The following is a 144,179-nucleotide window of genomic DNA, read 5'->3' as shown; positions in this document are numbered from 1 at the left end:
GAGGCAGATGCCCAGGTCAGAGAGATGTAGGTAATAATACAGAGAGAGAGAGAGAGAGAGAGAGAGAGAGAGAGAGAGAGAGAGAGAGAGAGAGAGAGAGAGAGAGAGAGAGAGAGAGAGAGAGGGCGAGAGAGAGCAAGAGAGAGCAAGAGAGAGAGAGAGGAAACAAGAGGGAGGAAAAAGAGATGAGAGAGAGGTTTGAGAAGGAGGTGCAGGAATGTCTGAAGAATAAAGATGGAGTAATCCATACATTTATGGGAGATATCAGAGCTGGATAGACGAGAGGGATGAGGAGAAGAAAAGAGAGTTGGAGATTGAGCTTAAGAGGTGGTTTGATAGGACGGGGGAGATGGAGAGAAAGCTAAAGAGATTTAGAGAGGAGAAAGGGAATGAGAGGAAGGAGATAAAGGAGAGACACAGGCAAGAGATTGAGGAGATCATGGAGTACTATGAGGAAGAGGCCAGAGTTGAAACAGAACGAAACCTGATTAAGATATTGTAATTAAATGTAGAGGAGGGCCACTATTAAACAAGGAGAACTACACCGTATTTATCCCACAACATTTAAACTTTTTTTTTCAAGTGCACAGACATACTGTATCTCTACAGTTAAGGGTTGATGAGTAATGTGTTTGTAAATTGTTCAGTGCCTATAGGTTGAACATTACTTCAAGTTACATTGTAAAAATGTATATAAATTCATTCATGTTTTGAAAAGTTTAAAAAATGTCTATTACTTTTTGGACCCATCTCTCATCTACTGTACCAATCTGAAAATACAGGATAGGTGGAATTGATGTGGTGCTAGGAGTCTGCTTTCACCCGTCCAGTTGTGTTGTAACTGTAATATACTGACTGGCTGCGTTGAAAAAGGGTAGCTATTCATTTTTGGCAGATTTCTCCCAATGGTTTAGCGTTCACTGTTTATCCCCCCACTGTGTATTGTTGTGTTTTTAGCCACAAGGTGGTGCTATTTAACAAGAAATCGGCATATGACATGACAAGGAATTTCAATTGACAAGGTATGACATAGGCCAACCTAGTCCTCAGGAACCCCCAGCCATTGCACATATTTGTTCTATTCCAATATCCATATTCACAGCAAATAATCAGTAATGGAACTCAAAATGTTCTCAGCAAGGCCAGAGGAAACAATAGCGTGTTTGGAAAGGTAATATGACCTGAAATGTCTACGCTATATGAACTGAAATGTCCATATGAACAGAAATGTCTATATGAACTGAAATGTCTATGAACTCAAATGTCCAAATGAGCAGAAATGTCTATATGAACTCAAATGTCTATATGAACAGAAATGTATATATGAACTGAAATGTCTATGAACTCAAATGTCCATATGAACAGAAATGTCTATATGAACTGAAATGTCTATGAACTCAAATGTCCATATGAGCAGAAATGTCTATATGAACTGAAATGTCTATGAACTCAAATGTCCATATGAACTGAAATGTCTAAATGAACTCAAATGTCTATGAACTCAAATGTCCATATGAACTGAAATGTCTAAATGAACTCAAGTGGCAGATCACAGTCAGAATCCCAACAACTCAGACACACTCACAAAGTCACTTTGCAGTTTATTACGATAAATCTAATTTTGTACATCCATACAGAATATTTCAGCTTTTGTAAACAATTTTGGACAGAAGCATCGATTAAATCCAAAATATAAACAGACATTAGAACAACACTGGCTACATTGAAAGATGTATAATTATAGGATGCATGTAAACTGTTCTTCATCTGTCATCTCAATCTTTCACCTTGTTTGGCAGAGAGCAGGGCTAGAGCCAATACCACAGAAAATAGGGGCTACTTAACACTGTAGTGTATGGGGCTCTACATACATAGGGAAACATCACATTCATAACAGTTCATTACACTGTCATAAGCACTACATAAGCATTTATACATGCAAATGTCAGCTAAGATTAACAACCGTAAGTTGACATAAGACATGCAGTGACACTTACATTTTAGTCATTTAGCAGACGCTCTTATCCAGAGCGACTTACAATAGTGAATGCATACATTTCATACATTTTTTTTTTTTCCATACTGGTCCCCCGTGGGAATCAAACCCACAACCCTGGCGTTGCAAACACCATGCTCTACCAACTGAGCCACAGGGGACCGCAACATCTACCGACCTGCAGTTGTGAGCATAAACGTGAACGTTTATGTAGGGCATATGAAGGTATAATATATAGCTTATAAATGTGTTAGTCTTTTAGTGTAAAGCCCCTACATTAAAGTATTACCAGTATACAATTTACTAAAGTATACTTGGATTGAATAATGAAAGGTCCACTAATACCAAAGAGTAGAAATGTAGAAATGAAGATATCCAATGCGTTGCATATAACTAGGTAGTTGTGTCAACATGAGTTTATAAATGAAGCAACAACATCCAAGCCTGTTTTACAATCACCCAAACACAGAAAAGCTATTTTCCTTCGGCAGCACAACAGTTTGGCAATGTTCATTTCTATTCATAATTCCATTTATTTTGTTTTCATTTAAACCTAGAATTTGACTGAAAATGTCAACTAAAACCACTTGTAATATAAACGGAACGAAATAAGGGATTTATGTATATATAATCTTTTATAAACTGATGACTTTCTAGAAAAATATTTCATTTAATGCAGCGTTGTACTTTGAATCTAAAATAAATCAAATTACACATGTGTAGTATATATATATATATATATACTACACATGTGTAATTTGATTTATTTTAGATACTGTATATATAGATATATATGTGAAATGTTTCCTTTCAGAGTTATTTTATATTGTCAGTTAAAATAATTATTCAAACGGTTTCAACATGACCAATTTGCAAAAGCTTTAATCATATTCATTATATCTATAGATCTGGAAGGTCAAATAACCTCCATAAGAATTACTCAACCAATTGGTTCTTGGTCATTTATTGTCCCCATTTCTTGTTCTTTCTTTTTCTATTATAAAAGAAAATCCCAAAGAAGTGAACTTTACTACACATTTTTTCTCAAGAGAACAGCATAAAGACTGCCGTTCCCAACTCTGAGTTTTCACTTTGAAAAACAGTAAGGGGACTGCATTTTTTAGGCATAATAAAGTATGGTCGGAATCCTAAATTGAAATTGTGAATATACCTCAAAATTACATTCCCCAAATCAGGATTTGGGGCTGAGATACAGTAGCACAGTGAGTACGTCTACTCTTGCAAAAAACAAATATATGCCAAAATAAATATGTCAAAATATAAATATTAAATAGAGATTTCAGATTTGGAGTTTAGAGAGGTGGTTAGTTTAGAGGTCAAGTATATTTATACTGAACAAAAACATAAACGCAACATATAGTGTTGGTCCCATGTTTCATGAGCTGAAATAAAAGATCCCAGACATTTTCCATACGCACAAAAAGCTTATTTCTCTCTTTTTTTTTACATCCCTGTTAGTGAGCATTTCTCCTTTTCCAAGATAATCCATCCCCCTGACAGGTGAGGCATATCAAGAAGCTGATTAAACAGCATGATCACTACACAGGTGCACCTTGTGCTGGGGACAATAAAAGTCCCCTCTAAAATGTGCAGTTGTCACACAACACAATGCCACAGATTTCTCAAGTTTTGAGGGAGCATGAAATTTGGCATGCTAACTGCAGGAATGTCCACCAGAGCTGTTGCCAGAGAATGTAATGTTCATTTCTCTACCATAAGCTCCAACGTCATTTTAGCGAATTTGGCAGTACGTCCAACCGGCATCACAACCGCAGACCACGTTTAACCACGCCAGCCCAGGACCTCCACATCTTCACCTGCGAGATCGTCTGAGACCAGCCACCCGGACAGCTGATGAAACTGTGGGTTTGCACAACCAAAGAATTTTTGCACAAACTGTCAGAAACAGTCTCAGGGAAGCTCATCTGTGTGCCCGTCATCCTCACTAGTGTCTTGACTTGACTGCAGTTTGGCGTTGTAACTGACCTCAGTGGTCAAATGCTCACCTTCGATGGCCACTGGCACGCTGGAGAAGTGTGCTCTTCACGGATAAATGCCGGTTTTAACTGTACCGAGCAGATGGCACCATACATGCTGTCTGCCATGTGGATGAGCGGTTTGCTGATGTCAATCTTGTGAACAGAGTGCCCCATGGTGGCAGTGGGGTTACGGTGTGGGCAAGCATACGCTACGGACAATGAACACAATTTTACCGATTGGCAATTTGAATGCAGAGATACCATGACGAGATGCTGAGGCCCACTGTCGTGCCATTCATCAGCTGCCATCACCTCATGTTTCAGCATGATAATGCATAGCCCCATGTCGCAAGGATCTGTACACAGATAGAAGCTGAACATGTCCCCGTTCCTTCATGGCCTGCATATTCACCAGACATGTCACCCATGAGTATGTTTGGGATGCTCTGGATCGATGTGTACGACAACGTGTTCCAGTTCCAGCCAATATCCAGAAATTTAGCACAGCCATTGAAGAGAATTGGGACAACATTCCACAGGCCACAATCAACAGCCTGATCAACTCTATGCGAAGGAGATGTGTCGCACTGCATGAGGTAAATGGTGGTCACACCAGATACTGACTGGATTTCTGATCCACGCCCCTACCTTTTTTTATGTATCTATGACCAACAGATGCATATCTGTATTTCCAGTCATGTGAAATCCATAGATTAGGGCCTAAGGAATTTATTTCAATTGACTGATTTACTTATATGAACTGTAACTCAGTAAAATCTTAGAAATGGTTGCATGTTGCGCTTATATTTTTGTTCAGTGTAAAAACAACATTACATTCATTGTCTTTGTATATAATATAGATAATAGTGTCAGTCATAATACAATTATGAACTTGACATTCTAAAGGTACTGTACATAGCATGCTCAAGCAGGTAGTGCAGTGAAGGGAGAATAGGGCTGTGTCCCAAAAGTCTTAAAAACATCCTTTCCTCATCTCTTTCTCCTTCTCTTGTCTCCTTACTTTCAATACCACTGACAGGTAAAGGTGGTAAATAGAGCAGCATTTCCCCTATGTGCATTTAGCAGCGCAGTGGCTATGTTTTTCATTAATTTGAGTTGAGGGATACAGCTCGATCTACAAAACAGATGTCGTGGGGCCTGGACTCATCCTGACATCAGACCACTTTTGAGGGCTGAAAACATTGGATGAACGTTGACTTTGATGTTAACTGACACTTTAAGACTATTGGGACCCATTCTGAGGTGGATAGATGGCTGGAGGAGGGGTGGAATGCAATCCCAGATTCATTTAAATACGCTACAGGGGTTCCCTTTCCTTGTCTCCTTTCCTTCATGCATTTTGATCTGAAAAGACCGAAGCAAAATGACAGAGGTGTATGGCCTATGGGTTAGCTAGACTTCAATACATCAGGAGGAGGGGGGAGGAGGAGGAAAGAAAGTAGGAGGAGGAAAGGAAGCCACTTGTGGGTATTGAGATGCAACCGACCTACAACTGTACAGAATGCAAGACAAAACTACAGACAGACAGGCTAGAATGCTGCAAGGAAAGAAAAGTAGCGTTTTGGAAAAACAACATCACAATTGGCTGGAAGAGTTTCTATCTGGCTTTCACTCTCCCCCTCCCATGCTTGCTCCTTCCATGCCCAGCCCCCGCCTCCTCACATTTTCTCTCTCACCCCTTACCCCATGGGTGGCCAATCTTGATCAAGGAGAACGACAGGGCTGTGCAGGCTCTAGCCCAACACTTACACACCTGATTCACCTACCGGTAGTCGACGAAGGAGGTCTTCAATGTAGACCATGTATAGTTAAATCGGGTGTGTTCAATTGGCCCCGAATCCTAACTTGAGTCGAGTTAGGATTCGGGGGCCGGATCTGTTAAGCTAGAACAAAAGCCTACACACACTGCAGCCCTGCAGGACTGGAGTTCCCCCCTTGCCTTACCCACTCTCCTCCCATCTCCTCCCTCCTCACTGCCTGTCGTCAGAGAGCATGTCGAAGAGCGCCTGGAGCAGCCGGTCATCTCTGTGTCTGTAGGGCTTGGTGCTGTAAAAGCCGTCGCTGTAGTCGCTATACAGGCTGTTGTCCTGCCCGCTCAGCTGGTACTGGTTGATCCTGTCCAGGGCCTGGTACAGCTTCTGTGGAGCGACGTGAGGGCCTGCTCCCCATGGAAGGGAGGGGGCCCTACCCGTGTGCTGCTCTCCCCAGTTAGAGGCCTTGGCTGGGGACTGGGACAGGGCGGCTGGGGTCTGTCTGTTGAAGGCCGTCTGGAGGAGACGCAGAAGGGCCAGGGAGGGGGGGAAGGAGGAGGGTCTTGTCTCCTTCCTCTCAGGGGTGGCAGGAGGAGGGGGCTGGGTCTTCTGTGGTGGGTGAACCTCAGCCTGGGTGGGCAGCTCCTATATGATGGGACAGGGAGAAAGACGAACAGACAGTCAGAAAATGGTTTAGAGGTGGCTTCTACCTAGGAGTTGATTTAACTCCTCAGTTCTGCACTTTTTCAGTGGATAAGGTCAGTAAGCCACACAGAATTGCATTTGAGATCAGTCAACAGACAATACATACATACATACATACATACATACATACATACATACATACATACATACATACATACATACATACATACATACATACATACATACATACATACAAGTATCACATACTGTATTTATCCCTTATTTTACCAGGTAAGTTGATTGAGAACACATTCTCATTTACAGCAACAACCTGGGGAATAGTTACAGGGATGAATGAGCCAATTGTAAGTTGGGGATGATTAGATGGGCATGATGGTACAGTATGAAGACCAGATTGGGAATTTAGCCAGGACGCTGGGGTAAACACCCCTACTTTTACGAATAAGTGACATGGGATCTTTGGTGACCACAGAGAGTCAGGAAACCCGTTTAACATCCCATCTGAAAAATGGCAACCTACACAGGGCAATGTCACCAATCACTGCCCTGGGGCATTGGGATATTATTTGGGACCAGAGAAAAGGGTGCCTCCTACTGGCCCTCCAACAGGACCTGGTCTCCCACCCAGGGACTGACCAGGACCAGCCCTGCTTAGCTTCAGAAGCAAGCCAGCAGGGTGGTATGCTGCTGTATGTAGAAACTGGAATGCTTTTGGAGATAATGAATAGGAGGTTAAAAAGAAGTGAATTGCATCTTTAATTATCGAGCTCACCTCTATCATGTCATCCATGTGCTCCACTCCTCTACGGTCATTCTGGACAGCGTTGTATGGGACGTACACTCTGGGTTTCTTCATGTGCTCAGGCTTTTCTGACGTGCCGTGGAGAATAAGCTTCCAGCTCAGGATCTGACCTTCGTTCTCCATTCGCCCCGACTGACAGAGGGAAATTGAAAAAGAGTGTAAAAATCACTCTGTTTAGACAACATGTTGATACAATTACCAGCTACATTTTCTATGTAGTTTGAAATTTGTTGGAAAATACTGGATTGGAAATATCCCTTAAAATATACTGCTCAAAAAAATAAAGGGAACACTTAAACAACACATCCTAGATATTAATGAATGAAATAATCTTATGAAATACTGTTTCTTTACTTAGTTGAATGTGCTGACAACAAAATCACACAAAAATAATCAATGGAAATCCAATTTATCAACCCATGGAGGTCTGGATTTGGAGTCACACTCAAAATTAAAGTGGAAAACCACACTACAGGCTGATCCAACTTTGATGTAATGTCCTTAAAACAAGTCAAAATGAGGCTCAGTAGTGTGTGTGGACTCCACGTGCCTGTATGACCTCCCTACAACGCCTGGGCATGCTCCTGATGAGGTGGCGGATGGTTTCCTGAGGGATCTCCTCCCAGACCTGGACTAAAGCATCCGCCAACTCCTGGACAGTCTGTGGTGTAACGTGGCGTTGGTGGATGGAGCGAGACATGATGTCCCAGATGTGCTCAATTGGATTCAGGTCTGGGGAACGGGCGGGCCAGTCCATAGCATCAATGCCTTCCTCTTGCAGGAACTGCTGACACACTCCAGCCACATGAGGTCTAGCATTGTCTTGCATTAGGAGGAACCCAGGGCCAACCGCACCAGCATATGGTCTCACAAGGGGTCTGAGGATCTCATCTTGGTACCTAATGGCAGTCAGGCTACCTCTGGTGAGCACATGGAGGGCTGTGCGGCCCCCCAAAGAAATGCCACCCCACACCATGACTGACCCACCGCCAAACTGGTCATGCTGGAGGATGTTGCAGTCAGCAGAACGTTCTCCACGGCGTCTCCAGACTCTGTCACGTCTGTCACATGTGCTCAGTGTGAACCTGCTTCATCTGTGAAGAGCACAGGGCGCCAGTGGCGAATTTGCCAATCTTGGTGTTCTCTGGCAAATGCCAAACGTCCTGCACAGTGTTGGGCTGTAAGCACAACCCCCACCTGTGGACGTCGGGCCCTCATACCACCCTCATGGAGTCTGTTTCTGACCGTTTGAGCAGACACATGCACATTTGTGGCCTGCTGGAGGTCATTTTGCAGGGCTCTGGCAGTGCTTCTCCTGCTCCTCCTTGCACAAAGGCGGAGGTAGCGGTCCTGCTGCTGGGTTGTTGCCCTCCTACGGCCTCCTCCACGTCTCCTGATGTACTGGCCTGTCTCCTGGTAGTGCCTCCATGCTCTGGACACTACACTGACAGACACAGCAAACCTTCTTGCCACAGCTCGCATTGATGTGCCATCCTGGATGAGCTGCACTACCTGAGCCACTTGTGTGGGTTGTAGACTCCGTCTCATGCTACCACTAGAGTGAAAGCACCGCCAGCATTCAAAAGTGACCAAAACATCAGCCAGGAAGCATAGGAACTGAGAAGTGGTCTGTGGTCCCCACCTGCAGAACCACTCCTTTATTGGGGGTGTCTTGCTAATTGCCTATAATTTCCACCTGTTGTCTATTCCATTTTCACAACAGCATGTGAAATTTATTGTCAATCAGTGTTGCTTCCTAAGTGGACAGTTTGATTTCACAGAAGTGTGATTGACTTGGAGTTACATTGTGTTGTTTAAGTGTTCCCTTTATTTTTTTGAGCAGTGTACATGAAACTTGTGAAACAGCCAATGCGTTCTCCAGCCCTGGAACTCACTGTGTCAGTGATCTTAAGGGTCCAGGTGCCAGTGGGGTCCTCTCCCCATGTGTGAACTGACATGAAGTCCCAGTTCCTAAAGCCGTTAGATGACGTGTCCCTCTCTCTCTCCGCCAGCAGGACTGTGCTGGTGCCTAATGGGAGAAAATAATGTACAATATTGAGTTGTTTAACTCCAGTTTTATCTATATACAGGGCATCCAGAAAGTATTCAAACCCCTTGAATTTTTCCACATTTTGTTACAATACAGCCTTATTCTAAAATGGATTCAATTGTTTTTTCCCCTCATCAATGTACACACAATACCCCATAACGACAAAGCAAAAACAGTTTTTTATTTTTATTTTTGCAAATGTATTAAAAAGAAAAAGAAAATTGCTCACATTTACATAAGTATTCAGACCCTTTACTCAATACTTTGTTGAAGCACATTTTGGCAACATTTACCGCCTCGAGTCTTCTTGGGTATGACGCTACAAGCTTGGCACACCTATATTTTGGGGAGTTTATCCCATTCTTCTCTGCAGATCCTCTCAACCTCTGTCAGGTTGGATGAGGAGCATCGCTATTTTCAGGTCTCTCCAGAGATGTTAGATCGGGTTCAAGTCCGGGCTCTGGCTGGGCCACTCAAGGACATTCAGAGACTTGTCCCGAAGCCACTCCTGTGTTGTCTTAGCTGTTTGCTTAGTGTCGTTGTCCTGTTGGAAGGTGAACCTTCGCCCCAGTCTCAGGTCCTGAGCGCTCTGAAGCAGGTTTTCCTCAAGGATCTCTCTGTACTTTGCTCCCTTCATCTTTCTCTCAATCCTGACTAGTCTCTCAATCCCTACCGCTGAAAAACATCCACACAACATGATGCTGTTACCACCATGCTTCACCGTAGGGATGGTGCCAAGGTTCCTCCAGACGTGACGCTTGGCATTCAGGCCAGAGAGTTCAATCTTGGTCTCATCAGACCAGAGAATCTAGGGTCCTTTAGGTGCCTTTTGGCAAACTCCAAGCGGGCTGTCATGTGTCTTTTACTGAGGACTGGCTTCCATCTGGCTACTCTACCATAAAGGCCTGTTTGGTGGATTGCTGCAGAGATGGTTGTCCTTCTGGAAGGTTCTCCCATCTCCACAGAGGAACTCTGGAGCTCTGTCAGAGTGACCATCGGGTTCTTGGTCACCTCCCTGACCAAGGCCCTTCTCCCCCGATTGCTCAGTTTGGCCGGGCGGCCAGCTCTAGGAAGAGTCTTAGTGGTTCCAAACTTCTTCCATTTAACAATGGAGGCGGCCACTGTTTTCTTGAGGACCTTCAATGCTGCAGAATTGTTTTGGTACCCTTCCCAAGATCTGTTCCTAGACATAATCCTGTCTCGGTGTCTCGGACCAATTTCTTCGACCTCATGACTTGGTTTTTGGTCTGACATGCACTGTCAAGTGTGGGACCTTATATAGACAGGTGTGTGCCTTTCAAAATCATGTCCAATCAATTGAATTTACCACAGGTGGACCCCAATCAAGTTGTAGAAACATCTCAAGGATGATCAATGGAAACAGGATGCACCTGAGTTAAATTTTGAGTCTCATAGCAAAGGGTATGAATACTTATGAAAATAAGGTATTTCTATTTTTTATTTTTAATACATTTGCAAAAATGTCTATAAACCTGTTTTCGCTTTGTCATTATGGGGTATTGTGTTTCAGATTAATAAGGATTTTGGGTGTGAGACTCTATGGCTTGTAGGCCTCTCCCGGTCTCACACCCACTGTGAAATTTGGTGGAGGATCGGTGATGATCTGGGGGTGCTTCAGCAAGGCTGGAATCGGGCAGATTTGTCTTTGTGAAGGACGCATGAATCAAGCCACGTACAAGGTTGTCCTGGAAGAAAACTTGGTTCCTTCTGCTCTGACAATGTTCCCCAACTCTGAGGATTGTTTATTCCAGCAGGACAATGCTCCGTGCCACACAGCCCGGTCAATTAAGGTGTGGATGGAGGACCACCAGATCAAGACCCTGTCATGGCCAGCCCAATCTCCAGACCTGAACCCCATTGAAAGACGAAGATAGATGGTCACAAGCCATCAAACAAAGCCGAGCTGCTTGCATTTTTGCACCAGGAGTGGCTTAAAGTCACCCAACATTAATGTGAAAGACTGTTGGAGAGCATGCCAAGCTTTTTTGTAAATCAGGGTTATTCCACCAAATATTGATTTCTGAACTCTTCCTAAGTTAAAACATAAGTATTGTGTTGTTTAAAAATGAATATTAACTTGTTTTCTTTGCATTATTTGAGGTCTCACAACACTGCATCATTGTTGTCATTTTCTGCAAATAAATGCTCTAAATGACAATATTTTTATTTGGAATTTGGGAGAAATTTTGATTTTACCCAAACACATACAGTTAAAGTCGGAAGTTTACATACACCTTAGCCAAATACATTTAAACTCAGTATTTCACAATTCCTGACATTTAATCCTAGTAAAAATTCCCTGTCTTAGGTCAGTTAGGATCACCACTTTATTTTAAGAACGTGAAATGTCAGAATAATAGTAGAGAGAATGATTAATTTCAGCTTTTATTTCTTTCACCACATTCCCAGTCGGTCAGAAGTTTACATACACTCAATTAGTATTTGGTAGCATTGCCTTTAAATTGTTTAACTTGGGTCAAATGTTTCGGGTAGCCGAAACAATAAGTTGGTGTGAATTTGGTTGTGAAGTTGGTGTGAGTTGGGTGAATTTTGGCCCATTCCTCCAGACAGAGCTGGTGTAACTGAGTCAGGTTTGTGGGCCTCCTTGCTCGCACACACTTTTTCAGTTCTGCCCACACATTTTCTATGGAATTGAGGTCAGGGCTTTGTGATGGCCACTCCAATACCTTGACTTTGTTGTCCTTAAGTCATTTTGCCACAACTTTGGAAGTATGCTTGGGGTCATTGTCCATTTGGAAGACCCATTTGCGACCAAGCTTTAACTTCCTGACTGATGTCTTGAGATGTTGCTTCAATATATCCACCTAATTTTCCTCCTTCGTGATGCCATCTATTTTGTGAAGTGCACCAATCACTCCTGCAGAAACGCACTCCCACAACATGATGCTGCCACCCCATTCTTCAGGGTTGGGATGGTGTTCTTCGGTTTGCAAGCCTCCCCCTTTTTCCTCCAAACATAACGATGGTCATTATGGCCAAACAGTTCTATTTTTGTTTCACCAGATGAGAGGACATTTCTCTAAAAAGTACGATCTTTGTCCCCATGTGCAGTTGCAAACCGTAGTCTGGCTTTTTTATGGCTTCTTCCTTGCTGAGCGGCCTTTCAGGATGTGTTGATATAGGACTCGTTTTACTGTGGATATAGATACTTTCTTACCTGTTTCCTCTAGTCTCTTGACAAGGTTTTTTGCTGTTGTTCTGGGATTGATTTGCACTTTTCGCACGAAAGTATGTTCATCTCTAGGAGACAGAACGTGTCTCCTTCCTGTGCAGTATGACGGCTGTGTGGTCCCATGGTGTTTATACTTGCATACTATTGTTTGTACAGATGAACGTGGTACCTTCAGGTGTTTGGAAATTGATCCCAAGGATGAACCAGACTTGTTGAGGTCTACAATTTGTTTTCTGAAGTCTTGGCTGATTTCTTTTGATTTTCCCATGATGTCAAGCAAAGAGGCACTGAGTTTGAAGGTAGGCCTTGAAATACATCCACAGGTACACCTCCAATTGACTCAAATGATGTCAAATAGCTTATCAGAAGCTTCTAAAGCCATGACATCATTTTCTGGAATTTTCCAAGCTGTTAAAATGCATAGTCAACTTAGTTTATGTAAACTTCTGACCCACTGGAATTGTGATACAGTGAATTATAAGTGAAATAATCTGTCTGTAAACATTGTTGGAAAAATTACTTGTGTCATGCACAAAGTAGATGTCCTAACCGACTTGCCAAAACTATCGACTTGTTAATAACAAACAATTTGTGGAGTGGTTGAAAAACAAGTTTAATGACTCCAACCTAAGTGTATGTAAACTTCCGACTTCAACTGTACCTATAAATAGTAAAACCAGAGAAACTGATCATTTTGGTGTGGTTTCTTATTTTTTTCCAGAGCTGTATATTTATATACAGTACCAGTAAAACGTTTGGACACACCTAGGGGTTTTTCCAGGGTTTTTCTTAATTTTACTATTTTCTACATTTTAGAATAATAGTGAAAACATCAAAACAATGAAATAACACATATGGAATCATGTAGTAACCAAAAAAGTGTTAAACAAATCAAAATATGTTTTATATTTGATATTCTTCAAAGTAGCCACCATTTGCCTCGATGACAGCTTTGCACACTCTTAGCATTCTCTCAACCAACTTCATGAGGTAGTCACCTGGAATGTATTTCAATTAACAGGTGTGCCTTGTTAAAAGTGAATTTGTGGAATTTATTTCCTTCTTAATGCGTTTGAGCCAATCAGTTGTGTTTTTACAATGTAGGGGTGGTATACAGAAGATAGCCCTATTTGGTAGAAGACCAAGTCGATATTATGGCAAGAACAGCTCAAATAAGCAAAGAGAAATTACAGTCCATCATTACTTTAAGACTTTGAACGTTTCTCCAAGTGCAGTCACAAAAAACCTCAAGCGCTATGATGAAACTGGCTCATGTGGACCGCCACAGGAAAGGAAGACCCAGAGTTACCTCTGCAGCAGAGGATAAGTTCATTAGAGTTACCAGCCTCAAAAATTGCATCCCAAATAAATGCTTCACAGAGTTCAAGTAAAAGACACATCACAACATCTACTGTTCAGATGAGACAGCGTGAATCAGGCCTTTATGGTCGAATTGCTGCAAAGAGACTGGCTTGGGCCAAGAAACACAAGCAATTGACATTAGACCGGTGGAAATCTGTCCTTTGGTCTGATGAGTCTAAATTGGAGATAGTTTGGTTCCAATTCCCGTGTCTATGTGAGACGCAGATTAGATGAACAGATGATCTCTGCACAGAGGAGGAGGTGTGATGGTGTGGGTGTGCTTTGCTGGTGACACTGTCTGTGATTTATTTAGAATTCAAGGCACACTTAACCAGCATGGCTACCACAGCATTCTGCAGCGATACGCCATCCCATCTGGTTTGCGCTTAGCGGGGACTATCATTTGTTTTTCAACAGGACAATGACCCAACACGCCAGGCTGTGTAAGGGATATTTGACCAAGAAGGAGAGTGATGGAGTGATGCATCAGATGACCTGGCCTCCACAATCACCTGACCTCAACCCAATTGAGATGGTTTTGGATGAGTTGGACAGCAGAGTGAAGGAAAAGCAGCCAATAAGTGCTCAGCATATGTGGGAACTCCTTCAAGACTGTTAGAAAAGCATTCCAGGTGAAGCTGTTTGAGAGAATGCCAAGAGTGTGCAAAGCTGTCATCAAGGCAAAGGGTGGCTACTTTGAAGAAACTCAAATATAAAATATATTTTGATTTGTTGAACACTTTTTTGGTTACTACATAATTCCATATGTGTTATTTCATAGTTTTGGTGTCTTCACTATTATTCTTCAATGTAGAAAATAGTAAAAAAAAAAAGAAAAACTCTTGAATGAACAGGTGTGTCCAAACTTTTGACTGGTACTGTGTACATATAGATTTTGTGTGTGTGCATGCGTGCATGTGCGTGTGTCTAACAAACCTGATGGGGAAGTGAGTGTGATGTGTAGGTCTCCTCTCCTGGTGTACTCGATGCTGGCCTCCACTTGCACATGCTCCAGTGAGAGGACAGCGTTGTTCTGGCCGGCACAGGCTTTGGTGGGGATCTCAATGGTGATCTCCCCTGCTGTTTTCAATGCCCTGGCAGAAAGACACAGCACAGAGAAATCAGTACTGTGGTTGCAACACAGCACAACATACCAAACCAAACAACTTCAGCTTAACATATAATGATCATTATTCATATATTTGAATACAGTCAAACACAACAAGCTGGCATACAGGACTGGAGGAAGGGGGCTGCAGACCAGTGAGCAATGACACAAGTAGAGACTTAAATCCTCCTGAGATGCTGAGATGGCATGATCATGATGGCCTAGGTAAAGGGGAAACTGGGTGTCAATGCCACTGAGTCGCTTAACCCAAGCTGCCTGGCATAGGGACACAATCAATAATTGAGTTATTAGCGAGAGATGATAGCAAACTTAAAGGATGCATTTGGTATTTTAGAATTGACAGTTATATGGTCCCTCATACTGACAGTAGTCTAAGGGCCAGGGAATTCTTTGAACAGCCACTACTAACTTTATTATTCGCTAACCACAAATCAATGGGCCAGATTGGGAAACTGTTTCATGTCATTTTTTGTAGATTATATAGGACTTTCAAAAAACTAATTGTAACATGTCACATCATCATGATGATACAAAACGCATCATCGTGATGATATGGCAAGTTACATTTTAATTTTTGAAAGTCCTATATGTTGAAAACTTGATTGCTGACATGCAAAACATTTCGGAACTGTATCAACAGTGGGCCAATGAAACAAATACCAAAAGATAGTTACGGATTATTCATTTATCCTGTTATGGCTAGGGGGCAGTATTTTCACGGCTGGATAAAAAACGTACCCGATTTAATCTGGTTACTACTCCTGCCCAGTAACTAGAATATGCATATAATTATTGGCTTTGGATAGAAAACACCCTAAAGTTTCTAAAACTGTTTGAAAGATTGTCTGTGAGTATAACAGAACTCATATGGCAGGCCAAAATCTGAGAAGGTTTCATTCAGGAAGTGGCCTGTCTGACAAGGTGTCGTTCTTCTTGTCTCTGTTTATTGAAGAGTGAGGATCTTAGCTGTCCCGTGACACTTCCTACGGCTGCCATAGGTTCTCAGAAGGCGGCAAAAAGCGGAATCGTGGCTTTGCAGGCCCTGGCTGAAACAAAGTAGCGCGTTTGGGTAGTGGCTGGTTACAGTACTGTGAGACTCAGGCTCGTGCCTGCGTCGACCGAAAGGTTTGTTTTCATTCCTCTGTTTAGCTAAATGGACATTCCCGGTCGGAATATTATCGCTTTTTTACGAGAAAAATGGCATAAAAATGGATTTTAAACAGCGGTTGACATGCTTCGAAGTACGGTAATGGAATATTTAGATTTTTTTTGTCACGAATTGCGCCATGCGCGCGACCCTTCTTTACCATTCGGATAGTGTCTGGGACGCATCGAACAAAACGCCGCTATTCGGATATAACGATGGATTATTTTGGACCAAACCAACATTTGTTATTGAAGTAGCAGTCCTGGGAGTGCATTCTGACGAAGACAACAAAAGGTAATCAAACTTTTATAATAGTAAATCTGATTTTGGTGAAGGCTAAACCTGCCGGGTGTCTAAATAGCTAGCCCGTGATGCCTGGGCTATGTACTTAGAATATTGCAAAATGTGCTTTCACCAAAAAGCTATTTTAAAATCGGACATATCGAGTGCATAGAGGAGTTCTGTATCTATAATTCTTAAAATAATTGTTATGCTTTTTGTGAACGTTTATCGTGAGTAATTTAGTAAATTGTTAGCAAATTCCTCCGGAATGCTAGTTCTGAACGTCACATGCTAATGTAAAAAGCTGTTTTTTGATATAAATATGAACTTGATTGAACAAAACATGCATGTATTGTATAACATAATGTCGTAGATGTGTCATCTGATGAAGATCATCAAAGGTTAGTGCTGCATTTAGCTGTCTTCTGGGTTTTTGTGACATTATATGCTAGCTTGAAAAATGGGTGTCTGATTATTTCTGGCTTGGTACTCTGCTGACATAATCTAATGTTTTGCTTTCGCTGTAAAGCCTTTTTGAAATCGGACAGTGTGGTTAGATAAAGGAGAGTCTTGTCTTTAAAATGCTGTGAAATAGTCATATGTTTGAAAAATTGATGTTTTTGTATTTTTGAGGAATTTGTAATTCGCGCCACGCCTATCATTGGATATTGGAGCAGGTGTTCCGCTAGCGGAACGTCTAGATGTAAGAGGTTAAAGGCCCAGTGCATTCAAAAACATGATTTTCCTATGCTTTATATATATTTTCACACTGAGGTTGGAATAATACTGTGAAATTGTGAAAGTTATGATATTGCCCTTCGGTGAGATGGAGTTTTGGCCTGCCTGGTGACATCACCGGGCGGTAAATTAGTTAATAGACCAATAAGAAAGAGAGTTCCAATCCTCCCTGACCATACCAGCTAGTTTGCAGTTTCCCCCTCCCCACTGTCTTAGCAAAATTCTTGCTTGATAAATTGCTCTTTGCTAAGAAGCTATTTTTATTTATTTTTGAACATTTTAATTGAAAACAATCACATTAAGGTACTTAATTGTTACCCAGGAAGGATTTGATATTGAGAAAAAAACGGCTGCATTGGACCTTTAAGTGATGTAAAGGTGACCAAATCATTGAGTTGATTTCAGTTGATTTGGCATTTACAATTTTAACATTGTGCAGATGTCCTCATCTCTCCAATAGATTTTTTGGGGTTAGCGGAGGCTAGTAGTGGCTGTATAAGAAAATCCTAACCATGAAATACAATCTCTCCTGGCCTGTAAACTAATGCCAGGGTAAGGAACCGTATAACCGTAAGCTCTAAAATACCAAACCTATCCTTTAAGATTAAGCTAATTTAGATGATGTAGCCTAGCCTTGGTGGCTAACCTATTGTAGTTAGTGCACTACATGTCCTGAGGCAGTTAATCCGAAAGGAAGGTAAACAAAACATCTGCTCAGATAAAAGAATCCCTTCCTCCGGAACAGATTTAGTCTGGAGATAAATGTTGACATAGCAATATTACCAGCTAGCCTTAGCTTATCCTAAAGCCTAAAAACCTAAAGTGATTTAACAAATGGAAGATTGTTTGAGCCCTCCGTTAAAGAAATCTAGCTTTCCGTTACAGAAATCCCAGCTTTCCTACCAATACGGACCATGAGCACGTATGCACATACACATAAACATGAAATACACAAAAACACACTTGAGCCAACACAAACCTCTAGCTTTCATTTTACTGTTGTTATATTGTTCCATATGGGAAACTAGTCAAAAGTAGAGATAGTGTCTTATCATAGAGCTCTTGATCTGCGTCAATAGAAGAGCCAAAACACAGGGACATCTTAGGACACGGGACTCTGTCCATAAAGGAATTACTGGTACACTATAAGTTTGCTTGCCCACCAGAATTAGTCTGAAGTGAACAATACAGCATGTATGTTATGTCAGGAGGATTAGATGTTTCGGATCTACTAGACTAGTGCAGTGTATTTGTACCTGGGCTGGAAGGAGTCGTCCCTGACGATGCACTGCTTCTTCTCGGGGACGTGCTTCCAGGTGGCCGGGTCGGCCAGGTCCACCAGGGCCTTAGCGTTGAGCAGGCCAAATCCAAAACGACTGTTGACCATCAGGCCTGCCCCGTTCCTCTTCCAGCCGGGATTGTTGGCCAGCGGGTCGAACTCAGAAGTCCACACCACCAAGTGCTGCAGATCCCTCCATGTTAGCTCAGGGCTGGGGGAGGGGTTAGTGGGGATGGACAAATAAGAAATCAGATAGGAAGTCCTGCACACATATTTCATTATGACAGGAAGTCCTAAACACATATTCCATTGACATTGTTTAAGTCAAGATTGTTGCCTCACTTCTGTTCCAGCGACAGGGCAAATATCCCAGCAGCCAGTGGGGCGGAGGCGGAGGTTCCCGTGTGCGTCTCGGTGCATTCGTTATGCAAATCAGCACTGGTCTGCAGGGACACAGAAGTAAACAAAGAAACCACAGGTACAATAAAGAAAAGTTAAGTCAAGTTAAAAATGCAATGTACCATAACAAAATGTAGCACAATACCAATCTCCACTATCCAGTGGTGTGGTGTGGGGTTCACTTTAACTCACTATTCTCTGGTCGGTGTAGTCTCCGCTGCTGTAAGCGGTGGCCAGGGTGGAGGAGCACTTCTCGGCGTACCAGGGAGACAGGCCCTGCTGGGAGGCACTGCTGATGGAGATGGTGTAGATGCTGTCCGTGTAGCCATCACAGTCGCAGTTGTCCCCCTGACGGCCCCCGTTCCCCGATGCCCACACAAAGATGGAGCCCTTCCCGCCGCGGCCCTGAGGGGAAAGAGACAGGGGAGGAGTTAGTGTTAAGTTAGTTTTTAGTAGCCTTTAGCTTAGGTCCCTTTTCTATCTTCCCTTATTATCCAATTTCAATGTATTTAGATAAGCCATTTGTTTGGATTTCAGTTTGTTTTGACTGCTTTGTGGGTAAATAATCATTTGAGTCAATTTTACAATATATATGTTTTTTGAGGGGGTAAAAAAGAGGACTGTGGTGTGTTACCTTCTGGATGCCGTACTCAAAGGCCTTTGACGCCAGGCGCCCGGGGCCCTCCACCGTCTTGCCATCGTCGTTTGGTCCCCAGCTGGCACTGTAGATGTCCACATGGTCTGGGTTGAAGCCAATAGAACTGGCCTCGATGGCGTCCGTCACGATACCGTCCAACATGCGGATCCCTGCAGGGTCAACATGATGAAAATCGTCAGGCAACTAGTTGTTTTTAACTGTAGTTGAAGTGTTTTAAGTCATACTTCGAAAGTAGAGTGGTCTTGTGCCCCCAAATAGATTTTCTCATTTTAATATTATATATGAGCTGCCTCCTCTGTGGCTATGTTTTAGCCCCATTGAGGAACAGATGCCCAATTGTTGCTCAGTCATTTATTTAAGTGGTATTGCGTAATCATCCGCTCAAAAAAGTAGGCCACCACCAGGACATCTTCCAGCTGTTGTCTGGGTCCCACAAACCAGCACGCACAGGGCCGGACTGCAGCATTTGGAGCCCCAGAGCACCAACCTCTGGTGCCCCCCCACCCTCTGGGCCCCCCCTTTTACTCCATATTATATATATATATATATAAATATATATATATATATACTGCTCCAAAAAATATTTGGAGTCACACTCAAAATTAAAGTGGAAAACCACACTACAGACTGATCCAACTTTGATGTAATGTCCTTAAAACAAGTCAAAATGAGGCTCAGTAGTGTGTGTGGCCTCCACGTGCCTGTATGACCTGACCTACAACGCCTGGGCATGCTCCTGATGAGGTGGCGGATGGTCTCCTGAGGGATCTCCTCCCAGACCTGGACTAAAGCATCTGCCAACTCCTGGACAGTCTGTGGTGCAACGTGGCGTTGGTGGATGGAGCGAGACATGATGTCCCAGATGTGCTCAATTGGATTCAGGTCTGGGGAACGGGCGGGCCAGTCCATAGCATCAATGCCTTCCTCTTGCAGGAACTGCTGACACATTCCAGCCACATGAGGTCTAGCATTGTCTTGCATTAGGAGGAACCCAGGGCCAACCGCACCAGCATATGGTCTCACAAGGGGTCTGAGGATCTCATCTTGGTACCTAATGGCAGTCAGGCTACCTCTGGTGAGCACATGGAGGGCTGTGCGGCCCCCCAAAGAAATGCCACCCCACACCATGACTGACCCACCGCCAAACCGGTCATGCTGGAGGATGTTGCAGGCAGCAGAACGTTCTCCACGGCGTCTCCAGACTCTGTCACGTCTGTCACGTGCTCAGTGTGAACCTGCTTTCATCTGTGAAGAGCACAGGGCGCCAGTGGCGAATTTGCCAATCTTGGTGTTCTCTGGCAAATGCCAAATGGTCTGCACGGTGTTGGGCTGTAAGCACAACCCCCACCTGTGGACGTCGGGCCCTCATACCACCCTCATGGAGTCTGTTTCTGACTGTTTGAGCAGACACATGCACATTTGTGGCCTGCTGGAGGTCATTTTGCAGGGCTCTGGCAGTGCTTCTCCTGCTCCTCCTTGCACAAAGGCGGAGGTAGCGGTCCTGCTGCTGGGTTGTTGCCCTCCTACGGCCTCCTCCATGTCTCCTGATGTACTGGCCTGTCTCCTGGTAGCGCCTCCATGCTCTGGACACTACGCTGACAGACACAGCAAACCTTCTTGCCACAGCTCGCATTGATGTGCCATCCTGGATGAGCTGCACTACCTGAGCCACTTGTGTGGGTTGTAGACTCCGTCTCATGCTACCACTAGAGTGAAAGCACCGCCAACATTCAAAAGTGACCAAAACATCAGCCAGGAAGCATAGGAACTGAGAAGTGGTCTGTGGACCCCACCTGCAGAACCACTCCTTTTTATTGGGGGTGTCTTGCTAATTGCCTATAATATCCACCTGTTGTCTATTCCATTTGCACAACAGCATGTGAAATTTATTGTCAATCAGTGTTGCTTCCTAAGTGGACAGTTTGATTTCACAGAAGTGTGATTGACTTGGAGTTACATTGTGTTGTTTAAGTGTTACCTTTATTTTTTTGAGCAGTGTATATATAACAGTTTGCCATGGTGCAGAGAGAAACATTTGTAGTTTCACAATGCTATTCTACAGATTTTTCATGAGGTTAAGAGAAAATGTCGCAGTTTTAAAGCTAATTTCCTGCAATTCTACACTTTTTGCTATGGGGCAGAGATAAAATGTAGCAGTTTTAAAGCAAATTTCATGCAATTCTACACATATGCTATTTGGATGCCCCTCGACCTACGGGGCACGTTAGATAATCCGGCACACACACACACACACACACACACACACACACACACACACACACACACACACACACACACACACACACACACACACACACACACACACACACACACACACACACACACAGACACTTGCGTTACATTAGCAACAGTCATATAAATTGTTCAAATGCAATTCTAAATGCAATAATTGGACAATGGATGAAGATACTCCAAACTTTTAGAATGTTTTAAATCCCTCAGATATTGACTGAATTATAGTACATAAAAGATTGTTCTGTAATAAATAAATTGAGGCATTTTGGTGGGAGTTCAGGTATTCAATTTATTGTAAAATGTCCCGCAAAAATATTATTATGCAGTCATATATATCTGCTTCCTTTGCATATATACAATGGGTGTATTTGCATACATTAATAAATTAATATAAAGGGATACAAGTTGCCTGCAACCAGCAAAAACGGGCTCTGTCTAGGCCTACCTGTGCTCACCTGTGCTGTCTAGACTTCCTCATTAATGATTCATTCACTACTGTTGTTGTCATGTTCTCTTGCATAAGAGAAGGCTAGCCACACGATTTAAAATCAAAACACTTGGCTCTAGATAACACCTATCTGTACTAGATAACACCTATCTGTACTAGATAACACCTATCTGTACTAGATAACACCTATCTGTACATACTGTACTACAGATTTTCTGCGAGATTAGACATAATATCACTATAATCTGAGTGTTCTTTTTCGGAAGTTTCTTTCATTTCAGCACATCTCATTTGTAATAATTTCAACTGCATTAAATCATGCATTTTTATCAATTGTACAAAAAATCTACACACACCAAAATAAAGTTATCCTTCTTCTCTTTGTTGTGATGTAAGTGTTGAGACGGCGTGTTAAATCCCGACGAAGCGTTAACATTCTTATAGGTGCAACGGAAAGCCAATGTATTCCATTGAGCCCATTTCAGCCATTACTGGAGTGTTTGAGACGTCATTACAACAGTAGTTACATTAACAGGAAAAAACGAATGGATCAAGCAAGAGTGGGAAGGAGTCTCCAGAGTAAAATTCAACCAATTCATCTAGGCATATTTAAGTGACAAGGGGATTTTGCAGCCCTCAAACACAGAAACAGAAAAAGAGAGATCATCAGGTAGGTGGAGCCTGCACGTTGCTAGTTACATCTCTTACCTCCAACCTTGGAGTTGTACGCCACCCCAACTCCACATTTATTGTTATCTGCCTGCATGGCGATCTCACCGGCACACCTGGTTCCATGCCTGAGTACATACAGAAACAGAACACACACTTACAACTATACATAACTGCTTTTTTCCTTCACAAACTGGCCCACTAACTGACACAATTCTAATTTCTAATATTCTGAGTTCTAATTTCATATACATGTAGCAGTGAATTCAGAATAATCAAGTCTGATCTGGAACCTTTGCAAACTGGTTTATGAACTTTAGAATTTCAGAAACAGATTGGATCCATCATAAAACCTCTTGAAAGAGTGCCAATGTCCCTCGATTAGTTTCGATGTGGTTATGTGAGATTCTTCATTTAATTATGTGCTTGCCATAGAAAATATTGATATTGAGGGAGAATCTTGTCAACCAAAAATGGAAGGCCCTTTGGTTTCATGTCGTTTGGCATGCTTATAGGAGACAATAAACAGCCTACTGCTGGAGTCTAAATTATACAGAGTGTGATCAGAGTACATTGACAACAAAAGAGTGCACTAACAGGGGTGGGGAGGGGGGCTGAGTGTGTGTTTGTGTAACCCTCACAGCTGGCATAGAGGGAGTCATCATTTACAGGTATTGTCTGTGAGACAAAGGCCCAGAGAGTGTGTGAGAGAGAGAGAGAGAGAGAGAGAGAGAAAGAGAGAGAGAGCATTGAACCATTGAGAGGGTTTTAGTAAGGGTTTCTGTGTGCTTTTAACGTTTTCTCTCTTTCCCTCAGATTCCGACGATGTGGCATTTTGTCAGAGGTCAAATGGACTGCTTTGAGTTGCTATGGTTGGATATACAGTGCCTTGCAAAAGTATCCATCCCCCTTGGCGTTTTTGTTGCATTACAACCTGTAATTTAAATTGATTTTTATTTGGATTTTTAAAATTGACATACACAAAATAGTCCAAATTGGTGAAGTGAAATAAATAACTGGTGCGTGCATATGTATTCACCCCCTTTGCTATGAAGCCCCTAACTAAGATCTGGTGCAACCAATTACCTTCAGAAGTCACAAAATTAGTTAAATAAAGTCCACCTGTGTGCAATCTAAGTGTCACATGATCTCCCACATGATCTCAGTATATATATACAATATATATATATATATATATATATATATATACCAGTTCTGAAAGGCCCCAGAGTCCGCAACATCACTAAGCAAACGGAACCACCAAGCAAGCGACACCATGAAGACCAAGAAGCTCTCCAAACAGGTCAGGGACAGAATTGTGGAGAAGTGCAGATCAGGGTTGGGTTATAAAAAAATATCCGAAACTTTGAACATCCCACGGAGCACCATCAAATCCATAATAAAAAAATGGAAATACTATGGCACCACAACAAACCTGCCAAGAGAAGGCCGCCCACCAAATCTCAGACTAGGCAAGGAGGGCATTAATCGGAGAGGCAACAAAGAGACCAAACATAACCTTGAAGGAGCTGCAATGCAAAGATTGGAGTATCTGTCCATATGACCACTTTAAGCCATACACTCCACAGAGCTGGGTTTTACGGAAGAGTGGCCGGAAAAAAGCCATTGCTTAAAGAAAAAAATAAACAAACACATTTGGTGTTTGCCAAAAGGCATGTGGGAGACTCCCCAAACATATGGAAGAAGGTACTCTGGTCAGATGAGACTAAAATTGAGCTTTTTGGCCATCAAGGAAAACGCTATGTCTGGCGCAAACCCAACACCTCTCATCACCCCGAGAACACCATCCCCCCCGTGAAGCATGGTGGTGGCAGCATCATGCTGTGCAGATGTTTTTCATCGGCAGGGACTGGGAAACTGGTCAGAATTGAAGGAATTATGGATGGCACTAAATACAGGGAAATTCTTGAGGGAAACCTGTTTCAGTCTTCCAGAGATTTGAGACTGGGACAGAGGTTCACCTTCCAGCAGGACAATGACCCTAAGCATACTGCTAAAGCAACACTCGAGTGGTTTAAGGGGAAACGTTTAAATGTCTTGGAATGGCCTAGTCAAAGCCCAGACCTCAATCCAATTGAGAATCTGTGGTATGACTTAAAGATTGCTGTACACCAGTGGAACCCATCCAACTTGAAGGAGCTGGAGCAGTTTTGCCTTGAAGAATGGGCAAATATTCCAGTGGCTAGATGTGCCAATCGTATAGAGACATACCCCAAGAGACTTGCAGCTGTAATTGCTGCAAATGGTGGCTCTACAAAGTATTGACTTTGGAGGGGTGAATAGCTATGCACGCTCAAGTTCAGTTTTTTTGTCTTATTTCTTGTTTGTTTCACAATATTTTTTTTTTAGCATCTTCAAAGTGGTAGGCATGTTGTGTTAATCAAATCATACAAACCCCCCCAAAAATTAATTTTAATTCCATGTTGTAAGACAACAAAATAGGAAAAGTTCCAAGGGGGTGAATACTTTCACAAGCGACTGTACGCATAGATATATAACTAATATAATTCTACTATCTGTAATTCTACAACTATGGGATCTACCACAAGCTAATGCTAACAAGCACAATGGGAGATAGACTGGAAAGATTTAATTGAGAGCCTGAGTGTCATTCTGGCACTTCTTTTACTGACTCAAACACTAACCTACAGTACAACATATATGGCTCCCAGGCTACGATCTTATGGGCATGTCCAGTGGGTATAGAAAGTCACCACCCCCTTTCAAAATGTTCACCTTTTGTTGCCTTACAGCCTGAAATTAAAATGTATAAAATGTGACTTTTGTATCCAAGTGAATAAAACATTAAAAAACAGTAAAATAACCTATTTGGATAAGTGAATCCCCCCCCTACAATTGCAATTGCATACTTGCTGAGGCATAACCCACTACCTTCCAGATCACAAATCAAGCTAATTGGCTTACATCTGTGATCAATTGTACTGATTTTTATTAGGTCAGATTAGAAGCAAGTGTTCATAGAGATCTCCACTGCTTAGTAGTGCAATTCAAAGCAAAGAATCCACTATGGGCGGAAAGATGTACGAGATAAAGTTGTGGAAAGGCACAAGTCAGGGGATGGATATAAAAAGATTTCAAAGGCTTTGTCCCTCGGAGCACAGTTAAGACCATTATTAAGAAGTGTACGGTGTATGGCACCACCCAGACCCTGCATAGATCACGCCGTCCCTCCAAACTGGATGACCTGGCAAGGAGGAGACTGATCAGAGAGGCTACCAAGAAGCCAATGGCGACTTTGAAGGAGCTTCAGGCCTTTATGGCAAAGACTGGTCAATGTGTGCATGTGACCACAATATCACAAGCGCTCCACAAATCTGGCCTCTATGGGAGGGTGACAAGAAAAAAAAACACTCCTCAAAAAAAGCCACATCAAGTCTTGTTTGAGCTTTTCCAAAAAGCACATTGAAGATTCCAAGGCCTCTTCAGCAGGGACTGGAGCACTTGTCAGGATAGAAGGGAAAACGGACAGTGCAAAATACCGACAGATTCTTGAGGAGAACCTGCAGCCCTCTGCCAGGAAGTTGAAAATGGGAAGATGGTTCACGTTTCAACATGACAATCACCCAAAGAACACCGCCAAAGCAACCATACAGTGGCTGAAGGACAAGAAGGTGAATGTCCTTGAGTGGCTTAGTCAGAGCCCCGACCTAAATCCCATCCAGAATTTGGAATGACTTGAAGAGTGCAGTCCATGAGCGGTCACCATGCAATTTGACTGGGCTTGAACAATTCTGCAAGGAAGAATAGGCAAATATTGCACAGTCTAGGTGTGCAAAGTTAGTAGAGACATATTCAAAGAGACTCATGGCTGTAATTCAAGCAAAAGGTGGTTCCACCAAGTATTAACCCAGGGGGGTGTTCACTTATCCAAATATAGTATTTTACTGTTTTCAATGTAATTTATTTTCAAAGTTTTTTTATTTTTTATTTGGATATTGGATATTTACTGTGTGTAAATAAAGCCAAAAAAAGTCTGATTTTATGTGTTTTCATTTCAGGCTGTAAGGCAACAAAAGGTGAACATTTTGAAAGGGGTTGATGACTTTCTATATTCACTGTATGTAGTACAATAAATACTGTATTTTACGTTAAATGTAGAAAAATTGTAAATCTATAAATTCCTTGGGAATATGCGAGAAATCTTAAAAAATATGACTGCTGTTACATCAACAGCTCCATCTGTGTGTGCCAGATATGCCCATTTCCAGCGAGTGTGACCTGTGTGTATCAGAGTGTTACTGTAAGCCTAGCAGGATAGCTGGCTGCTCCCCTACTTATCTAGTTGTGTAATCGACAGTGAGGATGCTGTAACTAGGAACAGGATTACATGGGTTTTATAGTGGTCACCAGACTGCATGGGACCTGAACAATGAGGAACATGTATTCTCCATTAGTACAGGATGTCATGATAATTTTGATTGGCTACTATGCTACATAGCCCACATAAGTAATAGGCCTACGCATGTAAATCATGAATATACAAGTGAGGACTTGAAAAGAGACAAATGTGTGTGAAAAATGCTACACACTTCTTCAATATGTCACAAAAAAAAACATGATAGCAGGCATATCACTCAAATAAATAGACAATTTACTTGTTCTCATTGGTGGAGTCGTATCTGGGGAAGGGGTCAGGGTCGTTGTCATTGAAATCGTAGCTGGCTGCTGCGTCCTGGAGAAGAAAGAGGGAGAAGGGAAAATCACCATATGCTCCAGAACCCAATCTGTCAACCCACTTAACCCACTTAGGTGACCGCACCAAGGACCCACCTACTGTCACTGAGAGGGACTGTAAATTACATGGATGGTTGAACACCAGACAAGAGGACCGCGGAGGAAATTATTTAGGACTGAAACAAAGCCATTCTTTTTGAGAAAGGGGAATGTCGAACATTTGTCAATATGTCTTCGTCCGAAAGGTTTATTGCTACACGTTTGGAGAAACTGAATAAGACGTGTCAATCTTTTCTGCAGTAAAGCTGAGTGTCTGAACCACACACAATCTTATCCGTACATTTGGAATGCATCTAATTAATTAAAATTCACTTTTCAACGGGGTCTCAGGGCAATTTATAGGATTTCATATGTATATTTGCTCCCGCCATTGAGTATGATATATCATGTTACGTTAGGTTACATTGCGAATGGAATAATGATTGTACCATATCATACCAATTAGCAGGACGTATAACCCTCAAACTCAATTCTGGACCTCGAAGCCAGTTCCACTGCTGTTTTTAATTGTTTCCCTCTAATCAGGGACTGATTTAGACCTGGGACACCAGGTGGATGCAATTAATTATATGGCATAACAGAAAACCAGCAGGCTCCGGACCTCGTAGGGTAAAAGTTGAATACCCTAATGTCTAGTATCACACGTCTATAGTATAGTATTATACGTCTTTCTCTGAGACCAGGTTGCTTGTTTTATTACAGCAACAAAGGAGAATTATGGGGAGAATTTAGGTTGGTGCTTAGAAGAACTAACGACAAAGGTTGGGATAATGAACGTAACATGTCAGAAGAACTAAAACTTTAAAGGTTTGGGGAATTTACATAAAATGCTAGGAGAATTAGGTTAAGGTTAGGAAAAGGTTTAGGGGAAGGGTTACCTAAAATGCTACAGTTGTCCCCTGCGCGACTCGATGCAACCTTTGGATCGCTAGTCGGTTCAAGGTATACGCCCACCCATCCTCCCCGAACCTACCTACCTACTTTTGTTTCTGTCTAAAGTAACTAGACGATTAGTACATGTCATAAGTCTTGGCGATGCAGAAAAATATGTATAGTATGTTTCGTATGGCTCTGAGGTCAGGCTGCACTTTTATACCTACACTGCATCAGAATCACTGAAGCAAGTCTGCTTTGAGACTTTGAGTGAGGATGGATAAGCGTCTCGCTTGATTAAGTCCCTTTGATTAATCACAGTCGCGCTAATTATAGTCAGAGTCGATTCTATCAGCCTTGTTGTCATACTTCCTCTCTCTCTTTTTCTCTATCTCTCTCTCTCTCTCTCTCTCAATCTACCTCTCTAGAAAGACCCTAGAGCTGTCTCCCAATGCCTTGTGTCTCATAGAGAAAGAACTGTTTGCCTCCAAGCCACCTATACTGTAGTTCCTGTCAACACAACCACTAAAAATAATCCAGGACCATAATCATTCCACCTATTATTGATTTCCAGTTCTATAATCTATGCACGCTTACAACCGTCATCGTCACCTATCATATTGCAATTTATTACTGCTTATTAGTGCTTCATGGATGGCTGTGTAAGTGTCACCGATGTTGCTATGGGAACGGTCTCCCTTAGCGATTTCTGTTGCCATGGAAATGTGGACTTACGTAGTTGGGGTAGATGTCGGTGTGGTTCCACTCCAGACCGTCATCCAGCACGGTGATGACCACTCCTTTCCCTGTGATCCCTTTCTTCCACACGGGAATTACGTGGAGGTCCAGCTTGGGCAGGGAGGACGACGTCCGAGTGTCTTGCTGGAATGGCCGACACAGGGGAGGAAGAGGAGGAGGAGGAAGAGGAGGAGGAGGAGGAGGAGATGGGAGAGTAGTTTTAGTTATTTGTAATTAAATCATGTATACAGTACATACAGCATTAAAGCATACATTAAGGTCATATAAGCTGGAAGAGAAGGAGAGAGAGCGGTTTTCATGATAATTGTTGAACTATTGAACCCTATTCATGAAGCATATATACAGTGTTCATAGAGTTTATAAGCTCATTAACATACGCATGACATTGGCACTGGATTTACATACAGAAAGTAGCACACCTATACTGAAACTGGGAAAAAAGGCATTTTACCAATTAAGGAATGAGGTACTTCACCTAAATTGCGTCTGTGAAAATCAAGTATTATGAAAAAAATGGAGAAAGGTCAACCTTAGACGGCCTTCTGGCTACACTAGCTCTATCTTCGCTAATGGAGACAGTCATGTCCCACATTGACCTTTAGCAATTCATTATCAATATGTTGCTTTCTTTGTCCTGGCTCTCTTGACCGCTTACGGTAGGCATAAGAAAACCTTGTTATGTAGAGTGTTCACACTAATATTTCAGCCCAGAACTAAATAATTTATATAAGTGGTTCACTGAAGACCGTGCTAAGGTTGCGAATCTTGCAATGTGTAATAAAATGATAATATGTCATGATTATGTGTCATTGTGCAAGGCTAAGCCTCTGTCACCTCTGTCACCAATCCTCTATCTAATAATCAGTGGTCCCTTTAATGCATGTAATGAGTGTGCATATGTGTGGGGCGCCCAACTAGTGTTAATTGGCTAATCAGTGGGGAGTAAGAGTACAGCAGTGCCGTGTTAGCATCAGTCCTCCCTGAGGGCAGATGGGATGATTCAGAGCAGGAGACAGGACAAAAAAAGACTAGGAACATTTTGGAGCTGCTCTGCTTCCGCATTATGCACAGACACTGCGGAACGCCACTCTCTCTCTCTCTCTCGCTCTCTTTTTTATCCTTTCTCCTTTCTCCCTCTCTCGCCCTCTTTTTCGCTTCTCTCTTGCTCCCTCTCTCCCCCGTCTCTCCATCTTCTTGCTCTCTCTTTTGGAGATCCTGTCTTTCTGTTTCTCTCCCTCTCTCTTGCTCCATTTCCTCACCAATCCTTCTCTCTCTCTCACCCGTCTACCCTCTCTCTCTCCTCTTTAGCTCCCCCTTTCTCTGTTTCTCTCTGGCTACTGGAGGAAGTGAAGGGATCGGGGTGGTTGTGGGAGACTGTCTCTGTTTTGAATGATCTTTAAAACCATCCTATTCATCCATCCACAGATGCCACACCATACGTTTATGCTACGGTTGACAAAACAGTGAAATATATGACATATATGATAAAACGTATGAATGTGGCAGCATATCGGAGATATCAGAAATCAAGCTGTGCAGTCCTATTGAGGGCTTCTGTAGCTCCTCTGTCTTGGTATCTTATTGGATGACTCATCTATTGACTGGCACATAAACTGTGGTCTCCAAACAGCCCAGCTCACACGCACAAGCATGCATTTAGAATGGACACTTGCGGTAAACAAACACATCGGCATTCACATGCGCTTACGTGCACAAACTGAGACCTGAGATCAGCATGCACGCACGCATGATACGCACACACACACACACACACACACACACAGACGCACACACACACACACACACACACACACACACACACACACACACACACACACACACACACACACACACACACACACACACACACACACACACACACACACACACACACACACACACACACACACACACAGCCCATGACGGAGGGAGGAATCTCAATCTATTATGAGTCACTCCTTTGATTGCTTTATCAGGCAGTCACCCACTCCTGGGACACAAAGATACACTCTCCCTGCACGCAGTCACTATCTCTCCCTCCATCTTTCCTCTCTCCACATCACTCTCTCCATCGCTCCCTCTCTCAATTTTGTCTTTCTCCCTCACTGCCTTCTGCCCCTAACTCAGCCTCCCTTCGTTTCTGCTGTCCATCAGTACCTCCATACCTCTGTCCATGTCCTCTTCTTCCTCCCTCCCTCCATCCCTCTACCTCTCTACGCACTCATTTTCCCCTCCTTTCCTCTCACAATCACTCTATACTCTCAGTAATTACGGTCTCATTGCTGCTATCCGTCATTAGCTTTATCTCTCTTCCTCTATCCCTCCTTTTATGTCCTCCCACCCCTCCCTCACATCTCTATTTTCTTGGTTATTACTACTGCTTTCTTTCTTTCTTTCTTTCTTTCTTTCTTTCTTTCTTTCTTTCTTTCTTTCTTTCTTTCTTTCTTTCTTTCTTTATATCTACCGATCTATAGTCGAGTAGAGGCCCTCCTAAAGATAAAGCCGTCGTAGAAGAAATGAAAGAAAAAAAAACATTGACATTGTCTCGTTGCTTCTTGCCTATTTAATGTCCTTGACTGACAGTCCCTAGGTCCACTCAAGGCCAATCAGAGTGCTGTCACAAGTGAGTGGGCGGGTGCAGGGGTTTGTCAGCCATGGCCGTTTACTGACATACAGTAAATGAGAGCACTTCATGACCAATTCAATTAGGATCATCAGCCCAGATAAGTAAAAAGGGTCCATCTCGATTTATTTTCTTATTTCCTGTAATGAGTGACTCATATCATCAAGAAAAAAAACAGAAAAAAAAAAAAAGAAAATGTATGAAATTGTATGAAATGTATGCATTCACTACTGTAAGTCGCTCTGGATAAGAGCGTCTGCTAAATGACTAAAATGTAAATGTAAATCAAGTTCAGGGAAAATGGAAGAGCAGATAAAATACACACAATGACGCATGTAAACATACAGACACACATCCTATCTTTGAAATAACAGGTGTTGACTGGAAAACGAATAAAGACATTTGAAACAATGACTCAATGGCTGTGTCCGAAATATGTCTTGCCTACTACTTACTAAAATGACATACTATGTTTTAATCATACTACTTAGAACATACTGTTTCGTAAAAATATATGCAGTAAGTAACACATATCAACATAGTAGGCTCACCCATACTGAGAATGTGTCATCTAATGCGCAATTGCTTTGTTTACCGCCATTCGTTCATTTTGGTATTCAATCCCCTTGTCTGATTATCAGCTGATTATTAGCTAGGCCTGTTGTCAAACACAGGTGGGTCTGAAAAGACAATTATCTTCCTCAGTAGCATGTAGCGAATTCGCACTAGATAAAAAGCCGAAATTAGTACGACATCCTGGCATCTAAACATAAACATACACAATCTTTGACATTTCACATGCTATAAAATGTTATATTTCAGCATACCCAAACGGCTTACTATTTAGGAAGCAATGCTTTTAATAAATGACCAAGTACTTTGAATCAACCGTTACAAACTGCTCTCTCCACTCTCACAATAATTGCTAAAATGCTATTATTGGAAGCTATCGAAACATAACCGATGAAAGAAATCCATCAATCACTAATGACATGGAATAGGAGTCCAATTGGACTACCGTAGGTTAATCCTGAACACAGGACAAAGTGAATGTGCCGTCTGTAATGTATCCGGTAGGGAATACACAGCTGTGTATCCATCCACTGGCTTGGCTTCAATGGGCTTAAATAACCGCTAAATTGGGCCTTAATGCATGACAGCCTATTCCGTTCCACTGGATTAAGGTTGGAGAAAGTTGATTTCCCTTACAATCGCCTACCAGGCCAGCATGTTCAATTCAACAAATGGGTTATTTGCCTGGGATTTTGTATGATTACTAATTAGTTTGCTTATCACAGAGTAAAAACCTATTGTCTCACATTTCTCAAGTTTCCCATACATATTCATGCGTGATCGCTGAAGATATTCGTCTCATCCTCTTTCGCTATGAAACGCATGCGCACGCACGCACACACGCACACACACACACACACACACACACACACACACACACACACACACACACACACACACACACACACACACACACACACACACAGAGTATTCCTAGCACATATAAAGTTTTCCTTTCATTTTGACAGGTGCTAAATGTGATATAAACTAATCCACAACATATGTTCAACCCCCTAATACAAGACCTGCAAGCTCATCACTAAACAATATGTATGACTGTACATCCAAAAGGGTTGTGAAGGCAAAGTCTCCGCTCTGTGACACACTCAGCATTGGCGAGCTGTCCATCCCTGCCAGCGTTGAATCTCAGAATGCTCTGGGATTGTGTTAGCCTGGTCCCAGATCTGTTTGTGCTGTCTTGCCAATACCTAATGACTATGACAATTAGGAATTGGCAAGACAGCACAAACAGATCTGGGACCAGGCTAGGATTGTGTTTGTGAATCAGGCCAAACAGAAGGCCGCAAAAGACACCAGCTGGATCTGAACTGATGGTCGGGTCAGAAAACACATTTTCTGCAGTTAATGTAGGACTTCAATTCTGGCACCAGCTATTGGCCACCATGAGAACCAAATAACCATAATTAACATAAACACCCAACCTAGTGTTAGAAAACACATTTTTGATTGCTGTGTATGTAGGGTTTGAATTCTAACATTGTGGCATCAGCTATTAGCCACCATGACAACCAAAATAACCAAAACACCACATGGACCACCAGACAACCAAAAACAACCTTAATAGAACAATCTTAATAACCTCTCTAGGGTAGGGGGCACTATTTTCACCTCAGGATGAAAAGCGTGCCCAAAGTAAACTGCCTGTTACTCAGGCCCAGAAGCTAGGATATGCATATAATTGGTAGATTTTGATAGAAAACACTCTAAAGTTTCCAAAACGGTTAAAATAATGTCTGTGAGTATAAAATAACTGATATGGCAGGCAAAAACCTGAGAAAAATCCATCCAGGAAGTGGATTTTTTTTATGTTTGTAGTTTTATATTGAATGCCTATACAATATCCCATGACTTGGGACTCAAATTGCACTTCCTATGGCTTCCAATAGATGTCAACAGTCTTTAGAAATTGTTTCAGGCTTGTATTCTGAAAAATGAGGGAGTAAGACCACTCTGAGTGAGTGGACCCTGGGAAGTCCCCAGACCTGTTTTCTGCGCACGACCGAGAGCACGCCTTTCTTGTTTTTCTTTTATATTGACGAAGCTATTGTCCGGTTGAAATATTATTGATTATTATGACTAAAAACAACCTGAGGATTGTTTATAAACATCGTTTGACATGTTTCTATGAACTTTACTGATACTATTTGGAATTTTCGTCTGCCTGTTGTGACTGCCTTTGAGCCATTGGATTAGTGAACAAAACGCGCCAACAAAACTGAGGTTTTTGGATATGAAGAGGGACTTTATCGAACAAAACAAACATTTGTTGTGTAATTGGGAGTCTTGTGAGTGCAACCATTTACATTTTAGTCATTTAGCAGACGCTCTTATCCAGAGCCACTTACAGTAGTGAATGCATACATTTTATGCATTTATTTTTTATTTTTTTTGTACTGGCCCCCCATTTGAAGATCATCAAAGGTAAGTGATTAATTGTATTGCTATTTCTGACTTTTGTGACTAATCTACTTGGCTGGTAACTGTATGTAATGTTTTGTGTGCTGGGTGCTGTCCTCAGATAATCGTATGGTATGCTTTCGCCGTAAAGCCTTTTTGAAATCTGACACAGCGGTTGGATTAACAAGAAGTTAAGCTTTATTTTGATGTATAACACATATATTTTCAAGAATGTTAAATATTTGAATTGAGTATTTTTGAATTTCGCGCTCTGCAATTTCACTGGATGTTGGTTAGGTGGGACGCTACCGTCCCACGTACCCTAGAGAGGTTTTAATATGCAAACTGATATGTCACCAACTGTGTATGACTTAGCCTATGAGAGAGATAAGGGAATGTGTGGCTCTTCAGGACATACCAGGTACCACTGCTGGTTCCACATGGGGTCATCGAACAGCTTGTCCACTGGACAGTCCCGGCATGATCCCAGCGACGCCCGCTTACTGCGCTGCTTCTCATACTGTTGCTCTGCCCACGATACCTAGACACCCAACGAGATGAGAGAATCAATCAACATTTTCATAAGGGGTGGGGCAGTCCCATTCATTTCATATTTATTGAGCTTCATTAAAGCAATATTACAGTTGGAGAAATGGGAAGATAGAGGGGAGGAGGACAAAAAAGTTGCCTGGTCTCAGATCTGTTTGTGCTTTTGCCTGCTCCATTGTCATTGTCAAGCCAAGGCATTGTCGTTGGCATGACAATCCCATAAGTAGTTGGCAAGATAGCAGAAACAGACTGGCACCCAGGCGAGAGTCAAAGGGCAGTGGGCTGGATTCAAACATATGCCGACTCTGGCATACTTGCGTGCCGGGTTCTGCAGCTATAACCGCTGGACCACACAGGCCAACAAATCTGTCAATTACTTATGTTTATACTGTAATTTTGTTTACGTTGCTAATGCACATGCACAAGTGTTTTGGTCAAAAGTAGAGCACTAAATAGGAAATAGGGTACCATTTCAAACGCAGCCACAATGTTACAGATATAGGATTGTTTACCCGATCATCCTCAGACAGGCGTTTGGTGATGTGATCGGCACTTCGTTTCGTCCTGCTAGGATGAGTCTGGTGTTTGAACAAGTAATGGTTTTCTAGCGTCCCAATCTGCAGACGAGGAGAGGGGTGGGTTATTGCATATTTCACAGCAGTGGTGTAACACAATGAACCTTTTCCTGTCAATCCCCTAACATTGGACTGCATGTAATTATTAATGCAATCATTTTTAATTATAGAAGAGAATCGAAGAATAGAACCTTATTGTCCATCCAGGATGGACATTTTCCTTTGGCATCACCATACAAGCGCCTTGCGTCATATTACACCAGTCAGGACATCTCACTTTGAATGTCTTGAACAGCTTGTTAAATCAATAGGCTACCTTAGATCGTTCTCAAACATCGGTAGATGTTGATATTATATTATTATATTTATGTGACTGGAAGCAGATACCACAATACCCGTGCCAGTTTCCTTGGTACTTATACAGTCAGGTCCCATATTATTAGCACCCTTGATAAGATGAGCAAAAAAGACTGTATAAAATAAATAATGAAAATTTGTCTAAAAATGTCCTGGTACTTGGTAGAGTTCATGATTCCGGTGACCGTAACAAGGGCACCAGGACCAGTGGAGGCAAAATAGACCCATAACATCAAAGATCCACCACCATATTTTACAGTAGGTATGATGTACTTTTCTGCATAAGCTTACGTTTTCTGGTATGCATAGCCAGAGAGCTTTATTTTCATGTCAGCTGGAGTTTTCTAAATGGCATTGGTACTTGGCTTGGCATGATGAACTTTACCAAGCACCCAGCAGCTGCATCACACAAAAACATGGTTGCTTCTGCAAGGAGGCTGAAACTTGGCCACAAGTAGATCTTCCAGTAAGAAAATAACCCCAAACGCACATTAAAATCCACAAAGAAATGGTTAATTGATCACAACATTTTGCAATGACCATCTCAGTCTCTGGACTTGAACCCCATTGAAAACCTGTGGTTTGAATTGAAGAGGGCAGTCCAGAAGGGCAGAATAAGGATATCAAGGATCTGGCAAGATTCTGTATGGAGGAATGGTCTAAGATCCCTCCCAATATGTTCTCCAATCTCATAAAACTTTTTAGAAAAAGGCTCAGTGTTGTTATCCTCATAAGGGTGGCAGGTAGCCTAGTGGTTAGACTGTTGGGCCAGTAACCAAAAGGTTGCTGGATCGAATCCCTGCGCTGATAAGGTAAAAGTCTGTTGTTCTGCCCCTGAAAAATGCAGTTAACCCAGTGTTTCCCAGCAGGCTTTCATTGTAAATCAGAAGTTGTACGTAACTGTCTAGTTAAATAAATGTTTTTTAAAAAAGGGGAGGGTGCTGGAGGTTTGAAAGTAAGGTTGTCAATGATTCTCACCCCTATATTTTGGAGATTTTTTTTATAACTTGATAAAATCTCTTTCTTTGAGCAATTATACAATAATATAATTTTCACTTTTTTTATAGCTCAGTATTTGTATTATTTATTTTATAGTCATTTTTGCTCATCTTTATAAAGGGTGCAAATGATATCGGACCTGACTGTATTTACAGCAGGCTTTGTTCAGCCATTTCCTCAGAAAGCAAGGTTAACACAGCTTAAATAAATCTAGTTAGAAACAAAAGTATATGCCAAACACACAAAGAAAAGAAGACACCTGTACCATGTCAGATATAGAGTTGAAATGTACCACATTTAGAGTTTGCATCCCAATATTAGACTTTATGTACATCACAGTAGACTGAAATATAACAAAACGGTTTGACATAGAAACACCAGATTTTTTGTGTTAAAAAAATGTTTATTCATTATGAAATTATAAAAAATATGAAAAACATTCCACCCATGAGGCCACTAGAGGGTGCTTTGGTCAAGGGGGAAAATAAAATAAAACTGAAATTGCATAAATTATTTAGGCATAACCTATATGTTATTCTAAGCCACAGTTCAGGCCTATTATATTGATAATGCTGATATGGCCTCATACCCATCCCCCTGACCGAATGGAAACACAGGTTGTTGACCTGTGTAGTCAGAGAGCTAGGTTCCTCTGAGTGGACTATAGAGAGCTCATCAGGGGGTGTATAGGCCTAATGTTTTGGACAAGGTAGACACTGAATTACAACATTGGCGATAGACATATTTACAGAAGGGGGCTATTGTATACAGTACAAAATTAACTTGTTCAAAAGAACAAGTCTTAAAATATGGATTGGATCACCATATTTTGCCCAAATACACTGATAGACTAAATTATTTGTTTTTGATTGATGATATCAATTTACTTAATATAAAGTAACAGTGATACCGAATACACTGATGATAAAAAAAGACAATAATGGAAATTTCATAGGTTACACAATTGAATTTCCCTGCTCACTCTGACCAGAATAATGAAGATGATTGACAGAATACACCAATCACTATAGTTGTCGTGTTTTCATCTTGGCTGAAGCAGAAGTTCAGTAAGGATGCTGTACAGGCTACATCATCAGCAACAAGGCTGCCGCGGCGCCCTCCATCAGCTTTCAACAGCTATGTATTAATACAACCAACTGAATAATTTATAAAACAAAGCTGAATAGGCTACTGAGACCAAGACATGGATATTCCCTGAGCCAAATTTAGCATATTAATTGTATAGCGTAAAGAGAGAAGTACACAGTTCCAATACTACTCGAGGATTAACGTGTTCTCTGGGCGTTGCTGAGGCGCTAACATACCTGGCGGACTAGTCGGTAGTCCAGGTCTTTGGCGATGGACCTGGCGGCGTCCGGTCCTCCAGGAATCTCCACTGCCCATTCGTTGAGGTACTGTCTGTCCCCGAATGAAGCATCCACGGAACGAGCGATGGAGAACAGAACCACAAAAGCACAGCACATTACCGTTGTTGGGCGACATCTCATGTCCATCTTAGAGAAAATACGACTAGATTGATGCTCTTAGAAAGCATATAAGACAATTCAAAACGAAAATGTAAGTAATATTAAATAAATAAATTTCTGTTGGTTCCCCTTGGTTCGTGTCTTTTTTCCTTCAAAGTGCTGGGTGAGAATGAGAGGACCTGTCACGGCGTTATTGCCTTATTGAACCATCAAGGAAAGCAAGCGGAGAGTAAACCCTGGAAGGGGACGAGAATGTTTACACGTCAAATTACGAAGGGTCTCTGACGTCAACGAGTCTATACCTGGGATAGGGTCTATGCTCGAGTCCCGAGAGAGACAGGCGGGGAGAAGGAGCGTCAGAGGGAAAAGTTACATCTAAAAATATCCCTCGATTTTTTTATTCAAGTTTGCAGGAGTATAAGAATTAATACTAGGTTACTATAACATGTATGTGCAACAAACATGTCTGTGCAGAGCCTAACCATAGACTACGTCAGCCAAGTAGACCATCATCTGAAGCACGCCCAAACGTAATGATTATGTTATTATTGCGTTATCTCTATGATGTGTTGTTGTTATTGTGCAAGGAAAATGCAAGAGCAAGAATAGGCTAATATAGGCACTATAGTCTTTTAGCATTGTAGTATACTGTGTGGGTCTTTGAGATGTGTAAGATTATAGCACGACTTAATTTCAATACCTCAGACTGAAGATTGTCTTCAAGCGTATCTGTTACATGCCCCCAGCAGGAGAGCTCACTGTGCTGACGCATTTATGCAGCGCACGTCACAGGAGTGTAGACGCTTTTTCAGCACCACCGCATTGGACAGCTCTTTGGGTGAGGACAAGGTGAAAGCAAGCAAGTGGTTTCAGATGGGCAAATGATTCTCGGTGAAAAACATGGATGATTGAAATAGATATTTACTGTGTGCTTTGAATGTAGGTCATATATTATCATCGTAATACACTCAGTATACAACACTTTAAGAACACCTGCTCTTTCATGACAGACTGACCAGGTGAATCCAGGTGAAAGCTATGATCCGCTACTGATGTCACTTGTTAAATCCATTACAATCAGTGTAGATGAAGGGGAGGAGACAGCTTAAAGAAGGATTTTTAAGCCTTGAGACAACTGAGACATGGATTGTGGATTGTGTATACTCAGTGTATAACAGCCTGTATAATAGGGCATAGGGTTTAAAGGGCATACAACCTAATACTAGGCCTATGTTTATGATACTGAATGATAATTATTTTTGGGGGGGGCACATGCCTATTACATAGCCGAGACTTATGATAAGAATAGGCTAACGAAGTAGCCTAAGTAGTCTATTAGTATTTTGTAGACCAAGTAGTCTATTAGTATTTTGTAGACTAAGTAGTGTATGTTATTTGGAATTTGACTGTAGGGTGTCAGAAAATATAATTAAAAGTTTACCCTATTCGCCTATGGCAAAGATACTATATGTTTCCCCTTTCATCTGTGTCTGGTATTAACTAGTTACTGGCTAGCTAGGTGTTTCAGACAGCATGGAACAAAAGGGGGGAAGGGTTATTGAAAACTCTGACACAGTTGTCAAGTCAACACATCTGTCAGTGCTGCTGTGAAGAGATGCCAAACGAGAGATCTATATGAAAAAATATATATATCATTGATGCAATTTCAATGTCTGAGTTGCTTCATGTATCACCAAATTAACTTGAGATGATTTTACTGCAACACTGCTCACTGCATCCAAGTTGCTTGGCAGAGGCATTTCACAGAGCTGTCAGTCAAGGCAAGCTCATGAATATAAGCTCCCCGCCCACTCAGCCTGTCTTTTCAAACTTCTTGATAGTTAGCCATGAGAGAAAAAGTACTTTTCAGAATGACTGTTCAGGACCTTTAAGGGCTCAAATAAACTCATGAATAGGCATAACCTAAACCACCTACACTAATGTCACAATGCATCATCCAGCCACAATGGCAAAAATTGGTTTAATTGAAATCCGGCCCACTTATAATATGCTCTCACACATAATTAATGCTAATGCCATCCCATTAAAGCAAGGAGTGTGTTGTATGCTTTGACAGCCTGGTCTCATAGACTAGACGTAACATAGTAAATGTAATTGGTATGATATGTTACATAAGACAGAATGTTACTTACACAAAATATATATAACATGAACATCTAGCAACTTAAACGTTGCATGTTCAAATCTCATCACAGACAACTTTAGCATTTTAGCTAATTAGCAACTTTGATAGTACTTACTACTTTTTAGCTACTTTGCTAACCCTTCCCGTAACCCTAACATTACCCTTTAACCTAACTCATAACCCTAACTTTAACCATAACCTTAATCCCTAACCCCTAGCTAATGTTAGCCACCTAGTTAATGTTAGCAACAATAAATTCGAATTTGTAACATATCATACGTTTTGAAAATTCATAACATACATAAATTGCAATCCGTAACATATTGTACGAATTGCAATGCTTAACTTAAATGTTATACACATTTTAATTCGAAACAAATCATATGAAATGGATGATGGACATCCACAAATTAATACATACCATACGAAACGTAACATATCATTCTAATTGGAATGCTCCGGATTTACATTTACTATGTTACATCTACCCCTGAGTCCAGGTTGGCTTTAATGACCATAGCGACAAACCCACTTGGTTGTATTAAAACTAAGTGTCCTTTTTGATGTTGTGTTTCCCTTCTTTGACATGCAATTGTCCGTTTGAGAAGAGTTATCTTGCCTTCTCGAGCAGCTAAATCAATTGACCCATCGGTAAGCCCCGTCCCGGAATTTTGGGCAACCAACCACAGCACTCCAATGGATAGCAACTGTCGAGTGAGACATATTGCTCGGACAAGCTCATATTTGAAACGCATGAAAGCCAGTGAGGGCAGTGGGAACAGAACAGCAGCCTCTGGTAAGATACGGGGCGGGGGTCTTTGCATTTATGTAAACAACAGTTGGTGCATGATATCTAAGGAAGTCTCAAAGTTTTGCTTGCCTGAGGTAGAGTGTCTTATGACAAGCTGCAGACCTCACTATTTACCCAGAGAGTTTTCATCCTACAATTCTAGACCACCTTTACACCACACACAGAGACGCGTACAAAGCTCTCCCTCGCCCCCATTTGGCAAATCTGACCATAACTCTATCCTCCTGATTCCTGCTTACAAGCAAAAATTAAAGCAGGAAGCACCAGTCAGATGAAGCAGATGCTAAACTTCAGAACTGTTTTGCTATCACAGACTGGAATATGTTCCGGGATTCTTCCGATGGCATTGAGGAGTTCACCACATCAGTCACTGGCTTTATCAATAAGTGCATCAAGAACGTCGTCCCCACAGTGACTGTACATACATACCCCAACCAGAAGCCATGGATTACAGGCAACATTCGCATTCAGCTAAAGAGTAGAGCTGCCGCTTTCAAGGAGCGGGACTCTAACCCAGAAGCTTATAAGAAATCCCAAAATGACTTCAAGAGAGCCATCATAAAGGCAAAGGATCAATACAGGACTAAGATCGAATCGTACTACACCGGCTCTGACACTAGTCGGTTGTGGCAGGGCTTGCAAACTATTACAGACTACAAGGAGAAGCACAGCCGAGAGCTGCCCAGTGACACGAGCCTACCAGATGAGCTAAATAACTTCTATGCTCGCTTCGAGGCAAGTAACACTGAAACATGCATGAGAGCATCAACTGTTCCGGATGACTGTGTGATCACGCTCTCCGCAGCCGATGTGAGTAAGACCTTTAAACAGGTCAACATTCACAATGCCGCTGGGCCAGACGGATTACCAGGACGTGTACTACGAGCATGCGCTGACCAACTGGCAAGTGTCTTCACTGAACTCACTCCAATTTGCATATTGCACCAACAGATCCAGAGATGATGCAATCTCGATTGCACTCCACACTGCTCTTTCCCACCTGGACAAAAGGAACACCTATGTGAGAATGCTATTCATTGACTACAGCTCAGCGTTCAACACCATAGTGCCCTCAAAACTCATCACTGAGCTAAGGACCCTGGGACTAAACAGCACCGTCTGCAACTGGATCCTAGACTTCCTGACAGGCCGCCCCCTGGTGGTAAGGGTAGGTAACAACACATCCGCCACACTGATCCTCAACACGGGGGCCCCTCAGGGGTGCATGCTCAGTTCCCTCCTGTACTCCCTGTTCACTCATGACTGCACGGCCAGGCACAACTCTAACACCATCATTAAGTTTGCTGATGACACAACAGTGGTAGGCCTGATCACCGACAACAATGAGACAGTCTATAGGGAGGAGGTCAGAGACCTAACCACGTGGTGCAAGGACAACAACCTCTCCCTCAACATGATCAAGACAAAGGAGTTGATTGTGGACTACAGGAAAAAGAGGACCGAGCATGCCCCATTCTCATCGACGGGGCTGTAGTGGAGCAGGTTGAGAGCGTCAAGTTCCTTGGCGTCCACATCAACAACAAACTAACATGGTCCAAGCACACCAAGACAGTCGTGAACAGGGCACGACAAAACTTATTCCCCCTCAGTAGACTGAAAAGATTTGGCATGAGTCCTCAGATCCTCAAAAGATTTTACAGCTGCACCATCGAGAGCATCTTGACGGGTTGCATCACTGCCTGGTATGGCAACTGCTCGGCCTCCGACCGCAAGGCACTACAGAGGGTAGTGTGTACGGCCCAGTACATCACCGGGGCCAAGCTTCCTGCCATCCAGGACCTCTATACCAGGCGGTGTCAGAGAAAGGCCCTAAAAATTGTCAAAGACTCCAGCCACCCTAGTCATAGACTGTTCTTTCTGCTACCGCACGGCAAGTGGTACCGGAGCACCAAGTCTAGGTCCAAGAGGCTTCTAAACAGCTTCTACTCCCAAGCCATAAGACTCCTGAACAGCTAATCAAATGGCTACCCAGACTATTTGCACCCCCCACGCTGCTACTACTCTCTGTTATTATCTATGCATAGCCCCTTTAACAACCCTACCTGCATGTACATAATTATCTCATTTACCTCGACACTGGTGCCCCACACATTGACACATTGACTCGGTATCGGTACCCCTGTATATAGCCCCACTATTGTTATTTACTGCTGTTCTTTAATTATTTGTTTTTCTTATCTCTTAATTTTTTTAATTTATATTTTTTAGGCATTTTCTTAAAACTGTAAGTAAGCATTTCACTGTAAGGTCTACACCTGCTGTATTCGGCGCATGTGACAAATACATTTTTATTTGAAAATGTTAAAATGTTCTTTAAAGTTTTATTGTTTATTTGGCTAAATAATTGAACAGTGCACCAGGGGTACTTGCCACTGAGATTCCTGAAATGCAGAGCCTGTTGACAGAATATTTTTCCAATCGGAAATTATAATTTTCTTACATTGTTTGCTAGCTCAACTGGTTAGCTATATGATGTATAAATACACAAGATGACTGATAGGGGCACTGTGTTGAATCCAACGTGCCTAGATCTTAGTACTCACCCAAAGTTTTTTGTTGTTGTTGTTGAAGCTATAGAAATGTCTACATTTGTTTTTGCCACATTTATACTATTACAGACACATTCATGCATACTTTTACATTATATTATGTGAGCTAAACATAAAAAATGATCAAATATACACTACCGGTCAAAAGTTTTAGAACACCTGCTCATTCTATCTGGTTTGAAGTTAAGACCCAGACGCAGACTGGGTGTGGTGTCCTACCTGGGCGCATCCTACCTGGAAACAGGAGACAACAGGCTGTGAGACATGGGTTTAACTCTGGACACATGAAAGGTGTGATGTATACGAAGGGTGCGGGGCAACAGGAGATGAACAGCAGAGGGGCTAATCATTTTGGAGATGGGAAATGGGCCGATAAACCGGGGTAAGATTGCGGGATCCCACCTGGAGAGGCAGAACCCAGGTGGATAGCCATACCTTCTGCCCGAGACGATACCGGGGAGCCGGGATCCGATGGTATGCTAGATCCTGGAGGTGGTCTTGAGGAGGGCCGACCGGGCTCTCCTCCAGGTACGACGACAGCGGCAGACAAATGTCTGGGCAGAAGGTATGCCGACCTCTTCCTCCTGGTTGGTACCCCAGGGAACGAGATGGGAAGGATGGTTTCGGGCTCCGGGGGTGGTAACTGTGGGGCTAAAGCGGCGGGACAGTGCATCCGGCTTAACATTCTTGGATCCCGGCCGGTACGAGAGGGAGAAGTTGAACCATGTGAACAGCAGGGCCAATCTGGCTTGCAGGTTCCCGGTTCCAGGTTCCAGGTTCTTGTGGTCAGTCCACATGATGAACAGATGTTCTGCCCCCTCCAGCCAGTGCCTCATTCCTCCAACTCCATCTTCACCGCGAGAAGCTCACGATTCCCCACATCATAGTTCTTTTCCATGGCGTTGAGGCGATGGGAGAAGAAGGAGCAGGGATGTACAGTACCTTGAAAAAAAGATAGGGGCGTGGATCAGAAAACCAGTCAGTATCTGGTGTGACCACCATTTGCCTATTGCAGCGTGACACATCTCTTTCGCATAGAGTTGATCAGGCTGTTGATTGAAGTCTGTGGAATGTTGTCGCACTCCTCTTCAATGACTGTGCGAAGTTGCTGGATATTGTCGGGAACTGGAACACACTGTCGTACACGTTGATCCAGAGCATCCCAAACATGCTCAATGGGTGGCGTGTCTGGTGAGCATGCAGGCCATGGAAGAACTGGGACATTTTCAGCTTCCAGGAATTGTGTACAGATCCTTGGGACATGGGGACGTGCATTATCATGTTGAAACATAAGGTGATGGCGGCAGATGAATGGCACGACAATGGGCCTCAGGACCTCGTCAAGGTATCTCTATGCAGTCAAACTTTCTTTGATAAAATGCAATTGTATTCATTGTCTGTAGCTTTTGCCTGCCGTACCCTACCGCCAACATGGGGCACTCTGTTCACAATGCTAACATCAGCAAACCGCTCACCCACACGACTCCATACATATGGTCTGCGGTTGTGAGGCAGGTTGGATGTACTGCCAAATTCTCTTAAACGATGTTGGAGCTACATTTGCCCGGTACAGCTGAAATCGGGATTCATTCGTGAAGAGCACACTTCTCCAGCGTGCCAGTGGCCAGCGAAGGTGAACATTTGCCGACTGAAGTCAGTTACGATGCTGAACTGCAGTCAGGTCAAGACACTGGTGAGGACAACGAGCATGCAGATGAGATTCCCTGAGACTTTTTCTGACAGTTTGTGCAGAAATCTTTCGGTTGTGCAAACCCACAGTTTCATCAGCTGTCCGGGTGGCTGGTCTCAGACGATCCCGCAGGTGATGGTGCTGGGCTGGGCTGGGCTGGCGTGGGTACACGTGGTCTGCGGTTGTGAGTCAGGTTGGACATACTACCAAATTCTCTAAAATGACGTTGGAGGCGGATTATGGTTGAGAAATTAACATTAAATTCTCTGGCAACAGCTCTGGTGGACATTCCTGCAGTCAGCATGCCAATTTCATGCTCCTTCGAAACTTGAGACATCTGTGGCATTGTGTTGTGTGACAAAACTGTACATTTTAGAGTGGCCTTTTATTGTCCCCAGCACAAGGTGCACCTGTGTAATGACCTTCATATATGCCACACCTGTCAGGTGGATGGATTATCTTGGCAATATAAAAATGCTCATTAACAGGGATGCAAGCAAATTTGGGCACAAAATTTGAGAGAATTAAAATGTTTGTGTGTATGGAAAATGTCTGGGATCTCTTATTCAGCTCATGAAATACGGGACAAAAACAATGTGCATTTACATTTTTGTTCAGTGTATATTGGCCATGTTCCACCACTAACAAACAACCTACATTTAAGAGGGAAATGAAATGATAGCAAACAGATTTATTTGAATCGAATAATGCACATCTAAGACATAATAGAAATGTGGAAATAAAACAGTTTACTAAATCTAGCCAAGAGTGACGAGGCAGGATGTGGAGGCTTGCCCTCTCAGGGGCGGCGTGACATCTTCTCATCTTGTCACCTGGCTGTGAGCAAACAGTACAGGAGCAGATCTGACGTGGTTTCCACCTCTACCTAGCAACACCTGTTTGCTTTAGTAGAACACTCACTAAGAGCATGGCCTGATAGAATTTACACAGGAAAACAGGCTGCAGAGGAGGAGGAGGAGACGCTATAACCCGCTGAGGTTTTAGGAACATGTTACACACACCGAAGAAGGGTGACACTGAAATGTCTATATGAAGTTATAGTAAATCCACTGATTGCTGTGTAAGCAACAAAAATTACATTTTAAAACATACAAGGAATATTTCTGAAGCTTTGTCTATTTTTGTGTCCAAACCATTCTCTCATTTTGGACGGAGGAGGGTACTAAGTCAAATGGAGGAGGAGGACGAAGAAGAGGAGGAGGAATTAAAGGAGGGAAGAGAAACTACAATAAATCCTTCACAAAGTACTGTATACTTTAATGTAAAGATCAACTTACACTCGGTCCTATTGTCGTCACCTAATTGTGTTGTTTTTTCCAGCTCCAATCAGGGTTGTGTCTACAGAGAGGTGCATGGGAGGGAAATGTCCAAGTCTAATGATGTGTGGAATGACGTCTGTCTGTGGAGCCCAACAGCTAAAGAGCCCCTACCACAGGAAATGACTGTCCTGTATCGGCTCAGTGGAGACTCTGAGTCAGCCGAGGAGACTTGTCAACGTGTCACTCTCCAAGGGGGACAGCAGCAAGATTCTTAGTGTCGCAATCACTGGCTTTCTCTGGAATAGATCAGAATAGAGTTATGTTGAATGGATTGCACTGTGCTACTGCTAAGGCAATTCATTGTCATTGGAGCAGACTCTTTTAACTTACTCGAATTACAGCATATGTGGCTCGTGTTGGAATCAAACCCACAACCCTGGTGTTGCTAGCCCCGTGCTCCAACCAACAGGGGCATCAGAACCGTTACCTTTCTACGGAAGGTCTGATATTCAGGCTTTGTTCTTGATAACGTGCACTATATTTGTTGGCATACTGTAGAAGGCAACACAGATACTGTACCTAAAGCAAGTAGGCAACCAAATAGGCAACACACACACACACACCATTTTTATTGCTTTCAGAGCAGCAAGACTAATGGAGACAATATGGTCTGTAGGCTTGGAAAACACCCACTCCTGATTACATACATTTTAGCCTTAGGGCAGCTAACCTATATGGGTATGGTTGGTAGCACAAACATTCCAAAGTCAGGGACTTAAAGACAAAAATCAATAAAGTCAGAGGATAGTAGAGACGTCTTGAAGTCTCTATCCCAAATCAAATTAAACCAACCAACACAGATTTAGGACCACAATGCTCCATTTACCCCCTCGAAGACATTCATTAAAAACAATTATTTCTCTCTACCACTCTTTCTTCACCTACTCTGCATCTCTACTTCTCCTAGCTCAACCATGTCACGAATCATTTGTCATCCCTTTCCTCCTATCTCTCTTAATGTAATGGAGCGTGTGGTGTGTGTGGAAGCACCTGTGTTTGTGCATTGAGAGAGTCAAACAAAAGGGGAAAAGCGCGAGATAATGACAGAGAGATAATGACAGGTTATCTCTTTCTTAGCCCTGTCTGTCTCCCATGGGATCTTTCTCCATAACAACTCTTACAGGAACAGTTCTACAAACAGCAATCCTAGCTTTGAATGTTATGAGCCATAAAAATGGCTCTGGGCTTGTTTGGTACAACACAAACGGCCCTCAGAAGGCTGGAGCAAGTGAATAGTAAACATGAGAATATATCTGTACGATTTGTTTTATTGTTGGAAAAATTGATAGATAAAACATCAAAAAAGAGTATGAGAGGAAAAAAGAGAGGGGCCAAATATCAATCTGTTATTTGCACACTTTCCCTCCCACTGTACACTCCTGCCACATGGATTCCCCTTAGAGAAATCTAGATTGAGGAGGAAGTGTGCAACTGTATTGATGTGACCAGTTGAGATTGAGCCAAGGTCCAGGCATTATCAGTCCTTGCCAAACCTTGCTAGCCCTGTGTGTGTGTGTATTTGTGTGTACATCCAGCTGCTCGGGAAGATAATGTGAAAAGACGACAGAGTGGGAACCATTATCAAGCATCTGTGAGTGAAAGACAGTTATCGACACTGTTTGCCTTAGAGTCCATTGATTCTCCATTCAGGTTAGGTGAATGGAGAGGACTGCGGCAGACTGAAGAGCTGGATGACAGCCCAAATGTGGTAACAGAGCCTAAGGCTGGAATTCAATGTCCGCAGACAGCATTTCAAAGTGCATCGTAATAGACAGTGAACAATGCGTACGTATCTGCATCTCCACAATTTAACACGGTTAAAACGTCTCCCTGATTGAAATGAAGTGTCCTCTCCGTCAATCTCAAAAAATCCCTCGCAACAACGGGGCTCGTAGACCTTGGAAACATTGAAGGAATGTTTGTTCCCTTACGTTCCCCCAACGTTTGGGTGGTAGCGCTAGGCTGTTATCTGTGTGGAGGAGATCCAGTCTGAAGGTCAGCTGTATCTGTGAGAGCCATCGCCACGGCTCACAGCGTCATTGTCACCTAATTGGCTCTGCGTTCCACCTGGCCACGAACGGTCATCTGCCTCTGGGGGCTAAGCTAAACAGAACACCCTACTGCACACGTCATCCATGCCCTTTCTGACGAAGGAGAGACAGAGATGAGAGACAAAGGAGATAGTGGGAAGAAAGAGGAGTATTGACAGAGAGATGGAGCAAGGGAGAAAGAGAGAGAGAGAGAGAGCGAGAGAGAGAGAGAGAGAGAGAGAGAGAGAGAGAGAGAGAGAGAGAGAGAGAGAGAGAGAGAGAGAGAGAGAGAGAGAGAGAGAGAGAGAGAGAGAAATAACCATTGTGACTGACCCAAAATTAAGGAAAGCTTTGACTATGTACAGACTCAGTGTGCATGGCCTTGCTATTGAGAAAGGCCTCTGTAGGCAGATCTGGCTCTCAAGAGAAGACAGGCTATGTGCACGCTGCCCACACAACGAGGTGGAATCTGACCTGCACTTCCTATCCTCCTGCCAAATGTATGACCATATTAGAGACACATATTTCCCTCAGATTACACAGACACACAAAGAATTTGAAAACAAATCCAATTTTGATAAACTCCCGTATCTATTGGGTGAAATACCAGTGTGCAATCCCAGCAGCAAGATTTGTGACCTGTTGCCACAAGAAAAGAGCAACCAGTGAAGAACAAACACCATTGTAAATACAACCCATATTTATAAAATGTTCCCTTTTGTAGTTTAACTATTTACACATCATTACAACACTGTAACAACTTTTGTGTAGTGTTTACTGTCAATTTTGTATTGTTTATTTTTATTATCTATTTCACTTGCTTTGGCAATGTAAACATATGTTTCCCATGCCAATAAAGCCCCTTGAATTTAATTGAGAGAAATAACGAGAGAGAGAGAGAGAGAGAGAGAGAGAGAGAGAGAGAGAGAGAGAGAGAGAGAGAGAGAAGAATTGTTGACAATCCTAACTATATAATTCCAAACAATATTGAGCCCATTCACGTGGATTTTGATGCAGTGGTCATATTGACTTTCAGTAAATTATTTCTACCAGTGGGGTGGAAGTAGAAGCGAGAGGGTTGACTTACTTTTTAAAATACAATCAAACTAGACAGTGAGTCCTCCTTCTGGGCATGCTCTTTGATCCCAAATATAACCTACAACAGAAACCAATCAAAGATGCTGAAAAACAAGATCACGTAAAAATACATCCGCTACCGTATGAGTGTAGATGACTCAATAGACACATGAAGTTCTTTATAAAAATACATTGTCCAGTTGAAGAAGAAAGACATTTCATGACAATTATGATGAAGTATTTTCAATTACCTGGAGAGGCACTTCAACTAATGACATCATTGTCCCTGAGCATTTCTGTTTCCCAGAATCTCCTAGTCATCAGCATCTAAAACTATCCCTCCCATTCATTGTTTTGAAAATGTATAGGCTACAATAGAAACAGTCTAGATTTGAGACAATTAACAAGCTACCAAGGAAATTGTGTCGGTAACAATCCCTGGCTGAAAATAAACCAGTGGGTGTAGGAGTGTACAAGTGGTGAACCTGTGTGTTTGTGTGAATAGAAAATCAATGGTCGTTGAGTCATACACAAGAGGAAGAAATTAAGTCAGAGTGAATGTTGACTGTTTTTCAAAACCCTCCTCATCTCAAAATGAATGTACCAATCCCAGTACCACTACACCTTCTTCTACCATAAAAAAAGCACACACATTTTCTTCAGAAAATTGACCTTTTCTAGTTGTGTTTACGATTCATTAACAATGATTTCAATAAAAAACAATACTTTCAATAATAGGTGTTTATTTATTGTTTAAAAATGGAAGTCATTGAAGTCTCAGGAAACCAGGTACAGCCCCTCCACCTTGACCGACGGCTGACGTGCAGAGACTTAGGCCATAGGACTGGAGCAGGTGAGATCATTCCACAGCTTGACTCCATAAGAGTTTGTATGCACACAGTCTTCATTCATCAGGGCATGGACTTTACAAGGCGTCCAAAACGTTCCACAGGGATGCTGGCCAATGCTGACTCCAATGCTTCCCACAGTTGTGTCGAGTTGGCTGGATGTCCTTTGGGTGGTGGACCATTCTTGATATACACGGGAAACTGTTGAGTGTGAAAAACCCAGCAGCGTGGCAGTTCTTCACACAAACCAGTGCACCTGGAACTACTACCATAGCCCATGCAAAGGCGCTTAAATCTTTTGTCTTGCCCATTCAACCTCTGAATGGAACACACACACAATCCATGTCTCAATTGTCTCAAGGCTTAAAAATCCTTATTTAACTCATCTCCTCCCCTTCATCTACACTGACTGAAGTGGATTTAACAAGTGACATCAATAAGGGATCATAGCTTTCACCTGGATTCACCTGGTCAGTCTATGTCATGGAAAGAGCAGATGTTCTTAATGTTTTGGATAATCTCATTTTAACCCAAAAAATATAAAGTGTTTGAAAAATAATTGAGGGGTACTGTTGCCCGACTGAGTCCAGCATCTGTCAACCCATCTAAAAAGCCATTACGCCAAGAGAACCAAGGAGCTTGACGAGATTGCTAGATGTTGGGTTAAGGTTGCTACAATACTTACTCTTCTTTGTAAAAGAGCATAAGGCTGTATGCCATATTATCTGAATAACTCCTGATTTCACAACAAACACTCCCTAACAAACACTCTCACAACTTATTCTCCAAAACACAAAACATCTGATATTTACATGCAAGCGCAACGTTGAGACAATGCTAGCGAGTGGTTAGGGTTAAAGTTAGGGTAAGCCAAGGTTAAGTGAAGGCACACACTCTTATTTAGTATTGCTTTATCATGATTATATTGTATCCTTTCTCTCTCAAAATGAGTGGTTTTGGTCAGGAGAGCTGTTCTGAGCTCAGTTCATACAAAACTTACCCATTGGGCCTTAGACAACCCTATCAGCAGCAGCCTTCTTCATTCCCTGTCGTCTCGGATTAAATGTCATCTGTGTCACACCACTACAGTGCTCAGGGCCATTGGCCCAATCTCAGTATCTCCCCCCTCAATCCAACCTTCTCACAAGGTCTCATTACACAAACGAGAAAACCCCATTCAGGAAGACAAAAGAAAAGGCCATTCAGACAGATAGCACTTTTTTCCAAGTGTTCAAAGCACTTTACATAGTAAGGAAAAACTCACCTCATCCACCACCCCCGATGAGTAGCACCCTTCTGGATGATGCCATGGCAGCCATTTTGCGCTAGTGTCACGGAGTTGCTGTCAGTCCGTGCTTCATAGGCTGCACTGCCTTATTTAATACCCCTAACCAGATGTGTTAAATGGTTTATTGATAATGTAATAATTGAATGTTCGTTTATAATCAATGTCCTCTGGTTCTGCCAATGTAAAAGAAAAGTAAACGCACGTCAGTTATATAGTTCAATGCCGGCAAGTAATTGGTTTTAGCGTGCAAACCTTTTGTTTGTTGCTGATCTAATACTATCACTTCTAATCATATCTTTTGTTACCACTACAAAGTTCATATTTTTGATAATTAAATCACTATTTCTACATTAAGAAATGTTGCAAATGTACCTGTTAATCCTCATAATTGAAGAGATGAATTTACCAATAAAGCCCAAATGAGGTGTGATATATGGCCAGTATACCATGGCTAAGCCTTCCCTGTAGCTCAGTTGGTAGAGCATGGTGTTTGCAACACCAGGGTTGTGGGTTCGTTTCCCACGGGGGGCCAGCACAGAGAAGAAAAAAAAATGTATGAAATGTATGCATTCACTACTGTAAGTCGCTCTGGATAAGAGCGTCTGCTAAATGACTAAAATGTAAAAAAAATAATGTAAAAAATGTAAGGGCTGTTCTTATGAATGATGCGAAGTGGGGTGCCTTGATACAGCCCTTAGCCATGGTATATTGCCAATATGCCACAAACCCCTGAGGTTGCTATTATAAACTGGTTACCAACATAAATAGAACAGTAAACAAGCATTTTTGCATCATACCGGTGGTATGTTGTCTGATATACACACGACTGAAATGCTGTTTCAGCCAATCAGCATCCAGGATCCAAACTACCTGGTTTATAATTGCTATCCTGCTTTCATAACCAAGTGGGAAGGTGGTTGTGAAGTCATAAAGTTAGAAGTTAGAAACCAATATACACAGGCAGTTAGAAAAGCCAAGGCTAGCTTTTTCAAGCAAAAATTTGCTTCCTGCAACACAAACTCAAAACAGTTCTGGGACACTGTAAAGTCCATGGAGAATAAGAACACCTCCTCCCAGCTGCCCACTGCACTGAGGATAGGAAACTCTGTCACCTCCGATAAATCCACTATAATTGAGAATCTCAATTAGCATTTTTCTACGGCTGGCCATGCTTTCCACCTGGCTACCCCTACCGCGGTCAACAGCACTGCACCCCCCACAGCAACTCGCCCAAGCCTTCCCCATTTCTCCTTCTCCCAAATCCAGTCAGCTGATGTTCTGAAAGAGCTGCAAAATCTGGACCCTACAAATCAGCCGGGCTAGACAATCTGGACCCTTTCTTTCTAAAATTATCTGCCGAAATTTTTGCAACCCCTATTACTAGTCTGTTCAACCTTTCTTTCGTGTCGTCTGAGATTCCAAAAGATTGGAAAGCAGCTGCTGTCATCCCCCTCTTCAAAGGAGGGGACACTCTTGACCCAAACTGCTACAGACCTATATCTATCCTACCCTGCCTTTCCAAGGTCTTCGAAAGCCAAGTCAATAAACAGATTACCGACCATTTCGAATCCCACCACACCTTCTCTGCTATGCAATCTGATTTCAGAGCTGGTCATGGGTGCACCTCAGCCACGCTCAAGGTCCTAAACAATATCGTAACTGCCATTGATAAGAAACAATACTGTGCTGCCGTATTCATTGACCTGGTCAAGGCTTTCGACTCTGTCAATCACCACATCCTCAGACTCAATAGCCTTGGTTTCTCAAATGATTGCCTCGCCTGGTTCACCAACTACTTCTCTGATAGAGTTCAATGTGTCAAATCGGATGGCCTGTTGTCCGGGCCTTTGGTAGTCTCTATGGGGGTGCCACAGGGTTCAATTCTTGGGCCAACTCTTTTCTCTGTATACATCAATGATGTCGCTCTTGCTGCTGGTGAGTCTCTGATCCACCTCTACGCAGACGACACCATTCTGTATACTTCTGGCCCTTCTTTGGACACTGTGTTAACAACCCTCCAGACGAGCTTCAATGCCATACAACTCTCCTTCCGTGGCCTCCAACTGCTCTTAAATACAAGTAAAATTAAATGCATGCTCTTCAAACGATCGTTGCCCGCACCTGCCCGCCCGTCCAGCATCACTACTCTGGACGGTTCTGACTTAGAATATGTGGACAACTACAAATACCTAGGTGTCTGGTTAGACTGTAAGCTCTCCTTCCAGACTCACATCAAACATCTCCAATCCAAAGTTAAATCTAGAATTGGCTTCCTATTTCGCAACAAAGCATCTTTCTCTCATGCTGCCAAACATACCCTCGTAAAACTGACCATCCTACCGATCCTCGACTTCGACGATGTCATTTACAAAATAGCCTCCAATACCCTACTCAATAAACTGGATGCAGTCTAACACAGTGCCATCCGTTTTGTCACCAAAGCCCCATATACTACCCACCACAGCGACCTGTACGCTCTAGTTGGCTGGCCCTTGCTTCATACTTGTCGCCAAACCCACTGGCTCCAGGTCATCTACAAGACCCTGCTAGGTAAAGTCCCCCCTTATCTCAGCTCACTGGTCACCATAGCAGCACCCACCTGTAGCACGCGCTCCAGCAGGTATATCTCTCTGGTCACCCCCAAAGCCAATTCCTCCTTTGGCTGTCTCTCCTTCCAGTTCTCTGCTGCCAATGACTGGAACGAACTACAAAAATCTCTGAAACACTTATCTCCCTCACTAGCTTTAAGCACCAGCTGTCAGAGTAGCTCACAGATCACTGCACCTGTACATAGCCCATCTATAATTTAGCCCAAACAACTACCTCTTCCCCTAATGTATTTATTTATTTATTTTGCTCCTTTGCACCCCATTATTTCTATTTCTAATTTGCACTTTCTTCCACTACAAATCTACAATTCCAGTGTTTTACTTGCTATATTGTATTTACTTTGCCACCATGGCCTTTTTTGCCTTTACCTCCCTTATCTCACCTCATTTGCTCACATTGTATATAGACTTATTTTCTACTGTATTATTGACTGTATGTTTGTTTTACTCTATGTGTAACTCTGTGTTTTTGTATGTGTCGAACTGCTTTGATTTATCTAGGCCAGGTCGCAATTGTAAATGAGAATTTGTTCTCAACTTGCCTACCTGGTTAAATAAAGGTGAAATAAAATTAAAATAAAGACCAGTTGAATGCATTCATGTGCTTTGAACTGGTTGATAGAAACTATGGCTGGCTAATGGCCAACAAGCTGTGTCAACCATACGCTAAAAGTACAGATGTAGGATCTTCATTTGATCACCCTGTGGCAGGAGAACTTTGCAAGAAATGTGAAACTTTTAGTGTATTTGAGGTTTAAAAATGCTTCTGAAGTTTGTAATTTTCACTTTGAAATGTCAGACTTGATTTTCCCTTATGAAAAAATGCATCAACATAATAATAATTATAATCCACATAATAATTCACATTTCCTGTTGCTGCAGGATTATTTTGCTGTAGCAAACTAGCTCAAATTAAGATCGTACATCTGTACAGCTATCATGCTTGTAAAAAAAATTATAGTATTTAAAAATCATATTACTGGATTGCTTTTTATAAATAATGTTTTGTTGCATTTAACTGCTGAAATTTGGATTTATCAAGGTTATTTCCTTAGTAGGTGACGTCAGAGGTCAACATGTGGGAGAAGTCGGTGCTCAGGGATGATAGACAAGTTTCCCACTAGTAATTACCATTTAGAGGGGCGTTCATGTGGATCTGTCCCAGTCATATGTAGTAAATACCACTTTCCCACTTGGTTATGAAAGCAGCATACTTTTGGCTTGGGTAGCGGGTTGAATTTCTGAAACAGAGCTGCATTCGCCCTAACCCTAATTATCCTGTGGTAATTAGGTAGAGAAATGTGTACCCCGGTTTAATTCTGCTTATTGCAAGGTGAAACCCTATTATATAAAGTGTGTATATTTATGGTAAATGAAAACGTGTATGTTTATTGGGATTTCATGTTTATTGGGATTTCATTTTCATTCTCAGGTTCATTTAAATCTTGTCATTTTTCTCTTAACCAGATCGGGGTAAGGTTGGCATACTGCTAGTGAAGACATTACTGAGGCCTGGTTCATTTTGAGCTCAACTTATTTTTTGATATACATTCAGTTAACTCTCAGTTTATGCTACCTTCCAGTCCACATCATGTTTCTTGTTTTGTTGTAGGCCTTACATATGGACATAGTGTACCGTTTGCCAACTACTCTCCACAGTAAATAAACGCATCATCCTGGGCATTGTAACGCTACCATCTTGTCTGCTTCTCAATGAAACCTCCCATGCTAAGAGCGTCTCCTTCACAGCCAGAAAGCTCACCACACATCACCTATCACAGAGGCAATGAGTGATCATGCCAGTTAGCATGCAGGAGATGATTAGATGGCCCAGATAGAGGTTGTGTTCCCGGCCGACTACATGAATTGCATTAACCGATACCAATGGTTGTGTGCCACGTCATCGACTTTGCAGTCGGGCATCAGATTGCTATATCATATGATGTGGTTATCTGAGATATTAAACACCCGTCCAAGCGTTGTGAGATCTGGCATGTGTTTGCAATTTTGTCTGCTAGGAACATGACCTGTATGAGGGGCATGTTGGGAATTTAGCCAGGACACCGCCTACTCTGTACTACCGCTGTTTGACATTTCATCTGAAAGATAGTACTTGAACAAGTGTACAGCCACACAAGTAATTTATAAAGAAAATCTTATGACATGTTATGACAGATGTTATACCATTCTTACGACAGGACTATGAAGGCACTGCGTTTTTCTGAAGAGCGACAATATCCCATTGACCATATCTCTCAGTAGAAAAGGGATTCATCACGACGGAAATATGGTAATGTGTCAGTCAGCATAATTTCTCCTCCAAGTGCACACGCGCGCACACACGCATCCGCACATGCGCTCGCACAAACACTCGCACGCACGACCACACACACACACACGCACATACACAAGCGCACACAGAGACACACAGGTCTGATCCCTGGGTCACATTCATTGATGTTCACACACACGCTGGTGACGCACATCTCCCTCTCTCTCGTCACAGTCTAAACACCAGGGGTGGGGGGGGGAGGAGGGGGGTGGGGGCGGTAGCACTTCTGATCAAATGCCCTCAACACATTTCACATTATACAATGGAACCTGTGCTATAAATGCAGTTTTTTTTTTATTGAGCACTATATGCTTTAAGATGTTTCATGCCATACTGAATATCTAGAAATATATTAGGAGCATTGGGAATACTGCTAAAATAGGCAAATGCCATGAAATGGCAGTAGGGTCGAATCCGTACCACCAATAGTTACCAATTGCTAGTAATGGCTATGACCAAAACAGTGCTTTTGGGGAGAATTGAAAGAATATTAGCAGTAACATTGAAAGCAATAACAGTAGAACAGATACATTTGAAAATTGCACCACCTCCTGGGCAAAACTCCCATGCTGCGAGTGTGACCTGTGGTTGCATCACCATACCTGCAGACTTTAACTTTCTATAATCAGGGTCCCTAGGACTGTCAGTCCAACACCTGTTGTGAAAACGTAACAAACGAGTGAAACGTGCATATTATTACATGCACCAAAAGGGTCCTATATAGGTTTAGGTTTATTTGAACATCTTGGTACATATGCAGAAACATACCTAAAATGTGATGAAACATGAAACAACAACATGTTCCGTGGACAGCTAGTGCATCATCAATATCCGACATAACACCCTTACAGACTTTAAATCTGATCATGTCTATCAATACTTCAGTTCTTGACTAAGATTTTTCATGGATTTACAGGGTTGACAAACAGAACGATTCATTACTCAATATAGATCAAATGTGTGGGAATATCCATTATGGAATATCCATGTGGCAACCAGAATCATTGAATACCACCAGGGGGCATAAACGATAGAACCTCCACTGGGAGTGTAATGAAAACAATCTTGTGTCACTCAGACATTCTGTGGAATAATGGGGCGTGGCAACTCCCTATTCTGCAAGTAAAAGCCAGGACAAAAGTATCTTTCATCTTTCCATCTTGTAGCCTAAGCAAAGAAAGGAAATCCACAATCTAGATAAAAGACAACTGACCACTAGGCCTAGCCTGGTAATCAGTGGCGACCCATCATTCAGGATAGAGCCCCACCTGTTTTGAGCCCCACCTGTTTAGCTAGAAAATATATATACATCATATTATTGAGTTAATAAAGCCGCATACAAACATGGTCTCTTTCTTGAGTTAAGGCAACTCCAAAATGCAGGTGTTTCAGCCTCGCTCAGTGCTTTCTGTGGTGGAGGGGCAGCCAGCGGAATATACAGAGCGTAGGTGCTGGTAATCTTCTTTAGTTGCGCCGTGATTGGCTCAGTGTTCTGTCACTCATGGGGACACTACGTCACTGCAGAATCTACAGGGAGATTTAGGCAGTTCAAGCCCCATTTTGGTGCTGCCATAGATTTACAGTATAAGTGCCCACGCGAGAAGGGTCAAGGTCATTGGCCACAGATAAAATGACATCAAATCACATTATATCTACCGTAGCTGTGATTGGACTGATCATGTTACTCTCAACATTTTAGCTCGCAAGCTAGACAATCAGTCATCATCATGAATCGTGTCAACAATCAACTGGCAAATCCTTTTCAATCCTTGTCATATGAAGATAATTATAGATAAAAGGTATTGGTGCTCATCGGCTATTGGACATAAACATTACTAAACTAGTCGGAAATCGCAAATTCTACAATGAGGGGTTTGGAAGGAATCAGTGGCTAACTGCAAGCATTGCAAAGCAATCACTATTTTGCTTCGCCTGCCTGCTATTCAGTGGAGAAGGTGTGTGGTCCAGGTCTGGGTTTAAGGATTTAAAACGTCTGTCTGAAATGGTATTTTTCCCAAGCTTAAAAGGATAAACATTCACTCGCAACACCATGGGCCGGAAAAGATTGAATACATTGGCCATGCTGTCAATCCAGCATGACTTCTGCCGCGTTGAAAACAACTGGAAACTCTGAAAAAAAACGGGCTCCAACTCATAATTCCAAACCGGGAATTCTGTCCTCTTTCTAGAGCTCCAACCTAAAGTCACTGACTTCATGAATCGACCTTGTTTTTTTTTCGACTTCCCAGTTGTTTTGATGACAAAATTTGCCCACAAGAAGGACCGCTGCACCACCTTCCTGTTCAAGTGAGCACAGCACAACAAAGGTGAGTCCAAAAATGTATTGTATGCTGCTGCATAAATTAGCTCATAAGCTTTTCTTCATGAGGAGGGGATACTAAACTCAGCAAAAAAAAAATCGTCCCTTTTTCAGGACCCTGTCTTTCAAAGATAATTCGTAAAAATCCAAATAACTTCACAGATCTTCATTGCAAAGGGTTTAAACACTGTTTCCCATTGTTTCCCATTAAACACTGTTTCCCTGTGTTTGGAGAGAAATGGGCAGTCCCTCCAGTCTCCATCACCAGTTCCAGGCACCAGCCCCCACACCACCACTACCTGCCTCCGTCCCATCTGAGCCGGTCCGCAGAATACCCCTGTCCCTCCCGGAGAGCTTTGACGGCCCGACAGCGAGATGCAAGGGATTCCTTCTACAATGCAACCTGTACCTCGCTTGCTCACTACGCCGAGGCTGTCTTCGGGAGAGACAGGGTTGCCACCGTCATCTTGGCACTGACCGGACAGGCCCTGGATTGGGGTACCGGGATCTGGCAAACAGACAGACCCGAGGTCAAGTCCTACGAGCGCTACCCTCTCCTCTTCCACTCTCTAGCCACAAATAGCTGAGAGGTGACAAGCCAGGGAATTCTCCTGCTCCCCCCCAGGAGTGTCAGGGGAGGTGTCTCGCGGTGTCTGTCAACACCACTATGGTGGTAATTCCAGACCACGCCCCTCAAGTGGATTTACCGGAGGAATACCAGGATCTGCACCGGGTTTTCTCTGTTTGATCATCCTGTGGAGGGCCGAGAGGGGGTTGAGCGTCTACTCTGACTATGCCAGGGATCTAGGACCGCCTCGGAGTTCGTCCTGGAGTTCCGGACCATCGCGGCTTCCACCGACTGGAACGAGTCGGCTCTGGTCACTGTGTTCCTCAGCGGACTGCGGGAGGAGGTTCAACTGGAGTTAGCCTGCTGTGATGACAACCTGTCACTCAATCAGCTCATCAGCATGGCGATCTGGTTGGACAACCTCCTGCGGGTCCGACATGGACCTGTGCAGAATCCGGAGCTCATGGCTACACCTGCTCCATGGCCAGAGCTGATGGAGGTGGGCTCTGCACGTTTGCCCGAGGCAGAGCGTAGGAGAAGGAGGAATCTGGGCCACTGTTCCTATTGTGGAGAGAGGGGTAATTTCTACCCGACCTGCCCTCTATCCACAAATAGCCGAGAGGTGACAAGCCAGGGAATTCTCCTGCTCCCCCCCCGGAGTGTCAGGGGAGGTGTCTCGCGGTGTCTGTCAACACCACTATGGTGGTAAGTCCGGACCACGCCCCTCAAGTGGATTTACCGGAGGAACTACCAGGATCTGCACCGGGTTTTCTCTAAAACCCAGGCTACACACCTGCCTCCTCATCGCCCCTGGGACTGTGCCATTGACCTGCTGTCTGACGCAGCCCTCCCGAGAAGACACGTCTATCCCCTCTCCTATGCGGAGACCGAGGCCATGGAGATCTACGCACAGGAGAGCCTACAGTAGGGTTTTATTCACCCCTCTACGTCACCAGCCTCCTCAAGCTTCTCTTTTGTTAAAAAGAAAGATGGGGGACTGCGCCCCTGCTTTGATTATCGAACTTTGAATAAAGCCCTTATCTATAAAGCCCTTACCCCTTATCCTAACTATCATCGAACAAATGCACAGGGCGTAGTACTTCACCTACAATCTGGTGCGCATTCGTGCAGGCGATGAATGTAAAACGTCCTTTTCCATGACCACAGGCCATTATGAGTATCTTGTAATGCCTTTTGACCTGTCTAATGCGCCTTCAGTCTTCCAGGCCTTTATTAACAAAGTGTTTCGGGACATGCTGGGACGGGGCATAGTGGTTTATATAGACAACATTTTGGTCTATTCTGCTGACCGCAACCAGCATGTCTCGTTAGTCAGGTCTGTGCTGGGAAGACTGTTGGAGCATGATCTATATGTCAAACAAGATAAAAGTTTATTTTTCCAGCGGTCTGTGTCCTTTTTGGGCTACCTCATATCCACAGAGGGAGTGGAGATGAAAGAGCAATGCGTCAGCGCAGTCAGGTCAAGGCCCATCCCCAACTCCGTGAAAGCACTCCAACGATTCCTGGGGTTTGACAACTATTTCCGGACAGTGGTCGCGTCTCTTACCATCCTACTGAGAGGAAGTCCCTAGCGGCTTCGTTGGACGGCGGAGGCGGCGAGGGCATTCGAGACACTGAAGGCACGCTTCACCACTGCTCCCGTGCTGGCACATCCCGACCCCTCACTCCCCTTCCTCGTCGAGGTGGAGGCCTCTGAAATAAGAGTCGGGGCAGTGCTGTCCCAGTGCACCGGAACCACTCCAAAGCTGCGGCCCTGCGCCTTCTACTCCAAGCAGCTGAGCCCCGCCCAGAGGAACTACGACTTAGGGGACCGGGAACTATAGGCGGTCAAGAAGGCCCTGAAGGTGTGGAGGCACTGGCTGGAGGGGTCCAAACACCCTTTCCTGGTATGGATGGACCACCTCAACCTGGAGTACATCAGGGCAGCGAAGAGGCTAAACTCGAGACAGGCCAGGTGGGTTCTATTCTTTGCCAGGTTCCAATTCACGCTTTCCTAAAGGCCAGACTCGAAAAACATGAAGACGGGCGCCCTGTCTCGCCTCTAGAGAGGCGAGGGACATGGACACCAACATATGGCAGGCCCTGCGCATGGACCCGCATCTGCACAGAGCCCGGAGAACCACGACTACGTGCCCAATGTTGTGCGGGACCTTCTCCTTACCTGGGCGCACACGACGGCTATGTCGGGACATCCTGGGATAAGCCGTACCATCGCCTGCTTGTCTGAGAAGTACTGGTGGTCCACCTTGGCTAGGGCCGTCCGGGTTTATGGCTCTTCCTGCTCCATCTGTGCTCAGTCAAAGACACCCAAAGACACCCTTATGGAAAGCTCCTTCCCCTGCCGGTTCCACAATGGTGCTGGTCTCACCTCTTGGTGGACTTTCTCACTGACCTCCCCCCCCCTCTCCCAGGGGAACACCACCGTTCTCATCGCTGTGGACCGGTTTTCCAAAGCTTGTCGCCACCTTCCTCTGCCTGGGCTCCCGTCGGCCATGCAAACCACAAAGGCTCTTTTTACGCACGTCTACCGGCACTACGGGATCCCGGAGAACATTGTGTCAGATCGTGGTCCTCAGTTCACCTCACGCGTATGGAAAGCGTTCATGGATCACCTGGGGGTCACGGTCAGTCGGCCCTAGCACCTTGGCAGTCGAGCCAGACCGAGGCCCCTGCGGTGGACGAGTGGTTTTGGCGTGCTGAGGAGACCTGGAACGCTGTGCACACTCGTCTCCAGCGGGCTGTGCATCGGCACTGGGTCCAGGCCGACCGCCACCACGGTGAGGGGCCTGTTTTCTCTCCAGGAGACCGGGTCTGGCTCTCCACCTGGAACCTGCCCTGCCGGAAGCTGAGCCCGCAGTTTGTGGGGCCATTTAAAGTAATGAGGTAACGTACTGTTTGCAACTCCCTGCTGATTACCGCATTAACCCGACTTTTCATGTGTCTATCCTCAGGCCAGTGGTGCCTGGTCCCCTCGCTGAGGCTGGACCCAGTGACGCCCCGCCTCCTCTTCTGGACATCGAGGGAGATTCGGCGTACTTGGTCCGTGAAGTTCTCCAGTACCTCATCGACTGGGAGGGGTACGGCCCAGAGGAGCGGTGCTGGGTTCCTGCAGTAGACATCCTGGAGCTGGTGCCCTGATTCCGTGCACCAGCTCCGGAGGTCTATGTCACTGGCTTTCTAGGCGTCACTGTCCTGGATTCATTATCACCAATCCCGGACTGTCTTGTCTCATTACGCACACCTGGTTCCCATTCCCCTTGATTAGTATGTTATATATGCGCCCTCTGTTCCCCATTGTCCTGGTCGGTTATTGTTCCCATTGTCCGTTGGTCTTGTGAGTACCTGTGCATTGATTCGGCTTTCGTGCTATGTGTATTGTGCACTTGTTATTTCGGGTCTCGTCGCATGTAATATTTAGAGGTTTAAACCTCGCTCTTTTGTTTGGGTTACATCCCTGTGTATTTTACATAGGTGTTTGTTTTGGTCATTTCTTCCCGTGCCTTTTTCATGATATTTTGTATTTTGGGTGGAGTAATAAAACCCCCTATTACATATTCCTGTGACTGCCTCCGATCCTTATACAACGTGACAGACAGACACCGTTTGTCACCGTTATAGTGCAACTAATGTATTGTTTAGTGTAGTGGCTTTGCTGGCATGCATCTAAAAAAAAAACGGGACGTTTGCCCCACCAGGGGAAGATAAGGTCTTACAAACCTAAAGTTGGATAATCCAAACTTGACCGTGTTAACCACCTTCTTCACCTGTTTCTTAAATGTTAAGTTGGAGTCCAAAACGACGCTGAGATACTTGATGTTAGACACAACCTTCAGATTCTCCTTGTCGACAAGAACAGCTCGTTGGGAAAAATCATTGGTTTTCTTCAGAGAAGTACATACAAACAGTCCAGTCAATATTTAAATGCAGGCAAGAATCAGTCATCCATTTAGCATAGTTTCAGTTAACTTGTCTATTTTTTGGAGTGTTCATACAGGACTGTATCATCTGCATAAATATGCATGTCAACTTGTGGGCAAGCAAGTGGGAGAATTTTTATAGATGGTGAACAGAAGGGGGCCTAATATTGACTGAGTGTCCCCCAGACTAACCCTTTGGCTTCTTTTTGTCAGATAGGAATACATCCAACTAATGGCTTCAGTGGACACATTAAGGGAGGGTATTTTGGAAAAGAGGACCTCATGATTCAGTGTCAAAGGCCTTTATTAAGATCCATAAAGACTGCGCCAACTTCACCACCTATGTCCAGTTTAGAGTTAATGCACTCCAGAAAATAGCAATTGGCTGTTTCGGGTAGAATGGTTAGTTCTGAATCCAAATTGCATTTGATGTATGGAGTTGCCCTGCTTGAGGTGCTCAGTCAGATGATCAGCCACCCATCTTTCTGCTACTTTTGATAGCACTGAAAGAATGCTTATAGGTCGGTCATTTTCCACCAGTGTTGGGTCACCAGATTTTAAAACAGGTATCACTGCAGCAGACTTCCAAGCATTGGGGAAGAATCCATATTTCATGGACAGATTAACTAGATGTACAATAGGGGAAATCAAATCATATTTGTGTGTCTTCAGGAATACAGTGTCTTGACCCAAATACATATTTTGTTCTAGAGCTCCTGAAGAAGCTGATAATACTGTCCACTGCAGAAGCTGAGATTTCAGGAATTTTGAATATTGGTTTATTACCCATGGGGGGTGAGAACTGTGGTCGCGCTTGAAAATCTTTGAGCCAGTTCCCTGACAGTCAACAAAAAAATTGTTAAAGGTGGTGGATATTAAATTGGAGTCTTGAATTAGAATCCCATTAACCTTTCCCTGTTAGTTTGTTGAGATTTTCCCAAATCACTTTGCCATTTCCTTTTGCTTCATTGATCACTCCGAGGACGAACGCTGCTTTTGCTTTTTGTATATTCCATACCAAATTATTTTCAGTGATATAAATATAGGTATGTTGTCATTCTGACCATATTTCAGTGTTGTTTTTTTTTTCAAGGGAAGCTCCTGTTCTCTCTTTTGCTTCCAGGTGTCCTCGTTGAGCCATGGTAAAGAGGTTTTACGTCTTGGCTTATGTTGACATTTCCTGGTAAAAGATGTATTCACTTTGTCAATAGCTGACAGAAATATTCTGTTTCAAGACTCTGGGTTTTCGTTGCGTAACAGATCAGACCAGTCAATTTGACTTATAGCTGCATCGTAGTTACTCTGCTTCATTTTCTGGATGTTATTTTTTTTGCGTACTGTTGCACATTGATATGGTTCTTAAAACTATTTCTAGTGAGCTTTCTAACCATCAATGTAACATTGTGGTCAGATATGCCAGTTAATAAGTTAATGGACTTAGTTATTCGATCAGGTCTGTTAAAGAACACCAGATCAATCAAAGTCTGGGATGTCTGTGTTACTTTGGCTGGTCCTTGTATTATTTGAGTCAGGTCAATATAGATAAAATGTGTGGGAATATCCATTATGGAATATCCCTGTGGCAACCAGTACCATTGGATACCACCAGGGGGCATAAACGATAGAACTGGGAGTGTAACGAAAACAATCATGTGTGACTCAGACATTCTGTGGAATAATGAGGTGTGGCTTCTTCCTCTTCTGCAAGTAAAAGCCAGGACAAAATGATGTTTACAAACGACAGAACTCATCTTTACATCTAGTAGCCTAAGAAAGGAAAGGAAATCAGCAATCTAGATAAGCGACAACATTCATGTACGCTCGCGCGAGGGCTATAGCCTACTACAAACAGGATCAGTGAGTTAGTCAGCTAACTTTGATAAACAACCAGAAGTAACTACAAATGTTCTGGTTCATTAAGACATCTGAATTTAGATATGTGTTTTTGGTTGTCCATTTGGTTGTCCATGCCCATTTCAACCATATCTTTCTAAAAAATAAAACGTTATTTCAGACTATTTCGGCAAATTAGCTGGCTAACTCATTGATCCCATTGATTCTGCTTTGTAGTATACCCCCTCATGCAGCTGGTGAGGCTACATTAGGCCAACAATATGAAGCTGTCAAGAATAACATGTGAGTGCATAAAGAGGGAAAATGTAGGCATATAGCGTGCTCTAGTATTTTATGGCCTATCTGGAACAAGCCCTAACTATCGGTTGTGTTTGGTAGACCAGATGTGTCCATACACATGTAGATATGCTTGAGGATTTGGCTTTGATCCTTCCCTATTTTTACTTATTTACTTCACTAAGTAAGTCATTGGGATGTGATGTCATACGAAATACATTCAAATGAGATTAGCAGGAGATTTAATGGGTATGTTACCTCAGGTTCTTTATTCTTGGCTACTGTGTATGATTTTCGGGGGGGGGTTGTTGGTCTATTAAAGTAACTGGGGAACTATAGGAAGGAAGGGTGCTACTGATACGATAAGAAACTAAAGACAAAAGCCCCCATTTCTTAAAAGTACGTTAACCTCCTGAGTCACACGGTCACACACACACACACACACGTTGATTTCATTTGAGCAAAAATATGTTGAGTTCATAGCGGGAGGGGCACACTTTCGCGCCAGAGGGGCCAATTTGATTCACTCAGTTCCCCAGACAGCCAGCGGTTCCTAGAAGAATATCTGTTGAGCCACCGTTACGTTTTGGAAATTAAAAAAAGGTATTTGCGTTGCAGCGATGCCACACAAAAAGAGAAGCCATGCCCATGGCCATCATAAAAAGTCACCGGAGGTGAGTTTTCCTTCTAAATAGTTGTTGCAGGGTAGGCTACCTTTTCATTAAAATGTTTAAATGAATTAACCTCGGTCAAGAGCTGGCCACAACTGTGCAATCGACCAAACAACGGTCCAGCGTTTGGATGCAGGAATGTCCAATGAGTAGGCTACGCGCGAGTTTTGCCTCAATTGGCATCCTCTTATAGATCGTAGCCAGGTACATATCTCTAATAACTAACTTTGAGAAACGATAAGCTGATATCCTTATGGAAAAGAGTATAGGCTACTATATTGCAACAGTATTCGTTTTATCTGAGGCATTTGCATTACGCACCAATTTCGCAATCCCCCCCATCAACCCCAAACCTGAATTGTGGTTTTGGCTGATAGGCTATAAATGCAGTTCAGCCGTCGATTGTCAGTGGGTTATGCGGAAACGATAGACTCGTCTGGCAAACTTAACTAAAAAGAGAATTGCAAACCTAGCAGTCTCTTGACATCACCACAGCCGCCCTATATAGACACTTCGTTTAGGGTACGATAATGGTCAGTCGGCTTTGCTGTAACATTGTTTGAACATACGGGACGGGAGTGGCCCTCTGGAACGCATGGGAAATAATTATGCCTGAAAGGTACACGGGAGACCGGTTAGACTAGAGGCTACACATATTTAGACAGAGGTATCTGTAGGCAATAGACGAGTCTTCTCATCTTCACCGCTTCTCACAGTTTCCATCATGGCGTATGCAGCCTATTGGACCAGCCAAGTGAGTATATGGTTTATAAGCCACCGATTTCTCCAACTTCTGTATTAACATAACATCCCTCTGGTAGCGATGTGTCTGAGTAAATCCATCTCCATTCTAGGAAGCATTATTGTAGTAGAGACTTCGCCTTAAATAGTTCTACAAACAGCCATTCCAACTTTTGTCATGGTAAAGTTGATACACCGCTGTGTTGTTGACGTATTAGTTTACAATAAGTTGTAGAATCAACAAGAAGCCTATTGATATGAAATGAATGACTTATGTTCGGGACCATAGAGAAAGGGTTGGGCCAGCATTTCATGGCAGATTAGAGCATTATGTTGTAGGGCGTGTGACTGTTTAAACATTAGACATGATAAATTACACATTCAGCTCCTGGCACAATTGCCTGGACTTTTACAGATGCAGATTTAGAGAGGCATTGGGGTTGGTGAGCCTGTCACCTTTAACTCTTATTTGAATAAAACTGTTAGATATCCAAATATGGTCGTTATGTCCACTCTCTGAACGTCTCCTGAGTGTGCAAGTCCAAGTAGAGACTGAATCATTTGTTACCGCTTCACTTACATATCTCATAAAGTTGTTTTTAAAGTACCATGGCAAGTAAGTGATAATTTATAAAACCAATATGGCAGTTCCATGCTACCATCTGAATTTTGATGTAACTTTTTACAGTATCATAAGCTGGTTGTTATAACCCGCTATTACAGGTTAATGGCACTCTATTAATATAATAAAATGGAGCATAACTTCATTGCCTTCAGAACATTATAGGCTTTACGGCAAGTTAGGGACTTTACTGAAATATCCAAACCAACATGAGTGACCTTTCAGACAATGGGTGCAGATGACCCCTTCCTTACAAGACCCAGGTGGTTGTCTGTGGACCTAAGGCCTTCAAAGGGTGCAGTTAGCTATCGGAGCACACGCACACTCAATTGTCTCGACTCTATGTGATTTGTTTAACATTAACATTGTATATTTGTGTGGGTGTGTGTGTATGCGTGTGCGTGCTTGTGATTCCGTGTGTGTGTGTGTGCGCGTGTGTCTTTTCCAGCAGAGAACAGATCCTAGTACCACACTTGGGGAGAAGCAGGGGGATGGCCGGTCTTATAATACTCGAGCTGCTGCAGCCTCTAAGGCTCAGGTAAGACCCTGCTAAACAGTGTTCACATCTCGGTGCGGATACACGTGACAGTTACCTCTGTTAGTGCAGAGGCGGTGCGCTCAACTACACTAATGTGATGAATAACTTGACTTAGAACTGAGGACCTGTGTTTGCGCCGAGTCAACAGCTAGACTTTTTGTCTGTGCCACAGCTGACGTTCCTTTTGGGGAAAAATAAAGTTATGCTATACTCTTCTGTCCTGTTCTATTCTACTTTATCTCTGTAGACTTTGCTGCCCTCTGGTGGGGTAAAGAGGCATGTACTCAGTCACATGAATGAGTGGGATAACAAGTGGGGCATGCAGGCTGCTAATTTCACCACACACTTGACTGGATCCATTTCTTTATCCATATCAGTGATCTGGTTTCACAAGGCTCTCTGGGACTTTGTTTGTTTGGTTGCAATGTTTGTAAAAGTTAGAAGTCTAAAGCTGTTGACAACCATTGTTACATCTAACAGGCCATTTTTCACCATTTTAGGCTGCGATTTGGGCTCTGCCTCTGAAACAAAATGGATAAATGGCTTCCTTTCATTTTCGTATGAGTGCAGACCTCATCAGAGTTGAAAGATTAGTTGTCTTTTATAGTTGACATCAATCTATTCCTGGTCACTGTTTAACAAAGGAAAAAGGAATTAACCTACCGATAATTGTTTAGAAACATCTGTATTCATTGATAAGGGACTTCTGAGGGGACTTCTGAGGCAGCGTTTGGCAGTGGTTCGGCAGTGGTTCCAGGTCTGGTGACACGAGAAGTACAGTGGAGGCTGCTGAGGGGAGGACGGCTCATAATAATGATGTCCTCCCCTCAACAGCCTCCGCTGGAGCAGTAAGGGACTGTGATGAATGACGTATCTAAGTATAGCGATGAGCTCCGCTCACTGTGGCAACTTTATGGCACTCAGTAACACATGTACACATTCACATGCATGCTGGTACCCCCCCCCCCCCCCAAAAAAAAAAAATCGATCTGGAGGTAGTTCACAATAAAAGTGTGTCTTAGTTCCAGTGTGTCTTCCCAAGATGCAACAGCTGGTTTTACAGGCTTGGTGAGCTGACACAACACATCTCTGAAGGTCTTTTTAGAAGCATGATGGTGCTTGATGATGCGTGGATAAGACAAGTCCGGAATGTGTGTTTGTGTGCCTCAGTGCCTATCTATACACAGAGTACAAAACATTGGGAGATGCTCTTTCCATGACATAGACTGATCAGGTTAATCTAGGTGAAAGCTATGATCCCATATTGATGTTACTTGTTAAATCCACTTCAAATCAGTGTAGATGAAGAGGAGGAGGCAAGTTAAAGAATATTTTTTAAGCCTTGAGACATGGATTGTGAATGTGTGCCATTCAAAGGGTGAATGTGCAAGACAAAATATTTAAGTGCCTTTGAACGGGGCATGGTAGTAGGTGCCAGGCGCACCGGTTTGAGTCTCAAGAACTGCAACGTTTTTCAGGCTCAACCGTTTCCTGTGTGTATCAAGAATGGTCCACCATCCAAAAAACATCCAGCCAACAACTGTGGGAACGTTTGGAGTGAGCACGGGCCAGCATCCCTGTGGAAAGCTTTCGACACCTTGTAGAGACCATGCCCCGACGAATTTAGGCTGTTCTGATGGCAAAGCGAGGTGCAACTCAATATTAGGAAGGTGTTCCTAATGTTTTGTACACTCAATGTGTGTGTGTGTGTGTGTGTGTGTGTGTGTACACATGTGCTTTGATGTGTGTTCGCATGTTTTCAACTGTGAAAAAGTCAGCCAGGTCGAAGTTCGTCCAGGTCCCCAGGATGTTGGGAGATGCCTTCAAAACCCGCCACTAGGGGCAACGGTGAGCGCTATTACCACCAATTACCTTGTGGCTTGCTAGGATGTTGGGGATGGGGATGGCAGCTGGGTGTAAGCAGCAATCTCTGACTTTGAGGTTTTCAATCCAAATATGTATATAAACCCTGGAATGCTGATGCTATCCATTGGCCAATGAGAGGCTTTAAAGCCACCGAACAGCCATATTGGCACTCCCCAGAAAGAGCAGTCCTACATAGGAATTAATGGAATTCTACAGTATTTAAATGAAATGTTTCAAGAAAAAAATGACATGTATTTAAGTATATTTTAGTGTAGTGGGAACAGCAACATTAGAACTTTCAAAAAAAGATGTAATTATTTTTGGCTCACATAATATAATTTAAAAAATATGAATGAAGGTGTCTGTAATAGAATAAAGGTGGCAAAAACGATTGTAGACATTAATAAATGCATTTCTATAGCTTCCAAAATAATTTTTTTACAACGGTGGGGGAGTGCCAAGATGGAGGTGCGGTGGCTTCAAAACAGCTCCCCCTGTTAGTCATCTAGTATATATAAATCATTGGTTCCCTCCCAGTGCCAGGAACTTGTTTTAGTTATACTTTTTTAAAAGGTGAACTGCTCTCACTGATTTTGCATGTGTTTTTCCGGTGCTCGTTAAAGAAATGCAGCGGCCATTACTGAAGCCCAAACAAGAGTTGTCTTAGGGGTGTGGTTTAATGTGGGTATTTCTTGGGTGTGTCTTCGCCATTCAATCACAACAAACAAACAAGAGTAGTAGTGAGTAAATTAGTGACAGCGAGGTAAGCTAAGCTAGCTTTGCTATGGAGAGAAGTTTTGAAGTTGAGGACTTCTCCTGACTGACTCGCCATCTCAAGATGATCTGCTAATTCAGTTCTATGTGTAGGCTAAACCCCAGTAGTGGAAAAAGTACGCAATTGTCATACGCAAAATGACTCAAATGAAAGTCTACTTTAGTAAAAGTCAAAAAGTATTTGGTTTTAATTATACTTAAGTATCAAAGGTAAGTGTAATTGCTAAAAGATACTTAAGTATCAAAAGTAAAAGTACAAATCACTTCAAATTCCTTATATTAAGCAAACCAGAGGCGTCATTTTCTTGTTTTTTATATTTACTGATAGCCAGGGGCACACTCCAACACTCAGACATCATTTACAAACAAAGCATTTGTGTTTAGTGAGTCCACAAGATCAGAGGCAGTAGAGATGACCAGGAATGTTCTCTTGATAATTGTGTGAATTTGACCCTTTTCCTGTCCTGATAAGCATTCAAAATGTAACGAGAACTTTGGGCTGTCAGGGAAAATGTATGGAGTAAAAAGTAAATGATTATCTTTAGGAATATAGTGAAGTAAAAGTAAATATTGCCAAAAATATAAATAGTAAAGTACAGATACCCCAAAAAACTACTTAAGTAGTACTTTAAAGTATTTTTACTTAAGTACTTTACACCACTGCTAAAGCCTGCGCTGACCTTATGTTTAGCCAACCTGACAGCAGCTAGCCAGTTAGCATAGCTTGGGGATAGCTAGCTACAGCTGGCTAGCCTATCTAGCTAGCTGATATTTCTCTGGCGAATCACAGTTATGCCAAGATAGGAAGAAGTACCAGTATCTGGAATGTATTTCATGAAACACTCGTTCTACAAAACCTTGCTACAAAAGTAGCTTGCGACTTTAAGTTTTTATCAGGTCATGTAAAGCCACGTTACCGTGAAACCGATATCATCAACTGTGAGTTGAATGACCAGTCTTCAGTGAGCTCAGCTGTCAACACAATATTCTATAACTGGCTAGTCTCGTCTCCTTATGTCCGCTGATAGATATTTCCCGCAGGAAATCCCGTGGGTGTGTTTGTGTTACAAAGACAAAAACAATTCTGCAGTAAATAGGCTATCATATTGATTTGCTTATAAAGACAGTATGCCTACTCTAGCAAATGAAAATAAGTTGTGTGTAGAGCACGACCACAGATAGAACAAAGAGCATAGAAATATTTGGTACAACTTTCGCTGTCCCAGAACTAACATGGCATTCTATTCTAAGGATTTGGCTGTCTAACCACACACTAACATGCACAGCTCTCTGGGTGATGAAGTCCCTTCCATCTATGTAATGTATTACAGGTTGTGGACAGGTGCAGTCAGGTGGTGGCTGGAGGGCATGATAGTCATCCTGGATATGACAAAGTTTGCCTCAACCCATGGGTCCAGCAGGGCAGAGTTCAATAATTACAGTCAGATGTGAGTTGCAGGAAGATGGCACTTTTCTCATATCACTCTGTAGCTACTGAACAAGCTTCCTCCAGGAGGAAGCTTTGAATTTGTCGGTAGCCTACAGAGTAATGTGAGAAGAGTGCAATTGCTGAACTTATATACAATGCCTTCAGTAAGTGTTCATACCCCTTGACGTATTCTACATTTTGTTGTGTTACAGCTTGAATTCAAAATAGATTAAATATAAAAAATTCTCACTCATTTACACACAATACCCCATAATGACAAAGTTAATGTTTTGTTGTTGTTGTTGAAATACAGTAGTATCTAATGTACATAAGTATTCGCACCCCTGAGTCAATTCATGTTAGAATCACCTTTAGCAATGATTTGGGCATTCTGACGCAATACTTTTCATTGTAAACATAAATATTGGGTGCAGGAAGAACAGAGGATTTCCCTTTATTGCATTTTAACCACCAGCCAATGTGATCAAAACACACCAGAGAAGCTCTCGCCATTCAAACTTCCCCACCAGTTCACCATGTGAACACTGTAGCCTATTTTATATCCAGCAAGCAAGGCATGTCTTTCCTTGAATATATATATATATATATATATATATATATATATATATATAACAGTGAGGGAAAAAAGTATTTGATCCCCTGCTGATTTTGTACATTTGCCCACTGACAAAGAAATGATTAGTCTAGCATTTTAATGGTAGGTTTATTTGAACAGTGAGAGACAGAATAACAACCAAAAAATCCAGAAAAACGCACATGTCAAAAATGTTATAAATTGATTTGCATTTCAATGAGGGAAATAAGTATTTGACCCCTCTGCAAAACATTACTTAGTACTTGGTGGCAAAACCCTTGTTGGCAATCACAGAGGTCAGACGTTTCTTGTAGTTGGCCACCAGGTTTGCACACATCTCAGGAGGGATTTTGTCCCACTCCTCTTTGCAGATCTTCTGTTTACATGTCTATTGCCTGAGCTATGCACTGAAGCTATGTGTCACTGCTTGGTTGGTTTAATATCATATTGCAAGTACCAATAAAGTTTTCACAATGTCAGTCATGTGGCCCTTTTTCTTACTCAGTGTCATAAGGTATATGGTGCAATGGGAGTGGTGTGAGGGTGCCTGTTGGCCATGGTCTCACATGGTCAGTATTATAACTACCCATAGTAGTCTAATACTGGGACCACCCCTAGTAGTTCTAATACTGGGACCACCCCTAGTAGTTCTAATACTGGGACCACCCCTAGTAGTTCTAATACTGGGACCACCCCTAGCAGTTCTAATACTGGGACCACCCCTAGTAGTTCTAATACTGAGACCACCCCTAGTAGTTCTAATACTGGGACCACCCCTAGTAGTTCTAATACTGGGACCACCCCTAGTAGTTCTAATACTGGGACCACCCCTAGTAGTTCTAATACTGGGACCACCCCTAGTAGTTCTAATACTGGGACCACCCCTAGTAGTTCTAATACTGGGACCACCCCTAGTAGTTCTAATACTGGGACCACCCCTAGCAGTTCTAATACTGGGACCACCCCTAGTAGTTCTAATACTGAGACCACCCCTAGTAGTTCTAATACTGGGACCACCCCTAGTAGTTCTAATACTGGGACCACCCCTAGTAGTTCTAATACTGGGACCACCCCTAGTAGTTCTAATACTGGGACCACCCCTAGTAGTCCTAATACTGGGACCACCCCTAGTAGTTCTAATACTGGGACCACCCCTAGGGGTTCTAATACTGGGACCACCCCTAGTGGTTCTAATACTGGGACCACCCCTAGTGGTTCTAATACTGGGACCACCCCTAGTAGTTCTAATACTGGGACCACCCCTAGTAGTTCTAATACTGGGACCACCCCTAGTAGTTCTAATACTGGGACCACCCCTAGTAGTTCTAATACTGGGACCACCCCTAGTAGTTCTAATACTGGGACCACCCCTAGTAGTCCTAATACTGGGACCACCCCTAGTAGTTCTAATACTGGGACCACCCCTAGGGGTTCTAATACTGGGACCACCCCTAGTGGTTCTAATACTGGGACCACCCCTAGTGGTTCTAATACTGGGACCACCCCTAGTAGTTCTAATACTGGGACCACCCCTAGTAGTTCTAATACTGGGACCACCCCTAGTAGTTCTAATACTGGGACCACCCCTAGTAGTTCTAATACTGGGACTACCCCTAGTAGTTCTAATACTGGGACTACCCCTAGTAGTTCTAATACTGGGACCACCCCTAGTAGTTCTAATACTGGGACTACCCCTAGTAGTTCTAATACTGGGACTACCCCTAGCAGTTCTAATACTGGGACTACCCATAGCAGTTCTAATACTGGGACCGCCCCTAGTAGTTCTAATACTGGGACCGCCCCTAGTAGTTCTAATACTGGGACCACCCCTAGTAGTTCTAATACTGGGACCGCCCCTAGTAGTTCTAATACTGGGACCGCCCCTAGTAGTTCTAATACTGGGACCGCCCCTAGTAGTTCTAATACTGGGACCGCCCCTAGTAGTTCTAATACTGGGACCGCCCCTAGTAGTTCTAATACTGGGACCACCCCTAGTAGTTCTAATACTGGGACCGCCCCTAGTAGTTCTAATACTGGGACCACCCCTAGTAGTTCTAAACCTGGGGGTTCAAGGACACAGCTCATCCCTTTGGCCACAGACTGATTTGTCATAATGACTCACTGAAGACTGCACTGTCATCCCACCCCGCCCAATGATTACCTCAAGGGACACAGAGAGGTCATGGATGAGGTATATTTCTGTGCAATACAACAGTCAGGGTATTGTTCTTTGACTTATACTGTAAAGTTTTTAGCGTGGGGGAAATATACTGATGCCTGCACATGCAACACCTGCATGCAAGGCAGGAGAACATTTAAATGTGTTACTAACTTGTTTGCATTCCCTTTATCTACAGTCCACTTTAAAGCACATGGTAGATTTGTAAGGTCCAAAAGTTAGCTATCTTAACCAATGCTAATCATTGCTGGACCATGGACCAACATCATGTTGCTGACCTACAAACTATTGGAGTTTTTGTGAGTAGGTGTCACATCGACAACTCACATCTGAGTAAAGTTGTTTGTTCAAGACAAATGAGTCAATTTATTTTATTTTTTATTGAACCTTTTATTTAACTAGGCAAGTCAGTTAAGAACAGGTTGTTATTTACAATGGCGGCCTAAACCGGACACATCCGGACGACGCTGGGCCAATTGGGTGCCGCTCTGTGGGACTCCCAATCACGGCCGGTTGTGATACAGCCTGGATGTACCACAAGGCATGCCTCCAGTCCTTACAAAGCAATTTGCCACAGATCTTTGTACACCTAAGAACTAGTCATAGCTTATATTGCAATTTCTCACTAGCTAAGTGCATTATTCATTTTGATTCTCCCCCTGATTTCATTGCTAGTCTTCCAACAGTGGAATGCTAGCCTCTTCCAGTAGCCGATAACAACTGGTGGTTACGGTAACACAGTCAAGAAAGTTGAGGTTGAACTTGGCCACACTTGGCAGTGAAAATTGATAGAAACAGAACTCCTGCCCTCTCTCCTCCTCCACATAAGGCGCTTGTCATGTTGTTTGCACAACTTATCTCTTATTGCTCAGTGATTGTGTGAGTTGTACTCCATGTGGAAGAGGGTGTGTGCTTTTCCTCTGTGGTTAAGAGTGTGCGCTGTATACTGTAGATTTATACACTGAGTATACCAAACATTAGGAACACCTTCCTAATATTGAGTTGAACCCCCTCCCCCCTTTTGCCCTCAAAACAGCCTCAATTCATCGGGGCATGGACTCTACAAGGTGTTGAAAGTGTTCCACAGGGATGCTGGCCTATGTTGACTCCAATGCTTCCCACAGTTGTTTTGACTGGCTGTCCTTTGGGTGGTGGACCATTCTTGATACACACAGGAAACTGTTGAGCGTGACAAACCCAGCAGCGTTGCAGTTCTTGACACAAATCAGTGCGCCTGGCACCTACTACCTTACCCCGTTCAAAGGCACTTAAATCTTTTGTCTTGCCAATTCAACCTCTGAATGGAACACACACACAATCCATGTCTCAATTGCATTTAACAAGTTCCTTTTCTCCCCCTGATTTCATCCCAACACACAGTGCGTGCATTATGCACATTTGTGTGTTGGGATGTGTTCATGTATGTATATTTGTGTCTGATTTATTGGTGTGTGTGTGTGTGTGTGTGTGTGTGTGTGTGTGTGTGTGTGTGTGTGTGTGTGTGTGTGTGTGGTCATAATTGTGTGGGTCCGTGTCCACTTCCCTGAGAAGCGACTCAGATGTGGGCTCTTGTCAGGTGGTGTCACTCCACTATCAGTGTCCTTCCCTTTATAGCCCAGGGCGCCAGGCTGTACCGACTGCAGACCTGGGTTCAAATACTATTTGCCATCTTTCAAATACTCAGAGCATTTCCTGAGTGTCAGATGTGCAGGGTTTGCAGTCTTGGACTTCTCTATTGGTTCATTGTTAAGCAAGCAAGTTCAAACGAGCACAGAAAAAAATGTATGAGTTGAAGAGTTTCATTCCAAAACGTGATACATCCATTTTCAGAAATGTTGGTAAATTGACATGAATTAAAAGCACATCTTGTGAAAGATATATTATTTTTTAATCTTATCAATACAAGACTAGTGAGGAGACAGACATGATTTTGTTAGAAATATATTGCAGGGCAACTTTATTTTTGAGACAAATAATCATGTTAATTTGTGGCAAAACGTCCTATATCCACCCCAAACAACAGAACCCCAGTAGAAAATGTGTGCAAATAGCCTATCACAAAGCCGATTTATTGTATCCTGAGGGTGAACAGTGTAGCCTATACAATGTGTGTTTTCTTTTTGGACATGTAAGCAACTTTTGGAAAAATGTTATAGGGGTTTTACAGGTTCTTTTGTTAGTATAAATCAAGGGAAGCTTTTTTAAACGTTTTATTAAGGAATAATAAGGACATTGGAAGTCTGTCGCAATTAATTTGCCAGTTCTGTATGTTTGCAGGGTTTCCCATCGCTGGATCTTGGCTCTCTCTTTTTCATGAGCTTTAGAAAGTTTCCTCTTTCGGCCAACAGGAACAGATATCACAGGCTCCAAACTGTCGAAGGAATCCATAATAAATCAAAAGGTCCACGACACTCTAGAGCTCAAAGCTAACATAATGCTAGGTGGCCAGCGTGACAGCTGTCTATCACCGCATCTGGCTGACGAAGCCAGAGGTTAACCTAAATGAATAAGATATGGTTCTGATTACGTTCCTAAGTCTGGAAGACTAGAGAAACCTAACTTAAAAGTGAACAGACAAATATAACGGAAATTATTCGCTAAATGACTCATTTTTGCGGCAGAGGCAAAAACCATATGTATATTTCCATGCATCTGGACAGTGGATATAGCGAGAGCCATATATTTAGAGAGTTGGGCCAACTTCTATCATTTTTTATGTTGTTCTAATTCTACACATTCAGTTACATAGCATTTTTTTAAAAATATTCTCAGCCGTTGAATATGACCGCTGTCAGTAAACGTCAGCAAGAAAACCTCATTAAATTGTTGCCAGCAGCACAGTTACAGTCACCAACGCTCTAGATAACATGAAAACAGCCTATCCAGCTCTGCTGGGGGGAGTAAAAGTGCTTGCCTGCCGTTGTGAGGTCAGAACGCTCGGATCAACCCTACTCCTTGGCCAGAGTGTCCAGTGAACACTCCGAGAGCGAAATGCTCTGAATTTATGAACGGACTATCTGATCACACTCTGAATTTACTAACACCCAGAGTGCACTCTGAGCGCACCCCGGCACTACGGAGTGAATTTGCGAACACACTCTGTGTTAATGGGAGCTAACATGGCTGTCATAGAATGTTGTAGTGTCATGTAAATGCATTATAATGCAGAAATCTCAATGTCCCAACTTTCTAAACACATGGCACTGAAAATAGCATATTGTGGTATGAAACACATTCTAAAGTATATTCTAAAGTAAATGTTTTAAAAGTTTAAGAAAAGCCATAATACATACATACACATAGAAAGGGACCCATGACCATTAATTTCAGATGAATTAATACAAATGTGAAAAATGTACTTTTATTGTGTTTTATAATCAAACCTTTCAATTATTTCAAATCGTATTGGCCTTATATAGTCTTTCCTTTCGGCCTTCCCTTTCCCTCAAACCCTGTTCCTTGCCCTTCCCTTTAACCCTGCCTCTGCTGTGCTCCCTTCCCTCCCCCTTTCTCCCTGTTCCTTGCCCTTCCCTTTAACCCTGCCTCTGCTGTGCTCCCTTCCCTCCCCCTTTCTCCCTGTTCATTGCCCTTCCCTTTAACCCTGCCTCTGCTGTGCTCCCTTCCCTCCCCCTTTCTCCCTGTTCATTGCCCTTCCCTTTAACCCTGCCTCTGCTGTGCTCCCTGTCCCTCCCCCTTTCTCCCTGTTCCTTCCCCTTAACCCTGCCCCTGCTGTGCTCCCTTCCCTCCCCCTTTCTCCCTGTTCCCGCCCCTTCCCTGTGTGCAACTGGGGAACATGCTGCAGTTCACAGAATAGGAACAGAGTCAAACACATACACTCACACACACATTCACAACAGATAAAACTGAAAATGGGCCAGTTACTAAGCTGGATCCGAGCTCCTCGGGACAATCAGGCCTTACAGGATGTGGCCGTGGAACAACAGGTGAGCTTTTATAATGTAACTCTGCTCACAGGTTAGAGAGGAGTGTGTGTGTGTCTGTTTGAGTCTTCGAGTTGTGTGTTGTACACATGAAGAAAGTTTGTGTCAGTGAGAAAGTGTGCGGCTCTGTGTCTGTATTTGTGAATCAGAGCTCTTTAATGTGTGTGTGTATTGTTTTGTATGTTTAGTGTAGGGCTTATAAGGGAATGCAAGTCAGGAGAAAAAGTTTTGCTGGCATTAATCCAAGTCAGACGTTGTTCTCTGGTCGAGGAGGGAGGAGGAGTGGTGGAATGTGAGAGCTGCTCTGTCAACGTCTGGGAACAGAAATACAGCACATTCTGTATTATATGGAACCAAGACCTGTATAATAAATATATAGATATATTTTAACCCCCCCCCCAGCAATCTTATAGCATGTAAAATAGATCATGAGATTAAAAACAAATACATTAATATTACATAGTAAATCTACTGAACAATACATCATATAGCCTCATAAATAGTGAAAAAGTATTGATACACATTCATGGACGTAAAGGCCCGTTGGTTAGGAGTTCAGAAATGTCTGCTGTTACTTTTTTTCCCATGTGTCCAGAGTAGACACTTTGGCCCTATAGATCCTGGCCGTAGAGAGCTCCATAGACTGGTTGGCAAGACCTGTATGATGTTGAACCAAGACCTGTATTATATTGAACCAAGACCTGTATGATGTTGAACCAAGACCTGTATTATATTGAACCAAGACCTGTATTATATTGAACCAAGACCTGTATAATGTTGAACCAAGACCTGTATTATATTGAACCAAGACCTGTATTATATTGAACCAAGACCTGTATAATGTTGAACCAAGACCTGTATAATGTTGAACCAAGACCTGTATTATATTGAACCAAGACCTGTATAATGTTGAACCAAGACCTGTATAATGTTGAACCAAGACCTGTATTATATTGAACCAAGACCTGTATAATGTTGAACCAAGACCTGTATAATGTTGAACCAAGACCTGTATAATGTTGAACCAAGACCTTATATTTGAACCAAGACCTTATAATGTTGAACCAAGACCTGTATAATATTGAACCAAGACCTGTATAATGTTGAACCAAGACCTGTATAATGTTGAACCAAGACCTGTATTATATTGAACCAAGACCTGTATAATGTTGAACCAAGACCTGTATAATGTTGAACCAAGACCTGTATAATGTTGAACCAAGACCTGTATAATATTGAACCAAGACCTGTATAATATTGAACCAAGACAAAGATGAAAGCTGTGTGTTGCCTCCAGGTGTGTGTGAGAGTGTCTGTGTCTCAAGCATTGAAAGTCATGGTAGTCTGTCCACATCTGGGAACAGAAGTCCAGTCTGTACTGTAATAATAGAGAGGATATTAAACCAAGGCAAAGGGAAGGGCTGTGCTCTTCACATGGCCCAACAAAGTGTGTCGCTTCCAGTTGTGCCAGTGTGTCTGCAGTTTATTCATTTGCATGGTGTGTGTGTGTGTGTGTGTGTGTGTTGGTTAGTTAGAGTATTATACAATAAACCAATCAAATATATGTACCAAACTCTTTATATCAGCAGTAATCACAAGGCGAGACTGGCCTACCAAGACAAACTTCCAAAATAACTAATTCAAGGTAAATGGAATTGGTGCACTCAACAAAAAAAAGGCAGAGATTAATTTGTTATTGCTCACTTAATCCATTGTACAGGATGCGAACAGGTGACTGGCGTTCAACGTCAAGCTGACGTCTTCCTCAGAGTGACGTCAGCTTGATGTCAAAGCGCCAGTCACCTGTTCTTGGTAAGCCTTTCTCTTGATATTTGTTATGGTTGTTAAGCACCCTCCTTTCTTTCCTTTGTCTGCTGAGCCAGTATTCACAAGGTGTTTGACGGTAACTCAGCCTAGACCCCAAAAGATCCCCCAAAAATGTTGAGGTCTCAGGTCGTTATTGTAAAAGAGAATGTTTTCTCAATGACTTACTGGTTAAATGAAGGCACGATCAATAAATAAGAGGCACTGTGACCAAAAGGCCTTGATGAGCTGATCATGTAAAAAAAAAAAAGGTCAAATTTGAAATAATGATGTTCTGTTCCTCAATGTGTCATGGTGCAACATAGAATGGGTGTGTATGTAATTCTGGTGGTGGATTGAGTCCAGGCATATTTTTGATAATACTTTACACGTGCTTATTTTGATGAGTTACAGTTGTGTTACTCAGTTAGGAGTTGTGTGTGCATATAGTATGTTTGTCCATGTGTTCTAGTAGTATTTGTATGACATGAGTATCAGTTTTGCACTTGTGACTGAGTAGGCTGCAGTCTAATATCCCTCTGTCTCTGTTGTGTTTTGAGGGGATTTTTGGCTCTGCTTTGGGCTAGTTGGGCTACTTTCCCAGACCTGCGTTGTCAACATACTGACTGTGCACTCTGCCATTCCGGCTCAGCATCATCTGCTGCTTTCATCAAACACAGGAAACAGCCAAAGGGGAAATGTATCTGTGCTACACATTCCAACAATGGTGTCACGTTAATCTGCTTCCCCAGATCACTTCCTGCTGGGATGCGACAGGTAGCCTAGCCTAGTGGTTAGAGTGTTGGAGTAGTAACCAAAAGGTTGCAAGATCGAATCCCCGACCTGAGAAGGTAAAAACCTGTCGTTCTGCCCCTGAACAAGGCAGTTAACCCACTGTTCCTAAGCCGTCATAGAAAAAAATAATTTGTTCTTAACTGACTTGCCTAGTTAAATAAAGGTTAAAAAAAATAACATTTTTACACTACCGTTCAGAAGTTTGGGGTCACTTAGAAATGACATTGTTTTTGAAAGAAAAGCAATTTTTTTGTTCATTAAAATAACGTTAAATTGATCAGAAATACAGTGTAGACATTGTTAATGTTGTAAATGACTATTGTAGCTAGAAACGGCAGATAAAAAAAAAGGAATATCTACATAGGCGTACAGAGGCCCATTATCAGCAACCATCCCTCCTGTGTTCCAATGGCATGTTGTGTTAGCTAATCCAAGTTTATCATTTTAAAAGGCTAATTAATCATTAGAAAACCTTTTTGCAATTATGTGACCGCAGCGGAAAACTGTTGTCCTGATTAAAGAAGCAATAAAACTGGCCTTCTTTAGGCTAGTTGAGTATCTGGAGCATCAGCATTTGTGGGTTCGATTACAGGCTCAAATTAGCCAGAAACAAATAACTTTCTTCTGAAACTCGCCAGTCTATTCTTGTTCTGAGAAATCAAGGCTATTCCATGCGAGAAATTGCCAAGAAACTGAAGATCTCGTACAACGCTGTGTACTACTCCCTTCACAGTAAAAGGGATCTTGAAGAAGGAAGGCTATCACTCCATTTTGCAACGCCATGCTATACCCTGTGGACGGCGCTTAATTGGAGCCAATTTCCTCCTACAACAGGACAATGACTAAAAGCACAGCTCCAAACTATGCAAGAACTATTTAGGGAATAAGCAGTCAGCTGGTATTCTGTCTATAATGGAGTGGCCAGGACAGTAACCGGATCTCAAACCTAATGAGCTGTTGTGGGAGCAGCTTGACCGTATGGTACGTAAAGAAGTGCCCATCAAACCAATCCAATTTGTGGGAGGTGCTTCAGGAAGCATGGGGTGAAATCCCTTCAGATTACCTCAACAAATTGACAACTAGAATGCCAAAGGTCTGCAAGGCTGTAATTGCTGCAAATGGAGGATTCTTTGATGAAAGCAATGTTTGAAGGACACAATTATTTCAATTAAAAATCATTATTTATAACCTTGTCAACGTCTTGACTATATTTCCTATTCATTTTGCAACTCATTTCATGTATATTTTCATGGAAAACAAGGACATTTCTAAGTGACCCCAAACTTTTGAATGGTAGTGTATATATGCTTTCTGTCAAACACACGTGTCAATAAGTGGTTAAGTGGGATGTAGTAAGAACTAGTGAGTATCAAGGTGTGACATTTGACACTTGTTTTTGCACACTTATGCAATTAGCAGAGCACTGTGTGCTGAAATATAAACTGCTGTCATATATTTTATATTTCCCAATACATTTCCTAATCACACATTCAGTATTGCCACGTGCATGCAACTCTATATATAGTGACTCTAAGCTGTACAGAGCATGCAATGGGTAGGAATGACCAAAATATATTTCACAGTATATGCCGCATATATTTATATTTTTGTAATATATTGACACGTGCCTTGTTTACTTGGCTTTTACATTGTGCACAATGAAAATAAGAACATATTCATACAAAATGAATAGGCCTATTATAGATCCAGGTAAGTGAAGGCCCATAGTGTGGTCATGTGTGGATGTGTCTGTTGTACTGACCAGGGCTGTAAAGAGGGGAGGGACCTATATTCTAGCACGTGGAAATGTCTGTTATACCCTAAAGCGTGAGTGTCTGTGTCTGCCTGCACATTCACACAGAAGTGTGTGTTTGTTTTTGTACTATTTGGTCATTTCCTTGTAAAAGGACCTATGAGCACCAACATGTGAAGTTCATTGGAACATGTCAAATTGGGTGTCTCTTTCTAAGAGTCTATATATATTTTTTTTTTAAATTTGATTTATTAAGGCATATATATGTTTTTCAACCATTTTCCATCCTTACACTGCTACTGTCCTCCTTCCTATCTATCGGCAATCGGAAGCTATATCAGGCAATGGAATGCTGTATCTCACAATTCCTTGGCTTGTAATGTCTCGGGGAAACTTCAGGAAAGCAGGGCCTATCATCAATGAATAGGTTAGGATATTGAGATGAGCGAGATGCAACACTTCGCTCTCACACGGTAACGCACATTATCTGCCCATGTGCACAGGTTCGCTTCACGCTGTTCACAGCTTGGGAGCCAGGGCACCAAAACAGAGAAGTTGAGCCTTGCGCTTTGGCGTTCTTACTTGTTGCTGAAATTGACCCACTATGCTGTTTTACTTTCTGCATCTACGTAAAAAAAAAGTTGTTTCTCGGTTAGGGATTTTCTTAACGTTAAGGATCCCAATGTTCTGTGCTGTACTGTACTCTACTGATCTCTACTGTGCTGTACTTTGATGTCCAAACTTGTGAAACGTAGACATATGATTGGTTCAGATTTGGTTCGGACCAACCAAATTTGGTCTTGTTTGGTGGTGGAGCTCGTTAAAATAATAGCCAGTGTGTAGAATAATACCGAAATATGCAAAGGAGGATATTGCATATTTCTACAGTTGTGTACCTATTTAGGATATATCACCATGAAGAGAATAACTTTCATAACCATAATTATGCATTTCTGTGTAGTACAGATCAGGGAACCATGATGTAATTCCATTACCGCAATTCTGTTACCGGGTGTAAATCCACCTCACTTACGATAGATGGTTCAATAACCAAAATATATTTGTTCAGGTAGCCTAGTGGTTAGAGCGTTGGACTAGTAACCGAAAGGTTGCAAGATTGAATCCTCGAGCTAACAAGGTAGGTCTGCCCCTGAACAAGGCAGTTAACCCACTGTTCCTAGGCCGTCATTGAAAATAAGAATTTGTTCTTAACTGACTTGCCTAGTTAAAAAAAAAGGAAAATAGAAAAAACCTCAAGATGTCATGTCATAGCTGACATCCCATTCTTTCTGCAGTCATTTTTAAATCTTAATTCGGAGCAGATATTTAAGAGTTTTTGAGAAAACGTGGTCCGCTACCATTTCCTTTTGAATATGTACGGTTCTGTGTGTCTGTGTGCATCAGAAAGATAGTCCAGCCGTCAGATTTCTCACTCCACTGTCAGTTTGTCTTGAGCCTGACTGCTGATCCAATTATGACACGCTCAGTCGCTCTCTCATGCTCTGGTTATATAAAAGCACATCATGGAGTGTTTCCAGGCCTTTGGGCTTACCTGAGAATGTTCTTTTTACCAGGGCGTTGAACAACACGGCATTTGGCAATTCGTTTACTCGTTTGTTCTCCTGTCTATTTCCATCTATTATGGTTCAGGTAAACCCTGGCTCTGCCCCAATACTCTAAAATAAGTTCATTTCCTCGCTAACTTTTGCCTCCTTCACTCCTCATTGCTACTGAGAGGTGAGAGAAAAATAACTGGATAATGGAGGAAAGGATGTGAGGAAAGGAAGTGAGTTAAGACTATTGAGGCACAGCCCTATTTGCTGTTACCAAATATGTTTCTGTTTAACAGGAAGCAATGAGCAATGTCCTGAGCAATCACACAGAGTGGTGAGGTGATATCATCCATTGAGCTGCTCTGTGTTGGTCCTCATGTCAACACGAATATTTGATTGTTGAAAATATTTGGACTCAGCCACTTGGACAGGCAGCGAGGGCAAACACTCCACCATAGAATGTACAGTGCTAAATATAGCAGCACGGTACAGAAACAAAAAACAGTAGATGTGATCTGAGAGTACACAGAACAGTCATTGGCACTCATGCAGCCATTCAGTCGGCTGTTATGTCAGTAAGTTCAACAGAAGGGGATGGTGAAGACAATTGTCTTTTGAGTATTCACCTGCATGACAATTACATGTCTGTGTCTTATCAGAGAGAAATTACTGTGGCAACTTCTGAACACTGACATGATGTGTGGACGTGTGTGTGTGTGTACATGTGTGTATTTGTCTATGCATGTGTTTCAAAGTATGAATGTCCGATAATCGGTCTGTCTATATTTTTGGCCTTTTCTAGTCTATCGGCTATCGGCCCTTGAGTATCGGCACAGACAAATTCCCCTTTATAGCGTGAACGCACTTGCCTCGTGTGAAACTTCTGCAAGCCGCTGCCACTCGTTGCTAGTTAGCCTGTCCTCGAGGAACGTCTGTGCTGCTTGCTATAGCTACCCACTCATGCTGCACTTTTCTAATGCCACACTGAATGTAGAAATGGAGAAAGTGGTAATTAATTTAGTGTTAGGCAAAACAATGTCCATACAGGCTGCAGCACTTTACAATGCTATACTGGTGGCTAGCTAGTGAAATTGATTATGTGGTTGTATAATTCATTTGTTAATGCATACATGGTTGTCCCTGGGAATATTTCTCCCCAAACTTTCAAATGTAATAATATTTATTATCAGCATTAAATATCGACCATCGGCCTCCTTGACCCCCAAAAATTGGTATCGGCCCTTAAAAACACATTTTGGTTGTTCTCTAGTCAATAGTGACATTGGGGTTCTTTGTGTGTATTTAGGGTGGCGCTAACTCTGACAGGCAACCTACTTACAGTATAGTTATTTATGATGTAGCAAATACATTAGCCTCATATAAGAGCCTACTGTAGGGGTGGGATATAGGACAGCTTGTATCTATTGTTCGACAAAGCTTTACTCCTAAACAGATTTAATAACTTTATGCTCTCTCTGACCAACAATAGGAGGAAAAAAAGCTCACCTCTTTGTTCCAAGTGAAACACACATTTTGACCTATAAATATACATATATTATACTTATACACTACATGACCAAAAGTATGTGGACACCTGGTCGTCGAACATCTCATTCCAAAATCATGGGGATTAATATGGAGTTGATCCCCCTTTGCTGCTATAACAGCCTCCACTCTTCTGGGAAGACTAGATGTTGTAACATTGTTGCGGGGACTTGCTTCCATTCAGCCACATGAGCATTAATGAGGTCGGGCACTGATATTGGGCATGGCTCGCAGTCGGCATTCCAATTAATCCCAAAGGTGTTCGATGGGGTTGAGGTCAGGGCTCTGTGCAGGCCAGTCAAGTTCTTCCACACCGATCTTGACAAACCATTTCTGTATGGACCTCACTTTGTGCACGGGGCATTGTCATACTGAAACAGGAAAGGAACTTCCCCAAACTGTTGCCACAAAGTTGGAAGCACAGAATCGTCTAGAATGTCATTGTATGCTGTAGCGTTAAGATTTCACTTCACTGGAACTAAGGGGCCTAGCACAAACCATGAAAAACATCCCCAGACCATTATTCCTCCACCACACATACTTTACATTTGGCACTATGCATTCAGGCAGGTAGTGTTCTCCTGGAATCCCCCAAACCCAGATTTGCCCGTCGGACTTCCAGACGGTGAAGCGGGAGCTTTACACCACTCCAGCGGAAGCTTGGTATTGCGCATGGTGATCTTAGGTTTTGTGTGTGGCTACTCGGCCATGGAAACCAATTTCATGAAGCTCCCGACGAACAGTTCTTGTGCCGACGTTGCTTCCAGAGGCTGTTTGGAACTCGATAATGAGTGTTACAACCGAGGACAGACGATTTTTACGCGCTACGTGCATCAACACTCTGCGGTCCCATTCTGTGAGTTTGTGTGGCCTACCATTTTGCGGCTGGGCTGTTGTTGCTCCTACACATTTCCACTTCACAATAACAGCGCTTGCAGTTGACCGGGGAAGCTCTAGAAGGGAAGAAATTTGACGAACTGACTTGTTGGAAAGGTGGCATCCTGTGACGGTTGCTGAGCTCTTCATTAAGGTCATTCTACTGCCAATGTTTGTCTTTGGAGATTGCATGGCTACGTGCTCAGTTTTATACACCTGTCGGCAACGGTTGTGGCTGAAATAGCCAAATCCAGTAATTTGAAGGGATGTCCACATACAATATATATACAAATGTATGTTGTTTTTACCCTCATTGACTGTGCTTTGTAGCGACCCATGTAGTGCAATTGCAGTAAGCTATTTTTACACTGCAGTTGTAGTATGAGTTCACACCATAGAGATAGATTGAGGACTCTAGTGCCCAAAAGCCCATTTTAGCATGCAGCCCCATTGAGGACTTTCACTATTTTGAAGTAGTCAACTGGGTGAGACTTCTTATGGGTTACATAAGGATCACATAATTCCATCCAGGTGATCAGGAGGGATTAGCCAATGAATTATACTGGTGAGCAAACATTCAATAACTGCAGGTGGCAGTAAATCACCAACCTTGGCTTTATACCTGTTCAAACAACAAACTCCAGGTGGCAGTATGCACCCTTTAGTTTGTTTACCAACTTATAGATGTAGTAGAAGATGGCCTCGCTGGTGCCACCCATGCTCTTACAGACGCTATAAAGGGACCAATACAATGTTGCCTCCTCTAACTATCTCTATGGTTCACACTCAGTTTGACTAGTATCTCTCTAGGAACAAAACCTCTAGACTGAACCCTCCCACCTGCACTGATTTGTTCCTGACGCAGGCCAAGTTATCTGATTGGTCTAGTTCCCTGAGATCGGTGGGGACTTGCTTGCACCGGCCCAAGCTCCAAACCGCCAGGCCACCAGACCTCCAAGATCCCCTCCCAAAGGTTCCCCGACACCCCCCCCACGAAAAAAAGAATAATGATAAAATAAAATAATTCCATTCCCCACCCCCATACCCCCCTCCCCCCAAGCCCCGTCCCCCAATGTACCGACAACCAACAAAATAAACAAAAGAGAAAAAGACAAAGACCAAGAAAAACAGAAAACAACAATGCAAAAATCAAAAGACATCAAGGAAAACAAAAATCATAACAGCAAGGCCAACTGAATACATTTGAGTGCATGTATGGTGCTATATACATATGTGTATATGTGTGTGTGTCCATGTATGTGCATGTGTGTGTGTGTTTTGAATGAGAGTGTGTGTGTATATGCATGTGTACACGCGTACAACCAACACGCGTACAATGCAGTTTTTGATTATTGCTGTCTCTGCGGTTCTTTCCCATCAACCACACCCTGCAGCCATCACCTACATAATGTCCGTGTTTAAGGTCAACTGCATCGCAGTCAGCAATTGCAGACTGACTGATCTACAAATCAACTTGCATCCTAAACAACTAATCATTATTGTTTGTATATCAGTCAGTCTGTCACCGTTTACGGACAATGCATCACATCATGTTATGCTCGCGAACGCAGTCAATGAGAGGCACAATTGTCCACCAATCATTAGGGAGTTTTGCTCAACCCATGTAGATGCGACTGAAACTGAGAAAATGTTCTGCCGCCATTTATAAGCTATTTAAATGAACGGGAAATTTAAGAAACCTTTCTCGCCAACTAGTGTGATATTTCGTTTTCGAGTGTTTTTTTTTTATGATATGGGGGGTTAGAGAATAACTGAATTTTGACATTCTAACAAAAAACCATTCTAACCAATGGGAGCATATTAACACTGCCATGTTATGAGACCTTGCTGTTAGACAACCACTAACAGCAACTTTCTGTTTCTCCCCCGACTGCAACAGCCTGATTATGACTGCTGTCAATGCTTTAAGAACGCACCCAAAGGTTACCAAGAGTTACCGAGTGAGTCGGTACCACCCGAGTTGTTCCACACCAGTGTAAGCATGTCACGCCCACACGCATGCATGCGCGCACGCACACACACACACACACACACACACACACACACACACACACACACACACACACACACTAGTGGGGAAGACTTGATTTAGTCAGTAGGGAAGATAAAGACAATTTAATAAAACAACAAATAAAAAACTAAAGAATGCCAAGGGGAGTGATTACGTAACAAGCCAGCGGTCAGTGGTTTGTTTGGTTTTCCTTTTTAGGACATTTTTTGACAGACCCAATCTGGTTGGAGGAGTGCAGACATCTGTGGAACACTTATTTTCATGCTGTGCACCATTTGATGCCCAGCCCGTATATACCGTGTATAGACACGATATCAAGTATGTGTGCACAAAACACGAAACAAAAATGTTACATTAAACAAATGAAATGCATTTAACATGCATAATTATCAATCATAACAAAGTATAGTTTTCAACTTTTTACACTACACAAACGATACACTTCTCCACAACACTGCACGGATATATCAATATTACGTGACATTATTACATGAAACAACTTAAACGTTCCCTAGTATGTGGTTGCGACATCTTAAAACCTCCCAGGGCAACATGACCACCCAAGACAAGTTATGCCTAATCTGTCCCATTCTATATGTCCCTTTCTATCTTCCATGTGTCGTTGTCAACAAAAGTTGACTGAGGACATTCCATGTATTGTACTATAGATTTGATCGTTGTCAGTTAAACTGTCACACAGAACACATTGATTCCTTTACAGATACAAAGTAACAAGTACATTGAATGGAAAGGAACATTGAAGGAGTGTCACACTACGATGGTACAGAGTTTGTGAGTCCCCCTTAGAACGAAATAGAATTTGTTCTCTTTCAAACGCTCACATCTGTAGTTTACAATAAGTGTCACACTGTCTCTGGACACTAGTGGGAGCCAGCCTGCTAGACAGGCCCTTCTCAGTTTACTTAATGCTTCTGCCTCTTAGAAGATGACTTCTAACATCTATTGAGTTCTGTGACATAGAAGTATTGAACCGTTGGTAAATCAATTGAATCCAAGCTCATATGACATCGTAGTTTAAACACAAGCACATAGCTATGTTTTTCCACAATGTTACATAAGGCTTGGCAAATGTCCCGTCGCAACATTTTCCTTTTGTGTTTTCATAGTAGCTACAACAAGGTCTTTGAAGACTGTTTTGGGTAAGGGAAGAAGCACGTCCATGCTTGTCTTTGGGTCCACATATTTTTTCCTCCGTTATTAGCTCTCATTTCCTCTCTCTCTCTCTTTCATCTTCGCTCCCGTTTTTGCTCTTTCCTCATCCTTCCTCTCTTTTCATTCTTAGCATATAATCATTGCTCGCTCGCTCTCTCTCCCCCCTCCCTTGCTCCTCTCTGTAAAAGGGTGCGGTTTGAGCTAGAGGCTCCATGTGACCCTCTCCCTCTCTCTCTTGCTTTTACTCCCTCCCTTTTTCCTCTCATTCTCATTCTTTATACCATTTGTCTGTCTTTATATACAGTTGAAGTCGGAAGTTTACATACACCTTAGACAAATACATTTAAACTCAGTTTTTCACAATTCCTGACATTTAATCCTAGTAAAAATTCCCTGTCTTAGGTCAGTAAGGATCACCACTTTATTTTAAGAATGGGATATGTCAGAATAATAGTAGAGAGAGTGATATATTTCAGCTTTTATTTCTTTCATCACATTCCCAGTGGGTCAGAAGTTTACATACACTCAATTAGTATTTGGTAGCATTGCCTTTTAAATCGTTTAACTTTCAAACGTTTCGGGTAGCCTTCCACAAGCTTCCCACAATAAGTTGGGTGAATTTTGGCCCATTCCTCCAGACAGAGCTGGAGTCAGGTTTGTAGGCCTCCTTGCTCGCACATGCTTTTTCAGTTCTACCCACAAATTTTCTATAGGATTGAGGTCAGGGCTTTGTGATGGCCACTCCAATACCTTGACTTTGTTGTCCTTAAGCCATTTTGCCACAACTTTGAAAGTATGCTTGTGCTCGCTGTCCAATTGGAAGACCCATTTGCGACCAAGCTTGAACTTCCTGACTGATGTCTTGAGATGTTGCTTCAATATATCCACATAATTTTCCTACCTCATGATGCCATCTATTTTGTGAAGTGCACCAGTCCCTCTTGCAGCAAAGCACCCCCACAACATGATGCTGCCACCCCCATGCTTCACGGTTGGGATGGTGTTCTTCAGCTTGCAAGCCTCCCCCTTTTTCCTCCAAACATAACAATGGTCATTATGGCCAAACAGTTCTATTTTTGTTTCATCAGACCAGAGAACATTTCTCCAAACAGTACGATCTTTGTCCCCATGTGCAGTTGCAAACCGTAGTCTGGCTTTTTTATGGCAGTTTTGGAGCAGTGGCTTCTTCCTTGCTGAGCGGCCTTTCAGGTTATGTGGATATAAGACTAGTTTTACTGTGGATAGAGATACTTTTGTACCTGTTTCCTCCAGCACCTTCACAAGGTCCTTTGCTGTTGTTCTGGGATTGTTTTGCACTTTTTCGCACCAAAGTACGTTCATCTCTAGGAGACAGAACGTGTCTCCTTCCTGAGCGGTATGACGGCTGCATGGTCCCATGGTGTTTATACTTGCGTACTATTGTTTGTACAAATGAACGTGGTACCTTCAGGCATTTGGAAATTGCTCCCAAGGATGAACCAGACTTGTGGAGGTCAACAATTTTCTTTCTGAGGTCTTGGCTGATTTCTTTTGATTTTCCCATGATGTCAAGCAAAGAGGCACTGAGTTTGAAGGCAGGCCTTGAAATACATCCACAGGTACACCTCTAATTGACTCAAATAATGTCAATTGGCCTATCAGAAGCTTCTAAAGCCATGACATCATTTTCTGGAATTTTCCAAACTGTTTAAAGGCACAGTCAACTTACTGTATGTAAACTTCTGACCCACTGGAATTGTGATACAGTGAATTATAAGTGAAATAATCTCTCTGTAAACAATTGATGGAAAAATGACTTGTGTCATGCACAAAGTAGACGTCCTAACCGACTTGCCAAAACTATAGTTTGCTAACAAGACATTTGTGGAGTGGTTGAAAAACGAGTTTTAATGACTCCAAGCTAAGTGTATGTAAACTTCCGACTTCAACTGTACCTCTCTCTCTCTCCCTCTTTATGTTCTCCCTCTTTATGTTCTCTCCTTCTCTCTCCCCCCTCACCCCCTCTCTCTGTCTCTCTGTTTTTGAGGGGCTCTGCTGTTCAGATTCCTAAGCAGTGAGTGTATCAGACACACCCTACTGCTGCCAGACAGACAGTCCGTGCGGCAAAGCCACCTCTGCCCAGCCTGCTTCAACTCCACCCATCTCTATCACTATTAAATATATGCCGATGACCAGCACTTCACTATGCTTAGGACTTGGTCAGCTCACATTACAACACATACAGTACATTCACTGCTTTGTCATCATTACTAATTTCTACATGTAGGCTGTTGTATCGGTATTATACTACTGCCACATATGCACAAACACACACAGTCACAAGACCCAGCCCAAACTTTCCCTCACACATGTAGGGGATTTGATTATCTGGCCATGGGTTGCCCCGGTGGGAGGAATTTGCACCAGGTGAAAAGTGATTGCATTCGTTTTGGAACCGGGCTGCATCACAGGCGTGATCCAGGTGCCCCGCTCTGGCTGACGGCGAAGTCAGCTCAAAACAAAAGTGGCGTAGGTTAAGCACGTGGAGTAATGCGTAGGATTCTGTTTTCAAATTCAAAAGTGATTTCTTTTGATAAAAATACTTTATCTGCCTTCCCAATGAGAATGAGTTTTGAAAATTCCAACATATATTTTATGGAAAAGTGATGTATGTTTCTAAACGATGTACCATGCTGCCTTATTGACAACATGGCAGAGCGGCGCAGATTATTGTTTGATTTTAGAAGGCCATTCCTCCCTCACCGCTTTTTTCCGTCACTCCACGGGCCATAGCCCGGTGAACCGCAATTTATTTTAATCAAACTCCCTCAGTGGAACTGACTGGTCATGTTTGTTTTTCCTGGCTAGTCTTGTGAAGGAGGCGGGCACAGTGTCCCCTTTCAACCAATCAGATCCAGACTTCTCCACTTCCTTTTTTGAAAAGGGGAGGGGCTTGAACAGTACTGTCCTGTCAGGCTTGTCCCATTGGGAGGAGCAGATGTTTTTATCTCTAGTCTGTTTATGTGAGTGTGTGAAAGTGTATGCATATGTGTTTTATGGGACGTATATGCTTCATCCATAGGGAATATAAGGTAACTTAGCCTCAGGACAGAGTCGGGGACTATCCAGATAAATACAGGATACACTCAAATCTATGGTATGTACCTAAACAAAGCTTTTCTATGTGTGTGTGATTTGTGGTTTCCTCTTTTGGTGCCAGCCCTATAGATTTAGTTTGATGGTTTTGTCATATCACTGAGGTGGCAGTTGACAGACGCTGTTGTGGTGAGTGATGTCATGTTTTATCTGTTATGAGCAGACATATCCACCAAAGATGTTACTTATGTCAGTCAGACGAAGCCATGGGGCTTCTGATGTTTACATGTCGTTTACAGGTTCTTAACATGTTAACTAAGAAACTTGTCGAAGAGCTCATAACAGTTGTATGTGACCGAGGGGGAAAATACAGATACTTATATGCATCGCTTGGAGGCAAATTGCTTCGTCATTCAGTTGAACTCAGGCGGACTTGTTCTGTACTGTAAGATGTTACTTGGCAAGGGTCTAGGAAGGGAACTCTGTGATGTCATCAGAGTGCTGCTGGCGGTGTAGATATAGTGATCTGTTGAGATTATATTAGGTTCACAATAAGACAGTTAGACTCAAAACATTCTCCACATCATTTGAGGATAAGAGAGAGCCTACTTTTATACACGAACACACACACACCTACACACAGTCTTGTACAGCTAACTGTGGGGACACACAATTCAGTCCCATTCAAAATCCTATTTTCCCTAACCCCTAACCTGTAGTCTTACCCTAACCTTAACCCAAAACTCTAACCCTAAACCTATCTCCTAACCCTGACCCTAAACCTAACACTAATTCTAACCATAACCCCCTAGAAATAGCATTTGACCCTGTGGGGACCAACAAAATGTCCCCAGTTGGTCAGATTTTTGTTTGTTTACTATTCTTGTGGGGACTTCTGGTCCCCGACGCACACACACACACATTCTGACTCTTGCTGTGAACTGTGAGTCAATTCACTTATTGCTGTTGAGATGTTTGACAGATGTGACAATCTGCTGTGTAAAAGCATATTAATTATGCTTATGACAACAGGAAGTATGTTATTTTTTTATTTTTTTTATGAGCATGGCCTTATTGCTATTACAGCATATTAGATGATGGTCATTCATATTTCATTCCCCCAGTTCAATGTAACATCAATAAGGATACTCACATTTTCCCTATACCCATGATGAGGTTGATACAACCTAGCCTATGAATGAAAGTTTACAATGTAGTTGCACAGGTCAAGAAAAATTTGTGCAATCAAGGTGACAAACGTTGACACATTCAATACCGCCTTGCACAATCTTGCCTGCATCTAACTGATCTGGGGTGCAATCATTAGTCCAACAGTTGCAAACAAGAGTTTCTATTGGACAAATTCAGGTATGTTTATCCCCGTTTCGTTCTATTTGCTTCCATTTAAGAAACATTTTTCAACATAATTGGTAGAATGAACAAACCCCTGATCACACACAAATGCAGTTCACTTTCATAGCAGCTACATACAAACAGCGTTGATCGTTGGATAATTCCTTTTCGCATCTATGCACTATCCTCCTCTCACCTTTTCCCTTCACTTGTGGACTTCAGTGTACAACACATCAGCTGTCTGTGACCAATTGGAAAAACCTTTCCAAGACAAATCTCATATCATAACCGCTAACCGCTACACACAGCCTACATCGTTGTCACCAAATTAAGTAACATCAAGTCAACATAGCTGCTAGAACTAACATGTTAGTAAACCGGCTACAACCATGCAGTACAGTGTACAGTTAGTAAGCAGTTTAGCAGTTACACCACCGGGCCCCGGTGGCAAAACAAAACGAAAGCTTACCTTGACTTGGAAGAGTTCCAGTGTCAGATAGCCATAGGAAGCTAGGTAACGTATCATCCCTCTCTGTTTGAGTAGGGTAAAATAGCTAGCTGCAATGGCTAGTTAAGTAATTGAAAGTAAAAAAATATATATATATCTCTCTCTCTCTCTCTTGCTTCTCCTTCATTTTTGAAGAAATTAATTTGTTAACTATTCAACTATTATCTTTCTTTTTGAGTCAACTACTCACCACATTTTATGCACTGCAGTTCTAGCTAGCTGTAGCCCTTCAGTACGATTCATTCTCTGATCCTTTGATTCAGTGGACATGTCAGTTCATGCTGCAACAGCTCTGATAGGTTGGAGCACGACTTCCGGAAGTTGTCATAATTACTGTGTAAGTCTATGGAAGGGGGTGAGAACCATGAGCCTCCCAGGTTTTGTATTGAAGTCAATGTACCCGAGGAGGATGGAAACTAGCTGTCCTCTGGCTACACCATAGTGCTACCCTACAGAGTGCTGTTGAGGTTACTGTAGACCTTCATTGCAATTACTGTGTTTTAATCAATTATTTGGTGACATGTGAACATATTTAGTATAGTTGTACCTTTTTATGAAATTCACTGAGGAGGATAGTCCTCCCCTTAATAATCTTGCCAATGAAAAATCATTAAAGTAGTAGGCAATATCAGTGGGTTTTGTGATGAATGAGCCATCTGATTCAATGAATGGGGAGCAGAGTTTGCCTTTTTCCCCCAAATTTCATTGAATGGGCTCCAAAGCTTTTTACTATCATTCTTTGTCATTTATCTTTGTTTCATAGTGTAGTTTCTTCTTCTTTTTATTCAGTTTAGTTACATGATTTCTCAATTTGTAGTACGTTTGCCAATCGGTTGTACAGCCAGACCTATTTTCCATCTCTTTTGCCTCTCAATCTCAACCATACAAATGTTTAATTCCTCATCAATCCACAGGGATTTAACAGTTGTATAGTCATTTTCTTAATGGGTGCATGCTTATTAGTAACTGGGATAAGCAATTTCATAAATGTGTCAAGTACAGTGTCTGGTTGCTCGTCATTACGCACCACGGAACAACAAATATTCTTCACATGAACAACACGGGAATCACTACAAAACTTATTGTATGACCTCTTATACACAATATTAGGCTCAGCTTTTGAAACTTTGGTTTTCCTAGATATGGCTACTATATTGTGATCACTAAATCCGATGGATTTGGATACTGCTTTCAAACAAATTGATGCAGCATTAGTAAAGATATGATTAATACATGTTGATTTCATTCCTGTACTGTTTGTAACTACCCTGGTAGGTTGATTGATAACCTGAACCAGGTTGCAGGCACTAGTTACAGTTTGAAGCTTTCTCTTGAGTGGGCAGCCTGATGAAAGCCAGTCAATATTTAAATCCCCCAGAAAGTATACCTCTCTATTGATATTACATACGTTATCAAGCATTTCACACGTTATCCAAATAGCAGCTTCCCACCAGAATGGCCTTTAGGTGAGGCTGTAGCCATATTACTCCAACAGTATTTAACATGAGATCCTCTAAGGTTTACAGTAATGTGGTTCTGAATATAAACAGCCACACCTCCACCTTTTGGCATTTCTGTCTTTTCTGTAGATGTTATCACCCATGTATTGCTACCACTGTATTATCTAAGTGAGTTTCTGAGATTGTCAGAATATGAATGTTATCTGTTTCTAGGGAAATTATTGATTTCATGAACCTTGTTTCTTAAGCTACATATGTCAATGTGGGCTATTTTTAATACTTTGGGGATGGTTGATTGTTTTTCTTGCTTTACTGGGAAACTTAGCAGAGGTAGACATGCTCAGGTTATTTTTAATAGTGCAGGGTGAGCTGCACACAGTGGACTTCCTGCTGGGGCACACCACCTCAGTGCTAACAGTTTTACTCTGCTTCATAGGCATATGATTACTGCATACTAGGGATGCAACGGTACACAGTATGTTGTCGAACCGTTCGGTACGCCCCCTACGGTTCAATACACAGTCTGCCTGTCATTTTCCAGAACTTGCTTATTGCGCTGCAGACTACACGCACGTTGTACATTCAGATCCATAGAACCAGACGCACAGTTTGTGAACAGGCAAGGCCGGAAACTGCTTGGGGCCCCAGGCCGTTTGGGGGCTCCTGAGGGCTGGCGAACTTTACTCCACAGCAATGTATCAAAATGTGGCAACCGCAGTGACCGCAAACCCATCCCCCTTAAACAACCAATAGACGATTTGCAATGACATCTCAGTAGGAAACCTCCCTAAAGGGGCCCCATGAAGAGAGGGGAAACTAAAAACAGACAGAGAGAAGCACATTTGAAGAGGCACCGCCATCTTTCAAATCCGCTGTGTGGGAACGTTTTGGATTCAACGTTCAGTACGATGACGAGGGTAAGAAGACCGTAAACAAACAAAGTAAGTCTGCAAGCATTGCTTTGCCACTGTCGGCTTCTCGAGTGGAAACACTTCTAACATGTGTCATTTACGTCGCCATCACAAAGCCGTATGTCATGTAAGTGGAGCTGGTGCAAGGAGTCCACTCGTTAGCGAAAACACAGCAATCTCTCGCTGCTGCCTTCCAACAACAATTAGCAACACATTCAGAAAAACATAAAGAAATAACGAAAGCAGTGGGAGTATTCATAGCCAAAGATTTGAAGCCCTATTCTGTGGTTACATTTAATATTGCCTATACAATTATGTACCCTGTTTATTTAAAATAGAGCAGGCAAAGCACCTACAGGTTGTCAAAGCTAAGAAGCACTTTTTAATTGTATTGTTTTTCTCGCCTTGATTTCATACAGTAGAGACAGAAACCAGGCCTAGTCAGTCATGCTGTCATTTTTCTAAATGGAACATTTTATTTGTCTATAGGCAAAATAAAGAGTTAATTGTTTAAAGGTTGATGTGTTCATTTTTTTCTTACCAAAACCGTACTGTTACCGACGTTTACATGCGCATTAGCCAAATACATTTAAACTCAGTTTTTCACAATTCCTGACATTTAATCCTAGTATAAATTCCCTGGTTTAGGTCAGTTAGGATCACCGCTTTATTTTAAGAATGTGAAATGTCAGAATAAGAGTAGAGATAATGATTTATTTCAGCTTTTATTTCTTTCATCACATTCCCGGTGGGTCAGAAGTTTACATACACAATTAGTATTTGGTAGCATTGCCTTTAAATTGTTTAACTTGGGTTAAACGTTTCGGGTAGCCTTCCACAAGCTTCCCACAATAAGTTGGGTGAAATTTGGCCCATTCCTTCTGACAGAGCTGGTGTAATTGAGTCAGGTTTCTAGGCCTCCTTGCTCGCACATGCTTTTTCAGTTCTGCCCACAAATGTTCTATGGGATTGAGGTCAGGGCTTTGCGATGGCCACTCCAATACCTTGACTTTGTTGTCCTTAAGACATTTTGCCCCAACTTTGGAAGTATGCTTGTGGTCATTGTCCATTTGGAAGACCCATTTGCGACCAAGCTTTAACTTCCTGACTGATGTCTTGAGATGTTGCTTCAATATATCCACATAATTTTCCTCCTTCATGATGCCATCTATTTTGTGAAGGGCACCAGTCCCTCCTGCAGCAAAGCACCCCCACAACATGATGCTGCCACCCCCATGCTTCACGGTTGGGATGGTGTTCTTTGGCTTGCAAGCATCCCCTTTTTTCCTCCAAATGTAATTATGGTCATTATGGCCAGTTATTTTTATTTCAATCAGACCAGAGGACATTTCTCAAAAAATATGATCTTTGTCCCCATGTGCAGTTGCAAACCGTAGTCTGGCTTTTTTTATGGCGGTTTTGGAGCAGTGGCTTCTTCCTTGCTGAGCGGCCTTTCAGGTTATGACGATATTGGACTTGTTTTACTGTGGCTATAGATACTTTTGAACCTGTTTCCTCCAGCATCTTCACAAGGTCCTTTGCTGTTGTTCTGGGATTGATTTGCTCTTTTCGCACCAAAGTACCTTCATCTCTAGGAGACAAAACGCGTCTCCTCCCTGAGCGATATGACGGCTGCGTGGTCCCATGGTGTTTATACTTGCATACTATTGTTTGTACAAATGAACGTGGTACCTTCAGGCGTTTGGAAATTGCTCCCAAGGATGGACCAGACACGTGGAGGTCAACAATTTTTTTTCTGAGGTCTTGGCTGATTTCTTTTGATTTTCCATGATGTCAAGCAAAGAGGCACTAAGTTTGAAGGTAGGCCTTGAAATACATCCACAGCTACACCTCCAATTGACTCAGGCTAATTGACATCATTTATCAGAAGCTTCTAAAGCCATGACATCATTTTCTGGAATTTTCCAAGCTGTTTAAAGGCACAGTCAACTTAGTGTATGTAAACCTCTGACCCACTGGAATTGTGATAGTGAAATAACCTGTCTGTAAACAATTGTTGAAACAATTACTTGTGTCATACACAAAGTAGATGTCCTAACCGACTTGCCAAAACTCTAGTTTGTTAACAAGAAATTTGTGGAGTGGTTGAAAAACACATTTTAATGACTCCAACCTAAGTGTAATTAAACTTCCGACTTCAACTGATCGTGTTGATATTAGTTGGGTAGGCGTCTTCAACATGATTGTGTTTTGATTTCTAATACCTTTTGACTTTTTCTGGTAGATGTTGTCTAAGACCCATTTTCCATCTGTTTGACCAGAAATCAAAGCCTTTGCTTATTCCTCATTTGTAGGATGGGAAATGTGTATAGAATGTATAAATGTCTTAATTTCTGAAATATATAGACTCTTAGCTTTCGTTGACACCCAATTTGACATGATCCTTTGAACTTCACAAGTTGGTGCTCATGGGTCCTTTTGGATGTGAATGTCCATTAGCATAGCTATAACACCAGCTGAACCAGTACATGACACTACTAGGCAGAATTGTCCCTATTTAGGTCAGTATGACATACTTTGTAGCCTACACTGGTTAGCTTACTCATTTGGTATCACTGTAGCATCTAGCTTGCTGTTGCTATCAGGGTTGGAGTCAATTCCAAAGTAATGACTTACTTTGTGCCCGGGTTAGCCGAATGCTTTGTCATCACTATAGCAGCTAGCCGTGTTGCTATACCCAGCCCTTTTCACATGTCTGTCTTTGGGGTGGGACCCAGTATAAGTCAACACTTTTCATAGCCCAGCTCATTAAAGTAAAGACAATCTCTTTAACCCTATTGTTGAAGAAGCGCTCCTATTAAACCCCTAGGAGGAACAACCCTGCTCCCTCCTGGTTACACAGACTGACATATGAATATATTATTAACCATGGCAGCATTGGCTCCTGTGCCACGCTGGCTGCCCCTGTATGCACCATTTAAATGGTGCTGTGAGTAATGTTTCTGTGCCACCAATTGATACACACCCTTCTCGGGTGTGGCTATAGGACTCTGACTTTGTGTGTGTGAGTGTGTAGATCATTTCAACTGGTTTCAGGGCAAATGGCCCTTAAAACAGCCACTTCTATTTTGGCCCATTGTCCCGTTTTGGTTACGGGTGCCACTAGCTCCTGGTGTGTGTGTGTGTGTGTGTACAATAACGTTACAGTAATGCATGTTTATCCAACGCGTACTCCTCTTTGCAAATAACATTTTCAATGAATATGCTCCATTGACAATAATACCATCTCATTATTTCCTTCCTCATAAAAAAGAAGCCTGACAGCTCCCGCCCCTTCCCCCTTCCCCGTTATGTCAATCACAACCCAGTACAACTGTATGAGAAATGGAGAAGAAATCATGGTAACACATGAGCACTCTGCATTATGATGTGGTTATAATGCATTGTCATTTAAAAAAAAAGTATTTTTTTATTTAACTAGGCAAGTCAGTTGAGAACAAATTCTTATTTTCAATGACGGCCTAGGAACAGTGGGTTAACTGCCTTGTTCATGGGCAGAACAACATGTTTTTTTTTTTTACCTTGTCAGCTTGGGGATTCGATCTAGCAACCTTTCGGTTACCGGTCCAACGTTCTAACCACTAGGCTACCTGTCGCCCCATTGTAAGACTTGTCGGGAATATTTATAATGTCTTATAATCATCTCATATTGACCCCGGACAAAATAACAGCCAGTTTGAGACAGTTGAAAAGTTGTATACATAGAGAGAACATATTCTGTATCTGTCATGTTCTGAACGTGTATAAGAACCGTTTATTGACTGTAAACAATGGGCTGTCGTGGCTAGCATTTAGCATTTTGGGTTTGGTTACCCCCCCCCCACAGACCTGTTCACTGTGGAATCCATGAGGAATGTTAAAACAACGTTGGACGCAGGTAGGTAGACAAACACAGACTCTGGGCTAGACTCAGGTGAGCTGGAAGAGCGCTAGGTCAGACTCCTGTGAGCCAAAATCAACTACATTTTTACCTCAGTGATACAGTTTTGGGTTATACTGTCTCATGAGAAGTAGTAGTGCTTGGTTGGACTTCTAATCAGTAATAGTGTTTTGGAACTGTCTGATAAGGATGATAGTGTTTTTGTTACTCTTTGTTTTTGCTGGAATAGTGTTTGGTTAGCTCTCAGCTAATCAATATTTGTGTTTTGATACTTTCTGATAAGCAGTAGCACAGTAGCTTTGCCACAATTTAGTTATGGAAGCAATGTTTGGCCTAGCTAGTCTAAACATTAACTACTAACAGATTGGCACTAATAGTGTTTTGCTATTATTCAATAATAATAATAATAGCAAAACAGAATTATCGGTTAGACTTATGAAGTAGGCCTACTCCAATAAGTTACAGCCAGTCTTGTATCACAATCAGCAGTAAAAGGGACTGATTACAGTTTATAACACTGTTTAGGTTGGCCCCTGAGAGATGCATTCGTGTGGTTGACTGGTTTCTGCTGTACGGTCACTATTGACATTAAGACATCTTGTTATGCTGCCTGGTACCCGCCCTCTATTCTCTACCCTGCCAGTGCTTTGTGTGATTCTTAATGGACTGTATGCAGTAGGGCTGACTGTTTATCTATCTGCCTGTATTAAAGGGTATCTGGGTGGTTCTGGGAGCTAGGTGAAATAGCCTAACCTGTCTACGTATCACGTGTATATCTGCATGGATTTTCCCTGAGAGAGAGCCTTGTTGTTGTGACTGGTGGTTTTAAGGGTGTGCCACTCAAGCAGATACAAATCCATTCAGCATACTTTTGTGTACACTAGTATGGGCTTAATGTCACTAATTTAATGTCACTCACCTGGTGTCCCAGATGTAAATCAGTCCATTAGTGGAGAGGAAGAATGCCGTGGACCTTGAGGCCGAATTTGAGAATAGGGGGTCATAGGTAGTGATGGGGGGGGCGGGGAAACATTGATACAGTTACATATCAGGATATTATTTTTGATGATATATCGTATAGTTTTGACTATCGCAATAATATTTTTGTGCTAGTTGGCTGTACCTGCACCAAAATTCCAGTGTAGACAGTGCATTCAGAAAGTATTCATGCCTATCCATGCCTGTTACAGCCTTATTCTAACAATTGATTAAATAATTTTTTCCCTCATCAATCTACACACAATACCCCATAATGACAAAACAAAAACAGGTTTTTAGAAATGTTTGTAAATGTATACAAATTCGCTACAAGCTTGGCACTCCTGTATTTGGTGAGTTTCTCCCATTCTGCTCTGCAGATCCCCTCAAGCTCTGTCAGGTTGGATGGGGAGCATCGCTGCACAGCTATTTTTAGGTCTCTCCAGAAATGTTTGTGTTAAAGGCCTCTGGCCGGGCCACTGTTGTCCCGAAGCCACTCCTGCATTGTCTTGGCTGTGTCCTTGTTCTGTTCATCTTTGCCTCGATCCTGACTAGTCTCCCAGTCCCTGCCGCTGAAAAACATCCCCACAGCACGATGCTGCCACCACCATGCTTCCCCGTAGGAATGGTGCCAGGTTTCCTCCAGACGTGACACTTGGCATTCAGGCCAAAGAGTTCAATCTTGGTTTCATCAGACCAGAGAATTTTTTCTGAAAGTCCTTTAGGTGCCTTTTGGCAAACGCCAACTTGGGCGGCCTTTTACTGAGGAGTGGCTTCTGTCTGGCCCACTCTACCATAAAGGCCTGATTGGTGGAGTGCTGCAGAGATGGTTATCCTTCTGGAAGTTTCTCCCATCTCCACAGAGGAACTCTGGAGCTCTGTCAGAGTGATCATTGGGTTCTTGGTCACCTCCCTGACCAAGACCCTTCTCCCCCGATTGCTCAGTTTGGCTGGGCGGCCCGTTAGGAAGAGTCTTGGTGGTTCCAAACTTCTTACATTTAAGAATGATGTAGGACAATGTGTTCTTGCGGACCTTCAATGCTGCAGAATTCTTTTGGTACACTTCCCCAGATCTGTACAATCCTGTCTCGGAGCTCTACGGACAATTCCTTCGACAGGATGCACCTGAGCTCAATTTCGAGTCTCATAGCAAAGGGTCTGAATTCTTATGTAAATAAAGTATTTCTGTTTTTGTTTTTTTATTAATTTGCAAACATTTCAAAAAATCTGTTTACACTTTGTCATTATGGGTTATTGTGTGTAGATTTGATGTGGGATAAAAAAAAGATATATTTTAGAATAAGGCTGTAATGTAACAAAATGTGGAAAAAGTCAAGGGGTCTGAAAACTTTCCAAAGCACTGTTTATATAGCTTATTCTCCATCTTCTTTTTAAATAGGGAGCCAATTTATTTTCAGCACTTTTATTTCCATGACTGATCATAGCTTGTTTTCCCATGGCTCTTGTTCCTCTTCAGCAGACATGGTGAGAAATGTTTGGAACATCAAATCGCAATAGTCACAGTATCGAATCATAATACATATAGAATTGTGAGAATTGCAATGCATATTGTATCGGCAGCAAAGTATCGTGATAATGTCGTATCATGAGGTCCCTGGCAATTCCCATCCCTAGTCATAGGCTGTATAGCTGGAGTGTGGAACGGTATGGCTGGAGGAGCTATAGAGAATCAGTGTGTTCAGCTGAAATAAGTAACCATGTTGACGAAGGTCAGTCATCCTCAATCTGCTGCCGTGAGGTCACCGACTACGGAATGTGAATGAGATGTCAAAGGCCAACAGTTATCGCACACTGGTCTGACATCAGCTAGGTGGTAAATGTTTCCCATTCCCGAGGACCTCAGTTGCCTGTTTAGCATTATTCTTATCTGGCCTAGCTAGCAGTTAGCACACCAGGGGAGAAATCCCATTGGTACACATTAGCCAAATGTGCTACAATTATGTTCATCACTACCCTTGTGTAGTGAACGCGGACTAACTGATCCAACTGATTTTTCACTTGACTTACAAACATGTCTCTGAGTTGATGTCTGGTGTGTACTTTTTGACATTGAATTAAGAGCTAAGACAGACCGTGGTAAGTTTGGCATGGCTATTAGCTTGTATGCCCTTGCCAGTGATGTACTAGGCCATACGCACTACCCTCTGTAGCGCCTTACGGATGGTCAGATACCGAGCAGTTACCATACCAGGCGGTGATGCAACTGGTCAGGATGCTCTCGACGGTGCAGCTGTAGAACTTTATGAGGACCCGGGGTCCCATGCCAAATCTTTTCAGTCTCCTGAGGGGGAGAAGGTGTTATCGTGCCCTCTTCACAACTGTCTTGGTGTGTTTGGATCATGATAGTTCGTTGGTGATGTGGACACCAAGGAAAACTCTCGACCCGCTCCACTTCAGCCCCATCAATGTTAATGGGGGGCCTGTTCGGCCTTTATTTTCCTATATTCCACGATCAGCTCCTTTGTCTTGCTCACATTGAGGGAGAGGTTGTTGTCCTGGCATCACACTCACTATAGGCTGTCTCATCATTGTCGGTGATCAGGCCTACCACTGTTGTGTCGTCAGAAACCTACATGATGGTGTTGGAGTCATGCTTGGCCACGCAGTGGTGGGTGAACAGGGAGTACAGGAGGGGACTAAGCTGAGCTGTAGTCAATGAACAGCATTCTCACATAGTTGTTTCTTTTGTCCAGGTGGGAAAGGACAGTGTAGAGTGCGATTGAGATTGCGTCATCTGTTGGGGCGGTATGCGAATTGGAGTGGGGCTAGGGTTTCCGGCATGATGGTGTTAATGTGAGCCATGACCAACCTTTCAAAGCACTTAATGGTTACCGACGTGAGTGCTACGGGGAGGTAATCATTTAGGCAGGTTACCTTCGCTTTCTTGGGCACAGGGACTATGGTGGTCTGTTTGAAACATGTAGGTATTACAGACTGTCAGGGAGAGGTTGAAAATGTCAGTGAAGACACTTGCCAGTTGGTCTGCGCATGCTTTGAGTACACGTCCTGGTAATACGTCTGGCCCCGCAGCTTTGAGTGTTGACCTGTTTAAAGTCTTGCTCACATCGGCTATGGAGAGCGTGATCACACAGTCGTCTGGAACAGCTGGTGCTCTCATGCCCGCTTCCGTGTTGCTTGCCTCGAAGCGAGCATAAAAGGCCACGTTTCGGTGAATCATCGTAGATCGTCCAGTTTTTTGTTTTCCAATGATTGCACGTTGGCCAATAATACGGAGGGTAGTGGTGGTTTACCTACACATCAGCGAATTCTTGCAAGGCACTCCCTCCTTGCCCTTTTTTTCCGTCTTTTCTGCACGCGGATGACGTGGATTTGGGCCTTGTCTCGACAAAGCAGTATATATAATTAGGTTAGGTGTAGACAAACAGTGAAATGCTTACGGGTCTTTTTCCAATGATGCAGAGTTTAAGATACATGTGTTTATATAAAATAGACACAAACAATAAATACACAGTGAATAAAGAGTTACAAGAGTATAAAAAAATGGCAATATACATGTTAAACCAGTTAAATGCGGACATGAGCATGTGTTCATATAATCTAGCTTTCGACTAAATCCTAACAGTGATGTGCCAGTGTTAAATCTCTGTATATCTATGTTGTACTGACATCAGTCTCGTGTTCAGGTTCCCGGGGCTTGGTTTGCTGTCGCTATCTATAGTGTACTGATGTTAGCCTCTGTGTTTAGGTGTGTTATACTCTGAGTATACTAAACATTAACATTAAGAACACCATGACATAGACTGACCAGGTGAATCCAGGTGAAAGCTATGATCCCTTATTGATGACACTTGTTAAATCCACTTCAATCAGTGAAGATGAAGTGGAGGAGACAGGTTAAAGAATAATTTTAAGCCTTAAAACACATGGATTGTGTATGTGTGGCTTTCAGAGGGTGAATGGGCAAGATAAGAACTGCAACGCTGCTGGGTTTTTCAGGCTCAACAATGTTCTGTGTGTATCAAGAATGGTTACCACCACTCAAAGGACATCCAACCAACTTGACACAACTGTGGGAAGCATTAGTCAACGTAGGCCAGCATCCCCGTGGAACGCTTTCGACACCTTGTCGAGTCCATGCCCCCGATGAATTGAGGCTGTTAACAAGGCAACACTCCATCGTAACTCCTCCTCCACATTTACTGGATTGGTTGAACAGTGCAGAAGAGAACCTCCTCCTACAGTCTTCTCGTCAAGACCAGTATGAAGGGAATCTAGTTTCAGGCATTTCTTGTACGCCTGCTACGTTAGGTTGGAAAAGGACTTCATATGACATGAAAGCCAGATGGGCAGGGTAGTTAGTCAGTGGGGTTTGTTGAAGTAGGTTTTGTTGCATTAGAAATGAGAAGTGCAGTTTGTTTACACACCCAACGCCACTTCCTTTCATGTGCTCTCGGTTGGAAGACAGAGGGGAAAGCACGCAGTGAGATGCCCATGTTCCTTTGCTGTAATGATCACATGAGTAGATGTGCAACCAAATGCCTTTTGAATCAACGTCTTTGTTTCAGTTTTGTTTATAAACCATAATTCAATTTGAAATAAACATGAGTCATACTTGAGTAGCTTGGATCAAACCAGAGGCATTCAAGTAGAGTGCTCTGGTATAGTTTTGCCAACATAGAGATACAGATAACAAGCTAATTGTATCTCTTTGGTTGCCAAAAGATGAGCCAGTCAGAATGCCAGGTGCCACGCCAAGCCTCCACCCTCTCTTTGTCTGTCCTTTCATTCGCCGTCAGAGGCTGGTGTGTTGCCTAGTGCAAAAATATTTATCCAAAAGGAGGGCAGTGTGACTCGTTAGCCCACTTTCCGCCCCTGGGTGTCTGTGATCTCACGTTCCCCTCCCTACTTCCTCCCAACCCATCTGAGTGGGGACTTGTTCCAATACTTTACAGATGCATCCTTTCCTTCCTTCCTTTTGAGGTTCATTACTGAGTATCACTTACTGGTGAAAACAGCAGGCCACAACCATGATTTCACATATCTAATCACGTACAGTACAAATCAGTGATGGCCTCAAACCTAGCTCGCTAAGGCCCTTAGCTGGGTTTTGACAAGGCCTTTGTGTCAACACCACTCTCCTTCCACAAGACACACTCTTAGAACAAAGGGTTCCAAAAGGCTTCTGCCTCTGTCCCCATAGGAGAAGCCTTTTTGGTTCCAGGTAGAACTATTTTGGGTTCCATGTAGAACCCTCTTTTGAAAGGGTTCTATATGGAACTCAAAAGGGTTCTAACTGGAACCGAAAAGGGTTCTCCTATGGGGACAGCCGCAGACCCCTTTTAGAATCTAGATAGGAAAAAAATGTGCTAAGAGTGCATAGATTAAGTAATGTTGTCAGAGTGAACAACAAATCGAATAAAATGTTATTGGTCACATACACATGGTTAGCAGATGTTAATGCGAGTGTAGCGAAATGCTTGTAATCAGTAATCATCTCCAAGTAGTGTTGTATGGCAAAATAAAGTTAATCTGAATAGTATAAGTAGTATACTGTTAGTATAGCACAGGATTTTACGAGTAAGAATTTAGTATACAGTTTGACTGGTGAGATTTCAACCTCTGTCACTCTTTCTCTCACTCTCTCCACCTGTCTCTCGCTGACTTTATCTCCCATCCTGTCATCTCTGTGTAACAGTAGAATTGTTTTAAGCTGGCTTGACTGCTTGGTCCAATCGAAACTTCTTAAAGATACTTAGCAGGGTATGAGACACTCACACACATTCTTGGGACTCATACCATAAGAAATACATTATGCTGTGCTGTAACCCTGGGACATTTGAGACCCTGGAAATCTCAAAGCACATACTCCTCGCCTCCTCAAAACCCATTGGATAAGAAAGCCAGAGGTCAAATCAAAGGTCCCGCCCCTCTCACCTTCTCCTCTAATGGGTTTTGAGAAGGAAGAAAGTAGAGCGGACATGAGGGGTATGCAATTGAGATTCTCCAATAGGCAGTATGGGTGGAGAGGGTGTAGGTAGGCTGCTTGCCCTGTGGGTCACCTCCACTAAAAGGGTCCCCTTCTTTGGGCTACTGCGGGACACAGCCAGTGAAATATCAGGGCGGCAAATTCAAAAACAACAAAATGTCATAATTCAACTTTCTCAAACATACAACTATTTTACACCATTTTAAAGATACACTTCTTCTTGATGTAACCACATTGTCCGATTTCAAAAAGGCTTTACAGCGAAAGCAAAACATTAGATTATGTTAGGAGAGTACATAGACAAAAATAATCACACAGCCATTTTCCAAGCAAGGACATGTGTCAATAAAACCCAAAACACAGCTAAATGAAGCACTAACCTTTGACGATCTTCACCAGATGACACTCCTAGGACATTATGTTACACAATACATGTATGTTTTGTTCGATAAAGTTCATATTTATATCCAAAAACAGCATTTTACATTGGCGCGTGATGTTCAGAAAATGTATTCCACCAAAACGTCCGGTGAATGTGCACATCAATTTACAAAAATACTCATCATAAACATTGAAAAAATATATAACAATTATTTAAAGAATTATAGATAGACTACCCCTGGATGAAACCGCTGTGTCAGATTTTAAAATAGCTTTACGGAGAAAGCACATTTTTTCAATATTCTGAGTACATAGCTCAGCCATCACGGTGAGCTATTCAGACACCCGCCAAGTTCGGGGCAACCTAAACTCAGAATTAGTATTAGAAATATTCTCTTACCTTTGCTGATCTTAGTCAGAATGCACTCCCAGGACTGCTACTTCCACAAGAAATGTTGTTTTTGTTCGAAATGATCCTTATTTATATACAAGTACCGCTGTTTTGTTCGTGCATACAGATCACTTATCCAAAGGCATAACGCGCGAGCGCGGAACGAGAGACAAATTCAAAATGTTCCATTACCGTACTTAGAAGCATGTCAAACGCTGTTTAAAATCAATCTTTATGGTATTTTTAACGTAAAATTGCGATAATATTCCAACCGGACAATAGCATATTCATTCAAGAAGAAAAAGAAGGAACGACGTGCTCGCGTGACTGCGCATATCCAATCTCTTTGTTGCCAGGCAGACCACTCAGTAACTGAGCTCCTATTATCTGCCCAGTGACAGGGAAATGCTCAAACCACTTTCTGAAGGCTTTAGACAGCCAATGGAAGCCTTAGGAAGTGCAACGTAACCCCACGGATACTGTAGTTTCGAAAGGGACTAGAAAGAACTACAATTCTCAGATCCTCCACTTCCTAGTTGACTTTTTCTCAGGTTTTTGCCTGCCATATGAGTTCTGTTATACTCACAGACACCATTCTAACAGTTTTAGAAACTTCAGAGTGTTTTCTATCCAAATCTACTAATAATATGCATATTCTAGTTTCTGGGCCAGAGTAGTAATCTGTTTAAATTGGGTACGTTTTTCATCCGGCCGTGAAAATACTGCCCCCTGGCCTAGACAGGTTAAACAAACTCCACCTGGTTTCTGCATTCCTCAAACCTGCAATGTTAGTTAGTTACCCTCACCGCTTCAGTCACAATGTGTACATTCCACGTACACCAAACAGTAGGGATATGGGATCTGCTTGGTTATGTAATATCATGAGAAAAGATGTATAGAGGTCCTTGGACAAACTGTTTTGAATTTATTATATGATACTATCAGTCCACTGACATGTGGGGTGTCAATCATGTCATATCATTTACCCTTCTCTCTAGAGATCAGCTGCTTCCCATGTCTCAGTTGTAGAGTGTATAACAGGGGATGTAGAACCTCTGGGATACACACCTAAGGTTGGTAATTGACGGGTCCTCTTTGATGTGTGAACATGAGCTAGGGCACAAGAGATTCCGATTTCCTGTAATATTGTTTCTGACCAAGTATAGATACATTTCCAGAAAGTGTATCGTCGACTCCTGTGGTCTTCTTGAATATATAACTGAAAATTGATATCATTAAGAACTACAAGTTAGGCATTATAATAACACAAGGTTAAATCCATTTCAATTCAATCACTTTTTGACAGCAACCCTTTTGATTTGACCAACACTTTCCATACATATTTGCCCATTTTAGAAGGGTTCAGAAAGTGACTTTTTGGACCTGAATACCAAAACATTCAAGAGATAAAGGTGTTCAGAGTTGACAGCACCACATCAAAGTTGCATACCCCATCATACCATGAGACATACATGTCTTCATCACTGGAAAAGTGAAAAGCTTACAAACAGTATTGTTAAACTATTTTATCATTTCTTGTAATACATTTTTATTTTCTATTGTCATTTTTTTCTCCCTTAAACATAATTTATCAAAAAATGTATAAACTCCGATTATTTTCATATTTGTATATGTTATAGCTTAGACCCTAGTTTACATCATCTGATGTTTTTGTGTTGTGCTCACCATCGGTTGAAACACAATATGCTCTTGAATATAGCATGGGTGTCATGTTTTGGCTGATAAATGTACTAAAATGGGAATACAATTGAAATGTAGACATTCAAATGCTACCACAAACATGGTTAGAGGTCCACACATCAGAGAATGTTGACTTGAATGGGAATAACTGTTTTAAATTATACTGTCAATCCTCCATAGGAAACCTATAGAAATATAGAATAAACATGACCATTTAAGTTCACATTCGAAGGTGGGTGGACGAGCGAGGTTTAGACATAACTATGACACTTTGTGGCTGTGGTAACTAGTGACGACCGCATCGGTTGAGACACAACATGCTCTTGAATGGACCTATCCCTTCACACCACTGGTAGACTGTTGAAATGTAAATTGAATTGAAATGTTGACTTTTAAATACTACCACAAAGATGGCCGCCATTTCAAATTTAGTTTAAAGCTCCAATATTTAACTTTTTGGGCAACCTGACCAAATTCACATTGACAGATCTATAGCTCACATTTCTTTCTCATAGAAAGCAAGTGTAAGACGCAGTAGATCTGTCCTATGTATGCTATTTCTATGCTTCCATGCTTAAGTTAAACAATTTTGTATTTTACTTTCGCTTTTGTAAAGCTGAAAATACAATATTTTGGGCTATGGAAAAAATATTTTACAGTGGTTTAGATGGTACAAGGATTCTACACAATGATTGCTTGTTTTGTCACATAAACTGAAATTAGACAAACTATTAGAATTATAGCAAACAGGAAATGGCAGAGCAATTTCTGCGTATTGCACCTTTTTTAAATTTCAGTGGTGACCAGCTAAATTGCTGTGGTCTGAAGGGATAGGTCCATTCTATCACTTTTATATTTCTATGATTTGAAATGACACCTACCTTATATTCAAGAGCATGTTGTGTCTCAACCAATGGCGGGCACGACACAAACTCAGATTATGTATAGTAGGGTCTAAGGTACAACATGTATGAAAAAAATACATTTCATTTTATAATTTTCCCAGTAAATTATAAAATAGTTTGACAACCCTGTTTGTTAGCTTGTAAATTATATTGTTTTATTATTATTATATATTTTTTGGGGTACCCTTTTTCTCCCGAATTTCATGACATCCAATTGGTAATTACAGTCTTGTGTGTGTGAGGAAATGGTGAGGAAATTGTACAGACATTTGAGCAGCATGGAATGTTTTGTTTTGCTGTGGTTCATTTCAAGTTAAGATTATGCCTTATTGCGTCAGTGATTCTGACAAGGATTAAGTCTGTGTCCTACTATAAGTGACAAACTTCTCCGTTCATTTTATGTTTTTTTAACTCTCTCCCTCTTTCTCTCTCTCTCCCCAGCCGCAGCCCAAACAATATTCGTCCACTTCAGTGGCCCAGGTTGCCGTGAATCCAGCCCAATTTGAGGTACCATTACTACACACTCCTCCTTAACCCATCTTTTCTCATTCTCTCTCACCCTGCCCCTCTCTCTTTCTCCCTCTCTCACACATACCTCTTCCTCCTCTTCCTCTGCCCAGCCTTCACTTTCTTTTCTTTGGGATAGGTCCCAGTTTCTGATCTGGCTTCCAGTGTATTTGACCTTTTTGGCCCCTTCTTTGGGCGATGCTTGGTATTGTTAATGTCTTTCCTGTTTCGACAGAGTAGCGGCTGCTCAGTGTGTCCCAGTCTGTGTTATTACCATAAAACCATAAAGGACAGGGAAAGCAAGATCACATAGAAAAACAAAACTCCCCTCTTCCTCCCATTCAGGCAAAGAGTTGGTCACACCCAAATGTTCAGGGAGTGGAACAATGGCTTAAGAATTAAATATAGGCTTATGTTATTCAGCTCATTTTGATTTTGCAATTGCTTCCAACTAGAATGTTTTAAACATATCCTGAATTATTCTATACATTTCTAATAGGCTTGGTATTTTGTGTTTATTTTGTGCTTGGCTTTATTGAGGGAAACACGCAGCACTTGCAACAAGTTTTTAAATTCTTGACTCTGTAAAGGTGATGACCTCCAGACGTAATTACACACCAGTGTTGTTATGTTGTCACCCATTCAGGAAATGGGCTGTTAAATTAGGTTGTTATGAAGAAGAAAATCCAATGCATTTCTGGATCCTGGGGGGACAGTATTTCTAGTTGTCAGGAGGGTAGTAGCGATGTACTTGGCCATCCGCAACACTTGCACAACCGTCAGTGTCTTCCCTACTAATGTCAGTGCAAAAGCTCTATGCTAAACAGTAGCATTCTTTTAGTTGCTTTCTCTCCAGAAAAGAGAGATTAACTACAGAGAACACCTATAGTCAGCACGCATTGCACAGCACCTTCTTTAACTGGTCTCCAGCCCAATATTTATAGGGAACTACAGATTGGACAAACTTCCTTTGGTTGAATGTCGGTTTTTCTTGTTGTGGGGTTGGGCGGGCAGTGGGGGAACTGAAAGTAGTTTTTTTTGCAAATGGTGACAGCAAAGGGCAGAGATGCTAACCTGAGGTGACGTATTCACGTGTCCCCCAACTCCATGACAACACAACATAAAATGTCACCTGTTCTGGTATCTGACTCCGCGTGAAACCCAGGAAGAGTGAAAATTCCTTTGGCTTGTGAAGATGTGACCGAGTTTACTACGTAGGAAAGCTACTCATGTTTCACAAGTGTTTCACAAGTATCATACACATGCATGCACTATATACCTATGTAGAGATTTATGCATACACACACGGTTATCTATAGCACTATATGCATCTGTTCATTTTTACTTGTCAGTCATTTGTTGGTAGTTTTTTGAGGGGAAAGCATCACTAGGCACAGAATTTTATATAGATAAGCAATTGGATAAGGCAAGTTGAAAGTAATCAAATGTTACCGAGCCAATCAGAATCCTTGTTGCATTACAGAGTGCATCTGCCGCTTCGACCATGGCTACGAAGCCAAGGGCGGAGTCCGTGACAATGGGTGGAGCCACAGGAAGTGGTGTCGCAGCGGGAGGAAGTCCTACTACAGCCGGGACAACGCAGAGAGGAGCGGCCAAAGTGATGATGCCAGAGGTAGACTGGTAGCTGGGTCTATGGAGATTCTTGTGGGACAATCATGGCTTATTCTGACATCCTTAACTCTCTTCCCAAATGCGTTCCCATGGGCGTAGTATACACTCTGTTAAATGGAATCTCGCTCTTTACATCTGCTTGGGCTCTCCACCATTGCCTCCTTCACAGCTTGGCCTAGGGTGTGTTCCGATCTGCTTACATCACTATTCACAATGACCGCAATGAGCTTATTGATTGACTGTGCTTTTTTTACATGCTGGAGTACGGGATTAGGACCCTTCACTGTCCATTGGTGATGTGCATAACATGTTGTTGGCTGGTTTTCTGAACCACGTTTCCATAATGTGTTCTACGCCTGTTTCTTGGTTTGTAGACGACACTTGTCTCTCCAAACGCTGCTGGAGCAGGTGCTACTATTATTGACATACCAACACCTGGGACCAGAAGCAGTCCTAAAGACACCCCAAAGGTAACGCCAAACACCCCTCCCCTAAATATAGTAATGGTTTCATCCTCTGGCCCTTGTAGGACCTCTTAATGGCCTGAATGACTGCTGAGTTTCAGATTCCGAGTAGATGTTGCCTGTAGGCACAGATCTAGGATCAGCTTACCCTCTCTAAATGCCTAACTTAACCAATTTGGGAAGGGATACAAAACTGACCGTAGTTTAGTGTCTAGGGCCAACTTTACCCTACTTTAGATTTTAATAAGCCCTAAACCTCACACTCACTGGGCCCCCATTCACCTTGACATATTTGAATTTAAAGTGTGCCAATACATTGAATCTGCTCTGTTTGTGTTGTAGCCATTGAGTTTTAACTCATTCCTCTTAAATATAGACTGCACCCATGCACCCTGCCAAAGCTACACCTCCTGCCCCTGGGGGAGTAAATATTGTCGGAGTGTCGGCGACACCGTGGAGAGCTGAAGTACCGAAGCTCCAAGAGTCTCCAAAACAGACAGCCAAGGTAGATGGCAGACTGTCGATGAGTGTGGGGGCGATCTTTCTTCTCGATCTTTTATTCTTTGCCCGGCCTGGCTCTTTAAACTCACTCCCCCTTTCAACACTCTCTTCCTGGGTCACTATTCCACGTCTTCTTTGTCATCATCTCTCCCCGTGACCTTGAGGTTTAAGTCATTCTCTTTAACATATTCTTCCACGCCTTTTATATATTATCCATCCTCCGTTTTTCTCTACGGCGATATCCTTCAAAACATATCTCTGCTTTTGGACTTCCTTACTTCTGGCCCGGAGGTGTCTGACTGGGAATTGAACGGACACTTCTGCTCTAATGTGACTGAGTCTTACCAGCATGCCCACACTTGTGTTACGCTCAACACGTCAAGACAAACAGTGTCTGACACATCACCACAGAGAAGGCACAATGGTATTTCCACCTTTTTAACTTTTTCCTCTGGTTGCGTCGCACCACATCTTGTATTGCTTCTGGCTTTGTTTACCTGGTTTAGGTTGATGGGGACCTGTTGTTGTATTTCTGTTTTCGCTGTACCCTCTTTGAAGCCTTACGGGGGTGCTTACTACCGTCCTAATACTTTTCTTAACAGTGACGGCAAATTACATCCTGATTAGGCACTTATCTTATCGTGGTGCCTTTCCTTTGTCATTACCTACGGGGGAGATAAGCTGTTAACTATCGTCCTATCGCTCTACTAAACTTTAACTCTAAGGCTATGCGCAGCTCTCTGAGCTCTGCACCTCGTCTAATGGCGTGAACCATATGCCTTTTATAGAGTGTGCCCACCACATCAAGCAAAGCTGACATGGCTAAAAAGGATCCCGCTAAGTTGCCTCAGGCTGTTTCTGCAGGCGGTGCCGCGGCTGGAGGCCCCTCTCAGAAGGGTCCAGAGACCAAGGTAGACTCCGGATTACTGTTCTATATTAACTACGCTATAGTAGAAGACTCATGGGGGTGGGGCTATCCCTGGTGTTAGGGGGTTATCATTGATCACTTCCTGTGTCCTTGTCATTCTTTCTCTTGTTTTCACACAATATAGCCATGAATTAAAGCAGTGGAAGCGGTGAGGAATGTTTACTGTACCATTCTATATTTTATTTGACGACAGGAAAAAGAGTGCTTTTGCTCCTGCGTGAGTACTACCTTTGTGGGTTTGGTTGAATTGAGTCCACAGTCACCCAGAAGCTCAGTTGGGCACGGGAGCTGAGCAGTGTCACAGATAGTAACCCAGTGTTGTATTCACTAACCTCTCCTGCTCCGGGTTGCAGGTACAGGTGGAAGTAGGTCCCCCAGCAGCCAAGACAGCCAAAGAGGTAAATCATTGATCTATCTTTTCTCTCCATGTGGGTTTTATATTGCACAAAACAATGAATGGCATGGAGTTGCATTGCTTGTGTTTGAGTTGTCGTATCATGTGTAGGAGCTTGCTGCAGACCCCTTTGATGCCCTGGCTAGTTTCTTGCCCTCGTCAGAGCCTCTCGCCCCTGCAGCCCCCGTATACACCGGGCCAGAGGTTATAGAGGTACAGCACCCTCACATTGTGTGTGTGTGTGTGTGTGCGCGCACGGTGCGAGTTGGATAGATGTATGTGTGTGTCCACCCAGTCACCAAATGTAACAATGTGTGTTATTGCATGTGTCACACAGCATGGCTTGACCCATCAGGAGGGAGTGATATGTGGGGGGAACGACTGCCCACTTCCCCCAGGATACCGATTTGAGGACATGGTCAGTCCCTAACTCTTAATCCCCCTTCTCCTCCAGTCTCCTTCCTCCTGCTCCTCCTCCTCGTCGTCATGATCATCATCACTTATGTTGCTGTTAGAGAGCTTTACGTTTGTGTGTCTTTAGCTTTGCACTACAATACTCTCTTTGACATTACACATTTGACTGGAACTCTTGGTCATCAGGTCTCCTAGCCCCTAGCCTATCCCTGGACACTTGTGTAGTTCTGAGAGGACTTGATAGGTGTAAGCAATAGGGCCAAATGTCCACCAAGCTGATCAGAGACCAAGATGGAGCTACTACCATATCAATGCAATTCTTTCAGATCTACGTGATGTGCCCTAGAGGGTCAGAGCTAGGGTTTGTTTCTGGACCTGGTGGGAAAATCCTGTGTAGTTACCGCCCTTGAATAACCTTTTGTCATTCTTTTCAGAACATGATCAGATTTTATTTAAATCTAGGCATACTCAACTATGTAATTAATGAACTTTTATTATATAAAATAATTTTTCATGATTCTTTTTCTTCATTTTCGTAGGCCCCAGTTGCAGATGTCAAGCCAAAGGATGTCCCGGTAAGTCATTGTATTTACTGCCAAGCGATGCACTGTATGCTGTAGCGAAAACACGGAGATATTGACTCCCCCCTCTCCTCTTTCTCTCTGCTTCTCTCTCTCAATCTTTCTCACATACACACACACACACACACACCTTCATGAACAAAATAAACCATAGGCCTGATGCCCCAGTCTCTTCTGACAGTGTTGGATACCTCTACAGTGTGGAATGTTGCATTGCGCTGAGCGGTGTTGGCTTTGCAAACAACAGTAGAGCCATCTCAACCAGCCGGTTCTCGTTCTGCCAAACCCTTTTGCGCACACACGATCACTCATTACTCCACGCCTATTCACCCATACACAGACCCCACATTTGTATAGGAAGTGACGTGTCACATTTTCTGGACTATCCAGATAAATTTGCTCTTCCTCTGAGCGACCCAGCCCAGCCTGGGAGACAGCATATGAACGGTGACGGTCTAGCGCATCCAGCCGTTGTGGTTTCATCTCACTGTGATATTCTCAGCCGGATTTAAAGCTCTCGACATGGAAAAAATACTAAATAATTTCATAGAATTGAAACAATACCACTTTATTTTGGTCACAAGACGGACGAAATTGTGCTTAAAGCTGAAGTTGTAACGAGTCTGCACACATTTGAATGGTGACGCTCAGTGGACGTTTAATAGAACGTTCTCTGTCGGCAGTTAAATTAAATAGTGCCAATATTGTACTGTCATTATGTATGATATTTATTTTACAGTTCTAAGACATTTGAAAGTAGTTTATAATTTGATTGTAACTATATTTAGAAAGCATTTCAGTAATTTCAAGCCATATTGCCCCTTTTTTTTAATTTATTTTTTATAAATAAAAAGAATTACGTTTGGATATGTCCATTTAGGCGGAAATTAAAATGTTGCCCTATTATTCAATTAAGTGCCAAATAAAGTAACAGGGTTGAAGGGTTGCCGATTTCATCTTAAATCAGCCATAAATGGAAGTTTGTTGTGTGCAATAGGGAGTGGCAATTAAATGCAAGCTTTACAAAAACATTGAAATCGTTAAATAAAAATATGCCTGTCTAAGTTTTGACGTGTTACAAAACACCAGAAAAATGGCCAAAAACAGTAGAACCAGCTCACCTGCTTTAACTCTATGATTTCACTATTAGATGTTCAATGTTTCTTTTGGGGAAAAAATATTAAAAGGTATAGTTTCACCATATTAAATCAAGTTCAGTACACATAACAGGGTTGACCTTAAAATGAGGGACAGATGTAAATTAATCACTAATCAATCGCATGACATAAATAATAATCCTCAGAAATGACTTTGTCAAAGTAACAAATGAACTAGGGCTGATGGTGAAACTTAGCGAAGTTTTGTGGTTTAGTGGGTTAAAATACACAGGGTTGACGTAGGGACATGTCAAAATGCAGAATTTTGCTACTTTGATTTCTTCAGATTTATTTCATTCATGTGGTCTATATTAAAGGGCACTTCATTTAATATAACAGGCTTTTAAAATTCAATATTGGTGCACAATTTCTACTTTAAATATTTAAAGTGCCGCAAAAGAAACCCATTTCGTGGAACGACCCATACACGCACTTATTCACGATCTGTCCCAACTTTGGGCCACACCTTGTTTTGCACTGTAGTTCTCTCTGTTGTGTACCTCTGCTTCTAAGAACTTCTTTGGATATGAGGCAAACTCTTTTACCAATCAAGTATGTTGTCAAAAGTGAGTTGTCTAAAACTGGCCATTGGTTACGTGCTGTTTTTAAAAAATAATACAACTGATGCTAAGTAAAGGGATTCTGCTCAGAGTCTTTTGCCAAGTGCTTGGTTGCGAGTAAGATCTTAGGGAATGTAATGGGTGTGTCAGTACTTTTCCTTCTGGTCTGCCAAGTGTGGTCTGGTCTACGTTATTCTGCCCTCTTTCAATGGTTGGAGTTAGTAAATAGTGCCATCTAGTGGCTTATTATGAAGACAACTTTTACTGTAACCCTTTGTGTATAACTATGCTTTGTTTGTTTGTTTGTTTGTTTGTTTGTTTGTATCAGAAACCCATGAGCACAGAAGATGCTCTAGACTCCCTCTCCTTTGGGTTCACGACCTCTACTGCTCCCATCCCTCAGAAACAGGAGAAGGTGAGACTTCACTATTTCCAGGTTATAATCACTTATGGGTCATGTTCCCTGAAACATACATTGGGTAACAGGATCGTGATTAGTCCCATAGTCTTTCGGGTGAGACAGCGGTCCCGACTCTTCATGTTTTAATTATATGATAGTGATACAATTATCTATTAACAGAAAGTGGAGGACTTGGCTGCCATTGATGCCTTGTCTGCTGGCTTCTCCAACTTCGCTCCCCCTCCACCCGCTCCTGTCAAGGTAAATGAAGAGTGCTGATATTTCACCTTACTCCTCCATTGTAAAACTGTATTCTAAAAGAAATTAGCGTGACATGGTTAACTGTTATGAAAAGCAATGTCAGGGAACGTCAGTTGACATAACATGGTCATAATGACACCTGGCAACATTTTGGCTAGCTTGTTGGACTGCTAACTCGCTAGCCATCTACTGGTTACAATGTCATGGTTCTGATGAATAGCCTGCCCTGCATACTGTTGCAAACAACATGACAATGTCATGTAATTTTGACGTACACCAATGTCGGCTGTAATAGCTTATGACAACTGTTATGTCATGTAAAGATAAGCTGCTGTGAAGACAGCTTTATAGTGAAGGGTTCAAGTGAGCTTTTACCAAAGGGTTTCCCCTCTTCCTCTCAACTAGAACCCAAGCAACAGTATTCAATGGAATCAAATAATCTCTCTCCTCCATTCCAGAAAGCTGAGTTTCAGTCTCCCGTTGTGACCAAGTCTGCTGCTCCCCCCGCGGACAAGAAAGCTAAGGTGGAAAAGGTAAATAACCCCAAAGAAAGCAGGTCCTACGTCATGATCACACATTAATAAGCCATGCGTAATAATGTCATGAGCACTACATAAACACTGACAAACGCTTATGTCCACTGTTATATTGGGGATGTCCATCATTGCAGCTCAGCCAACGGAATCAAATAATCTCTCTCCTCCATTCCAGAAAGCTGAATTTAAGTCTCCCGTTGTGAGCAAGTCTGCTGCTCCCCCCGCAGACAAGAAAGCTAAGGTGGAAAAGGTAACAACATAATGAGCACCACATAAACACTGACAAACGCTTATTTCCAATGTTATATTGGGTTGTCCATCATTGCAGCTCAGCCTGTCATGCTTTGTGGCGGGTTGGGTACTGTACTGTGGCGGCAACAAAAAATATGTCCATGCAAAATATGTATTCCGTGTAATACTTCTGTCGGGTCATGAAGCTGTTATCTATTGACGTTTGTTGCGTTTCAGTTGGCTGACTCCCCAATGGACACCAAGCCTAAGACGGATGAGGTTTGTCACAGTTTCTATCTAACCAATGAAATACTGTTACTGTTGTACTATGTATCATCCCGTGTGCTTGTTGATCATTTAATCTAACCCCTTGTCCCCCTTTCTCTGTCTATGTTTCTTTCTTCATGTCCCTCTCTGTCCCTCTGTCTGTGTGTCTCTCCAGGGTATGTCCCTGGATGCTCTCGATGCTCTGGGAGACACTCTGGCTGCTCCAGAACCAGCGCCCGAACCTCCCAAGATCAGACCTGAGGACATTGTCACGGTACACTGACTTGTATTCCGCCTGTGCTACATTTTGTGTGTGCGTATGCGCGTGTGTAAAACATTTTGGTGCACATTTCTGTTCTGCAGGAGGGGGAACTGACATCAGAGGCGGGTGTGTTTGTGGGTGAGAGGGACGACACTATCCCACCAGAGTACAGGTTCTCAAAGGACAAAGTCAAAGACCTGCCTCCTCCCAAGAAAGAGGTGAGCCCTCTGAAGCCATCAAAAGCCTCATGTCCCACTTTCATCACACCTATAGTAAATACCAGTGGCGACCTCCAAAAGGATCTGATGTTATAGTATACTGAGATTTGAGACACAGTACTCATACCTCTCCCCTCTGTACTCTGTTTTCTCTCTCTCTCTCATTCTCCAGCCTTCCATGGACTCTGGCGAGGCTCTGGACATCCTGTCTGGTGACTTCATGTCTTCCTCTGTGGCTCCAGCTGTCCAGGCTCCTGTCCTCTGCCCCCCAGCTCCTCCCAAACAGGTGCACAACACCCTCTATCATTGGTCGTTAACTTATCAAACCATCCACTAATTGGTCAACTCTGTTAGGAATTGATTTACCCCTCCAATACTTTCATTTTCTATGGGTCTATTGGTAATCTTCTAAGTGAAAGTCACTCCAATGCCATTACTTTAGGGCTATCATAATATGGCATGTCAGTAAGAATCAACCGATATAGCAGAAAGTGGGTTGTCATCAATGCTCATAGCATGTTATAACAGCCATTTTGTCAATCTTATGACAGCCTTAGGAAGGCATTATAAGCTGTAAGTATGTGAGTCTATCTCTCCCAGGCCAAAATAGATGATTTAGCAGCCCTGGATGCCTTGGCTGGAGACTTTGTGGCCCCTACTAAGGCCTCCGCTGTCCAGGCCCCCATGGTGCCTCACTTCGACAACCCCCCACAGGTAAACTCACTGAGGTGTTGTGTGTGTGTGTGTTTATTGTATTCAAATTATATAGTTTGTGTTCGTGTGTGTATGTACAAGAGCTTGTGTAGGTATGTGTGTACCTTGTGTATTGCCGACTGTCGGGTCATGATGTGTGTGTGTGCATGCATATGTACAGTATACCTTGTGTACTGTCATATCATATGTATATGTGTTTTGCCCTTGCTTCCCGTCTATAGATGGCCGTTTGTACATTTGACCTTGAAGCCCCCAGCATGGCCCCTGTTGTACCCGGAGCCGCTACTAAACCCGGAGCCGCTACTAAACCCGGAGCCGCTACTAAACCCGGAGCCGCTACTAAACCCGCAGCACATACTAAAACCACCACTGATGAGGTAACTACGCTACATGTAGACACAGGAGAAATCTAAGGCGCAGTAAGAGAATCAACTGAAGAATAAAGTCCCTGCACACAGCTGATCCGTGTGTGTGTGTCTCTCCAGGGTATGTCCCTGGATGCTCTCAATGCTCTGGGAGACACTCTGGCTGCTCCAGAACCAGCGCCCGAACCTCCCAAGATCAGACCTGAGGACATTGTCACGGTATACATGCACTGAACAATAAAGTTATTCTATTCAATTCTTACAATGACTAGCTTACAGTGTAGTACATAGTGTAGCAGTCCCAGTGACCTTTTTTTAAGGATAGAATTCATTTCAGCTCTGCTTGTGGGTGTGTGTATACACGTGTGTGTCTTTTTTTGTTGTTGCGTGTGATGTGTAGGAGGGCAAGCTGACAGAGATGGAAGCTGTGTTTGTGGGTGAGAGGGATGACACTCTCCCACCAGAGTACAGGTTCACAGAGGACAAAGGCAAAGACCTTCCTCCTCCCAAGAAAGAGGTGTGCCTCATATACGCAAAGCACAAGTCATTGGGAGATCAAAAAATACATTACTTTTCACTATGAGACGAAACATAACTAAAGAGAACCAGGAGTTATTGGTGTAAGGGAATTTGATAATCCTAACTACATCTCTTCTTCCTCTTCACTTCTCCTCCTCCCTATCCTCTCCTGTCTGCTCCTCCCCTCTTCTCTTTTCTCTCTTTCTCTCTCTCCAGCCCTCCATGGACTCTGGTGAGGCTCTGGACATCCTGTCAGGTGACTTCATGTCTTCCTCTGTGGCTCCAACTGTCCAGGCTCCTGTCCTCTGCCCCCCAGCTCCTCCAACACAGGTGAACAACACCCTCTACCATTGGTCACTCACTTATCAAACCATCCAGTGATTGGTCTGCTCTGTATAAATCTATGACCAGCCAATACGTGTTTTTATGTCTGGTTGCTTTAAGTGTCTCTTAGTTTTTCATCGGTAGCAGAACAACTCACTTAACATATACATTTTCCCTCCATCTCTCCTCTCCTCCTTTGTGTCTGTAGACCACAGATGACTTTGCCTTGGACGCCCTGGCAGGGGAATTTGTAGCCCCAGCTGTTGCCCCTGCAGTCAAATCTGCTGCTAACCGCCAGGTACTGACACACACACACACTTAATGTGAGATTACTGTTGTCCAATGCCTAATTCACATTTAGTGGCTCAGTCAGATACCCATTGTCAGCAGTGACATGTAACCGTGTGTGTGTGTGTGTGTGTGTGTGTGTGTGTGTGTACGCGCATGTATGTAGCTGTCTACAGGGACGGTAGATGCTCTGGATGCCTTGTCAGACACCTTAATGAACATGACCCCTATCCCAGAGCCCGTTCCCGTCTCAATCAAGGACATCGTCAAGGTACTTATAAAGGGTGACATGAAGGCTTCATTAAGCCTACACAAGATGTATTTAGTTTAAAGTGTGACCGACTGGAAATTCACTCTTGTGCAACACAACTGTTGAAGGCTATTCCTTGGTATAAAAAAATACAAATAAGCCTTACCTCACTGCAGCGAAACCTTTAGCCTATATGAGCTAATGCTATCTGTTATTTTACCTGAGTCTGCTCTCTGCTTATTCTAGGAGAAGAAGATCATGGAGGAGAAGCTTATCAAGATGGGGGAGAGAGATGTCAGCCTTCCAGCTGAGTACCGGCCCACAGAGAAAGACCGTAAGGTAACATATACAGGGTTGTAGTAGGAAATAAAAGGGGTATTCCTGAAGATACTAATGATAGCGTAAATGCTAACGCTAATACGTGGTAAATGCAATACACCAAATAAAATGGTACTAAACGGCCCTTACGTTATTTTACGCTCTTCTACATACGTGAACTTTCCACAATAACACATAAGTAATACTGTACAATTCTGCCCACTTTCGTCTTTTCTTTTTATATTGGATTAGGACTAAATAATTAACAGTATATACAGTGCTGTGAAAAATTATTTTTCTCTACTTTTGCATATTTTTGATACTGAATGTTATCAGATCTTCAACCAAAACCTGATATTAGATAAAGGGAACCTGAGTGAACAAATTACACAACAATTACATACTAAAGTCATTTATTTCATAAACTAAGTTGTGCAACACCCAATGCCCCTGTGTGAAAATGTTATTGTCCCCATACACTCAATAACTGGTTGTGCCACCTTTAGCTCCAATGACTCTAACCAAACACTTTGTGTAGTTGTTGATCAGTCTCTCACATCACTGTGGAGGAATTTTGGCCCCTCTTCCATGCAGAACTGCTGTAACTCAGTGACATTTGTGGATTATCAAGCCTGAACTGCTTGTTTCAAGTTCTGCCACAATATCTCAATTGGGATTAGGTCTGGATTTTGACTAGGCCATTCCAAAACTTCAAATGTGTTTCTTTTTAACCATTTTCATGTAGACTTGATTGTGTGTTTTGGATCATTGTCTTGCTGCATGACCTAGCTGCTCTTCAGCTTCAGCTCACAGACGGATGGCCTGACATTCTCCTGTAGAATTCTCTGATAAAGTCGTCTAGGTCCTGAGGCAGCAAAGCATCCCCAAACCATCACACTACCACCATCATGCTTGACCGTTGGTATGAGGTTCTTACTGTGCAATGCAGTGTTTGGTTTTCACCAGGCATAATGGGACCCATGTCATCCAAAAGGTTAGCTCCAGTTTGCCAAAAAGCACCTAGAGGATCATCAAGACTTGGAAGAATGTTCTATGGACAGATGAGTCGAAAGTATAACTTTTTGGATGACATGGGTCCCATTATGCCTGGTGAAAACCAAACACTGCATTGCACAGTAAGAACCTCATACCAACGGTCAAGCATGGTGGTGGTAGTGGGATGGTTTGGTGCAGTCATTGCAGCTAAAGTTGGCACAACCAGTTATTGTGTAAGGGGGCAAATACTTTTTCACACAGGGGAATTGGGTGTGGAATAACTTTGTTAATTAAAAGAAGTACAATTTTTTGGTTTGTTATTTGTACACTCAGGTTCCCTTTATCTACTATGAGGTTTGGTTGAAGATCTGATAACATTCTGTGTCGAAAATATGCAAAAACCAAGTTTGGGAAACGTTAATATATTTTTTTATTTTACCTTACTAGCAAGTCACTTAAAAACAAATTCTTACTTACAATGATGGCCTAGGAACACTGCCTTGTTCAGGGGCAGAATGACAGATTTTTACCTTGCCAGCTTGGGGATTTGATCTAGCAACCTTTCCATTACTGGCCCAATGCTCTAACCACTAGGCTACCTGCCACCCCAGTAAGGCAGTATATTTTAATAAGGTTTTGTGTATTTTCTCCTCACAGGCAATGGCAGAGGCCAAAGCCCAGGCTGATGTTAGGCCCAAGCAGGTAAGGTTTCTGTCCAATTGTATCTATAATCGTACAGATCAGTCGTATTCAATGTTGTACTGTAAACCGTATGTACACTTATGACCATCTTCCTCCTTCCTTAAAGCCATCTATGGATGACAGCAGTGCCCTCGACCTCTTGTCTAGAGACTTCTCTTCCTCACCTGGTCCTGCTGCAACCTCAGTAGTCGTGACAACAAAGCAGACACAGCCCAGTCTGGAGGTACGTACATAGGGCCCGATTCAGACTTTTTGACGCGTTTTGATTTAATAAGCACTTCTCAGTAGTTGGTATTCAGACTTACTGAATGCAGATGCGTAACGCACTCTGCAGGTGTGGCTGCCTTGCACGCTCTCTGCATTTGAGGCTACTAAGCCCATGAAACTGGTCTGCAAAATTCTTGATATTTTTAGCTCAGACTCCATGTCATCATCAGATAAGACCTTATGTGCCTCTGCTACTCTATCATGGCCTCTTTCACACAGGTACATGTTAATCATTTTTTTTTGTCAATGTACTTCTTCAGTGTCATTGTCTATTTTTTTCATCACTTACTGCTGCTCAAATGGACTTCTTCCCTTCTCTTACTTCCTTGGCTGCTCTTTCAAGAACCTCAAGGGGGCCTGCTTGTTTTACATTTGTTTAGACAGGGCATGATGATGTCTGCTCTGTAACAATAAAAACTATCTTGAGTTCATATGCATGACACCTTGCAAAAATACTTAACATATTATGCATAAAACGGACAAAATGTAATCATCATGTGTATGGTGGCCATTGGTTCAAACATTTTGACTATATTAGCCCACACAGCTACAAGGATGCACTTTCATGCTAAGTTTGGGACCTCATATTGTAGCATATAGAGACCCCAACTGATGTATCTACTTTGGTTTAGATACAAGCATCATGAAACATATAACACAATACATTCATTTGACATAATGAAAATCAGTTTTTGCTTACCACTTTTTCCATGTGGTTTCTTCTTTCACAGACTCCATGAAATGATGACTTCTTCCTACATTTTTGGTCACATTAATTTTGTGTATGGTTTCCTAGAAACAGGGGGTAGCTCAACTAACCCTTTGGCTCAACTTACCCCACTCTCTCCTACATTTACCTAAAGCCATCCCTTTAAATACGGTGTACCTTTAGACAATATAGAGATCGGGTTCAGAATATTGGGTATCAATGAAAGAAAGCCATCTAAATTTATGCATATTCATCTCCATTTCAGCACCAATTGGTAGATTTAAAAATACTCTGATCTTGTAGATTATTGAGGGTTTATGAAAGTATTTATGAATCAGAAATAACAGGTTTGGAGAGCCTTTACGCACTAAATGTATTGATGAATTTAAAAAATGGTGGTTTGATTCATCCTGAAAGTTGCCACATTCAGTTGTTCAATCCATTAAATATTAGGTGAGGAAAGTGCAGAATAGGGGTTGAACAATAGTCTTATAAATGATGCAAAATGTAGCTACAAGTTGAAGGAAACTAACGCTAAAGTGACAGTTATAAATGTATGTGGGTATTACTGACAGTGGCTACCAATAGTGGCTAATATTTAAAATTCTACAGCGCATAAATCAACTCAGTACGTAAATCACTAGCCTATGTCAATCTACTATCCCCCATAGTAGAACAGGTAACCTACAACAATGGAGGCTGGTAGGAGGATGGGCTCATTATATAGGAGGAGAATGGGCTGGAATTGAATAAATGGAACGGTATCAAGCATACACTGCGTGCACAATTATTAGGCAAGTGAGTATTCTGATCTTATCATTGTTTCTATTCACATTTTCGAACTCCAAACCATATAAACTGGAATGCTTATTGGATTTAATCATTTTCAGGTGATATGTATTTGTGTAATGAGGGAGGGTGTGGCGAAAGACAAAACTCACTTTTCCTTTGTTAAACATTCAGGTTTGAGGTTCAATAACATTTTGGATTGACTGAGAGCATTGTTTGTTCAACAATAAAATTAACCCCGAGGTATACAATTTGCCTAATAATTGTGCACGCAGTGTATTGAAACCGCATGTTTGACTCCATTCCATGAATTCCATTCCAGCCATTACAATGAGCCCATCCTCCTATAGCTCCTCCCACCAGTTTACACTGGAAGATGAACTTGCCATTGATTCTCTGGTTATGGAGCAACAGATATGGTTGTTGGTTGTCTTACAGCGCCCTCTAGTCTTATTGAGACGTATTACAAGTCTCCCGTATCACTTTACCATAGCCCTCCCTGAAGTTATATCCACACTGAACAAGGTGTCAATTTTGTTTATTGCAGAGCAACAGCAAGTCAAGGTCTAAGTCAAAGGTAAGAAAACTAGACCTTAAGACAACCAAATGAAATTAGATCCTAATAATCATTTGAGATGCATGCCCATATTCATGTGATTTGATATAAATGTCCTCTAATTGACTTGACCTTTGACCTTTTGTCTCAGAAACAACAGGAGGAGGACCCATCAGCCAAAGACCACCTGTCTGGAAAGATGAGTTCAGATGTAGTGCCAGGATCCAAAAATAAGGGTGGCAAGAGCTAGACCTCTAGGTAAGGACTTGACCAAGTACCTCAGGAGCACAGATTTCAAAAGTAGCCTACAAGACTCAACCAACTTGAAACAATGTGACTGAGATGCTGCAATGCAGGCTTCTATATTCCTTATATTCCCTAAAGTACTAGCATACATACAATTTACTCTGATTTAGTATCATAGTACAGGATTTTTTTGTCTTCTCCTGTGAGATTGACTGATGTGTTTTTTTTAATGTATTGCAGGTTTCTAGCGCACTACATGTCCCCTGCCACATGGAGGCGCCACTAGAGGGAGCTGCTGTGAACGATGATTCTATTTTTCTAAATGGTGGAGAATGTATACTGGATGAAAAACAAACATGACCACACACACACACTTACACACACATGCTGTGTGCAACGCCTTTCCTGCTTGGTTTCGCACATGACAGAAGATTGTACTTGTTTTGGTTTCTTTCCTTTGAGATGAGGAGAGCAAAATAAAGAGCGCGTGAGAGAGAAAGAGAAGGAGAGAGAGTTTGTTGTAATTTATTCCTCAAGATTGACAGAGCATCTGTCCAATCCTGTGAGAAAAATATAATGGAGGTGTTGCCCTAGCTAACAGTCTGTATTGCCCCAATGTTGCAGTGACGTTGCTTCAGCATTGCTACAATGTTGGGTAATAGTGAGTGTGATCTGGGTAATAGTGAGCGTAATCTGGGTTTAGGAACAGTATGTAGTGGGTATATAGGATTGTGATGTCTTTGCAATCTTGTTGTACACAGTAAAGCAAGTTTTCTATTATGTGGACAGCCAACATAAGACACTAGCGTACAGCATAGTCTGCTTAGTTTGATGATAATACTTAGTTTACAATATTGAAACGTGTAAAAGGATTTACAGGAAGTGATCTGCTTGGTACGGATGCATCTGATAGCTCATGCAATACTATATATTTACTTTCTTGATAGATATCGCTTTACAGAAGGGTCTATATGTGTGTACTTTGCCTCGTAGAAGCATGTATTGGTTTCCGAAAGTGCACTTACAAGTAAACTTGGGTGGTCACTACCTCTGTAAACTGCCTTTTATTTGTATACTGTAAAACAGTCCCAAGGGCTATCACTTCTACTCTAAAAGTCAAAAGCTGGTATGACAGAATTCTACATATAGTATTTCGGTGCAGGTCTCAAACTCAAAACTTGAGAGATATTTTGGAAATGGGAATTCTAATTTAATAAAAATATATGTGAAAAATAATTGGTTTGCTGTGTGTATTCGAGTGTCTGTAGTAACTACTTGTGCCTCAACAACCGAAAAACAGAATCTCTTTTTGTAGCTAACATGGGGTAGCCTAAATGTACTTTGCCCTATAAAATGGCAATAAGAAAATGGCAAAAACAATTAATGACCGTAGTAGAATACACAATTTGTAAGAGGGTAATTTGGTATAGGGAACTTACTGTATATTTTGTTGCAGTAAAGGAAATACTTTTTTATATATATATTTTAGAAAGGATTTCACATGTAATATTAGGAAAATCTTTATCTTGTACAAAGCAGCTCCGTACTTTTTACATTTTGTTAAGTTTTACAACGCTGCTTCCTCTGATATTTTTCAAGTGCAACAGCCTTGTACGCTTGTAGAGTAGAATTTCAATAGATTTCAAGTGTTTGTAAACAAAAAAATTGAATAAAAAAGATGTGTAGCTTTACCATTTCTGTCTCATTCAGATTGTAAGAGATGAGTAATATAAAGTAATGGAGATTTCACATTAACATGTCTTTACAGTTACAAGAACACTCACATTTTACATACACTATGGTACAATCATTCAAGTATTCCAAAAATATTGCTTTCTTCCAAATATACAAAACTGAATAGCATGGGGAAGAATTCCAACAATTTGAGGCATAACATTTTAAATTACTTTTATGGAGGTTTCACTGAAGAGCTTGTGTCTTTGGTAATATTTACAGAACATGGAAGTCAGAAAGTGAAAATAATCTTATTACAGCATTATAAACTTAGTTATAATCAATACATCTCCATTTATTAGAGTAATGACATGAATCATATTCACAAAGCTGCCATTAAGCCAGTATGTTGATGAAATGAAGAGTGATAATTAGGCTATTTCAACTAGATAAATGGTGTTACAGTTAATGTATCAAATATAATCAATTGAATAGTTCATAGCAACGAGACAACGTTGCACCATCTTGTTTCCCTCTTTCTCAGTGGAAATCATTGTCTGTGAGAAGAAAAGACAAGGAACAGCCGTGTCATAAGCATCACTAACTACATTGTGAATGTCAGGTCAAAGTTTCAATCTGTTCAATATTTTTTTTATGTAGTTGTTTTGGTTCTGTCTTTTTTTTCCCCCAGCAATAATTGTAATTACTTTACTATAAACACTGACCAATAATATTCCATAAAATATATTATTATGCAAAATCATACTTCAACTAACCAATATGTTATTTTTGTGTTCTTATGTAGCTTGTACATGCTGTTTTTACTATCCTATACTAAAACACGCCGCTCAATTTAAAACATAAAGGAATATTTAGATGGTTGTGGAGAGTTTATTCATTGTGTACATGTTGAAGATTAGACTAGTCTGTTGTTGGCTATAGGATGTTGTTTCCCTGGTGCTCCCATTCTCGGCCTGAGTACAAGAGAAAAACATAAGAGCTTGTCTTTCTAACTAAAAACTCTGTTGGGTCGTTTAGGGGAGAAAACTCCCAAAAGTGTGGACCTTATGTGCGTTTACTATGAAAGCAGTCTCAATTTATGTCACACTGTAAAGCTGAATTTCCGCGATGCAGATTGAATAGAGTCTTAACAGTCTGGTCCATAATTATTGGCACTCTTGATAAAGATGAGCAAAAAATATAATAATTTCGGACCTGTTTGCCATAGTAAATAGGTAAAACTGACTTTGTTTTGTAATAATGTGGGCATACAAATAATTGTAACATTTAAAAATAAATCCGGTCTCCTGTGTGGCGCAGTGGTCTAAGGCACTGCATCGTAGTTGCTAGCTATGCCACTAGAGATCCTGGTTTGAGTCCAGGCTCTGTCGCAGCCGGCCGCAACCAGGAGACCCATAGGGCGGCGCACAACTGGCCCAGCGTCGTCCGAGTTAGGGGAGGGTTCGGCCGGCAGGGGTGTCCTTGTCCCATCGTGCTCTAGTGACTCCTGTGGCGGGCCGGGTGCATACACGGTCGCCAGGTGTATGGTGTTTCCTATGACACATTGGTGTGGCTGGCTTCTGGGTTAAGCGGCATTGTGTCAAGAAGCAGTGCGGCTTGGTTGGGTTGTGTTTCGGAGGATGCGTGGCTTTCGACCTTCGCCTCTCCCGAGTCCGTAAGGGAGTGGCAGCGATGAGACAAGACTGTAACTACCAATTGGATACCACAAAAAAGGGGTAAAATATATATATTTTTTAATTAAAACATTTTTAAATAAATATTGATATATTATTAATAATAATAATGTAATTCATGTATAACATTGAAATACACAATGTGTATGATAAATGCCATAAATTATAGCTGAGTCACTAGAGCACGATGGGACAAGGACATCCCTGCCGGCCGATCCCTCCCCTAACCCGAACGACGCTGGGCCAGTTGTGCACTGCCCCATGGGTCTCCCGTGGGAAAGTTTGGGAAATCCCAAACAGCTTGGGAAATTCCAGAAAATTATGTCATGGCTTTAGAAGCTTCTGGTAGGCTAATTGACATAATTTGAGTCAACTGGAGGTGTACTTGTGGATGTATTTCAAGGCCTGCCTTCAAACTCTGCCTCTTTGCTTGACATCATAGGAAAATCAAAAGAAATCAGCCAAGGCCTCAGAAAAAAAATTGTAGACCTCCACAAGTCTGGTTCATCCTTGGGAGCAATTTCCAAATGCCTGAAGGTACCACGTTCATCTGTACAAACAATAGTACGCAAGTATAAACACCATGGGACCACGCAGCCGTCATACAGATCAGGAAGGACACGTGTTCTGTCTCCTAGATATGAACGTACTTTGGTGCGAAATGTGCAAATCAATCCCAGAACAACAGCAAAGGACCTTGTGAAGATGCCGGAGGAAGCAGGTACAAAAGTATCTATATCCACAGTAAAACGAGTCCTATATCGACATAACCTGAAAGTCCGCTCAGCAAGGAAGAAGCCACTGCTCCAAAACCGCCATAAAAAAGCCTGACTACGGTTTGCAACTGCACATGGGGACAAAGATCGTACTTTTTGGAGAAATGTCCTCCGGTCTGATGAAACAAAAATAGAACTGTTTGGCCATAATGACCATCGTTATGTTTGGAGGAAAAAGGGGGACGCTTGCACGCTGAAGAACACCATCCCAACCGTGAAGCATGGGGGTGGCAGCATCATGTTGTGGGGGTGCTTTGCTGCAGGAGGGACTGGTGCACTTCACAAAATAGATGGCATCATGAGGAAGGAAAATTTGGTGAATATATTGAAGCAACATCTCAAGACATCAGTCAGGCATTTAGACATCAGTCAAGCTTGGTCACAAATGGGTCTTCCAAATGGACAATGACCCCAAGCATACTTCCAAAGTTGTGGCAAAATGGCTTAAGGACAACAAAGTCAAGGTATTGGAGTGGCCATCACAAAGCTCTGACCTCAATCCTATAGAAGATTTGCGGGCAGAACTGAAAAAGTGTGTGCGAGCAAGGAGGCCTACAAACCTGACTCCGTTACACCAGCTCTGTCAGGAGGAATGGGCCAAAATTCACCAAACTTATTGTGGGAAGCTTGTGGAAGGCTACCCAAAACATTTGACCCAAGTTAAACAATTTAAAGGCAATGCTACCAAACACTAATTGAGTGTATGTAAACTTCTGACCCACTGGGAATGTGATGAAAGAATTAAAAGCTGAAATAAATCATTCTCTCTACTATTATTCTGACATTTCACATTCTTAAAATAAAGTGGTGATCCTAACTGACCTAAGACAGGATATTTTTACTAAGATTAAATGTCAGGAATTGTGAAAAACTGAGTTTAAATGTATTTGGCTAAGGTGTATGTAAACTTCCGACTTCAACTGTATTTACTATGGCAAACATATACAGTCAGGACCGAAATTATTGACACCCTTGATAAAGATGATCAAAAATGACTGTATAAAATATATGATTCAAATACTGAGCTATATTGTATGCTACATTTGTATATGTAATTTTTTGTAAAAAAAATTAAAATTGGAAAGTATTGTATTATAAACCCTGGGTTTATAGTATATTATTTTATACTACTAAAATTGCACAGAGAAATAGATTTTGTTTAACAGGTAAAAAAAAAGGTAGGGTTCAAAATTATTGAAACTTATTACGAGGATAACGACATTGGGATTGGAGAACACATTTGGAGGGATCTTAGACCATTCCTCCATACAGAATCCTTCCAGATCCTTGATAACCTTCGTCTGCACTTCTGGACTGCCCTCTTCAATTCAAACCACAGGTTTTCAATGGGGTTCAAGTCCAGAGACCGAGATGGCCAGTGCAAAATGTTGATTCTGTGGTCAATGAACCTTTTCTTTCTGGATTTTGATTACTGCTTGGGGTTATTGTCTTGCTAGAAGATAACCTGCGGCCAAGTGTCAGCCTCCTGGCAGAGGCCACCAGGTTTTTGGCTAAAATGTCCTGGTACTTGGTAAAGTTCATGATGCCGTTGACCTCAACAAGGGCCCCAGAACCAGTGAAGGCAAAATAGCCCCATAACATCAAAGATCCACCACCATATTTTACTGTATGTATGAAGCATATGCTTCTGTTTTGATATTGTATTTCCATCAACTAGGTTCAATGCTCTTGTTTTGTTTGGTGGGCAAGGGTGTTTCATGTGAGTGTATATACTGTAAGTGGGTGTTTCGTAAATACATGAGGGTATGAGTGGGTGTACACATATGCAGGACTCACGATTGCAGTGGCATATGGGGACGAAAAGGAGGAGGAAGCCACAGCCAGCAGCAATTGGGCCCAAATGATCAGATCACAGGATGCACTAGGGTCCATCTTTCCCACTGCAAAAGCATAAGTCAAACAAGGAACACGTTTTTGTTCAACCACATTGGATAATGGCAAATACCCAGTCAGTGTAACTTTGGTTATCCAAAACAACCCTATCAATGATGATTAGAATAATGTTGATGATGATGATGATGAAGCAAAACTTGGCCGATGTACATCTGGTTACCTCTATGCCTGTGGTCATTGGTGGCGTTGTCGTGGTTGTTTTAGGTGGAGTGGGGTGTGTTAGCATGGATAACTTTCAGACCGTTTAAAACGTATTTAGGCTATAGCTTTGGCTACAATAAACCTCTGATTGAAAAACCCTTGTTGCCATTGTTGTCTAAAACGGGATTATTCTGATCATATTAATGTATGTAATGTAGCCTAGCTAGTTTACCCACCTGGCCCAGCAAGTCAAGTTACTTCGCCAAATACTTGCGCATTACCGTTGATTGATGCACAGGTGTAAACCACATTATCTCGCGCCTTTTTGAAAGCCTTCAATAATATCAACATGTCTTTGTTTATCTGGTCCCCACTGAAGACTTCGGTGTGAAAAAAGTATGTGCTTTTCTTAATTCTTGGAATTTAACGCCGCAATAAACTCCATTCTAGCGTTGTCCTTCACTCGAAACCAAATCACCATGTTGCCCCTAGGTTTCGGTCTCTATCCTTTTTCTCTGTTAGAGAACTCAGTTCGAGAGTTTTTGATAGCGTTTGTGAAAAGAATTGAGATTCAACAAATAAATACATCAATTATTTATTTAAAGATGTATTTAAAAAAAAGGGAATTACTGAAACGTGATCAATTATACAACTGGGTTACAAGCTTATAGCCTAAAACCATTTTGTTCACAATAAAACAGTCTAGAGACAAACCTACAACACAACTTAATTTACCCTTCACATCGAAATTTAAATAGCATTAGACAATGCTATTTATTACAAGGGTATTGTTTGTTCCAATAAAAGTTGCCTATTTAGTCAGTTTACTACATGAATGCCAAGAACGTTGTGCTAATTGTATTTCAGATTGAAAAAGCTAAAACATTATATATAGCCACACTTATGAACTAGGCCTATTGGAGTGCATGTATTCTGGCGACGTGGAAATCCATCGATTACTTTTGTTTAAACTATCCGCCCTACATTGAAGGGAATAAACCCATAGGCTATACTATGCTTACCTTGACAAAAGAACAGTGAAACAAGTGTCTGTCTCCACTTTTGGACCATTTTAATGTATTTTGGCACAGCAATACTTTCAAGATCTTCATCATGGTATGTACAGTAGAACCCGGTGTGATGAGGAGCTCCAAACGACCTTAAACCCCGCCCCAAGTCATTCTTCATCCCTGTTAAATCGATTCATTGCAGGAGCCATTGCAGGTGGTCTGTAAAGGCTGCTCATGCAGAGCCCACCAATCCGCGCTGCGCCTCACAACAGGCTGGCGGCTTTGTGCACAAATTGCACGCGGTCTGTGCGCTCACCCACAGCACAATGTGGCGACAAAAACGAGGTAAAGACTAGGCCAAATACGAGTCAAACTTTCAACGGGGGGAATGAATGTAAGACAAGAGCAGCAGCTGCACTTTTGAGGACGAGATTCTGTGCTGCCCGGTTGATTAACATCTGGTGCAAGAATATCCGAAGAATATCATCAGTAGGCCTATAATTACAACGGCTATTATCGAGCCTTGAGACTATTTGTTTCAAATAATGTTAACAAAATGTTTTATATTTCTTTATTTGTAGTATTACTATTATATTTGCAACAAAATGTACTTATCATGTAGAACGCCTATATCATGTCCAAATTAGGCTATAGGCCTATATTTCACTAATCTACAGTCTAAATCAGTGCATGGTGTCAAAGTTTAATAGATAGCCTAGACTTTAACAGATTAGACATCTCAAATAACCCTGAAAGAGTTTCACACAGCCATAGTTCCTGAAAATGTTTGAACATAAACTGCCACCTGGGTGTCTGAAAATAGTTCAGGATAGGCTGTTTTGAAACAGTTATTTATTTTTTTTAAATGTAAAGAATAAACTGCTGCAGATGTACAGGAAGACAATATTGCGAAAGACTTCTGAGAAGATTCGGAGAAGGCTATTCATTTGTCGAGGATTCTCAATAATTTTGTAAGCATCTGGTCAATAAATTGTAGGTCGAATATTATGTTAATGACACGATTTGACATACTGTAAGATAACGTTCAAATACATTTTGTTTTGTTTTGAAGGGTGAGGCTCTGCTAATAAGATTAGTTAGGGTTCCTCTATTGTGCAAATACAATAACATTGAATCGAAATTAATTTGGATAACTTTTCGATCAATTTTGATAACAATCTGACACTATAAAGCTCATAAAGAACAAGGCCTATTCATGAAAGATAGAGGGATGTGAATAAATGTTTGGTTATATCGCCCCCTAAATGCAAGAAATAGTACACCAAAAGTCGAATCAAATTTGGCGAAAATAGGTTATATCCAACTAATTGGTTGCATCATTTCTAATCCCCCTATTCATTTATTTTTGTAAATTATTTTTCCTCAACCCTACCAACCCTTCCCTGATTGGAGTAAACTAATAGACAACACTTACAGCTATTTATACAGTGCACTCTAATCTTAATTTCAAACCTCAGATGTCCACAGACTAACCCATCTTTCCCAGTACTCTACCATTTTACTATTTCCTTTTGCAATACTTCCTTCAATTTTACTAAGATGTCTTACGAGGGTCTTGAACCTCTGTATTTGTACCATTTCTACCGAGATTGCCCTAAAAATAAATACTTTACCTAAGAATATAATCCTATTTCCCATTGATTGGTCGTGTTATTTGTTCAACATCTGCTAACAGCACTGTTTGTAGGTCCTGAACACAGACATTATGACTTAACAACCATTCCTGGACCTGACTCCAAGAGCGAGCCACGGAAGGACAGTACCAAAAGAGATGATCTGTTGACTCAGTTTCCTCGTGCTGTTCAATGTCACCTATATTGAGCATTATTTTTGTGGCGAGAATTTTATATAATAGTTTAAGTGAAAATAACGGATCGATTGTTGTTTTGTATATACGTTCATAAACCCCTCAAAAATCTGTTCCCAACTATCTTGAATTTTATACGGCATAGTTGTCAAACCACTTTACCTTCAGTGAAACTGCTACATTTTACGATTTACACTAGCCATTTTAAGCCACGCATGGTTTTTCACTGAAGGCAGACAAACCCATGCATTCCTTTTTCTTTTTAGTAATTACTTCCATTTTTGTGGCAGAGCTGCGTGAGTTGGAAATACTTTTGTATTGAGAACACATCTCCATAGACATTTGATAATTGCTTGTGTGACAATTTTACCGTCCTTATTTACATGTCATTCATAAACATGATACCTTCCTTATACCTTTTTTTCAAAGAAAGTACATTGGAGTGTTTTATTTGCTGTAATATTTGTTCTGCCTCTTCTGGAGGATGAAATTGGAATTGTACCCAACTCTGTATGGTTTCATTTTGAAAGGAGGATACTTTAAACAGGTTTTCATTGTCAAGCCACAGGAAATGGTTGGTTTGAATCTGTATGACGGTGAAAAAAAAAAAAACGTTTTGAAAATTAGATGGGTCTCTCTTAGTAGCCTGCTGGAAACCAGGTTTGGATTTAGATATCATTTCGGTATAATGGAGGCTTTAAGATAGAGGTGTAATGCCTTCATATTTAATCGTTTTAACGCTCCAAACTCATCCCATTGGGCAAACACTTGTTGAATCAACGTTGTTTCCACGTTCAACCAACGTGGAATAGACGTTTAATTGATATCGCTGCCCAGTGGGATGTTCCTTATATAAATATGCCCGTTTAACTTTAGCCTACTTCCATTGATGATTAAAGTCGAGGAAATGAGAATGACTGCACCTGTTGTATCGATGACTCAGTGGGGAGGATTTGAGGAGGATGACGGTCAAAATGAGCAAGGAAACCCGCCTGCAGAACCCAATGTTTTGAGACATTTACATTTTTCAAAAGGCAACTCAATTGTAGTCTAGACTCATTGTAGACTCATGTATCACTTCATTTATCACCTTTTACGCATATCACCATGGATAGGCTATTACGCTACAGTCTCACCAGCCCTATACTGGCTATTGTAATCATTTCTTGCCTAATTGTTGGCGTAGGCGAATGTGTCGCCCACATTATATTAGAAGTTTGGCCACACTCTCAAAACGTAGCCAAGGACATGACAGTTTCAGCACGCTGGGCAGAGCCAATGACTGGTCTGTTCTACTCTTCTACTGGTCTGATCTACTCTTCTCTTCTACTGGTCTGTTCTACTCTTCTACTGGTCTGTTCTACTCTTCTACTGGTCTGTTCTACTCTTCTACTGGTCTGTTCTACTCTTCTACTGGTCTGTTCTACTCTTCTCTTCTACTGGTCTGTTCTACTCTTCTACTGGTCTGTTCTACTCTTCTACTGGTCTGATCTACTCTTCTCTTCTACTGGTCTGTTCTACTCTTCTACTGGTCTATTCTACTCTTCTCTTCTACTGGTCTGTTCTACTCTTCTACTGGTCTGTTCTACTCTTCTACTGGTCTATTCTACTCTTCTCTTCTACTGGTCTGTTCTACTCTTCTACTGGTCTGTTCTACTCTTCTACTGGTCTGTTCTACTCTTCTACTGGTCTGTTCTACTCTTCTCTTCTACTGGTCTGTTCTACTCTTCTACTGGTCTATTCTACTCTTCTCTTCTACTGGTCTGTTCTACTCTTCTACTGGTCTGTTCTACTCTTCTACTGGTCTGATCTACGCTTCTCTTCTACTGGTCTGTTCTACTCTTCTACTGGTCTGTTCTACTCTTCTACTGGTCTGTTCTACTCTTCTACTGGTCTGTTCTACTCTTCTACTGGTCTGATCTACTCTTCTACTGGTCTGATCTACTCTTCTCTTCTACTGGTCTGTTCTACTCTTCTACTGGTCTGATCTACTCTTCTCTTCTACTGGTCTGTTCTACTCTTCTACTGGTCTGTTCTACTCTTCTCTTCTACTGGTCTGTTCTACTCTTCTACTGGTCTGTTCTACTCTTCTCTTCTACTGGTCTGTTCTACTCTTCTCTTCTACTGGTCTGTTCTACTCTTCTACTGGTCTGTTCTTCTCTTCTACTGGTCTGTTCTACTCTTCTACTGGTCTGTTCTACTCTTCTCTTCTACTGGTCTGTTCTAGTCTTCTACTGGTCTGTTCTACTCTTCTACTGGTCTGTTCTACTCTTCTACTGGTCTGTTCTACTCTTCTACTGGTCTGTTCTACTCTTCTCTTCTACTGGTCTGTTCTACTCTTCTTTTCTACTGGTCTGTTCTACTCTTCTCTTCTACTGGTCTGTTCTACTCTTCTACTGGTCTGATCTACTCTTCTCTTCTACTGGTCTGTTCTACTCTTCTACTAGTCTGTTCTACTCTTCTCTTCTACTGGTCTGTTCTACTCTTCTACTGGTCTGTTCTACTCTTCTCTTCTACTGGTCTGTTCTACTCTTCTACTGGTCTGTTCTACTCTTCTACTGGTCTGTTCTACTCTTCTCTTCTACTAGTCTGTTCTACTCTTCTCTTCTACTGGTCTGTTCTACTCTTCTACTGGTCTGTTCTACTCTTCTCTTCTACTGGTCTGTTCTACTCTTCTCTTCTACTGGTCTGTTCTACTCTTCTACTGGTCTGTTCTACTCTTCTCTTCTACTGGTCTGTTCTACTCTTCTACTGGTCTGTTCTACTCTTCTACTGGTCTGTTCTACTCTTCTCTTCTACTGGTCTGTTCCAGAAAATCCACTGTCCTTTCTCCTAACACCTTTGTGCTTGTTTGTTTCTCTTCAGTTAGCTAAGATATGTAAAAAGAAGCTTCTGTACATTCGATGAAAAGAGTCCTGACTCGAAGACAGACTTACCGGAAGAGTGTAGGCTTCAGAAACCAACTCATGTGATCAGCCAAGTGACATCACCTGTGGCGCAACGCTGTAGCCTATACATCCTGTAAAAGTGAGGAAACATGACTTTAGCTTCAATACATACAGTGCATTCGGAAAGTATTCAGACCCCTTGACTTTTTCCACATTTTGTTATGTTACAGCCTTATTCTAAAATGGACAAAGGAGAAGAAGAAAAACAATCCTCATCAATCTACACACAATACTCCATAATGACAAACTGAAAACAGGTTTTTGACATTTTTGCAAATTTACTACAAATTAAAAACAGAAACGCCTTATTTACATAAGTATTCAGAGCTTTTGCTATGAGACTCGAAATTGAGCTCAGGTGTATCCTGTTTCTATTGATCATCCTTGAGATATTTCTACAACTTGATTGGAGTCCACCTGTGGTACATTCAATTGATTGGACGTGATTTGGAAAGGCACACACCTGTCGATATAAGTTCCCACAGTTGACAATGCATGTCAGAGCAAAAACCAAACCATGAGGCCGAAGGAATTGAGCAATCAAGCAATCGGGGCAGAATGGCCTTGGTCAGGGAGGTGACCAAGAACCCGATGGTCACTCTGACAGAGCTCCAGAGTTCCTCTGTGGAGATGAGAGAACCTTCCAGAAGGACAACCATCTCTGCAGCACTCTCTACCTTTATGGTAGAGAGGCCAGACAGAAGCCACTCCTCAGTAAAAGGCACATGACAGCCCTCTTGGAGTTTGCCAAAAGGCAACTAAAGGACTCTCAGACCATGAGAAACAAGATTCTCTGGTCTGATGAAACCAATATTGAACACTTTGGCTTGAATGCCAAGGGTCACATCTGGAGGAAACCTGGCACCATCCCTACCGTGAAGCATGGTGGTGGCAGCATCATGCTGGGGGGGTGTTTTTCAGCTGAAGGGACTGGGAGACTAGTCAGGATCGAGGGAAAGATGAACGGATTAAAGTACAGAGAGATCCTTAATGAAAACCTGCTCAGAGTGCTCAGGACCTCAGACTGGGGCGAAGGTCCACCTTCCAACAGGACAACGACCCTAAGCACACAGCCAAGACAACGCAGGAGTCGGTGAAAGTCGCTAAATGTCCTTGAGTGGCCTGGACTTGAAACCAATCGAACATCTCTGGAGAGACCTGAAAACAGCTGTGCAGCGACACTCCCCATCCAACCTCACAGAGCTTGAGAGGATCTGCAGAGAAGAATGGGAGAAACTCCCCAAATACAGGTGTGCCACGCTTGTAGCGTCTTACCCAAGAAGACTCCAGGCTGTAATCGCTGCCAAAGGTGCTTCAATAAAGTATTGAGTAAAAGGTCTGAATACTTATGTAAATGTATACATTTGCAACAATTTCTAAAAACCTGTTTTTAATTTGTCATTATGAGGTATTGTGTGTAGATTGATGAGTGAAAAAAAACAATTGAATCCATTTTAGAGTAAGGCTGTAATGTAACAAAATGAGGAGAAAGTCAAGGGGTCTGAATACTTTCCAAATGCATTGTATCTTCAATATGAAGCAATCTTCACTAGACCTACAGTTGTGGGCGTAAAAACACTACCATTTGAGTTTCCATTTTAGAGATGAAGTGCTCCTCTCATCTTGTTCATGTTGCAATAACAGCGTGTGTCACCTCATGCCCTTCCTTTACTTTGGAAAAGGAAAGAGTACTTTTACTTACTTTAGATTATACTATAGTAACCCAAATCTGAATGTCATGTTGTATGCCATTGCCTAATACTGAGTACTGAGACAATAACTCATAACCTTTTCAGTCAGCAGGGGGGATTGTGTTGGTAGCTAGAAGGTGGGTGTCCAGGAAGAGCCAGTCAGACAGAAACAGAGGGGCCCTGACAGTTAGCCAGTTTCCATTCCTCTGTATCGGCATTGACTCACCTAACCATCCATGGTGCTTTCTGTCTACCCCCACCTGGGCTTCCCTGTCTTAGTCACACCGAGGGCTCTCTGACCCCAAACAGTGTGTGTATCTGGGGAGGGGGATGACCGGGGGATGCCGGTGAGAAAGAGAGTTCCCTGAACATTTAGCACCAAGCACCACATTAGACAAATGGAGAGTGTGAGTAACGTGCCATTGACATGTAGTCAGAAGAAGGCTCCCGTCATTGGAGAGGCAACAAAAGCAGTATTAGGATCATTTCCCCTGCCCTTGTAGGGGCACTATGGATTGTGGGAAGGGAAGAGACGGAGAAGCTTCAGTTGGGTGAACTCAGCGTACAGTAAGTAGCCATGGCTGCCTAGACAAACAGACAGACAGACAGATTTTAAATACCTTATTTGAATCAACAAATCCCATTACAGTTGAGAAGGATTCAAGCAACTCAAAGGACACAGATATATGGACACAGAAAGCACCTCCTTCTCCAAACAACTAAGCTGCCCATGACAGCTGTCACGGAGCAGTAGCTTGCTATCTGCTTTGCTTTGGTCCTATGCAGGCCTACAAAAGGACACATACTGTCAGCCTATGTACATACGTACATGCACCTATGCAAGTATACACTCACAGATGTGTAACCCCCCCAAAAAAGTATATGGAATTGGCTATTTTTAAGACAATTGGACAATATGTAAGATAATATGACTATTTGTAAAACAGCAGGACAGTGTGTAAGACAATAGGACAATGTGTAAGACAATAGGACAATGTGTAAGACAAAAGGACAATGTGTAAGACAACAGGACAATGTGTAAGACAAAAGGACAATGTGTAAGACAATAGGACAGTGTGTAAGACAATAGGACAATGTGTAAGACAATAGGACAATGTGTAAAAAAAATAGGACAATGTGTAAGACAATAGGACAATGTGTAAGACAATAGTGATC

At 42.2% G+C, this 144,179-nt stretch overlaps 2 protein-coding genes and 1 pseudogene across 38 annotated transcripts; 1 reads left to right on the top strand and 2 right to left on the bottom strand.

Annotated features, from left to right (window-relative positions):
• Positions 1–3,737: 3,737 nt before the first annotated feature.
• LOC106565194 (neuroendocrine convertase 1) lies at positions 3,738–39,134 on the bottom strand. Its single transcript, XM_014132048.2, has 14 exons — positions 38,695–39,134; positions 35,951–36,055; positions 35,308–35,430; positions 29,252–29,398; positions 27,505–27,581; positions 22,907–22,995; positions 19,471–19,643; positions 19,029–19,241; positions 18,780–18,880; positions 18,415–18,648; positions 14,799–14,956; positions 9,132–9,265; positions 7,207–7,368; positions 3,738–6,413 (listed from the first exon to the last, which is right to left on the bottom strand). Exons 1-14 carry the CDS (start codon positions 38,881–38,883, stop codon positions 5,988–5,990), a joined length of 2,331 nt encoding a protein of 776 aa, XP_013987523.2. The 5' UTR covers positions 38,884–39,134; the 3' UTR covers positions 3,738–5,987.
• A 27,847-nt stretch (positions 39,135–66,981) lies between these two features.
• Positions 66,982–130,563, top strand: ical (Calpastatin). 37 transcript variants are annotated; one of them, XM_014131739.2, is made up of 33 exons: positions 66,985–67,227; positions 69,036–69,125; positions 90,135–90,230; positions 113,413–113,478; positions 114,962–115,111; positions 115,485–115,580; positions 115,951–116,079; positions 116,864–116,986; positions 117,357–117,401; positions 117,509–117,610; positions 117,735–117,815; positions 118,351–118,386; positions 120,438–120,524; positions 120,690–120,770; positions 121,229–121,303; positions 121,482–121,556; positions 121,775–121,816; positions 121,980–122,078; positions 122,168–122,284; positions 122,457–122,570; positions 122,885–122,998; positions 123,220–123,375; positions 123,484–123,582; positions 123,764–123,880; positions 124,099–124,212; positions 124,415–124,504; positions 124,661–124,765; positions 124,991–125,083; positions 126,716–126,760; positions 126,867–126,983; positions 129,073–129,102; positions 129,233–129,339; positions 129,568–130,563. In XM_014131739.2, the coding sequence occupies exons 1-32, from the start codon at positions 67,174–67,176 to the stop codon at positions 129,329–129,331; spliced, it is 2,937 nt and encodes a 978-aa protein (XP_013987214.1). In that variant the 5' UTR covers positions 66,985–67,173; the 3' UTR covers positions 129,332–129,339; positions 129,568–130,563. The 37 variants fall into 37 exon arrangements, with proteins under 37 accessions (XP_013987239.1, XP_013987240.1, XP_013987220.1 ...); XM_014131740.2 differs by having other exon boundaries at positions 67,090–67,227; positions 69,039–69,125; XM_014131742.2 differs by lacking the exon at positions 66,985–67,227 and adding an exon at positions 67,624–67,978 and having other exon boundaries at positions 69,039–69,125.
• Positions 130,564–131,624: 1,061 nt separating this feature from the next.
• Positions 131,625–137,423, bottom strand: LOC106565301 (T-cell surface glycoprotein CD8 alpha chain-like; annotated as a pseudogene).
• Positions 137,424–144,179: the final 6,756 nt, after the last annotated feature.

Source organism: Salmo salar, chromosome ssa12 (assembly GCF_905237065.1).
Source record: "Salmo salar chromosome ssa12, Ssal_v3.1, whole genome shotgun sequence".
Lineage (NCBI taxonomy): Eukaryota > Metazoa > Chordata > Actinopteri > Salmoniformes > Salmonidae > Salmo > Salmo salar.
This window is presented reverse-complemented; position numbering and strand designations above follow the sequence as displayed.

What these genes read in the sequence shown, in the direction of transcription:
- LOC106565194 (XM_014132048.2), bottom strand. Translation starts at nt 38,883, where the DNA reads ATGGACATGAGATGTCGCCCAACAACGGTAATGTGCTGTGCTTTTGTG. An exon ending in ACTACCGACTAGTCCGCCAG is followed by an intron (nt 36,056 to 38,694) that starts GTATGTTAGCGC and finishes CCTCGTCTGCAG; the next exon opens with ATTGGGACGCTAGAAAACCA. An exon ending in CACACTCACTTCCCCATCAG is followed by an intron (nt 9,266 to 14,798) that starts GTTTGTTAGACA and finishes TTCTCCCATTAG; the next exon opens with GCACCAGCACAGTCCTGCTG.
- ical (XM_014131739.2), top strand. Translation starts at nt 67,174, where the DNA reads ATGCCACACAAAAAGAGAAGCCATGCCCATGGCCATCATAAAAAGTCA. An exon ending in CTCCACCCGCTCCTGTCAAG is followed by an intron (nt 120,771 to 121,228) that starts GTAAATGAAGAG and finishes CCTCCATTCCAG; the next exon opens with AAAGCTGAGTTTCAGTCTCC. An exon ending in TTCCTCCTCCCAAGAAAGAG is followed by an intron (nt 123,881 to 124,098) that starts GTGTGCCTCATA and finishes CTCTCTCTCCAG; the next exon opens with CCCTCCATGGACTCTGGTGA.